The sequence below is a fragment of the Saimiri boliviensis genome, chromosome 13 (genome assembly GCF_048565385.1).
Source record: "Saimiri boliviensis isolate mSaiBol1 chromosome 13, mSaiBol1.pri, whole genome shotgun sequence".
NCBI lineage: Eukaryota > Metazoa > Chordata > Mammalia > Primates > Cebidae > Saimiri > Saimiri boliviensis.
In genome coordinates this window covers 104,407,496-104,542,106 of record NC_133461.1, presented here as the reverse complement: position 1 = coordinate 104,542,106, position 134,611 = coordinate 104,407,496, and the positions used below count along the sequence as shown (strand labels likewise).

Genomic DNA, 134,611 nt, shown 5'->3' with positions numbered 1-134,611 from the left:
GGGGAGGGACAGTGGGAGGTTGGGAGGTGGGGAGAGATGGCATGGGGAGAAATGCCAGATATAGGTGAAGGGGAGGAAGGCAGCAAATCACACTGCCATGTGTGTACCTATGCAACAATCTTGCATTTTATTCACATGTACCCCAAAACCTAAAATGCAATAAAAAAATGAAATAGAAAAAATAATGGCCACAAAACTTAACATAGAGTATGTGGATTTTTTTTTTTTTTTTTTTTGAGATGGAATCTCGCTTTGTTGCCCAGGCTGGAGTGCAGTGGTACGATCTCGGCTCACTGCAACCTCCACCTCCCAGGTTCAAACAATTCTCTTGCCTGAGCCTCCCAAGTAGCTGGTACTGCAGGCGCCTGCTGCCATGCCCAGCTAATTTTTTGTATTTTTTCAGTAGAGACGGGGTTTCACCATGTTTCCCAGGATGGTCGCAAACCCCTGAGCTCAGGCAATCCGCCCACCTCAGCCTCCCAAAGTGCTGGGATTACAGGCGTGAGCCACCGTGCCTGGCAGATTCTTAAAACACCATAGCAGTGGCATGGTGGATCAACTGGGTATGGAAAAATATGTAATTGAACCCTCATCTCACATACTATATTCAACATTCAGTTCCTGATGCTTTTATTTTTATTTTTTACTTTTTTTTGGAGACACAGCCTCACTCTGTCACCCAGGCTGGAGTGCAGTGGTGCAATCTTGGCTTACTGCAACCTCCACCCTCTTTTTTTTTTTTTTTTTTTTTTTTTTTGGTAAAGCATGAACATTTATATTTAATTTACATTTTGACAATTTGCACATAAATAACATTGTAAACCAGTATGTAAACATAAGATAGTTTGTTGTTCTAGCAAAGTAAAAAGCCAGTAACTTTGGTCAGTTTTAACTTTGAGCAGAGGAAAAACGAAACCACTGTTGATTGTGGGCTCAGCATTCACATGTAAGAGGCAGAAAAGAGAAGGATGGATGGTGAGAAAAGCAGGAAGTCTTTAGAAAAATTCTCACTACAGGAAAGCACAGAAGAACAACAAAGGAGTAGTTGGGTATAAAAAGTGGTCTAATGTGTGTGATGCTTTGGTTTAATCTTCAGTTAAGGACTGTGTTTATCAAACACTGATACATAAAAAGCTGTCAGTCTTGCTGGTTACAGAAGACCAGGAAGGCTCTTGGGTTTCCCTGGATTATTTGAAATTTGTTCTCCTCTGCAGGTGAACATGAGTTGATGTGAACAAAATGTCAAATATAATTAGAAAATAGATTGACTAGTGATGTATCAGTATTTAGTAAGAAAGGATAGAGAAAAGTTACAGTGGTAAAGTCAGTTTTGAATTTCTGTGACTTAGGTGTGACCCCATAATGATAATGTGGCAAAAAAAAATTAGAGCCATCTTAGATGGTCCTGAATACTAAAAAATGGGCTGGGCGTGATGGCTCACACCTGTAATCCCAGCACTTTGGGAGGCTGAGGCTGGTGGATCACAAGGTCAGTTCAAATGATTCTCCTGCCTCAGCCCTCCCAAGTAGCTGGAATTATAGCCACCTGCCATCACACATGGCTAATTTTTGTATTTTTAGTAGAGATAAGATTTCACCTTGTTGCCCAGGCTGGTCTCGGGTGTGGTGGAAGGCACCTGTAATCTTAGCTACTCTGGAGGCTGAGGTACAAAAATTGCTTGGACCCAGGAGGTGGAGGTTGCAATGAGCCAAGATCGCACCACTGCACTCCAGCCTGGGTGACAGGGCAAGACACTGTCCCAAAAAATAAATAACGGCTAGTAATAAATTATTTTTGTTTGTCTTATTTTTCTTTTTTAATGTTCTTAATTTCATTGGGTATTCTGGGAGGATGATTTTATGATCCAGTTTCACTTGGTCTTCTTTACCTAGACGTCTTCCATATGCCCAGTATTGACATTCTGATGCAGGTTGACACATCTCTAGAACCCGCTAAAACTGATTAGTGTTTGTAACCCAAAAAACTCTGTTATAGACAAATATAGTCACATTTCTCTATCACATATTGTCAGGTTGAGACCAAAACAGAATGAGTTGAGAAAAGAAACATATGCGTTTACTTAAGTCTATTCTTAACAACAATAAAGTGGGCTTCTGGAGCTGAAAAGCAGTAAAGGTTGCCTTTGGAACTCCCCTGAGAAGTCCACACCATCCACTTCATCATAGCTCTTAAGGATCATTACTTAAAGTCCTCTGTCGATCTGGCTCAGTCCTAAGTGTCCTTGTTTTATAAGCATCTGGAGTTAAGATATTTTGAATTTACCAATTAGTGTTCATTGAGCACCTACCGTGTGCCTAACTCTGTACCCAGTGCTACAGGAGAGGCTCTGGACTCAGTGCTGTGGGGGACTAACAAAAAGTATTTGACAGTCTCTGACCTTCCAGAATCTACCAATTGGAGAGATAAGATGTATTCGTCCAAAACAGTGTATAATAGTTCAAAACAGGAGATAAATGCTCCACGCCAGCTCAGACTCTGTCTAAAGGTTTGATTAGACTGATTAAATCCATTGGGAAGGCCCTGAGAGGTCACTTTGTCCAACTTCCTACACTGAAGCACTCATCATAAACGCCTATTTGTTGAACAGCCATTGCCCGTCATTAACTGATAACTGCAACTGACAGTTTAAAAATGGGAAATTATTGGGCTCTTTGCGTGTAAAAGGTTTCTGAACTACCTATTAAGCCAACCAGTTTTCCCTCAAAAGCATATAAAACTGTCATGTTGAGTCACACCGAGTCAGCCACAGGCTCATCAATTGCTACCCCGGTGCAGGGGGACAGAAATTAGCTTTTCTTGAGCAAGAGGTTGGATGTACCCAGCCCCACTACCCTTCTAGTTTCCCCGAAATGTGTCATGTACTTGTCTTCCGTGAATCAAAGTTGATATTTTTAAACACAAATTTCAGTGGATATGGCAATCCGGTGTATAAGAAAGTATGGGACCAGCCCTGGGTTCAGAATCCAGCTCTGCATTTTCCAGCTCTGTGACCTTGTCCCTGAGGCTTCTTATGTGCAAAATGGAGCTAAGAAGACCTGGAGGTTGTCCTGGGGATTCACTTAGTGTGTAGAGAGAGCACAAGGCACTGAGCAGTACTTGGTAACTATTAGTGCTCTTGCCTTTTTTTTTTTTTTGGTTTGTTTGTTTGTTTTTAAAGACAGGGTCTTGCTCTGTCTCCCAGTCTGAAGTGCAGTGGTACAACCATAATCATAACTCACTGCAGCCTTGAACCCCTGGGTTCAAGTGATCCTCCTGCCTCAGCCTCCTGAGCAGCTAGAACTATAGGCATGCACCACCACGCCCAGCTAATTCGTTGCTCCTGCTGGTCTTGAACGCCTGGATTCAAGCAATCCTCCCCACTCGGCTTTCCAAAGCACTGGAATTCCAGGCATGAGCCACTGCAGCCGGCTTCTTCCCTTCTTTATGTGAGAAATTTTCCACATCTATGGCCCTAAGGGGGCCCACACATTTTAGGATTCATTCATTTGGTATTCATTCTAGAATTTCATTCATTAAGTATTTCTAAAACCTTTGATGAATGCATGACATTGTAGCAATATAGAGGGGAAAGAGAGTGATGAGATTAATGAGGGCTTTATGAAGGATATAAAAAACCGGAGCTGAATCTTAACAAATATTCACTTTTTGGATAGGCTGCAAAGAAAGGAGAGAACAAGGTTGAGCTGGGGCCTCTGAGCAAAGTTGAGGAGTGGGAATGAATGTGCCATTCCCAAGTGTATTAGTCCGTTTTCATGCTGCTGATAAAGTCATACACAAGACTGAGTAATTTATAAAGAAAAAGAGGTTTAATGGACTCACAGTTCTACATGGCTGGGGAAGCCATCATGGTGGAAGGTGGAAAGCAAATCTTACATGGTGGCAGGCAAGAGAGAATGAAAGCCAAGTGAAAGGGAAAACCCCTTATGAAACCATCAGATCTTGTGAGACTTATTCAGTACCACGAGAACAATATGGGGGAAACCATCCCCATGACTCAGTCATCTCCCACTGGATCCTCCCCACAACATGTGGGAATTATGGGAGCTACAAATTCAAGATGAGATTTGGGTGGGGACACAGCCAAACCAGATCACGTGGTTCAAGGAGACAGACAACCTGACTCTAGCAAGAACGTGTGTGGCAGATGCACCTGACAGCAGTAACTGAGGCACACCCTGAGAATGACCCTGTGGTCCAAGAAGAGTGTATGTTCAGAGTCCCCACCTAAGGAATCTGGGAGTGGCCAACCTGGAGATTCACTATCTCTATGAAGGGCATCGGAACCCCCCCAGTCCATCCCTTCAGTCCATGCAGGGGATGGAGGCCTTTTTGTGTGTTGGGGGTGGGGAGTTAAATGGAGGTTGCTAGGTAAGGGGTGCTGAATGAAAATTGCTATATAAACTGTATGCTTTCTATAAGCAGTAGCAGTTCTCCTGTCCAGACTGCCACACTGAAGAGCCTCTGTGTAAGTCCTCAATAAATCTCATATCTCATGCTGGCTCCAGGTCTCATTTTTGGCCTCTTGGACATGATACCATCCCTACCAGAGTCAATAGGGATTGACAGAAGCAAGGCGAAGGAATAACCATTTTTGAGAATGTGCTATGTGCCAAGCACCTTTGTGGGCTCATTTAGGCAAATTATTGCACACAGTCCTCCTAACAAGTCTATGAAGTGGATGTAGGTATCCATTCCACAATTATTTGTTGAGTGGCTGTAACTTTATTTGCAAGAAGTTAGAAGAATAAACTCACTAGAGGCCATGCAGTCAACAAATGGTAGAACTAGAATCCACACCCAGAGCTGCCAGCACCAAGCTTATTGTTCTTCCAGCTACAAGTTGCCGACTCCATACAAGGAATAATTATAGATGATTAGAGTGTATATTAGGGTTCTCCAGAGAGATGGAATCAACAGAACCAAAGGAAATACATATATCTAAAGACAGAGAGAAGAAGAGATATTATAAGGTATTGGCTCACATGATTATAGAGGCCAAGAAGTTCCACGATCTGCCATCTGCAGGTGAAGACCCAGCAAAGTCAGTGGTGTAGTTTGAAGGCTTCCAGAGAGCCAAAGACCTAATGCTGTAGACTCCAGTCCAAGTCTGAAGGCCTGAGAACTCAGAACGCCAAAGGCAAGAAGAGATGAGTGTCCCAGCTCACGCAGCAAGACAGAGAATGAACTTAACCTTTCTCATCTTTTTTGTTCCAAGCCTTCAACAGACCAGATGATGTTCATGGACACTGGGGAGGGCCAATGGCTTTCCTCAGTCTACCAATATAAAGGCTTACCTGTTCAGAAACAGCCTCACAGACACACCCAGAAAGAATTTTAACCAGGATGTTGGGGCATCCCATGGCCCAGCAAAAGTGGCACAGAAAATTAACCATCACAGGGTATCTATTACAGGGGACTAGAAAGCCAGATAGATGAATCTATAATTTTTGCTGCAGACAGAAGTAATCGAATGTCCAGGTAAATAGTAGGTGATTATTCCAGTGCCCTCTTAATTGAATTATAAGTACACTAGCTAAACATGTACAGGTACCTCATGGATCGATTATTATAAAAATGGTAAGATATCGTTTCCATTCATCCAGATTAAAGGTGACATGGCAACTGAATGCCCAGTCCTATACTGCATCCTCTATTGGCAGAAAGAGAAACGTTTTGTGAAACACATTAATGGGTTGACTGACGAAAGTGGAATAGGATGGTAAATTCAATTAAAAATATTTTATCAATGTGAAATTTGCTGAACTTGATAACTATATTGTGGTAAAATAAGAGAACATCCCTATTCTTAGGAAATTAACTGAAATATTAATGGATAAGGGCTGAACTGAATGCTACTCATTCTCAAATTGTTCAGAAAAATTTTACGAATAAATGTATACATATATACAGAGGGAGAGAGAGTATTCCTAAACTTTCAACATCTCTACAAATTTTCAGTTATTTCCAAATAAAAAGTTTCATAAAGAATGATATGATATTTATGGCCACTTGTATTTTTAAGATTTGAGAATTAATGCATTGGTCAAATATTTAAAGTCTAAAGATAAATTACTTTTTGAAATAAAAATCTAGTATAATACTTTTTTCTTCTTTAAAAAAAAATGTGTCCAGGATGCAGGAAGAAAGAGGAATTTAAGGAGCACCTAGTGCGTTCTAGGCCCTTTACAAAATCTTCTCACTGAATCCTCAAAACAAGCCTTCAAAGTGGACTTAATCCCCATTTATGAAATCATGAAACTAGGTTCAAAGAACTCAAAGTTTCTAAGGTAAGTGGTGGAAACTGCATTTGAATCCAGGTTTATTTAACATTCATTATGTCAAACAGAATGCTTATCACTAAATATTTGTAAGGTATGAGAATCCCACAATCATCTGATTATTCATATGTAAAGTGAAAATGCATTTGTATAAAACAGGCGTCCCCAAACTACGGCCTGCGGGCCGCATGCGGCCCCCTGAGGCCATTTATCCGCCCCCGCCGCCGCACTTCAGGAAGGGGCACCTCTTTCATTGGTGGTCAGTGAGAGGAGCACCGTATGTGGTGGCCCTCCAACGGTCTGAGGGACAGTGAACTGGCCCCCTGTGTAAAAGTTTGGGGACGCCTGGTAAAACATATTACCTTTGATATTGAACAAACGCTGGACAATAGCCACCTTTTTCCTAGATTATTCTAAAGCCATAGTTAGGATTATTTGCCCTTGTCTTAACACATGTCCCTTCTGAAGCTTTGATGAATGAGGTGAATCACGAACTAAAGAAGCTGAATCACAAACCAAGGGAGTAGAAGCAGCAGCAGAAACTCCCAGCAGGAACCTCACCTGACCTCAATGGCTCCCCCCACCCATTAAATCCCAACCATCACCCTGCATCACACACACGTGCACGTGCACACATATGCACGTGCATGCATACACAACACCCTACATGTGTGGTGCACTTGGTCCCTTACTCCCTATATTAGTCAGGGATCTCCAGAGAAACAGAACCAATACAATATCTATAGATGTATAGAAAAATCTATTATGAGGGCTTGGCTCACACAATCACGGAAGCCAAAAATTCCCTAATTTGCCATCTGCAAGCTGGAGGCCTAAGAAAGCCAGTGGTGTCCTTCTAGTCCAAGCCCAAAGGCTGAGAACCAGGAAGCTGACAGTGTAAGTCCTAGTCTCAGTCTGAAAACCCCCAAACCAGGAGTGCTGGTGACTGGGGCAGGAGAAGATGGATGTCCCAGCTCTGGAAAGTGATTTCCTCGTTCCTCTGCGTTTTTGTTCTATTTCAGCCCACAATGGACTGGACGCTGCCTATCCATATTGATGAGGGTGGGTCTTCTTTACTCCATCTATCAATTAAAATGATAAAATGTCTTCCAGAAGCACCCTCAACAGACATGCCCAGAAACAACGTGTTACCAGCTGTCTGGGCAACCCTTGGCCCAGTCGACTTGATACATAGAAATCAACCATCACGCACCCTACCCACCCAAACCTATACACTCCCAACTGGAGACACTGTCCTTCCCACCCCATCGGCACCTGTTATAGAGGACCACGGAGCTCAGGCCACAGTGACTCAGGACCACCAACGTCCCATCTCCACTGGTAATTTCACCCGACAATGCACTTCATTGATTCAGTTTCCTTTGTCGCTGTCTCCACTGTGATTCCAAACAGACTTAAATCATGTTAAACCAGGCTAAGAGTGTGTTTGGAGGGAAGATAGAATAAAATGGAATGTAAGAAGTATCAATTATCACAGACTTGAGTTCATCCTTTCCCTGCCATGGTGGCATTTGAAATTTTTCTATTACTCATTTAGATTCCAGTCTCTGAGCTTCCCTCTTCTTTCTTCCAGCTTCTAAGTCAAAGAGATTTTTCTCAGCAAAATAGCCCTTCAGTTACAACCAGGGACAGACTGGTATGTGGGCTACAACAGATGTACAAGACAAGCTTTACAGGCATCTTAAAGGGTTCAGCATGAAGATGAAATTTATCTAATGCAGCATTTCCTCTCAAGTGCAATTTATTATCCCTTAGATGTTGAACCCCTTATAAATATTAGATTTCCTTTTTTCACAAACCCTGTGTGTTATTTTACCCTTGGTTCAGGTCGGGCTTTGAAATTAGATTGACTCGTTTCATTTCTGCCTGTCAATTCCCTTTCTTTACTTCCAATTCTAATTTTTTTCCCTTTGCCTTGAAATTCAATGTATCTTCTAACACTTTGAAAAACAATGTCAATTAGAATTTGGCACTTTTGTGGGAGCTGTTTGTTCCAAAGTGCCTTTCAGCCCATCCACATTCATGAAGTCCCTCCTGGTAAACCGGCATCCTAGGAAAACTGACGGTGACTGCAGAGTCACCCTGTGTGTGTGCCCTGCGTGCAACAGTACCTCTGATATCATGAGGCCTTCGCTGTGACTAAGTGGAGAGACCCAGTGGCTTCTAAAGTTATGAAGTCCCATGATCAGAGAATATTAGAGGCCAAAGCTGTCATCTGTGTCAGCTGAGTCTACAGAGGCAAGACCAAGGAAAGGAATCGTGATCACAGAAGAGGATGATGGGGTCTTGACCCACGGAGGATGCCAGGTCGTATCAGTAGCATGGCCAAACAGGTTGACACAGTCAGGGCCTCCTGTGGTAAGAATTAGAAACCCCAGCACCTTACCCACGGATGTCAGAGAGCAGGGGGAGATGCAGGAAGGCACCATGCGTGAGAAAAGCACACCAGACGGTAGATGAAGCAAATGCTGGAAATGTGCGCATGGCCTCCGCTGCTTCTGTTCTCTTTACGATGACTTGGAAGGCGCAGAATTCAGAGACCCTCAGCCTGATCCCGGTGCTGAACGAGGACCCCCCAACATGAAGTTCCTGGTGAGGCAGTCAGTGGCTTCCCCAACTGAAATTAATCACTGGCTCCCAATACTCTGGCAGCAGTTTGTTGCCTTATTTACAGCCCTTGAAATAATGGATGTGGAAGTGCTTTGTAAACTGAAAAGCACTGTACAAATGTCAGATGTTGGGAGTTTGGCAGGGGAGCAATAGATAATGCATCTCTTCCATTCCTGAGTCAGGGAGCGATTGAGAGCGAGGCACCAGAGCTAGCCAGACCCAGAGCGACAGTCAGGCTGATGACGGATAGCAGCCGACTCGGATCAAGGCCCTCTCAACTCCCCCACACTTTGCCCAGAATTCAACGGATCCATCCAGCCAAGGCCAATTGCATGCACACTGGAGACAGGCTGAGGAAGGAGCCCTAGCCCCTGGGGGTCCTGGCGGGGTGGGGTGTGTTTAGCAAAGCGAACCCAGAAAGACAAAGAGAGGGAAACAGGAAGGAGGAGCACAGAGAGCTTCCTGTGCTTCATGCTGTAAACAACGGTGGGCTTGAGCTGATGCTGAAGACATACAGATAAATTAGGCCTCAGGGAGCTTATCATCTAGTAGAAACCATTAACAGTCTAAATGGGATGCCCATAGAAGCATTAGGAAGGGTGAAATTGATCCCACCCTAGGTAAGCTGGGGAAGGTTTCACAGAGCGGCTGAGAATTGAATTGAGTTTTGGAGTATGTGTAAAAGCTCACCTGATGGGGAAGAGAAGGGAAAGGAAGCAGCAGGACAAACACGGGAAAGCTCACACCCTTGTTGGAATGAAATAGACACGAATAAATGAACACACAAAGGCATGTGAGAATGCAAAAATATATACCATCCAATCTGAGTTTTCTATACACCAAGATCGAAGGTTGAATTAAAATTAATATCCATGCTTTCAGGGCCTGGCATGGTGGCTCATGCCTGTAATTCTAGCACTTTGGGAGGCTGTGGCAAGAGGATTGCTTGAGGCCAGGAGTTGGAGGCTGTAGTGAGCTATGATCAAGCCACGACACTCCAACCTTTTTTGAGCAAGACTCTGTCTCAAAAAAAAGAAAAAGGCATGAGTTTTATCTTAAGAAAAAACAAATAGTTTTGTTTTCTAATCCTACTTAACCAGATTTCATGAGACTTTTGGAATATGCTTTACTGCACAACTCAATCGGCAATAGAAAATAAGAGGAGATACTGTTCCTACTTGTGTTTCTTGGAACATTAGACATTTGCATAATAAACAGTAACACTTATTAAAATCTCCTTTCATCTCCTTTCTGTCCTATTTACTTCCCTCACAGTCCAAATCTGATCAGAACCTCCCTCCTTAACAGCCCCCTCCAAAACAAATAAAACCTTCCTCAGGTATCGGAGGGTAATGCCTCCATTGTAATCACTGTGTCCTAACTTAGATATTCACAGCACAGCTGAGATATGTGATATAGATGAGCTATGCAGATGAGAATATGAATTCGCATTCGCTACGTAGAGAATTTATTGTTTATTCAAAAATAAAAACCGCATCCAAACATATTTCCCCCAGCTCTCGTACACTGAAAAGCAAAACGTCTGGGCTGCATTCCTCCAAGTTTAAGTTTTTAGAATCCTCTTACATGCATTTGTCAGAATTATATTTTTGAGCATCTTCCTTGGTCCTAGGGAATGGAATTGCATCCATCTGTTATCTGAACTTTTTCAAATAAGCTTTCCCAAAGTCTAAGGACAGTCCTTGCCTATAAACTCTAAGACGTCATTGTCTCTAACTGTTCCCATCACACCCACTTCACCAGCCACTTTCCCCAATTCTTGGGGAGCCCCAGGGCATGTGCCCTTCCCACCTGGCCTTGTTCAACCGTTCTTGGACTATCTGTTCAACCTCATGACTCAGCCCAGCTTCACACCAGCGCCCCCAGCAAACAAACGCCAATTGGAACTCTTGACCAGATATTTCTAAATGTCAGCTTGTCCTCACCCTCCACGCAGCTGTTGCTTCTGTTCCCAAGAGCCCATTATTCCACATGGTTATGACTCAGAACGCTGAATTGCTTAAGAAAAAGGAAGTATCTGTAACAAAATAACAAGGAATTGATATATCTAACAAAGTAAACGATAACACCAAAAGAAAATTTAGACCCTCCATTGATAAGTGGATAAACAATTTCCCCAAATTAACCAGAAATGATTAACAAACTCAGATGAAATGTTCACCCTTCCAAGTAATCAAAGCAATATAAATGGAAACAATGATAAAATTTGATAACAGAGATATTGGGAAGATAATAAACAGTGCTGTCAAGCCTTAGGAAGTCAGATATCATCACACACTTCTGGTAAAGTGGAATAATCTTTGATGAAAGTAATTTCAGTGTATGTGCTTTCAATTTTAAGATTCTATCATAAGGATAAAATAAAAATAAAAATATATGCACAAAGATACCCATTATTACTTGTATTAGCAAAAAAAAAAGTGATCGCCTTAACATCTATTTTTAGACAAATGGTTCAATAAATTCTTATTGATTATGCTAATAAAGATTTTAATGCATAAGAAAATATATATGTATGCATGTGTCCTAGAATTATGGAAATATAGTAGATAAGCAGAGAAAAAACGAAAGGGAATACACTAACATTAACAATGATTTGAGTTTAAATGATGAAACTATGGGTGATATTTTATCTTACCTTAAGTTTCTTATGTTATTCAAATTTTCTCTAATAGGAATGTGTTATGTCTATAGTAAGGTGGAGACATTTTTTAAAGGTATTTGAATTGGAAATCAAAAGTCCTGGTTTCTAGTTCAAGTTTTTTTTTTGTTGTTTTTTTTTTTTTTTTTTTTTTTGAGACGGAGTTTCGCTCTTGTTACCCAGGCTGGAGTGCAATGGCGCGATCTCGGCTCACCGCAACCTCCGCCTCCTGGGTTCAGACAATTCTCCTGCCTCAGCCTCCTGAGTAGCTGGGATTATAGGCACGCGCCACCATGCCCAGCTAATTTTTTGTATTTTTAGTAGAGACGGGGTTTCACCATGTTGACCAGGTTGGTCTCGATCTCTCGACCTTGTGATCCACCCGCCTCGGCCTCCCAAAGTGCTGGGATTACAGGCTTGAGCCACCGTGCCCGGCCTCTAGTTCAAGTTTTAAAAGAATTATAAAGCTTTGTATAATTCATGCCATGTCTCTGAGCCTAATTTTTCTATTCCAAAAATGTGGTGGCTTTGTAATGTGTCAATTTGACAAGAGGGAACTGGTTCCTAAAATTCCTTTCCTTCTAAATTCCCAGCTGGGACAGGTCTCGAAGATTGGAAGGGTGGAGGTAAAGCTGCAGCCATGTGGTTCTCATGCTCAGCGGGCAGGTGCAGGGGACTAAGCAGCTCCCACACATTATCACTCACCTGCTGGCTCAGTTGGATGCCATGAGACAGCAATCAGTCCTCATGCTGCTCCCTCTTCTCTCACATACCCATTCGGCTTCTACAGGTCCTGAACCAAGTGCATGTTTACCTCTGTGATCAACGGTGCCTGCTTCTCCCACAGGACACCCACACCATCAAGGCCAAGGGCAGCAAGAACCGACAGGCTCAATCCATCCTTGAGGACTCCAAGTCGTGCCTCTGATTCCATCTTATCTTGACTCTCCCCTGGTTTACATCTATCTTTCTTGTTCACCCTGCAGCATTCAAGCCCCAGGATCAAGCACTAAGAAAACAGCCATAGAGAGACTTTTCCAATCACCCCCACAACTGTGTAAGGTCAAATCTCTATAATCAATAATAAACAAGTGCATACCCAGTGGCCACGCTTCTCCGATTGAAGCACGGCTGATGTAAGAGAGACATGGGATTTATTTATTCAAGTCCACGTTTCCATCCAGCCCTGAATTAAGACATGGGGATTTATTTATTAAAGTGTCAGTTTTCTTTCAACCCTAAACTAGAGCATTTTAAAGTAAACTCGAAAGTCTCTCTACACCCATAATCAATAGAAAATCTAGACTCATTCCCTCTACACAAAATTAACAACTCTGCTAGTTGAACAATACAGGGGGAGGTACCAAGCACACCTGGGTATCACCCCTCCTCCAGAGATCCCATGAAAAAGACGGCAAGAGAATTTGAAAGGCACAAACCCACAAGAGCCAAGAGAATGGCAGGAGAGCTAACAGTAGGCAAAGAGTTTTAATGAACTGCTGGAAGACATAAAGCAGAGGGAAGAATGATGAAAAATAAAGGGAAAAGAAGGAAAGTCAGCCTGGAATATAAACAAAGGGGCTGCGGGACCTGCAGAAAACTCTAGACTCTGAGATAGCAGGCAACGCGGGGCACAGGTGTGAGAAGTGGTGCTGAGGAGTAATTGAAGACGCACAGGTGAAGCCTATAGACAGCCCGGCCCCAGCCACTCCCCACCACAGCGCCAGATCGGCCTAACCAGGAACGTCTCCCAGTCGAAAACTGAGGACAGTTGTTTTCTCTTTCACTTCTTTTTTATTGTGGTAAAATACACATAAGATAAAATTTATATTCTTAATTTTTTTTGTATTAAAATATTTTATGTTATTCATTCAAACTCCATTTTATACAATGAATGCATACACTGCTGGGGGAGCGTCTGACTGATGCGTGGAAGGGCGGGGAGGTCTGCAGCTATGAGCGGGGAGGCGGGGCGGCCGCCGGTGCTTCCTCTCCTCAGCTGACCACCCTGTGTTCATTTCCAGAGGAAGAGCTGGACGCAGCCAGCCCTGGATGGCACTGTAGAGAGAGGCACCTGCAGACGTGGTGGCCAAGGCCTCTGTAAGGGCTTCCCCAGGAGATGTGACCTTTCCGGGCCTTGCAGGCGAGTGTGCTCACCCTGAACGAGCCCCCGAGTCCTGGTCCTTGGGGGACGGTGGCTATGGCATGTGTGTGTGTATATGGACATCTGTGCTGCCCCCTCTCTGGAACCAGCCTGTGCCCTGTCCTGCCTGCGCACACCCACGCCTAGGTGGCGGGCATGTCAGCCTTGCTGGCCACAATGGCCAGTTCCAGGTCCTCCTACTGCTGCTGCAACTACGCCAGCCTTTCCTGATCTGCCTTCTCGCTCTCCCGCTTGGTTCATGCCAGCTGCTGCTCCTCATTGCCAAACTTCGAAGGTAAGGAAGGGTTTTTCGTGAATGGGTCTGGGGTAAATGGGTCATTCTTAGTTTGTTACTTGAAGAAGCCATTGGTGGCAGAGCCTCGGAATGGACTGCTTTCGTTGAAAAATGCTTCAAATGGATCTGTTGAAGCTGCTGCTGTTCTGCAAAGGGGTCATTGCAGAATGGGTCGCCTTTGGAGGGGTCAGCTCCTTTAAATGGGTCAGATTTGAAGGGGTCTTCTCTCTGGAAAGGATCTGGATGCAACTCTTGAGTGTCGTTGCTAAACAACAAGGCTTTATTTTCAAAAGGGTCATCCGTGGCTCCAAAACCACCCCCCTCTGCCAGGGGGACGCCTTCGCTCAGGTCAGCCAGGTCGGTTAGGCTGGCATCGTGGGCTCCGTCAAGCACTGGTCATACTGTTCTGGCACCAGTGGGCCTCCTGGCAGCTTTCGTGCAGTTGGGAAAGTTTGCTCCTTGCCTGATTGATTTCATCTTGCGTTGACTTCAGGGACTCGATGATGGTTTCCAGCTGGACTCGCTCAGCCTGCGTGCTCTGCTCCAGCTAGGTTTCCTCGTGCTGCAATCGGTTCAGCTCTGACTTGGCTAGGTTCAGATTGTCTTCCTGGGACTTTAAATCAGATTACTGAGGCTGGATTTGCGTTTTCAATGATGAGATCATCTGAGTCTCATCCTGGCTCTTCTGCCAGACATCGCTCAGCATGTCTCAGAGCTTGGCCTTCTGCTAGTCCATCTCGTCCAGGCAGTCTTGAGCGTCTTGTTTCTGAGCCTTGAGCTTTTGCAAACTGCTTGTTTCCAAGCCTAGGTCATTTTGTAATTCCTGTACCTCACTGGTTTTCTGTCTGATTGCCTCTTCCTTTTCTCTAATGTCTTGTTCCAGTGAATATTTCTCTCTTTGTAACTGGGTGATCTCTTGACTGATGTCATGAAGCTCCTTCATACCAGTAAACTCCACGGAGCCGAGAGAGCCTGAACTGTCTGGGCCGGGAGTGCCTCTCTCCGAGGGTGGGACCATGTCCAGCGAGAGGACTTGAGGGGGTTCGATACCTTTACTGACTTTCTGCTGAATGAAATGCATAGCTAAGCAATTTGGTCTTTGCTTAACTTCCTCATTTGCCTTGTATTGGCTAGGGCCCATATGTGTACCAGAAGCTTCTGTGTGAGGCCCGAGTGCATGAAGATCTCCTTCACCTCCTGGCCACTCACACAGCTGTCCAGATCCAGGTCGGTGGCGGGCATGTCAAATAAGGAATATCTTGTCAAATAGCATCTTGTCTGCCACCAGCACCACCCAGTTCACTGTTGGCTGTGTTTGCTTGAGGCTGTGTTTGGGGACAGGCTCCCTGTGCTGCTGAGGCTGTTGACGCCGCCATGGGATGGTGTGGAGTACAGGATGTCTTTTGGTGGGGGGCTGGCAGAGAGAACAGGGACGGCACCAGAGAACACAGTCTTGTTTCTCTTGGAGGGTGGGATGAGGGATGGGGGCAGGGCAGAGGGCACAGGCTTCTTCTCAAGGGCTTGGTACACCAAGCACATGACCACAGCAAACTCATCTCAGTCCAAGTGCCCACCCTGATCGATGTTACTGAGGTCCCAGACCCGGCCCAGGACATCAAGAGGCAGCTTTGAGTTCATGAGGACCAGCTTGATATTGCCTCCAAAGAGCCAACCATTGATAGGTAAGAGGCTTTCAAATATCCCATCAAATTTGGCCTTTTATTCCACCATCACAGCCCAGAGGGCCTCGGCAGAGGGTGGCACGACCATCAGAGAGCTGCTGGTGTCATGGAATTTAGGTAATGGCAGGCTCAAATTCAGATTGCTCAAGGTAACTCCATAGCCACTCTGCACAGGCTGCCAATCTCAGTGAAACCCTGTTTATCCCAGAACCCTTTACTTTCTGGGTTGGCCAAGTCCCATATCTTCCCAAGGATAATGTCCCAGAGGCCAGACTTCTTTAGAGAAAACGCAGCTTCCCTAACCTCCACCCTCCCTGTGTATGCCGGATCAACCTGCTTGTAATAAGATTCATACACCGAATTTCCAGTGGGGATCTGCCGGGAGAGGGGATGAGTGGTGCCGCCATATTCCTGCGGACTCGGGCCTCTTCACTATTTTTAGAGTTGTAGTTCTATAGTTGTACAGCTACTGTAACTGTTCAGTTGTATAGTTTGCTGTTTTGGGGTTTTCCATTGTTGTTTCGGAAATGGGGCCTTACTCTGTCTCCCAGTCCAGTGGCACAATCATAGCTCATTGTAGCCTCCACCTCCGAGCTAAACCAACCCTCCCACCTCAGCCTCCCAAGTAGCTGGGACTCCACGTGTATCACCACACCTAATTTTTTTTTTAAGAGATGGGATCTCTCTATGTTGCCCAAGCTGGTCTCAAACTCCTGGCCTCAGGCAATCTCCCCTCCTCAGCCTCCCAAAGTGCTGAGATTACAGGCATGAGTCACTGCGTCTGACCCCAGTTCAGTGTTTTTAGATATATTCATCGTGGTATTTTGCAGGGGGTTCTTTTTGTATGTTATTTATTTTTTATTATTTATATTTTTTAATTGCATGTTAGGTTTTGGGGTACATGTGAAGAACATGGAAGATCGTTGCATAGGTACACACATGGAAGTGTGGTTTGCTGCCTTCCTCCCCTTCACCTATATCTGGCATTTCTCCCCATGCGATCTCTCCCCAACTCCCCACCCCCCGCTGTCCCTCCCCTAGTTTCCCACCACAGACCAGAGTGTGTGATGCCCCCCCTCCCAGTGTCCATGTGTTCTCATTGTTCAACACCCACCTATGAGTGAGAACATGCGGTGTTTGATTTTCTGTTCTTGTGTCAGTTTACTGAGAATGATGGTTTCCAGGTTCAACCATGTCCCTTCAAAGGACACGAACTCATCGTTTTTGATGGCTGCATAATATTCCATGGTGTATATGTGCCACATTGTCCCTGTGCAGTCTATCATCAATGGGCATTTGGGTTGGTTCCAGGTCTTTGCTATTGTAAACAGTGCTGCAATGAACATTTGTGTGCATGTGTCCTTATAATAGAACAATTTATAATCCTTCGGATATATTTCCAGTAATGGGATTGCTGGATCAAATGAGATGGGGTCTCTCTGTCACCATGCCTGAAGTGCAGTGGCAGAATTATAGCTCACTGCAGCCTCAAACTCCTGGACTCAAGTGATCCTCCCATCTCAGCCTCCCAAGTACCTGGACTACAAATGCATGCCACCATATCCAGATAATACATTCATAATGTTGTTGCAACTGTCACCACCATCCATTTCCTTAACTCTTTTAGTCTTGTAAAACCAAAACTCCATATCCATTAAACAACAACTTCCTATTTCCCCCTTCTTCCAGCCTCTGGTATACTACTTTCTGCCTCTGTGATTCTGACATCTCTAAGTATCTCATCTCAGTGAAATCATACAGTATTTTTCTTTTTGTGACTGGCTCCTTTCACTGAGCATCATGTTCTTAAGGTTCATCCATGTTGTGGCCTATTACAGAAGTTTATTCCTTCGTAAGGCTGAATAATATTTTATTGTATGTAGAGATCACACTTTGCTTATTCATTCAGCCAGCGATGGGAAGTTGGGTTGCTTTGACATTTTAACTATTGTGAATAATGCCGTTATTAACATGGGTATCCAACCATCTCTTTAAGACCCTGCTTTCAATTATTTTGGGTATATACCCAGTGGTGGAATAGCATATGGATCATATGGTAATTCTATGTTTAACTTTTTGAGGAACCACCATGCTGGTTTTCATGGCAGCTGCACCATTTTATATTTCCACCAACAGTCCACAAGCATTCCAATTTCTCTATAACCTTGCGAACATTTATTTTTTTATAGTAACCATCATAATGGAGGGAGATGTTCTTAATTTTTTTTTAAAGACAGAAAGTGAAGAATTTTCAAAAAAAAAAAAAGTTATTCTCAACTTTAAAAGCCATCTGGGGAAAAGCAGAGGACCTAATAATGAGTATCACCAGAGTCAAGGCTCCCATCCAATTTCATGGAGCGGTGCCCCAGCGTAACAGCCTGTTCCCCACCTGTCCCATTAAAAAGCCTGACAGTCAACAATCCAGGTACTAGACACAGAGCTCTCAATTTAGCCTCTTTATTGCTTTGGTTTTAAGCATGAACAATGTACCTAATATTTGCAATGTAAAATTTAAACCCCTCCCTCCAAAAAAGAGCAAATACAATTCAGGCTACAGATTCCTGAAAACACAAGCAAAACAAAATCTGTAAAACCAAGAATTAGATTCCGTGAATAAATGAGCCACACGGGAATAAGAAAGAGCTCTTAGAATTCAAAAATATGGCTATATAATTCCAGAAATTTAAAGAATGCAATGGAAGGATTGAAAGATAAATTTGAAAGTATCTCTTAGTGTATTAAAAAAAGATTTAAAAAATATGAGGGAAATTTTAAGAGCAAGGGATCAATCCATGAAGTCCAACGTCAGATTAACAAGGATTTTGGAAAGAGATGCAAAGAGTAAGAAACTAGCAAGGAAATAATATAAGAGAATATACCAAAGTTGGAGAAGGACACAAGTTATTAGATTAAACAGAGATTCCTCTAAGTAAAGGCACAAAGGATGAAAAAACACTCCTACTTAGACATGGCATTATGAAATTTCAGAATACCAAGGATAAAGAGATAGTAAATGTATGCAGAAAAAAGGAAAGAAAAAAAAAAAAAGAAAAACAGGTTTCTTCCTAAAAGAGAACAGAAATGAGCTTGGCATCAGACTTACTGGCATCAGTGAAGCGGGGATGCAAGGGAGCAAGCTCTAAAGGAAAATGATTTCCAACTTAGAATCCTATATCCAGGATGAAGGTAAAATGGCAAGGAGTCCCAAGTTTACCTCTCATAATCCCTTTCTTAGGGAGCTACTTGAAGTTAGAGCTGTGATAAAATAAAAGTATAAAACAAATAAGTCATGGATTCAGGAGACCAAACAAATCCAACCCTGGAGAGCAGTGAGTAAAGATCTAGATTAGAACAGAAAGACAGAGGGTTCTGGGAATTAACAGCAACAAGAAAAGTATGATTTAAAGTGAGAAAATTTGAGGCTTTGATAAAGTCAAGTACTGGCATATTAAAAAATATATATTTGAACTAAATGTTAGGCACAATTTACATTGAAAGGCAAAGTAATGATCACATTAGAACCACAGAGAATAAACCCTAGTGTAGTAATGTGCACATCAGTAAACAACATTTACATGCTTATGGTAATATAAATAACACTTCTTTCTTTTTTTCTTTTTCTTTTTTTTTTTTTTTCGAGATGGAGTCACTCTGTCACCCAGGCTGGAGTGCAGTGGCAGAATGTTGGCTCACTGCAACCTCCATCTCCCAGGTTCAAGCAATTCTTAGCCTCCAGAGTAGCTGGGACTACAGGCACATGCCACCATGCCTAGCCAATATTGGTATTTTTAGTAGAGACAGGGTTTCACTGTATTGGTCAGGCTGGTCTCAAACTCCTGACTTCAGGTGATCCACCCGCCTTGGTCTCCCAAAGTGCTGGGATTACAGGTGTGAGCCACCGTGACTGGACTAATGCTTGCTTATCGCTTATAAAATCAACATATAGAGATCCCACGCAAATCTATGATGGTTACAGAATACAATAAAGCAGCTGCTAACCTTGAAGTGGCAGGAAGTGGGGTGAGGTGGAAGGAAGGATGTGAACATAAGTTTCCTTGTCTTTAGAGTGAAGTCAGGATACAGTGGACAATATAGGACATGAAGTGTAAGGATGCTGCACAAGTGTCCAAGGGAAGAAGAAACCAAGCACCGTGATAGAACTCTGTATGAATGATCCAATCTTCCTCCATCATGGAAAGAAACTGATACTGATCCATCAAGAAGCAGGGATAGAAGCTTGTTTATATTGTCATTTATTTTAGAGACTATAAAAGTGACTAACCAAAGGAACCAAAGTAGGGATGCTTGGCAAAAGCATTGTTATCTTTGGGGAGTGAGGTTGCTTTGATTGAAGAACTGCCCAAGAGCGAGGGTGACAGAGGAACCAGGATTAGGAGACTGAGAAAAGAGGACAATTCAGATCCAGCAATATTATTAGAGCTAGATATGGAAGTGAATTTTTCACTACGTAAGACAATAAAGTCTGCTTTTGAGTTCGGTTTCTAGAACTTGCCATTAAAAATGCCCGATACATGCCAACTACCCCTCCCCTTCTACCTCCCACCTCACCTCCAGTTAAGGTCTTTGCCTTTCCATCTTTATAAACTTGCATTGTCAGATGCCTTGTGTATATATTTACATAAGAAGTTCAAAGTTCCTAGCTATGTGAGTTCATAGTAGAATTATCATCTAATTGATAAGTCCAAGTTTATCTGGCAATTCTGTAAAGAAGTGCAGGTGCAGTGACTTGTGCTTGTAACCGCAATGCCTTGGGAGGCCAAGGTGGGAGGATTGCTTGAGCCCAGAAGTTTGAGAGCAGCCTGAGCAACATAGTGGGGACCCTGTCTTTAAAACAAATTTTCTTTATTAACTGGGCATGGTGGCATATCCCTGTAGTTCCAGCTACCCTGAAGGCTGAGACAGGAGGCTCACTTGAGGCCAGGAATTGGAGGCTGCAGTGAGCTATAATTTCACCACTGCATTCTAGCCTGGATGACAGAGCATGACCCTGTTTCTAAACAAGAATAAAAATCAAGAATAATTTTTTTTGAGACAGAATCTCTCTTTGCTGCACAGGCTGGATTGCAGTGGTGCAATCTCGGCTCACTGCAACCTCCACTTCCTGGGTTCAAGCAGTTCTCCTGCTTCAGCCTCCTGGGTAGTTGGGATTACAGGCACCCACCACTTCTGGCTCTGTGTGTATGTGTTTGTTTGTGTATGTGTGTTTAGTAGAGATGGGGTTTCACCATGTTGGCCAGGCTGGTCTCAAACTCTTGACATCAAGTGATCCACCCGCCTTGGCCTCCCAAAGTGCTGTGATTACAGGTGTAAAAAAACTTGTAAAGTAAGGAGGAGGCCAAGGTGGGAGGATGGCTTGAGCCCAGGAGTTTAAGACCAGCCTAAGCAACATGACAAAACCCTATTTCTACAAGAAACATAAAACTAGTCAGGCATGGTGGCACGTGCCTATAATCCCAGCTACTTGGAGATTGAGGTGAAAGAATCACCTGAGCCTAGGAGGTTGAGGCTGTAGTAGGCCATGATCAAGCCACTGTACTCCAGCTTTGGGCATTGGAGTGTGACCCTGTCTCAAAAAGAAAAAAAAAAAAAGGGAAAAAAGTAAGGAGACTGGTGATTTAAAAAGACCAGATTGTGTGCCTCAGTTGAGTTTCTGGGTTTGAGGCCTCTCTGGTGTTTGAGGCCTCACCTGGTGTAACACCCCCATTTTCACACATGAAAAATTGGGTCCCTGGGAACTTCTGTGGTTTGCTCAGAGGACACTCTGAGGGTGAGTGGCAGAGCCAAGACTGGAAGCTGAGTTTCTCCAGGCTCGCAGTCCCTGGCTCCTTGTGTTGAGACTTTGGGGAGGAGGAAGAAAGATGATAGCAAAATGCCAGGGTCAAAACTGCAGAGTCAAATGAGAGGCACAAACAGGGATACAAAGGTTTCTTGAATGACAGTGACTGACTCCTGGGTCTCCCCAGGGGGCCTCCCTGCCCAGGGCTTTCTCTGAGTGTGGCCAGTGCTCGGGAATTCTGAGGCCTTTCTGATGCTAAGACCCTGGATCTGGGAGACTAAGACATGCGGACTGGCAAATCCTTCCTGTGTCTTCTAGGTGTGCAGAGGTGTGTCAGGACACCTCCCAGCTGGCATCATAGAAGCTGGCAGCATCTTGACATGTGGGTCAGGGTTCTCTGGGTCATACTGTCATGCTTTGAACTCTTTTTTGTTGGAGAAACATTTTCTTATTCTTTCAAACCTAATCAATAGTATGGTATAGTCTTGTTTAAATGCTAGATGATCACATTGAAGAAACATCTAAAGGAGAAAAGAATTGCCCTTAGCCTCACAAACTTTACCCAATAACTGACTTCCTTTTTGCTTTTTCTTTTCTGGCCCTTGCCCATGTGCACACATAATTTTGCTTGGTTGTAATCAGAAGAAACAAACAATTTTGTATTAAAGCAATAAAGTTTTAATGATATATACGTATACAAAGCAAATGGCTAAAAAGCATTTGGCGTAAAACATAAAGCAAATGGCTATTTGATATATACATAAAACAAAGCAAATGGCTATTCTATATATACATATACAAAGCAAATGGCTAAAAAAATTTATGCAGGTTTATAGGGGAAAAATCCATTTTAAAGGGGAAAGTATGGACTAAATAGAACATCTTAGAGTAGTCCATTTGGGATGGTGCTTAGAAGGCTTTAATAACATTTCTTCTTTTTCTTTTTTATGTTGTTCCCTAACCAAGTCGTGGTGAAATAAATGTTGTATATGTTCAGCTTATATTTGTACCATTTGATTTTTAAAACAACCATGGTGCTTCATGAGAAAAAAAAAAATCACAGATCTTGGTGCTGGAAGGAATCTTAGAGACATTACTTCCACCCCAGTGAGAGGCCAATTGTCCATAGCATTTGGGATTACGTAAGCAAAGCCTAATTTTTGTATCCCTCTATCTTGCCATGCAAATTTAGTCAACTTCAATTAATATGTAAACAAATATGGATCTGTTATTTACTATGCATCTAATGCTGGGCATGACTGGGTTCACAACATGGTAGACCCTTTGCCCACAAGGTCCTTACAAACTCCTTGAAAAACGGAGGCAAAAGTACATTAAAAAGTATATTAAACTTTCAGTGAATTGAGCCTATGTATTATATATTTAATTGTCTGTTTTCTGTCTATAATCTCCTAATACTTTGACAAACATTTGCTTCTCCCAATTCTGGAGGCTGGGAAGTCCACGATCAAGGTGCCAGCAGATCCGGTGCCTGGTGAGGGTTTCTTCCTGGCTTGTAGACAGTCACCTTTTCTCTGTATCCTCACAGAGCAGAGGCAACAAGTGAGGTCTGGTTAGGTCATCTCTTTATAAGGACATCAGTCTCATTGTGGAGGTTCTACCTTAGGACCTCCTTCACACCCCATTACCTCCCAGAGGCCCCATCTTCAATCACCACAACATTGGAAATTAGGGCTTCAGCATGTGAATTTGAGAGGGAACATTCAGACCAAACCACCCTCCTGTATGCCTGCCCACTGTGGCTGACTGCCATTTTCTGTTGCAGTCATGCTGGGTCTGCATTCTAGCTGCTAGCTTTCTTGCTATCTCTCCAGTTCTAGACTTTAAGCAAACTGGCCTTTCTCATTGCTATACCTCCAATAGCATAAGGCAGATTATACTATGTGAGAAGAGGGGTGGTCTTTGTACCTCTTATAACTCTTCCACATGGACACACTAATGAGAAGGCTAATGGATACATGAATACTCTGGCTTCCTTAAAATGTAGGCACTGATGGCACCTGCCCCTATAATTGTGTATTCATCAGGATAATTTATAAAAAGCAATGTACTTTCCCTAGTTTTAACAGAAAGGGATTTACAATAAGGAATCAATCACGTGCATGGCTCATAGTATCAAAGACAGACTCTACAATGAGGGTACTAGTCTGTTCTCACACTGCTTATTAAAACATACCCGAGACTGGGTAATTTATAAAGGCAAGAGGTTTAATTGACTCACAGTTCGGCAGGGCTGGGAGGCCTCAAGAAACTTACAAACATGGTGGAAGGTGAAGGAAACACATCCTTCTTCACATGATGGCAGGAATGGGAAGCGCTAGTGAAGCTGGGGGGAAGCCCCTTATAAAACCATCAGATCTTGTGAGAACTTATTCTCATAAGAACAACATGCAGGTAACTGTCCCCATGATTAAATTACCTCCCCCCAGGTCCCTCCCATGACACGTGAGGATTATGGGAACTACAACTCAAGATGAAATTTGGGTGGGGACACAGCCGAACCGTATCACTAAGCTACCAGAAGCAACTTCCAAAGTCACAGCACAGAACTGTACCACCAAGTTTCCTGCCACAGTCAGGAAATTCCTGGTCAAATCAGGAAGCTACCACTGCAACCAGTGAAACCAAAGCCACACCACATTGCTGCAATTCAGTCCACTACCCTTCTCTGCTCCAAATTCAAGTCTCCCCCGAGTACAGCTGGTTGCTATTATCTCCATCACAGCCAGAGATGTAGCTGCAAGGGAGTTAGGGAGTGTCATTCGTAACTTCCCAGACTCTAGAATAACAGCACTCTAGAGGAACAGAGGTTGAAGTAAAGGCTAAGGGATCCCAGCCCCACTATCTTCCACATTGACAGAGAGGGAAATACGGTTTGGAAATTTCTCCCCTTCAAATCTCATGTCATGATTTGATTTCTACTGTTGGAGGTGGGGCCTCATGGGAGGTGTTTGGGTCATGGGGGCAGATGCTTCATGTACATCTTAGTGCCAGCCTCAGGGAATGAGTGAGTTCTCACTCTGTTAGATCACATGAGAGCCAGTTGTTCAACAGAGCATAACACGTCCCCCACCCCCCTCCTGCGCTCTCTCTCGCCATGTGACATGCTGGCTCCCTTTGCCTTCTGCCATGAGTAAAAGCTTCCCAAGGTCTTCACCAGAGGCCAAGCAGATGCCTGCAGCCTGCAGTACCATGATTCAAAAAAAACACCATTTTTCTTTATAAATCACCCAGCCTCTGGTATTCCTTTATAGTTGTGCAAAACAGACTAACACTGATGGAAATGCACCAGAATTAAGGAGTGGCCTTGTGTGCTCCCCGTCTATTCATTTTAGTTAGAGCAATTAATCATCTAGGTCAACAAACATTTATTGAACGTCTACTATCAGGAACTGTGCTGGGGGCTGAGAACATCAAGATGACTCCCACACTCGTGCTGCCTCTAAGGAGCTCACAGTTTAATGGGAAAAACAACTCGATGAACCAGTGGTTACAACACAGAGAAGGGTTTCTAGCAGAAATTTGCACAAAGCGCTCAGGGACCCCAGATGAAGCACACACTCTGGGTTCCTCTCCTCTGAGAGGATCAATCAAGTGTCTACTGCTTCTTTTGATGTCCCTGGTTTTCCCCAAGTGTTTTCTCTGAATGAACTCTGCTGTCAGAGTCAAGGCAATCAGAGTTATAGATCACTTGAAAGCTGGCTGAGCTGCCTCAGGTCTGTTTTGTTGTCATTGTTTTCACGAAGCACTGAAATGACTTTCCTCAAGCAAAACAGCTTTCATCACTGATTAATACAGTTTTTTTCATACATGCACTTACGTGTGTGTTTATTTAGTTCTGCTCACATCTGCGTGCAAGCATCACTTGCGTATATATCCAGACCATCCTTTGTGTACATCTGTCCCCATGAATGTTTGTGGGGTTACGTGTATTTGCGTGGGGCTGTCATTCCGCACGGGAGTGTCTGTGTGCATGATCTTTCAGCTAGCTCGTTGTTTGTAAAAAGGCGTGAATGTAGATGAAAGTTTGAAGAAGGCCAAATAAGAGTAAATAAATTCAAGGAGGCATCAACAAAGAGAGGAAAATATATGTGTGCAGGCACCATATGTAAGTGGTTCTCACAGTGAATGGTGAAGGTGGCCTTAAGAGCATCTTGTTTTCTTTCCAGAGCTATCTTAGAAGTTCCCTTCTATTATTTCCATGTAAAGGGACCCTTGAGTACAAGATTAGTCCCCAAACAGCACCCAACCCCCTGCTCATCTCCTCCCCTCTACACTGTGTGTTCCTGGCGAACAGAAATGGATCTTTTTCATCTCGGGAGCCACAGTGTACAATGTCCGCCACAAAAGTGGTGCTCAAGAAAGAAACCAGGAGGGAGACAGAGAGGGAGGGAGAAAACAAGGAAGCGGGGAGGGAGGCAGGGAGCGGGGGAGGGAAGGAGGGAGGGAGGGAGGGGTAGACAGAAGAGAGGAGGAAAGCAGCCCTATTCATCATGAGTAGACAATTAGCCCATGGTAATAGAACTAGGCTAACAAACTGCTGGACAAGATAGATGAGCAGTCACCCATGGGAGCAAAGGGTGACACCCCCTCCCCGACCCACCTCATATCTTGGTCCAAGTCAGTTGCTCCCCTGCCCATCTGTGGACTTCTGGCCCTCAAGGATGGAGGGAGGTCCTTGAGTTGACCTCCATGAAGTGCGTTTATGTACACAGATGCCCGGGCTGCAGTGGCATGGGTGAAGCTCAAGCTGTGGGCTGTGAGCCCAGGTCGCTTGTTGAGGTCCTGCTTCTCTGAATGACTTGGAGTAAATCACTTAAGCTCTCCGGGCCTCACCCGAAAGTGTCCTTATCCATTAAACAATATACTGCGTGAGCTCTAAGATTCCTTCTTGCCCCGGAATCCTGTGATACCCTGCAGTGCCGGCCAACTTCTGCCTCCCCTGCCATCCCGGGGCCTCTGGACTCTGTTTGTGACAAAGGCCTTGGGAATGCAACCCTTCCCCTCCAGCCACTGCCTCCTTCCTGGACAATTACCAGTTCTCGGTAGCCACACAGGCCTAATATTTGAGGAAAACAGCACTACCTTCTGACAAGCAGACAGGATCAAAACACAAGGGAACAGTCAAGTGCAGGGAAGCGCCAAATCTCAGGCCAGATGCAGAGGTCAGCATCAGAGGTTGCTCCAGCAAGACTTACACAATCTAATTAAATCCACCCAGTCCCAGGCCCAGTCCTTTCTCAGTCAGGCATGCTTGGGGCTGCACAGATGCCAGCAAATCCTCCCTCAGTTCCCTCGGCTACTCTGGAAGTCCTCTCCTCGACACCCCGTTTTCTCTTCTCTCTCCTACTTCTCCCAAAAAGTCCCCAGTTTCTCCACATCCTTTTTACTAAGAGAGCACGAGCATGAAGTCCTGTCTTCAGGGAGGCGAACAGACTTCTTGAATTTGTCCACTGCACGGACACATTAGCTGCCAGTGATTAAAGACAGCACAGAATCCACTCTCATCTTCAACTTTCCAGGGCACGGGAGAATAGAATAGAGGAGGCTGGCTGCTTCATCTGAGACTGGAAGGGAGAAGGTGGGTACAGACGAAGATATTTGCCCTGGGGAAGGGAGAGGGCAGGAAGTCAACTAATATTAATGTTCAAAGCACTTAGGAGGGTTCTGAGAAGGGTCCTGAGGATTAATGCAACCCATCCCTCTCCTAAAGGACTTTCCTGTCTAGTGAGGGAGCCTGGCACATGAGCTATAAATGGTAATTTGCATAAAGCATCCTGGAAAAAACTGCCTAATGCAGCATACTCAGGGAGTTCCAAGAACGGAATCATTGATTCTGTCTGGGGCAGAATTAAGATTGGCAGCCAGGAGGAAGTAGAGCTTGAAGACTTTTCGAGGTTTCTGTCTTACTGACTAGCAGTAATAATATCAGGCTACACCTTCGCTGCACCTTGCGGTTTACAAAGCGCCTTTGCGGCCTTCGTTCCATTTGATTCCATTTGTTTGCAGGTTTCCATGCACTTCCACAGCCATTGAGCCTGCTATGCGGCAGGGACGGCTACGGCTCCTAAGATCCAAAAGCATAGTCTTGACTCTCCAAGGTTTCAGATGGGAAGCAAACGAGCAATAACAACAAGGCAAAGTGTGAGTTCTGAAGGGAAGCATCAAGTTACTGTGGTGGCAAAAGGGAGCGTGGAGCCTAACCCAGGCTTGAGCGTGGAGAGAAAGGGACAGGGAGGAGGACGCCAGGAAGCCAGGCTGCAACGAGCCCTAGAAAGGCCTTATTTACAGAAGGCCTGCCTGTGGGATATAAAACACTCCCACATGTGATCGTTTGGGGGTCCTCAGTCAGCTTTCTAATCTCTGAATTCTTGGGCTTCTGCATTCTTAGGAAGTTTCTCAATGGTAAAGGTATCATTTAAAATTAAGTTGGGTCCCAATAAATAAGAGAGTGACCATCTAGTGACACTAGGGAGAGTAGAGAGAGGTTGAACTTGAGATTTTTATGAAAGAAGCAAAATTAGGAGGCTGTTGTCAATGATCAGAGGGTATATATTAGCCAAGGATACTTGTGATTACCAGAACATTCAACACGAACTGGCATGAGCAATAAAGGAAGCTGGTTTGCTCATGTAATGGGAAGAGTGCAGCAGTAAAGTGGGCTTCAGTCAGATGTGCTTCACGGAGATGGACCCTGGGCCCCCACTCTGTTTCTCTGTGATCCACTGGGTTCTGCCTCCCTCAGTGATGGTCTGTGTCCTCTTGCTGGGTTTCTTCATGGTAGTAAAAGGGACTGAGCTTGTCCCAACCTCATATGTGTGCACCACTTTCCTTTGAAACAAAGAAGAAATTTTCCATTCTCCAACCATCACACAAAAGTCATCCATTTACTGTTTGGACCAGTCAGAACCAATCTCAGGGCCACACAATGGATGATGTGGTCAACCTCTAAGCTAATTTATGGCAAGAGAGATAGAGCCATTTAAAGATGTGTTCAAGAGCCTTGGACTAATCAGGGTCCACCATGTGGGCTAGGGGTGCAGTGAATACCTGGGGATGCAGATGGGAAAGGAGTAATTCCACAAATTAAAATCTGGGTGCTGTGAGCAACAGGAGAGGGAAGGCATGGATAGTGGGGTAAGAAGCCAACCCTTTTCCATGCTAGAGGGTGAGGAAGGAGAAACTACGGACTCTGTGGCTCCAAGATTGTGGATGTTAAACAACCTTAACAAAGCCTGGAGATACAGACGAAGTAAGTTTGGTGGTAGGCAGAGAGGTGCAGGAGAAAAATTAATTTACTGTCGAATTTGAAGTGACTAAAAGACATGTAAGTAGAGATGTTTGATGATCAATTCTGGATCTTTCCAGGAACCCCACACCAGGGAAACCACCACTAAGTGATCCCACTGTTTATCCCAACACTGTGCTGAGTCTCTTTAGAGTTTTGCAAAACTCCACAGTTATTGATTAGCCATTAGTGATTCCCTCCGTCCCTGCATAAGTATTTCCTCTTCTTCAGTGCAACAGCCTCCAAATAACTGGAAATGGGGCTGAGCAGGTGCAGCTCAGAAGAAAAACATTCCTCTTAATGTGAAAAATTAATTTGTGGCTCTAATTGCTTCAAACTCCAAAGGAAAAAGGGAAAATCTCCATTCTCCCAGCATTCAAAATAGAACACAGGCTTTATCTGAATAAAGAAAATAATCTGTCAAGGGAAAAATAAGAACTTATGCTGCTTGAATGTCAATCTTACAACATTGTAAGGGAAAAGCAGGTTTAATTACAGTCAAATCTACATAGAATCATTGTTGAATGGTGTGCACAGGAGCCTAAAGGTCTAAGATTTCAGACTTGACAAGACACTTCAACAAAGGCTGGTAGAAACAGCCAAGTGTCACAGGGTGGGGTGCGGGGAGACTTGACTCTGGACTGGAGTTCTGTCGTATGGAATAGAGAAGACCAAAGCCAAAATGTTCTCAAGTTGCCTTTTGAATCTATAAAATCATCACAGAAAATTAAGGAGAGACTTTCCTTCCTGAAATAACTATTTTATTTTCTAGAACACAGCCTTAATGGTTGTCCTTTATCCCCGTGAGGAACACACAAAAGAAATGGCCTGGAATTTTCCAATTTACCCATGTCAAAAGGGAGGCAAAGAGAAAGGGCCCATCCGAAGTGATCCAGAAAACCAGTGGTGACTCTGAACTTGAGGAACTAGAGCAATATTGTGTTCCAGAAGCCAGGCCCCAGAGCCATAAACTAAAAATAAAAGGCAGTTGGTGCTCACTCCACAGAACGTAAGCCTATCCGTACCCATCTTTCCTATGCCCTCCCCTCCTGTTCCCCACAGAAGAGAATTTGCGGAGAAAAGTAACCCATGTCCCCTTATCAAAGCAATTCCTCTGCACCAGGGTCTGTAAACATTGGAGGGAGGATCTGGACAACTCGAAAGAATATATTTTTTACTAAGTTTGAAGGGAAGTAGTTCACGGGGCACCCGCAGGCCCACAGACAGATGCGAGTGCCCTCTGGTCCTGCACCCAGGCCACTCTGCCCGGGCAGTGCAAATGGCCTCTCCCCAGGTCCCATCACTAGCCTAATCATGACTAGCCAAACAGCCAGCCTGGAGAGCAGTGGCGTAATCTCGGCTCACTGCAACCTCCACCTCCCAGTTTCAAGCAATTCTCCTGCCTCAGCCTCCTGAGTAGCTGGGATTACAGGCACCCGTCATCACGCCCAGCTAATATTTTTATTTTTAGTAGAGACAGGGTTTCACCATCTTGGCCAGGCTGATCTTGAACTCCTGACCTCCTGATCCATCCACCTCGGCCTCCCAAAGTACTGGAACTACAAGTGTGAGTAATTTTTTGGCAGTGGCACCCTGCCGAAAAAACATGTTTCTATGCCTTCTCTCTTGTTTTCTTGTCCTTCTTCTATTCAGAGAAAATCCACTGGAGGAACTCAGTTCTTGGTACCATTTATGTCTCCCTACTCCTGTGTTAAATCTCCTGAGATCTTTAGGAGCATTGAGAAAGCACTGGAAAGACCAAAAAGAATAAGAGAACCTAGAAACATATCAAGGCAGTAAACTGCAGTGATTATCAACTCCGAAACAACAGCTGAGTCACATGTAGCGCATGCAGACAGGAGGACTCCATGCTAGGAATGTCTTCCCTTAGGATAATGTTCAGGGGCCAGAATGGTGGCTGCAGGAGTCAGAAGCTTCCAGCTGCTTCACAGATCAGTCTTTGGGAACCCCTAGAGAGGCTCCCTAACTCAAGCCAATATGAAGATAACAGAAACATTGGTCGCCAATCAATAACTGTGCGCCATAGAATGACAACTACACATGTTCATTATGCAGTTAATGTGGACATAATCCTACAAACAATAAGAAGTATGCATAGGCTTCTGATATTAACTTCCACTCTCCCGGCATTAAGGAGCTGGGGAAGCCCCTTAGGGGTCAGATGTGACGAGGAGTTGCCTTCGTCTCCTCCCGTAGGGACTCATTTTCTTCCCACGTTATCCAGCCTCTGCGATCTCTGTGTCCCAGGCTGTTCTTGTTCCATGCCAGTCTGTGCCAGAATGGTTACTTCCTGATATGTGTCATTATTATAAATTGCAGAAAATACCTGCCTCTTGGCCCTGGATTTTAGAAAGTGGCTGCGTCTGCTGTGGTTATAGAAGAGTGCCTACTTTCCTTCCAGTGCTCTCCGCCGAATGCCCCGTTGTCAATAATTCACCATTTCAGGGCTGGCTTTTTCTTCTACATGATGACTGTGGCTTTCTGTCTCTCTTGGAGTACCTCTGCCTGCAAGCTCTGTGTTCCCCAAAATTCCTAAAAGAAGATTGGGAACATATCAGCTTTCTTCTTTGGACAGGAATAGCAATTTGCAAACCCAAATGAAAATTGTTTCTCTTCCCCAACACAGCGAAAACATTGGTGGCTCGCCGCCTCTGACACATCTTGCCTGTCTGCAGCCCTAGGCTTGATTTTCTGACCCTTTTGCACCCTCTGTTGTGTTAGAACGCACTTGGCAAATATGCCCTGATCACAGTTCTTCTTGTGTCATGCCTGACTCTGGCATAACAGTGTAATTATATCGAAGACTCAATTGAAACCATGTAAGTTTCAAGGATACAAGATCCTAGGTAATCAATCATATTTTTGCTGTAACATACCTCTTACTTTCTAGAAGTTGGCAGAGGGTTGGTTACTGTAGGCAGAATCTATAATTAGCGATCAAATATATTTAGATGACAGAATCTATCCCAGTAGAATATTTTACCCCAGCTTCCTTGAGATCTAGATACAATATCTAGATATGAGGAACCTGACTACAATCCTATATGGAGTGTTTGGATCTTGGAGCTATGAAACGGCTTTGCTATCAAACTATATGTGATGGTCCTACATGCAAACTTGCAACAGTTGTCTCCATGAATCAGTAATTAGTATTTGTTCTCAGCTAAAACATTTTGAAATTTATTTCCAGGTAGAAACAACCAGTGTTCATTTCATTAGACAATTTTTGGATGAACAGATAAACAGAATGTGGTAGACACATACCGTGAAACATTATTCAACCTTAAAAAGGAAGGAAATTCTCAGCCATGCTATAACATGGAGGAACCTTAAGGACATGAAGTGAAATAAGCCAGTCACGGAAGGACAAATACTGTGTGATTCTACCTACATGAGATACTTAGAGTAGTCTAAGTATCTAAATGTATACATAGAGAAAGTAGGCCAGGCATAGTGGCTCAACATCTGTAATCCTAGCACTTTGGGAGGCTGAGGTGGGCAGATCGCTTGAGTTCAGGAGTTCAAGACCAGCCTGGGCAACATAGTAAAACCCCATCTCTACAAAAACACAAAAAAAAATTATCCAGGCATGGTGACACGTCCCTGTGGTCCCAGATACTGAGGCTGAGGTAGGAAGATTGCTTGAGCTTGGGAGGCAGAGGTTGCAATGAGCGGATATCCTGCCACTGCATTCCAGCCTGGGGGCCAGAGCAAGACCCCATCTCAAAACAAATTTTTTTTTTAAAGAAAGAAAGTAGAATGGTGGTTGCCAAGGGCTGGGCACAGTGGCTCACACCTGTAAATTCCAGCACTTTGGGAGGCCAAGACAGGTGGATCACATGAGGTCAGGAGTTCTAGACCAGCCTGGCCAACATGATGAAACCCCATCTCTACTAAAACATTTTAGAAATTAGCCAGGTGTGGTGGTGAATGCCTGTAATCCCAGCTACTCAGGAGGCTGAGGCAGGAGAATATCTTGAGTCTGGGAGGCAGAGATTGCAGTGAACCAAAATCATGCCACTAAACTCCAGCCTGGGTGACAGAACGAGACTCCATCTCAAAAAAAAAAAAGAATGGTGGGTTGTGGGGAAGGACGGAAAATGAGTTATTGTTAGAAAAGTTCTGGAGACGATGGGGTGATGGTCACACAACCACATGAATGTACTTGGTGCCACTGAACTGTATGCTTAGAAATGGTTAAAATGGTGGATTTTAAGTTATATTTTAAGTTATATTTAAGTATTTACCACGATTTTTTAAACATATGAAGAATTCATTTCCAAGTGAGGATTTTTAATATGTCCTACAATACCTGACTCTGTGATTGAAATGGTTTCCAAATGGCACAAATTAGTTCTCCTGTGATCTTAACAATATATACAGAATACCTAGAATCTCACACACATGAGAATATGGTGGCATCCAACTGCAGAGATTTCAAAGTCCAGAGCAACAAATCACTCAGGCCTTTTTCTTGGTTTTCTGGACAACCCGCCTAAAAGGCTGTTCTGTTCTTCAAAATCCAAAAAGGCATGTCTTGTAGTTCAAATGCTGTTCATACATAATTTCTAATCCTGGCCAGTTCAAGATTAGCCTGGCCAAAATGGTGAAACCCTGTCTCTACTAAAAGTACAAAAATTAGCTGGGTGTGGTGGTGGGCAACCGTAATCCCAGTTACTCGGAGGGCTGAGGCAGAAGAATCACTCAATCCCAGGAGGCGGAGGTTGCAGTGAGCCGAGGTCACACCATTGCACTCCAGCCTAGGCAACAGTGCAAGACTGCTTCTCAAAAAAAAAAAAAATAGAAAGAAAAAAAAGAAAGCAAAGAGTCTCTGAAACAATGCTTCTCATCTTAGCTACTCACCTGACTGGGTAATACCATCACATTGCCACTATAAAATGAAAATAGGTCATAAATGAAATCCTAATGAAAATAAGTCCTTCTACTCACAGGGGAAGTAGATAGGCTAAAAAGGCAAATGCATGGCAAATCATTCTCCACGACAAATCACAATGAACACTCTGCTTTGCATTGTTGCTGCAGCTAATGACCCCAGAAATGGTGGTGTTCACCACTGCACCTCCCCGGCCTCCTCCACCTGGGGCCCCCTCACCCTGTCTGCAGCTATCCTGCCTGGACATGCCCTGCCCACTGAACTAAACTGAAGGAAGGAAATGTGTATCATCAGGAACCCATTACTCGAAGATACAAAATATATATATACATATATTTCCATTTTTTTAACTTTTAAATTCAGGGGTACATGTGCAGGTTTGTTACACAGGTAAACTTGTGTTACGGGGGTTCACTGTACAGATGATTTTGCCACCCAGGCATTAAGCCCGGTACTCATTAGTTGTTTTTCCTGATCCTCTCCCTCCTCCCTCCTTCCTCCCTCCTCCCTTCCTCCTCCCTCCTCCCTTCCTCCTCCCTCCCCCCTTCCTCCTCCCTCCTCCCTCCTTCCTCCCTCCTCCCTCCTCCCTCCTTCCTCCCTCCCTCCTCCCTCTTCCCTCCTCCCCCCTCCTCCCTCCTTCCTTCCTCCCTCCCCTCCCTCCTCCCTCCTTCCTCCCTCCTATAGGCCCCGGTGTGTGTTGTTTCTATTTTCGCTTTCAAAGAGAGATTCAAAAGGCCTCACATTACCTGTTCTATGATAACTGTTGACAATGTCAGCTTCAAATAAGGTAAATATTCCTCACCACATAGAAGCTGAAATGAAAATAAGTCATAAATGAAATCCTAATGAAAATAAGTTCTTTTCTTTCTTCAGGAACTTTGCAGATGACTCTGCATTTGATTCCTTTTCTCATGTCTGACTCTGTTTGTGGGAGTGTTATGTGGCACAAAAAAAAAAAAAGTAAAAAAAAAAAAAAAAAACAAGGGAAGATGGGCTTTAAAGCCAGAGAGAGAGATCCCATTCCTGGCCCTCTCGTGTGCCAACCACTCAGCTCTGTCTCTCTGGAGGCTCCCAGCTATCTATCTGGAGATGATAACACAGGCATCCATGCTGCAAGATTGTAGCAAGGATTAGAAATTATGTATGAACAGCATTTGAAGCAGTGTGCAATAAATTACGCCAGTGATCATGATGTCTGCATCACAAACACATGTCGGCATATGTCACACACCAATCAGTACATTCACACTGCTCAGTGCAACCACACCTCCCCCACCATTCCCCAGGTAAAGGTGTTCTGCTCAGAGTTCTGGGAAATAGCACACCCAAGGTGGCCCAGACTCTTTCTCCTTAAACTATTGCCTATTTTATCAGTGTGGAAAAGTGGGCAAATAGCACAGTCACAGTAAGAGTCTCCTCATCATAAATGTTGCATCAGGCCAGGCAAGGTGGCTCAAACCTGTAATCCCAGCACTTTGGGAGACGAGACAAGTGAATCGCTTGAGCTCAGAAGTTCAAGACCAGCCTGGGCAACGTGGTAAAACCCCGCCTCTACTAAAAATACAAAAAATTAGCTGGGTGTGGTGGTGCGTGCATGTAGCCCCTGCTATTCAGGAGGCTGGGGTGGGAGAATAGCTGGATGGGAGGCTGAGATTGCAGCGAACTGAGATTACACCAGTGTGCTCCAGTCTGTGCAACAGAGACCCTGTCTCAAAACATAAAAAAATAAAGTAAATGGATGCTGCATCAGGCCTCAATGCTCAAGACCTAAATCTGACTTATATCTGTTTTGGCCAAATTCCATGCTGACCCTCTAGAGACGGCGCCCAAGCCACAGGACTGCTTGGTATTTTCTCCTCACAGCCATGGTTCCTTGCTAATGTGGTTCTCTTTCTTTTCCCCATCTCCCACTATTGTTCTCTTTCCTTTCATATAGACTATATTACCAGAAATATGAACATTAAAGATTAAGTACAGAGTTCAGCCTGTAATCTCAGCACTTTGGAGGCCAAGGCGGGTGGATCACTTGAGGTCAGGAGTTTTAGATGAGCCTGGCCAACATGGAAAAACCCCATCTCTACTAGAAATACAAAAGTTAGCCGGACATGGTGGTGCATGCCTTCGGTCCCAGCTACTCGGGAGGCTGAGGCATGAGAATTGCTTAAACCCAGGAGGCAGAGGTTGCAGTGAGCGAGATTATTCCCTTGCACTCCAGCCTGGGTGACAGAGTGAGACTCCACTAAAAAAAAAAAAAAAAAAAAAAAAAAGTCATTCTTTATCATAGGAAATTACTATATATATTCAGAGAATAACAAATACAGCATGTCGTACCTTCCAGAACTTGGTATCCCCATCCTTTAGCATTGGTGCTACCACCAAGGGACGTGAATGCATGCTGAGCACAGACACTTAAGTCAACTCATCTTTCTGCCTCACCTTGCCCTGTCTCAGGGAGCCTTCTCTCAGAGTCCTTGCTGAGGACAAGTGACCTCATCCCTTCAACCACAACTGGTTGGATCAAGGATGACTACCTGATACAAGCTGGGCCAATCAGATTCTCTCTTCTAAGAAGTGATCTTTGAAATACAGGAGTTCTAGCTAGCTTCCTGAGAATACTTAAGCTGGAAACTGATCGAGATTGGGAAGACTACATCAGGTCCACATGGAAGTAGAACTGAGAAATGGAGTCTGTAGAAAGGAAAAATAAATCAGATACCCAGAGAGAAACAGATGAGAATATGCATAGGTCGGGGGAGCGGGGACGGAGGGAGGGGAAAGAAAGCCTTCCTGTCTGAAGGCTTTCTAATTGCTGGTTCCAGCCATTCCTAAGACCCAGGAATGTATTTTTTCCTTGAGTTCTTTGAGAGACACTTGTATCCTTCTGATGGCTTTCTCTTTTTTTTTTTTTTTTCTTTTTCTTTTTTTTTTTTTTTTGAGCAGGAGTCATACCCTGTCACCCAAGCTGGAGTGCAGTGGCACAATCTCAACTCACCGCAACCTCCACCTACTGTCTCAGCCTCCCCAGTAGCTGGGTTTACAGGCACCTGACACCACGCCCAGCTAATTTTTGTATTTTTAGTAGAGATGGGGTTTCACCATGTTGGCCAGGTTGATCTCAAACTCCTGACTTCAGGCAATCCATCCACCCTGTCCTCCCAAAGTGCTAGGATTACAGGCGTGAGCCACCATGCCCGGCCTTCTCTTTTCACGGAGACTAACTTGAATGGATTTTGTTCCTTGAAAGCAAAAAGTCTCTGAAACAATGCTTCTCGTCTTAGCTGCTCACCCAATTGGGTGATACCATCACCACTGCCATCAGCAATCACAGCGGAACCCATTTCCCTTGAACGCAGGTAGTTAGGAGCCAGCACCCCTTGGACAGCAGAGCCAAATGCCGAAAGCACATCATACTAGCTTGTAGTAGCGTTTGCTAGCGAAATGACGTGCTGGCAAATGTCTAACAACCAGCTCACCTGGAGAAAAAACTCTCAGTTTGAAACATTTGCCAATTTCCATGGTGTAACTAGCCCCACCGTTGCCACTCCTGATGTTCTATTGCTGAACAACAGACTTTGGAAAAGATACTCACAATGGACTCTTAGAAGTCAGGACAAGCCTACATTTTCTGATTTATAAATACTTCCTGGCTCCCTTTTATGACTTAGCTCTTGTCATCTCACTCTTGGGTTAATGGTTTAGAGTATTATTAGCTCTATGTCTTTTATTCTGAACCAGTTTAAATCTGTTTTGGAGAAGGCATAGTAAAATCATTTTTAAAATACAGCCTCATTCTTCTCTGAGAACCATAGTTTTATGCCCTCTCAAACACTAAGAAAATAATAATAACAATACTGAACACTCATATAGCAATTCACAGTGTCTAAATTAACTCCATGGCATGCTATGGTGGCAAGAACATACGCTTTGCCGTCACACTGACCTGCTTTGAATCCCTGCGTAAAGGATGCAGTTAGATTTCCTTTCACATGTAATGGCTCATTTGTTCCAAGTTTTCACCCAGCCTCAGTGTTGGTCTTGAGCATGACAGCCAAAATCAGAAAACACTCCCAAACAAAGGCCGCAACTTTCTCAAGAGATCAGTTGCTCCTTTTGGAAAGGCAGAGCTGACTCTTTAGCTGAGGCTGGAGGCAGAGCATACCTGGGTCCAGCTTTGAGAAACCTTGCACGCTCCATTTCAGAGACCAGAAAGAAAGCTGGACCCAAAATGCTGCACTCCTTATGTTCTCTTTGAGCTGAGATTTTGTCCTCTGGTTCTGCTTGTAAGACACAAATGAGACAAGAATTCCCTGGGAATCATCTCCCTCTGTAGACTGCCAAAGGTACCCAACACCCTACCAACTGCAGAGGAAGAAATGCCCTTTGCTGGTGTGCCATGTGGGTGTCTTGATGGTTCTGTTAGATTTCAGTTTCAGCTCAAACCATTTCCAGTTTTACCTTTCCAGTGATTTGATAACAAACCCTGGAGCATGAAGCAACTTAACCAATCATCCCTTTGAGTCTCCTCACTCTTGACTATCCCCTACCCCTGGTTTGTAAGAAACCCAAATGTCCCAGACCCCATTCGTCTTTGAGTCTTTGAGAACCAAGGAGGTAACTTTCCCATGAGTAAATGGCTCCCCAAACCCTGCCTGGAGAGCTTTCAAGTCAAGACAAAGACTTTATCTCAGACCTCCTTCAGTAGGGTCTTGTGTTTTGGACAACAGTTTTCAAAATCCTTAGCAACACATTTCTTATGTGGAATCTCACATCAAAGTCCTGAAAGAGATTTTTTAAAAGTAGAGCTGTTCCTTTATGGCCTTTTAAGTCTTTTTATTTTTCAGATCTCATTAAATTAGAAATTGGAACTGGTTGAATTGCAGCGAGGGCCCCAAAAGACTCCTGCAGACCTGAGCCCTGGTCCCTGGCTTATTGAAAAGGACTTGACACATGGCGGGGAAACCCTAGGGCTCCTCGGGCTCAGTTTGAAAACCACTGCACTAGGAAGTTCTTTCTCTGCCTGTGTGTAGAATTAGGAGCATCCAAAGTGGGTTGACAGCTGGAGGCACGGAAACCACTTAGGAAATCAACTACAGTTGATCCAGTGAATGCTAAAAAGACTCAAACTACCTACAGGTCTTTTTAGGGGGAGACATTTCAGAGACAGAGTAACTAGGACTGGGCACTGATTTGGACGTGAGAGCCGTAAGAGATGACAAAGATGCCTCTGATTTTTCAAGCTTGTGTGACTGCGAAAATTATGGTAGCAACTCAGGAGAAATGGCACTCAGAAAGAGAAGGAAATAATCCATTTGGTTTGGGGCATGCCATATGTTTTGTCTGGACTGGTTTAGCTTCTCTTTTTTAAACATCCTGGGAGCCCTTCTATCCTAGATTAAGAAGGTGACCTGTCCACAAGGTCCCACAGGAAACCAGGAGGGGACCCATCATGCTTCCTGGGCAGACACGCATAAGACACAAAGTACAAAAATATATGCCAGTTGCAAGGGAATAGGACTCCAGGCTATGAGTCTATTTACCCCAAAGGCATGGCCAAATGGTCAAGATCAAACTTCTAAATAAAAATGTGTTCTCTCTCCAGGCTCAGCCCTTCTGAGGACATGGGCTGGCAGCGTTGCTCTCAGCCGGAATGCTGTCAGATCAGATAGTTGACGAATGTTTGCTCAGGGCCTGCTGTGTTGGGGTTAGCCTAGAGAGGTGAGATTACTGGCTGTCCTCAGGATTCAACCAGCCTAAGCACACAGATGGGGTCGCCCAGACCACTGCTTATTCTCCGGAGTGAGTTCGTTCATTTATCTCAGAGTGATCCACAAATAGTGACTTCATGCAGTTATGATCAGGGACTCTCTGTGCTCTGTGACCCAGGCTGGATGCACTTGGCTGTCACAGTTAGAAAGCTGTCACAGAAAGATCTTCCAGTGCCAATCTCCTTTCTCCCTCTGCCACTGGATCACCAGAGAAGGCAGATGGTGCCCTGCAAACACATCCAGAAACAAGGCAAATGTGACTCATGTTGATAATGGAAATCCAGCACTGGGCACACTGTCGCATGAGACTAACCGTTGCAATGAGATCCCTCAGGGAGGAGGGAGAGGCAGACTTCAGGTCAACTTAAGGAAGATCATCCTTGATGGTTAAGAGCACAGTGTGCAGAGTCAATCTGCCTGAATTTGAGTTCTTCCTTTCTCCACCAGTTACCAGCTGTGAACCCTCTCTGTGCCTTAGTTTCTATGTCTTTTAAAAGGGAATAATGATTAATACCTCCTAAGCTGGATGTAAGCATAAAGAGAGATAAGCCACGTAGAGATTTCGGCACAGTGGTGGCCACATACCCAATACGTGGTGATCATTCTTAAGTTCCATTCCGCATAGGAGTGGGTTGCACCAGGTGTAGGAGGTGCCCTATCATGTGGTTTTTCCACTCTGCATTTGGACACCTTTGTCAATAAATGATGCAGAGAGATTTCAGCGTGGGTGGGGAGCTGACTCTCTTTTGCTTACTCTGAAGTCACTTTCACAGCTGAGACTGAAATATGGAGTCCAGATACATCCTTTCTTCGTGGGCGCCTGCATCACCCTATGTTCACGCTGCCAGCATTCACAGGACACCTACTCTGCCCAAAGCATTGTGCACTGTGTCAACAGTAGGGGAATTTTAACCCCAAAGACCAAGCAAGCTTGTATACAGCCAGCCACTGTGGCCATGGCTCTAAAGACCCCAGGAGAAGGACACAGACCAGGCTACGTGCAGTGGTCAAACTAGGACTTGTTTTCTATTTCTGTCTTTGGGATTATCTAAGGGATTGGCAGGTCTGTAAATCGCTCCAAGCTGCTTGACCACGCAGACATCAGACCTGCCACCAAAAACACCCTGCCACCAAAAACATCCTGCCAAGCATGAGGCTGTTTATCAAAACAAGGTCTTCAAAAATCTTTTCTCTCAATTTGCACTCTATTTCCTAATCAAGAAATAGACAATCCCAGGAGGAAATCAGCTTGCATTTCTCTTCTTCTCTCTGTCTCTCAGCCTCTGTCTCACTCTGCCTCCTTCTCTCCCTCCTTTCTTTCCCTCTCTCCCCGCCCCCTCTTGCTTTTATCATTTTAAGCTGTATGCATGCCATTCTTCAGGGGATTAAAGTCAAATTTAGTCTTCTGCAATAGTTATTACCTAACCCTTGGCTTATGAGATGCATTTGCCTGCATTTGTAATGCATCAATAACTTCCACTCTCCTCCACTTGTAAACAATGCATTATATTAAATAGCCTGTGTCCAGCCTTGTATTGAAACAGACAATAAATTAGGACTTCCAGTTCTTGGTTTTTACTGATTCCTAAACCTGCCAGTTACATGCCTGTCTGCCCCACTGAACATTCTCTCTAAAGCTGAGAATGCACAAAGCCCTTGTTCACCGTTCCTCCTGTCTCCATCACTGCTGCCGGCTGTCAGTTTCACACCACCAAGCAGATTGTAATTGGCAGGATGAGGTGCAGAAATAGGGAATGGTTTGAATACGTGGTTCTCACTATACACACATGCACACACACACACAAAATCCAAAATTTCTCCTCTCTCTCTCTCTCTCTCTCTCTCTCTCACACACACACACACACACACACACACACACACACACACACTCTTACTTTTCTGGCTTACAACGTTCTGCAAATTTAGGGACTTGATTTGTGAAGCTTCTAATCAGAATCCACAAGGGCTGCCCTCATTTTCTAGCCCATGGATTGGAAGCAAGCAGAGAAAGGAAACACAATGCAATCAACACCCAGTCCCGATCTAATGCAGCCAGGCCTTCCCGGTCCTGGATGGATGTTGTTTTGAAAATGTGCCCTGCTGGGAGCCAGCCCTTATGTTTTGTCAGGAGGCTTCCCTGGGATCTAAAATCCGCAAGCTTCTCAAGAAACATAATCTCCTGTCCAGCCTTGAGTGAGGTCCTGGGGCAAAGAGCAAAAAATCTGGAAAGAGGAATCTAGCTCAAAGAATCTTGCATCTTTTATATAGATCTTTACCTTCAGAGCAATAAGAGCTTGTCATCAATCTTTCCATAAGGTGTATCCCAACATCTACCAATCTTCTGCAAACTCAAACCTAGATGAATTGAATCATTTAAACCAGGGTTTCTCATTCTGGGCATTAGTGGTGTTTTAAACCAGATAATTTAATTCTTTGTCACAGGGGGCTGTCCTGTGCATGGTGGGATGTTTAGCAGCATCCCTGGCCTCTATTTACTTAGATACCAGTAGTACCACCCCCAGGGAGTGTGACGATCAAAAATATCTCCAGATATTGCCAACTGGTCCCTGCGGTGCAGAATCGCCCTGGTTGAGAACCGCAGTAACCATTATATTTAGTCTTGATGTCTGCCCATCACAACAGGATTTCAGACCTAATAAGGCCCAGAGGGTTCCTCTAGTCCTGTGGTTCTCAGAATGTAGTCCCTGGACCAGCAGCATCAGCGTCACCTAGGAACTTATTGGAAATGCATCGAGCCCCACCCTAGACACACAGAGTAAGAAATTCCAGAGAGGGAGCCCAACAGTCGGTGTTTTAATGAGCATCCTAGGTAATTCCCATGCAAGCTAAAGTTCAAGAACTGCTTCACTCCTCATTATTACAAATAGAAAAATCAAGATCCGGAGAGGTAAAGAGACGTCCCCAAAGTCACAGAGCTGCCTTTTTTTCTTTTTTAAATGCTGAGTCCTGCTCTGTTACCCAGTGACATGATCTCAGCTCACTGCAATCTCGGCCTCCTCAGTAACTGGGATTTCAGGCACATGCCACCACGCCCAGCTAATTTATTTATATATATATATATATATATATATATTTTTAGTAGAGACAAGGTTTCACCGTATTGGTCGGGCTGCTCTTGAACTCCTGACCTCAAGCGAACACCCGTCTCAGCCTCCCAAAGGGCTGGGCTTACAGATGTGAACCACCATGCTCAGCCTCCCAAAGGCACAGAGCTACTTTGAGAGGCAGCCCATCTACCACCTGAACCAAAGCACTCACCACTAAATCACTCTCCTGTGCACCAGCCTGGGCCATTTCCCTGTCTCAGGCTTCAGCCCTTTTGCCACGTTTCTGAATTACACCATTGTTGATGCTTGTTTCCTGATCTTTTACCCTTTGTGAGATACTGCCCACTAACAAGGCTGAGACTGAGTTTACAATCACTGTTTATATTTTCTTCCTGCTAGCAGCGGAGCGAGTGCCCGGCAGTGCGTATGGCAGTGAACACAGGTGTGCGTGGCTGTTTTGTGGGTGATATCTGTTCGTGTCTCTATGTGTGTGCCTCTGCCGCTGGGGCTACATGCATGCATCTAAGCATGTGCGTGCATGTATTAGTTTTCTTGGGCTGCCATAACGACGTGCCACAGACTTGGTGGCTTAAACAACAGAAATGTATTGTCTCACAGTTCTGGAGGCTGGAGGTCTGAAGGTAAAGGATTGCGAAGCTTGGTTTCTTCCGAAGCCCTCTTGTTGATGCCCCTGGCATCTCTTCCTCTTCCCATAAGGTCACAGTCACATTGGAAGGGTCCACCCCAATGGTCTCATTTTAACTTAATCACCTCTTTAAAGCCCTTATCACCAAATACAGTCACAGTCCTGGGTGCTGGGAATTCAACATACAAATTCTAGGAGGACACAGTTGATCCCATAGCAGTGCACAGAAAGGGGACATGAAAGGCAGAGGCCACTGTCACTGAGCGGCCAAGCTCCCCTCTCTGGCCCACATCCCCAAATGCAGGATTAGTAACCTGTGACCACTGCTGGCAGCCTGTCCCTTAATTTGAGAGCCAGTGGCAGGCATGAATCTTGTAAGGCAGATTTCAGGCAGGCAGAAACTGACATGTTCCTTCTTTCAGATCAAATGACTATAAAAGACATCTCTTGGGGCTCCCTGGCAAACATACATGTTAATCCAGGGTCAGCAGATGGACTATTTTTGACTAACATTCAAGCAGACTTTGTGATTTTTTTTTTTTTTTACCTCCTACAGTTGTCAGAATTAAAAATAGTAATTTTCACATCAGGTGGGCAGAGCCTCTGACCCCTAGTCTTGTTTGAATATTACTAGTTTAAAAACGCACAGTAAAATAAATAGAATTTCTAATTCAGAAGCAGCTCTGAACTACCGGCTGATTTCTGTCCTGATTTGAGTCCAATGTGGATGCATTTGGGTCACCACAGAAATTGTGTATTTAGAAGGCATAATGACCCAGGCTGCAAATGTACAATGGAGCTTGGGTAAGAACCCTGGAGTCCTGACTTCAACCCACAGGGTTATGTTCAGCCAGGTTTTATCTATTTGAAATGGCACAACAGGATCTTCCTTGACAGATGCCTTGGGGTCAGGGCAGACCACTCCTCAGCCTCAGGTTCTGGGAGCAACTTTGAAAGCTAGGACACAGGCAGTAGGAGATCACCAGGCCATCCTTCCTCACCCAGCACTTGAGGTTTCTGTGAACTCCTAGAAATGGGAGGACTTCAGTACCCGATAAGGATTAGTCCACAGATATGTGGGGAGAGGGGAATATACAGCCCCAGGTCAAACAGGTCAGACCAGGAAAACTAAATAGCAGATTGGAACACATGAAATTGCCTTTTTAAAAGTCAAGATGGCCGGGTGCAGTGGTTCACGCCTGTAATCTCAGCACTTTGGCAGGCCGAGGCGGGAGGATTATCTGAGGAGAGGAGTTCGAGACCAGCCTGACCAACATGGTAAGACCCCATCTCTACTAAAAATACAAAAATTAGATGTGGTGACATGTGCCTCTAATCTCAGCTACTTGGGAGGCTGAGGCAGGAGAATTGCTTGAACCCAGGAGGTAGAGGTTGCAGTGAGCCAAGATCATGCCATTGCACTCCAGCCTGAGCAACACAATGAGTCTCCGTCTCAAATAATAATAATAATAAATAAAATAATAAAGTCAAAATGAGTAGAATGTTGGCAAGTTCATGTGGTCCAACTCATAACATACATGGGTCTCCCTACAGCTGTCTTAGGAGCCCTCCAATGCCCCCTATACTTAGAGGACTCAAGGCATTGCTAGAGAGCGGAGAGGACGTAGGAGACAGCTTCAAAGAACCTGCAAGCTAATTCAAGACTCAGAAAATCAGACCAGGCACTGTGGCGCACACCTGTAATCGCAACATTTTAGGAGGCCAACGCAAGAGGATCACTTGAAGCCAGGAGTTTGAGACCAGCCTAGGCAAAATACTAAGACCCTGTCTCTATAACAAATAAAAAAAATCTCCAGGCGTGGTGGCGCACACCTGTAGTGCCAGCTAGCTGGGAGGCTGAGGCAGGAGGAACACTTGGAGGAGTTCGAGGCTGCAGTGAACTATAATCGCACCACCACACTCCAGTCTGGGTGACAGAGTAAGACCCTGTCTCTTAAAAAGAAAAAAAAAAAAAAGATTCAGAAAATTAGAAGTTTGTTCTTGTGTTATTCTTCTGTCAGAAAAATCAGAACTTAGATATACAGTTCTCCAGTCTTTACACAGAAGGTTCCTTAACACCAGAAATAAGTGTATCTGTGAGCTGGTGGATGTCCACAAGCTGTTTGCTACCAGTTCGTGACAAGTATAGAAATTGAAAATAATCATTGAAAAACACAACAATTTGACATCATAATTTTATTTCTGTTGACTCTAACAGTAAAAAAAAATAGAGTTTGAGTTCTGTATATCTGGGTTATTTCACTTTTCTTCTTCTTTTTTTTTTTTTTTTTTAAGATGGATTCTTCACTCTTGTCACCCAGGCTGGAGTGCAGTGGCGCCATCTTGGCTCACTGCAACCTCTGCCTCCCGGGTTTAAGCAATTTTCGTGATTTAGCCTCCCGGGTAGTTGGGATTACAGGCATACGCCACGATGACCAACTAATTTTTTGTATTTTTAGTAGAGACAGGATTTCACCATGTTGGCCAGGCAGGTCTCGAACTTCCGACTGACCTTAAGTATCACCTTGGCCTCCCAAAGTGCTGGGATTATAGTCATAAGCAACCCTGCCCTATACCTATTTCACTTTCTAATTATTCAATGTTACCGTATTTTAAAAATTATCAGTCCACAGAGGATTGGAAATATTTTTAAAGACCTTTCACCATAGATATTTGAGAAGTACTAATCTGCAGGAAGGTAGATATCAGCTTAATATAAATAACAAGAAACTATTGTCATGATGTTTATTACGTACATGTCCCATTATAAAGTCTTGCAACATACACTCATTGACTTCACACAGCAACCTTCAAGTAAGAACTATTATTACTCCAATTTCACAGATGAGGAAACTGAGTCACAGAGAGGAGAAATTACTTTCCCAGTATTGCATGACCAATCAGGCATAGGGCTGTGATGGGAATTCAAGCAGTTTGGCTCTTGAGTCCATGATGGTAACCTCTGCGGTTAAATACATGATAACTTAATTCATATGTAAGTGGCAAAATATAAAGGAAATCAAGGAATGATTAACACCAGAACTTGGGAAGGGAGTTTGGTGGGAGGAAGGAAGGCAGGTGTGCGTGCCAGCAGTCAAAGGTCTGCTTACATCCTGTGCCCTAACCTGGTGAGGAATATATACAGGTGTTCATTCTATAATACTATCATCCTCCAATGGTACACATGCATTTTACTCACTCTTTGATGTGTATGATACATCTCACAGTTGTAAAATGTTTTTGGAGTTACTGGAGCTGTTAATGGCAGCCATGGTCTCTGGAGAGGATGAGCGCCCCCTCATGGAGAGGACAAAAACATCCATTCTCCTCCATCAGGCACAGGGTAGGTGGGAAGCAGAAGGACCTCAAAGTTTACTTCTTTTTTTTTTTTTTTTCTTTTTGAGACAGAGTCTTGCTCTGTCACCAGGTTGGAGTGCAGTGATGCAGTCTCAGCTCACTGCAACCTCCACCTCCCAGGTTCAAGCCATTCTCCTGCCTCAGCTTCCCAAGTAGCTGAGACTACAGGCGCACACCACCATGCCCAGCTAATTTTTGTATTTTTAGTAGAGACGGGGTTTCACCATGTTGGGCAGGATGGTCTCGATCTCTTGAGCTTGCGATCCACCCACCTTGGCCTCCTAAAGTGCTGGGATTACAGCCACTGCTCCCGGTCAGCATTTACTTCTATTCAGACTCTAAGCTTCTTCCTAAAGTCACATTCCAGCATTCACAGGAAGGAAGAAGCCCACATTACCTGAGACTTTGTGGCCACACCTTTATAAAGTGATGCAGAATTAACATTTAAGGTTGACGGAAGTCAACCCCACTTGAGAAAATATACAAGAGCACAGGTTACAGTGACAGAGGGTACTGAGGGAGTCCTTGGTGTATTTTGAGAGCTTTCACTGTATGTGATTGGGACATTAATACTGATGCAGATAAAATGGGGACCACTCCAGGAAACAGGTGATGCTGCTTGCCTCGGAGGAGACTGCAGTGAAGTGCATATTTGTGCTACACAAGAACTCTCCTCCTCCTCCTGCTCCTCCTCCTCCTCCTTCTTCTTCTTTCTTCATCTATCTCCTTCTTCTCCTCCTTCTCCTTCTCCTTCTCCTTCTCCTTCTCCTTTCTTTCCTTTTTGAAACTTGGTCTTGCTCTGTCACCCAGGCTGGAGTGCAGTAGTGCAATCACAGCCCACTGCAGCTTCAACCTCCCTGGTTTATGCAATCCTCTCACCTCAGCCTTCCAAGTAGCTGGAACCACAGGCCACCCCCAGGCTAATTTTTTAATTTTTTTGTAGAGACATAGTCTCACTATGTTGCCCAGGCTGGTCTCGAACTTGGCTGAAGCAATCCTCCTGACTCAGCCTCCCAAAGTACTGGAATTATAGGCATGAGCCACCATGACTAGTCTAAGAACTCCTCTTGCTGTGTAGACAGCTGGTGTTGCCAAGGAAATTCTGAGTGTGAAAGGTTCAAATCATTTTGGGGTATGTTGACAACAGCCATGTGACATGAAGACCTAGACCCCTAATCACCACAGAAGCCAGGATGATATGCAAGACAGTTCAACAAGCGTGTTCCTGAGAGGCCACAGATCCTGGGGTCCCACACCAAACCAGTTGAATCAGAATCTCTTGAGAGTCAAGCCTAGAAATCTGCATTTCTACAAATCACATCCCCTACTCTGTGCTTCTGATTGAGGCATTCTGGCACCATGGTAAGACAACAGGGTAAACTAAGAACAAAGATTTGTAATCCCACAAACCTGGATCGAATCTTGTTTCTGCGCTGACTGGTTGCATGGTCTTGAACAAGTGATTTGACTTCACTGATCCCTAGTTGTCCCATTTGTAAAACTGGGTGAAGATATTACTTACCTCTCAGAGTTACTGGGAAGATTTAATTAGAGATTGTATATAAAGTACAAGTACTTAGCTACAATAAGCACTCAAAATCTTTCATGAGACTTATTTACTGTCATTTATGACAGTCCACAATATTCAAGGCAATGTGGGGAAGAGGCAGAGGGAAGAATACCAAAAAGGACAAACAGCCTCCTGCCTTCAAGGAAATGCTCTCTAGTGGGGCTGCTTTTAAAGATTTCCTAGGCCAGTCATGGTGGCTCACACCTATAATCCCAAACTTTTGGGAGACAAGGTGGGAGGATCACTTGAGCCTAGGTATTCAAAATCAGCCTGGGCAACATAGCAAGACCCAATCTCTCCAAAAAATAAAAAATGAACTGAGCATGGTGGTGCGCACCTGCAGTGTACCAGCTGCTCAAAAATTTGAGGTGGGAGGATTGCTTGAACCCAGGCGTTCGAGGCTGTGGTGAGCTACACTTGTGCCACTGCAGCCTGGGTGAGAGAGCAAGATCTCGTGTAAAAAACTAATCATAATAATAACAATAATAAAACTTTCTTATAAAGCTACCAGGAAAATAAATTCTCAACCTTTTTCTAGGGTTATCAAGGCATTACCAGCCTGAGTTAAAGCCACTTTAAACCCTTGATCTTATTTGGGAGATGACTTTATTAAAGGTTGTAGGTGGGTGGGAAATCTGAGACTGTGGATAAGCCAAAAAAAAAAAAAAAAAAAAAAAAAACACCTTCTTTAAGCCAGACTGGGGACCATGAGAGACACTAAACTATCAATTGACCAGAAGTTTACCAGCCTATGCCCTCTTTATCCTACTGAGCCCTTTGTGCCAATGGATTTAATGCTAGAAAGCAAGACAGCCTTAGGGAATGTGCAACAGTGCTATTGGCCTCTGTTTATCAAACTCCCCTTTATCGGACAGTGGCTCCCAGGACCGTGTTCCCATTTATCTGCCCAGTAAGAAGGGAGCAGGGAAATCACATCAGTCTCCTCTGATGCACTCGGACCACGCTCTTGCAAAGCCCAACCCCTCTAAAGGGAAAATGAGCTCCCAGTGAAAGCACATCTGATTTTTCAAGGCTCTGTGAGCTAAGCCTTTGTAAGTACTACTGCTAATTCTCTGTGCCAGTGAAGGAATATCAGTAGCAGCTTTATTCCAAAATGATCATTAATTCAGAAATTGCTATCTGGGGGCTCTAAGACTGCACAATTCTTCAAAGAAATTACTCTATTCAAACTGACCCAATGAAAGCTAAAAAGTTGGACACCGGCCCTAATCCGAACTCTTCCCACAGCTGGGTCCATTCTAGAACTAAGCAGCAATCCTGGGACTGATGGAAAGCCATCCAAAGCTGATTCTCCGTCGCTCTGATTTGAACCTGGTTGGGGTGATACACAGGGTTTTAATTCAAAAGATCACTTGGTAAAATTTAAGACTGCATAGAAGCCTAACTGTACATGAGAGTTAGTGTATACGTTGAAGTAAGAACTTTATCACCTTTGCTAATTATGTCTAGAACAAATTTAAATCAAGATTTTTTACGGAAGAACAATAGTTGGATAATCCATCATCAGATAAGTGGCAACTGATTGCTAGGAAAGAGTTATGATTGCTAGTTGTGATGCTTACCTTGGCAAAATGGATCTCAATGGATCCTCTAGATCAGGTGTCCCCAAACTATGGCCCCCTGAGGCCATTTTTCTGGGCGCCTGCTGCACTTCAGGAAGGGGCACCTCTTTCACTGGTGGTCAGTGAGAGGAGCACAGTATGTGGCGGCCCTCCAACGGTCTGAGGGACAGTGAACTGGCCCCCTGTGTAAAAAGTTTGGGGACGCCTGCTCTAGGTAGATCTTTAAAATATTGATGCCAGATCCTACCCCTAGACCAATTACATCAGAATTCCTGGAAATAGGACCCAAACGTCAGTATTTTTTTAAAAAAATTCCCAAGTGGTTCTAATGGGCAGCTTGGTCTGAGAATGTAGCCTTAGTTAGTAGAGTTTACTTACCTGAAGCAGTAAATGCTGCTTTTAAAGCAGTTTGACTTTTTCCCTTGAGCACCAGGAGAATCATGTTGATTAATTAACATTTTCCAAACAATGGCAATGAATTAACTGCTGCTAATGTTCAGGCCACGGAATTAGACACGACTCCAGTACATCAGACTTATCTCCCCAGATAGAAGCTTGAACAGGGGTTTCTGAGAACAAGGGCTTAGCAAACAACAATCAGAGATAGACTGACCCTAGCTGAGCAAGCACCATGTAGGGAGCAAAAAGACAAAATTACGAGCTCATTTCCACATTCCCTCAAATATTTATCAAGTGTGCCAGGAACAGGGCTAGGAGCTGGAGGTTCTGAGGCCATGCGAATATGACCAAGGCAGGAACTGAAGGTCTAATGGGGAGAAGGAAATGTAGACAAAACTTTCCAGCCATGCAATATATGACCAAGCTACACGGTAAATACTTTCTTCCAAGTGGGAAGCACAGTGGCCTCTAGGTGACAGGGGAGGCTTCCTGGAGGAGGAGATGTGTGAGTCGATTCTAGCAGGGTGAGTGGAAATCTGCCAGATCGATGGGGACTAATGCACAGGCAAAGGGAGAGAAGAGCTTGAGCAGTTCTGGAAACAGCATGCGTAATGGATGGCATTGGAAAGGCAGGCAGGAGACTGATTGTAAATTATAATTATAATTATATTGATTATTATGTCAGCATAAGATTTTTACCTTAACCTTAAAGGCAGATCAGTTGAATCCTGGAGTTCCAGACCAGCCTGGGCAACAAGGTGAAACCTCATCTCTACAAAAAATACAACATGTTAGCCGGGTATGGTGGTACACACCTATAGTCATAGCTACTCAGGAGGCTGGGGTGGGAGGATCACCAAGCCCAGGAGGTTGAGGCTGCAGTGAGCCATGATTGTGTCACTGCATACCAGCCTGGGTGATAGAGTGAGACCCTGTCTCAAAAAATAGAAATAAAGCAGGGAAGTGATATGATCAGATTCACATTTGGAATAACCACTGTGGTAGTTTAGAGAGCCTTGCTACTCAGGGTATGGTGCTTAGACCAACATCATCAGTATTGCCCAGGAGCTTGTTGGAAATTCTAAAAACCTCAAGCCCTATTTCAAACGTACTAAATCAGAATCTATTTTTTAACAAGCTCCCCAGATGATTCATGTTCACATTAAAGTTTGAGGCACACAGTTAAGAAAGGATAAATTTTCATGAGAAAGAGGTGAAACTTTAGGAAGACCATGAAGGAGACCATGGCAATAATTTGTTAAAGCATTTCTTTAAACACTTCTTTAGCAATTACATATGGATGAGGACTCCATGCCCTCCAAAGTATCCCACTGACAAGTGAAACATTCAAGCAATAATTTTACAGATAAGCTGAATTTTCTTCTTAAATTACCTCCATTTCCACCAGATTAGCAAGAATCCCATAGACATAGCCATAGCAGGAAAACCACTTGTCATGTGTACTGAACTATGCAATATCTATTGCAGAATTTCAGATTGAGATTCAACAGAAGGAAGGGGAGGTCTCTTTGTCTCGTTTTAATGATGGGTACAGGCAATGAGGCCATAGCCTTTCCTTCTGTTATCCCAAAGCCCATGAGTGGTGTGGGCACTGCCTTGATAATAGGGACCCAAAGACTGATACTAAAGTCAAGTGCGAACTTTACAATTGCTGATTGTTCTCAGAAACAGAGAAGGACGCAGAGAACTGAAAAGAGACTTGGAAGAGGCTGCATGTCATGGGTTAGTCTTTAGTGAAGAAAGTCCCCTCTCTCTAATCATGGGCAATAGTAATGATGGGACCGAGCTGATTCTCTTTTTCATTAGAAAATAGCCTTCTCCAAGAATTGAATCTTGAAGAATTTGAAAGAGGGAGTGTGGTCTACTAGGTAAGAAGTAGGGGGGTTTAAAAGGACAAACAAGCAATTAGTCTATAAATAAGCACACACACACCTCATCCCTAACAATCAGCATGCTATTGAACAGGGTGTACAAATTAGACTTGTGTTAAATTAAATCTATTTTAAGCTCATTCTGGGACTTCGCTATTTAAAGGAATCCTTTGTAAAGTGGATAATCACTCACTAACGATGGTTTTGTTAAATCTGGAGTTCTACAAAGCTGAAGTTCCCAAACTGACTGTGCTGGGAAGATCACCCCACAGATACATGGCAGAGTACAACTTGTCTGTATGCCAGAGAACCAATCTCTCTTAGGGAACCCAACCTCAATGAGAAATAGAGTCCTGTTACAGAAAATGCATAGGTGACAAAGAAAAGAACACATAACCTGGTGACTAGAAAAAATCTGGGACCGAAGGGTGAAGTGGAGCAGTGGGGGCTGGTAGGCAGACAGCAGATGAGTTTGTGGGCAGCAAATGGGACATAGACAGCAGAGAGAGTGAATGACCACAGAGGATAGGGAGATTGTACTTGAATTATTACTAAAATCTTCTCTTGTTTTCTTGTGACAGCATCTCTTACCAATACTAAATCCTTCTTGACCGTAACCTCAGGATCTCTAATGCTGATACCCAGAATGTTTCAAAATATTGTAAATCCAGTTACCTTTGTGGCATCTGTGAGTTCTTAACTAACTAGAGAGACATTTTGGTTGGGTGCAGTGTAATATACAAATAATTTAGTGTTAATTGAGTGATCTTGCATATCTTGACTCTAAGCGCCAAAAGGGGACAGCCTTCTTGCTGGCCTCCTTAGATTGCTAAGGTCAGTCTGTCTCTGCTTGTTGTTTGCTAAGCCCTCATTCTCAGAAACTCACCTTCAAGCTTCTATCTGGGGAGATGAGACAGAAAAGAGAGAGTTTAAATAGAAAACTGAAAAATGGGGAAAGTTTGGTTAATTGGGAAAGGGAGGTAGGAAATGGCAGTTAAAGCCAGAGGCACAGCCACATAAGACCCTCTTTTTAAATTAGCAAGCACAAGTCATGAGCTCTCCAATAAAAAGACCAATCTAGCCATAAGCCTGGCATGAGACTCTAAGAAAGGACCCAGGGTGAGGAGTTGAGGACCAAGCATCTCCACTTCCCAATAGTGATCTAGGATCACCACATCCTCCTTAGCCACTCACACTGTCCATAACACAGGACTGCCTCTTCCTATATCCCAAGACTGAATGGGAAGGAAACTCTTCATTCATTCAATAAATATGTATTGAGTCCCAAATAATATTGGGGCAGGAGGTTTGAGAATTACTCCTTTGCCTTCATAAAAAGTTTGCATGGAATGGGAAGATTAGGAGAAAGGCTAAGAAATAGTTCCTCAGGTCAAAGAAAAGCAGGTCTCAAGTAAGTTGGATGTTAGAAGATAATTTATTTGGGCTGGGCTCAGCGGCTCATGCCTGTAATCCCAGCACTTTAAGAGGCTGAGGCAGGTGGATCACTTGAGGTCAGAAGTTCAAGACCAGCCTGGCCAACATGGTAAAACCCTGTCTCTACTAAAATTACAAAAATTGGCTCGGTGTGATGGCACATGCCTGTAATCCCAGCCACTCAGGAGGCTGAGGCAGGAGAACTGCTTGAACCCGGGAGGCGGAGGTTGCAGTGAGCCAAGATCATGCCACTGCACTCCAGCCTGGGCAATGGAGTGAGACTCGGTCTCAAAAAAAAAAAGCAAAAAAAAAATATTTAATCCCAGAGCTATTAAACATTGCAATGGGCTCCTTCTAAGGTCATAGAGATAGAGGCATTTCCAAAGAAGCTTTCCTGAGTGATGTGTGATTTGGAGGACAGGATAAACACCTGGCAGCTTCCTCACAGGTGGAGGTGAACCACACTAGAGCCCTTTTTTCTGAGACTGTCATATGCACACCCTCCTGCTGCATCTGCCTCTCTTCCCCTCTATCAGGTCCTGTGGAAGACAGAGGCTGGGACGTCTCAGAAAGGTGGGAGATACAGAAGCACTGGCCCAGAAAATCAAAAGAGAAATCAAGGGATGAAAAACTCCAATAGACAGACCAGTGAAAGGGTCAGAAAGGGGTTAAGTAGAGTCAAAAGAAACTCCATTTAGATTTCAACCAAGATCAGTCCCAGCTATTTCTCAAAGGCTTTTAAGACAGCACGTAACTTAGCAACTGACCTATGTTTGTTTTCTGTTTCTGTTTTTACCCATGTCAGTTTCTCAGCAGTTACTATCAGCAACAACAACAAAAAATACTTAGAATTGTGCATTTACTGAGAGATGGGAAGCAAGAAATAAAAATTATGGGCTAGGCTATTTGGCAAGGTTGTGTCAAGACAGGACAGCAAAAAAGATAAGCCTTGGGATTCTCAGAAGAAAAACTAACACGTAAGAGCCCATAAATGCTCTTAGGAGAGTACGTCCCAGAAGAAGGCCCTGGTGGGACATTTCCTTGATATGCTTCAGGAAAGAAGCACTTGCAGGTTTTACTTTTCACTTATCTAAAGATAAGCACCAAACTAGGCAACTTGTCTACACAGACCTGTTGGTTGTATTCCACATCTCCCAGCAAGCCCTTACTCCAGACCAAAGAGACTAGGAGAGAATTCAGGCTCTTTTACAGCTGACTTGAACCCCAGTCCTCCATCCTCACCAGACTCAGCTCTCCCCTTAGTGAAGAATGTTTTGAAAGGCCATAGCCTATGAGCTCTCCCACTTGTCAGGGATGACTTTTCACTGAAATGGTAGAAATAGCCACACTACCTGAAAATCACACACATGCACATATGCATGCACACGTGTGCACACACACACGTACACACACGCACGCGCGTGCACATACCCCTTGACCTCTCTTTGCTGTGCCGCAGAGTCAGGCAGAAAGCAGTTCGCTGTGGCTGTTGCAGGGACAGCTCCCCTGTCTCCTTAATAGCTAGGTGGCATTAATCTGCATATCAGCACCACCCTGGCGGACAGCTCTCAGCAGACCCATCCTTGGCGCTTTTCCCAGAAATTTGCTCAAAACTCTCAGTCGCTCATGGGAGGGAAGCAAACTTCCTAGTTGTCCCCTCAGCCACTCCTTTCACTACGCCTTGGGACAGACCAAAGACATTCTGTGACTCTTATCTTAAGGAGGGCTCTCACGCTTCCCGGAGGACAGCCACATATCTTTCAGGCGCTTCGAGGCAGGCGGTTATTTGCACTGGTTTAGACCTCAGTGATGCCATGAGGAATTCCAGGTATTTCTATCTTTCCACTGTGATATCATTTGCTAATTGATTTTTGTCATCTAAGTCTCAGGATAGCTGACTTTGCTCCAGATGCCACATCCATACTCAGGAAAGACAGACAGATGGGAGAAGGGAAGTCATTCTAGTAACATCTGTCCATTTCTTAGTCCTTGAAATGCCCAGAGAGTTCCAAGAGGGTCTCAGTGATCAGTACCATCTGATGACCACTTCTAGCCACAGAGGAGGCTGGGTGAGGGAATATTTAGGTTTCCAACTTTTGTAGATAAAAGAGAGAGAAGGGGTTCATGTAATCACCTAATGCATCTACCACAAACAAAAACATCACTGCTGTGAGGCTACTTTCTTATCTGTAAAATGCAGTCATTCTAGCATTTATTTTGTAGGGATGATGTGAAGCTACACAGCATGGTTCTCATAGATGCAGGACACACAGGTACAGAGATCACAGGACAAGCACTGAGAAGTCCATAGGCACCAGAGGAGAATAGCAAACAAAACTCTGGGTTACAATGTGGTGCTAACATCTATAAAGAGCCTTTCAGGCTACAGCAAGGCACATCAGTATAAATATCATAGGAAGTGTGAGTCCTTTCTATGGGCAGGAGGGAAGGAAGCAAGCAGGAAGCAGATCTGGGAAGGGCACCTTAGTGAAAAGGAGTCAGGATCTTGCTTACCCACCAGGTGTTATGAAGCCTCCAAGTGAAATCCAGGGCCAATATTTTGGAGGGCAGACCATTAGAGGAGGATGTTGGTGGGGGTAGCTGCAATGCAGGGGGCAGTGATCAACCCTCACTGAGAAATCCAGGCATGGCCCATCCACCTGCATTTCACAGCAAGATAAAATGGCAGTCTTCTTTGTAGACATCCAGCCCCACTGCCCTTCCACGTGGTGACGTGCATAGCCACAGTGCCCTTTCCTGGGCAAAAAGTACTCTTTGTTGAGAACCATTTCTGAACAGCCTCTTTGTAGGTATACCCAACAAAATGAAGCTTCTTTATTCAATTGACAGATTGGATTCACATCAGCTTTCTGCCAGGCACTGTGTGAGACACAGAGAAACCTGGAAGAACAGATACTGAGAGAAGAGAGAACTTTTGTGAAGTACCAACTTCCCATCAAGCCCGGTGCCAGGAGCTTTGGGTCCACCACCCCATTTGAATTTCAGAGATTACTATCACAAAGTGGAAAGCAATCAATTGCCCTGGGAGATGCAGATGATAATGAGGATAGTAATGATCACAACAGCTAACAGATCCTGAGTGTTCACTGTGCACCAGCTACTGTCCTAAGCATTTGGCATGTATCACCTCCTGGAGCTAATGTACTACAGAAAGGTCCCTTAACGTTTCCCCCCTCCCTTTCTCAGCTTCCCCCAATCATCCCAGCCTCCTCTCCCTAAGTTTCCCTCCAGGACCTCTGAGCCTGTCTTTGTTCTCAGTCCTTAAAGTGATTCTGGGAAAGAGAAGAGGTTAGTAGAACTCCCCATAAGCAGAGAGCCCCCCAGGATGGTGTGGGTTTGTGCCTTGGCCCAAACGGAATTGTCCAAGGAGAAGAGCTGGGAAGAGCAGTTCCCCCAGAGAATGGAGAACGGATGCATTAAGGAAGAGGCAACCTCAGGAAGTGATCCATCACCCGTGACATCTAAAATGGAGGTGGGAAGAATCAGAGGACAGCAACAGACAGAAAACATCCCCCTGATGAAGGCCCAGAAAAGTGAAACTGGATGAGCTCTTTTGAGTCTTCACCCACAGACACAGAGCCCCTCCCAGGAGCTGGATGGTGAGCTCAGCCTGGCTCAGCACGAGGACTCCAAGTTTTAAGCCCAATTAGACTCTCTATTTGCTATTTGACCCTTGCTCTCTTAAGTAGTGTCTCTACAACCCCAAATCATCTTATCAGTCAAATCTAAAAATTCAGCCAGTCATTTACCTATAGAAGTCTGGGCTCCAAATATTTGGACCAGTTTGAAAGGATGCGTTTATTGGATTGATTAAATTGACCAGATGGTTTTTTCCTTCATTTTGGCATGGCCTCAGGTCCATATCTGGTTACAGCATTTGAGCCTGAGGGTAGGGATGAATGAAGAGTGAATATGCATCTTTTAAACACAGGGTTCTGCTTATTGCACTTTGATTTAATAAATTAAAGTAAGCCCGCTAGGTTGCTGTGAACCACATCTATGGAAAGAGACTCCTCCCTGTTGATGAGCCTTCTTTAGTAACAACTACAATTTTTTTTTTTTTTTTTTTTTGAGACAGAATCTCGCTGTGTCACCAAGGCTGGAGTATGACGGTGCGATCTCAGCTCACTGCAACCTCCACCTCCCGGGTTCAAGCAATTCTCCTGCCTCAGCCTCTTGAGTAGCTGGGATTACAAGCATGCACCACCACCATACCTGGCCACGTTGGCCAGACTGGTCCCAAACTCAGGTGATCCACCTGCCTTAGCTTCCCAAAGTGCTGGGATTATAGGCATGAGCCACCACACCCGGCCAATAACAACTACAATTTATAAGTACTTTACAGTTTATAAGGCCCTTCCACTTATCTGTTCTGCTAAATATGCAAGAAGATTGTGGGACAAAACAGGGGATTTTCCCAAGACTAGTCAGGGACTGTTGGTGTAGGTTACAACTGGAACAATATGCCGACTGTAGCCCGCAACCTCTAATACAGCCCCCAAATGTCCCCACCTCCTGGTATTCACACCCTTGTGTACTTCTCTCCCCTTGAGTGTGGACTAGGTTTATTGACTCACTTCTAGAGAACAGAATATGGCACAAGTGATGGTGTGTCACTTCCAAGAGTTAGTTATAAAAAGACCACAGCTGGGTAGAGTGGTTCATGCTTATAATCCCAATATTTTGGGAGGCTGAGGTGGGAGGATCGCTTGAGGCCAGGGGTTCACGACCAGGCCAGGGCAATATAATGAGAACCCAATCTCTGCAAAAAAAAAATAATAATTAAAAATTAGCTGGGCACAGTGGTATGAGCCTGTACTACCAGCTACTTGGGAAGCTAGGGCAGGAAGAACCCTAGAGCCCAGGAAACTGAGGCTGCAGTGAGCTGTGATCACACAACTGTACTTCAGCCTGGCTGACAGAATGCAATCCTGTCTCTAAAAATAAGTTATTTTAAAATTTAAGAATTAAAAAAAGGACTATTGTCTGGGCAGTGGTTTGCACCTATAATTTCAGCAGGGAGGCTGAAATGGGAGGACTGTTTGAAGCCAGGAATTTGAGACCAGCCTGGTAACATAGCAAGACCCTGGCTCCAAAAAAAAGAACAATTGTTTCCTTCTGGGGGTCATTCCTGCTCTCCCTAGAGCAAGGCAGCCACCACGTCGTGAGGCAGCCCTGTGGAGAGGCTCATGTGGCAACAGCATGAGTCTTGCCGACAGGCAGGACAGTGAGCAGAAAAGCAGACCCACCCGCTTTGGGCCATGAGCCCCTTGCCAACACTGTGACCCCCTAACCGCAGCCTCATGAGGGACCTTGAACCATACTCACCAACTAAGCGACCCCCGGCTACCTGACCCACTTATAAACTGTGAGATGATAAATGTTAGTTGTTTTCAGCTGCTGTATTCTGGGTAATTTGTGATGCACCAATAGATATCTAATATCCTAATTTTCACATGTATCAACCCCCCGGCTATGGTCAACTATTAGATCTTTCCCACATTTGCTTAGATGTTAGCACACATATTCGTTCAGTTCAGCAGACACACACACATAGGCATTTCATATACATTAAGATGCTAAACATAGCACTCAAACGTAAAATGTTATTTAAATGTACACAAAGGCTCTAAAATGGCATCTTACCCCAGGCTTCTGAGAAAGCGGAGCTTGAAGCAAACCTTTTTTTGTAGAGACGGAGTTGCACTATGTTGCCCAGGCTGGTCTTGAACTCTTGGCTCCAAGCTATCCTCCCTCCTCAGCCTCCCAAAGCCCTGGGTTACAGGCACAAGCCACCACGCCTGGACTGAAGCAAATCTTGTCCCAGCTCATTGCTATGATTCATCCCCAGAACCACAGGAGTGAGGTGGGGGAAGGCAAGTGAGACAGGGAAGGACAGAAATAAATACAAAGTTGTGTGTTACCGAGGAGGCTACAGGGTCACAGAAAAACACAGCCAGTTGCTTTGTCACACTAGAAGTCTCAGAAAGACCATACTATGGTCTAAATGCTTGTTTCCACCCAAATATGTATGTGTTGACATCTTAAGCCCCAAGGTGATGGTGCGGAGAGGCCTTCTGGGAGATGATGAGGTCATTAGGGAGGGGCCCTGAAAATGGGACTTGTGTCCTTATGAGATACCCCAGAAAGCTCATTGGCCCCTTCTGCCGTGTGAGAACACAGTGACAGGACAACCATCTGTGAACCAGGAAGCAGGCTGTCACAGATGCTGGATCTGCCAGAGCCTCAATCCTGGATTCTGGCCTCAGAACTAAGAAATACATTTCCATTGTTTATGAGCCACCCAGACTATGGCATTTTGTTACAGCAGCCAAACCAACTGAGACAGTCCACATGCGGCCTCGGCACCCTGCACAGCCCAGGAGGGCCAGACAAAGTGAGTCATGTATTTCCTGGCTCTTTGCTATCTCCTGTCCCTTCTTGGTCAAAGTTCACCCAACGGGATGTTAAAATTCCCTACACTTCCTGGTGGCATTTCCCGCCTCCTCCAGGCAGCCACTGGAGAAACCAAGTCTTGTTCCCCATGGCATGGGGTCAGGTCATCCAGCTCAGAGCTGTCGTGGCTACCATCACAGCAGATGTCACAGAGGTCTCGCCAAGGTCTGGTCCTCGCTGGGGAGGCTGAGACAGATGGCAGTGCTAGGAGGCGAGGTGACAGAGAAAGCAGCTGGGGTTCTCTGCTGATCAGACAGCCAAGAACCAGAGGGAGGGTGAGGCTGAGCAGATCGGGGCAGAACAGAAACTGGATCTGGGGCAGATGTACACACAGACAAACCCCTATTCACTGGGATGCATGGTTATATTTGAATTGTGCATGGGTATATGTATGTATATACTTTCAGTGTGACACGCATTGGCTCAGGCTTTCTTATTTGTCTCTGAGCACAGGGCTGAGCCCCACTGCACAGACGCTTAGGAGAGGGGTTCTATAGCTCTCAGCAGCCTCATCTCGTGGAACCTCCCTCCTCCCTCCGGAGAGTTCTACCTTCCTGGAAACTTAATATTACTAATTCCATTGTCTGATTTCATATAATGATGTCACCAAGAAAACAGGAAGATGGGAGCTGACTCAGGATGCAGATACAACCTAGACCTGAGCCATGCCTCCTGGGGTCTGGCACTGGGACTGCCCTCAGAGTTCCCCAGATGGAGGCAAGGGGCCAGGCCTCTGTATTCCTCTATCAGCCGGTTACTGTCAAGCCACCCCCTGAGAGGGATATAAGGGCTCAGCCTTGGAGAAAGCAGTTCCCGATTGCTAAGAGCAAATCCCAGCTCTGAGCCACTCACAGCCAATATTCCCAGGAGCCCAGGGTTGTGTGTGTCAGGCCCACAAAGGGAATCTGATGGAATGCTACCGTACCCACCGCAGCTGGCCACCATCTTGGCTAAACTTCCTATGCTAAGAATGACAACTTCAGGCCAGGCGTGGTGGCTCACGCCTGTAACCGCAGCACCTTGGGAGGCTGAGGCAGGCAGATCACGAGGTCAGGAGTTCAAGACCAACCTGGCCAACATAATGAAATCCCTTCTCTACTAAAAATACAAAAAAAGTAACTGGGTGTGCGGGCAAGCACCTGTAATCCCAACTACTTGGGAGGCTGAGGCAGGAGAATCACTTGAACCTGGGAGGCAGAGGTTGCAGTGAGCTGAGATCACGCCAGTATACTTCAGCTGGGGTGACAGAGCAAGACTCTGTCTTAAGGGGAAAAAAAAGAATGACAGCTTCATCTAACTATGGTTTACCTCTAAAGCTGAACACACTGATTCAGCCTAGACTTTTCCCCAGGGTCAAAGTCTTCCAATCGGGCATCACAGAAGATTCCCAAGAAGTGCTTGGAATGAGCACATGAGGATTCCCTCTGAACTCAGTTGACTTCCTGATTCACTAGAGCTACAGAAACAGGAGCACAGATAACCCCAAGTTCCAAAAACATTTTTCTTTACAAAGAAACTGAAATATAGGTTGGATTTCCATAGCCACTATTCCTAGATTTGCTTGTACCTCCCAGAGCAAAGGGACAAACCCAGTGATTTGCCCCGGGCCAGGAACACGCCCTCCTCTTCTTTCCCTAAATCTGAGGACACTAGTAAAATAAAACAGAATAATCTTACTCCTGGGTCAGAAAATCTCACAAAATCGCTCAAATGTGCCCAATCTCCTCTCGTCACTCTCCTTCACCTACGTTTTTGTTTTTGTTTTTTGGTTTTTTTAGTAGGCAGGTCTCACTTTGTTGCCCAGGCTGGAGTGCAGTGGCACAATCACAGCTCAACCTACTGAGCTCAAGTGATCCTCCCACCTCAGCCTCCAGAGTAGCTGGAACTACAGGCATGTACCATTGCACACTGCTAATTTTTTAATTTTTTGTAGAGACAGAGTCATACTATATTGCCTAGACTGGTCTCAAATTCCTGCCCTTAAGTTATTCTCCTGCCTCTGCCTCTCAAAGCACTGGGATTACGGAAGTGAGCCACCACGCCAGGCCCCCTCACCTACCCTTTATCCTTACTCCTGCAGTCCGTGCTGGAACAAAGGCTCATGAAACCACAAACCTGCATGCTCACCAGGCCTCCAGGAGTCTCCTGTTCCCCTAAACCAGAACTTCTCCAACTGCAATCCGAGGGCTTTAGGGTCTGACATGGGAGAAAATAGATTCCCTATCCTGGATTTTGGCAGAGCAGCTGTTTGGGATTTTGTCTTGCTTTTGTTGTTAATTTGTTTCATATACTGGTCTGTACCTAAAATGTTTACCAAAGAAAGGTCAAGAAAATACATTTGAGAGCTGTTCTTCTTGTTCACTATTCAAGTGATCAGCATCCACATCGCATTGACCTCTGCTTCAGTAACTGAGCTTCCTTTCTCTGAGCACAAGCTCATCTCTCTGATACTTGCTAATCACCCATTTTAACCCATTTAGACAGTGCATAGCCTCGGCAGTGTCTAGCTGCATAGCATGATTTTTTTTTTCCATTGCATTCCTTTTACAGTTGCTTTCTAGCATGGCAAGCAGTATTTGCTCACCATCGACATTTATGCCATAGTCTTCATTTCAAATAAATACATTTCAGATCGTCAAGTGAAGGAATTTAAAGAAAACTATTAAGTAAATAATAGAGCAGGCTCATGCAGTTACAGCAAAAACCATGCAGGTGGTACAGAGATGAATGCCATCCTCGGTGGAGCAGTTACCTCCTGCTGGGCGTTCCATCTGTGGTCCATCATCCAAGGACGAACTGTGACAGTTCTCCACCTTGTCATGCATAAGAACCAGAGACTCTAGTTCAACATGTTGGAGGCGGGGACCAGGAATCTACATTCTTAACAGGTGCCTCTGGTTATTCTGATACCTGATTATCCCCTTCCCAGAATATCAACTCTCCAAGTCCACCAGACCAAGAGCTGCTTAAATGCAAAGATCATAGCTTCCTCATACTTAGCTGTAGACTTTACACCTGGCAGCTGTATTAGTCTGCTTTCATGCTGCTGATAAAGACCTACCTGAGACTGGGTAATTTATAAAGAAAAAGAGGTTTAATGGACTCACAGTTCTAGGGGCTGGGGAGGCCTTGCAATCATGGCAGAAGATAAAAGGCACATCTTACATGGCAGCAGGCAAAAGAGAATGAGAACCAAGCAAAAGGGGTTTCCCCTTATAAAACCATCAGATCTTGTGAGATTTATTCACTACCATGAGAACGATATAGGGGAAACTGCCCCCATGATTCAGTTACCACCCACCAGGTCCCTCCTACAACACATGGGAATTATGGGAGCTACAATTCATGATGAGATTTGGGCAGGGACACAGCCAAACCATATCAGCACCCCTCAAATAAATATTTGTGAAATACAGTCAGGCAGGTAAGACAGAAATTACAGGAATTGCAGCTGTCAAGCTGGGAAAGGTCTTTACAGTTTACAAACAGAAAGTGAAACTCAAGAGATTAAATTGCCTGGATATGGCTCTTGCCTGGCAACGTGCAGAGCTGGAACTGAGGCTAAATATCTGACCTCCAGGCCAGCATTCTTCCCATTAGGGTCCTAGACCACTGCCTCTTGAGTCAGTGATCCTCCCAGGCTGGTGATGGAGTTGACAGGGCCTTAGAAGATCATGGGCGCATATTCAGGTAGCTTGGTTTGCTCTATTCCATGGAATAATTTGAACCCTAAATTTTGCATAAGTATAAGGGAGATAAAGTGAGGCTGCCTAGAGAGGTCTGCATAGCTGAAGGAAAAAGAACAAGCAACTCTACCCTAATGGGTCAGTAGCAAATTCAAAAAAGCATGCACCAGGCACTGAACACACCCTGGAATTAAATGAATGCAATGCCTTAGTAACGTAAAGGAGCTGCATCCCTCCCCAACTTAGAGAATGTGAGGACCTGTATAGCCATCTTTATCCCCACCAATGTCCTGAGTGTTACTGCTGTAACTGCAGGACCTCATTAAACACATCCCCAGAAACAGCATAGTGTAGTAGTGAACATGCAGGCTCTAGAGCCAGATGCCTGGTTTCAAATCCTGGCCCTGCTTCTCACTTTCTCAATAATCTTAGTCAATTTTTTTGAGACAGGGTCATGCCCTGTCACCCAGGCTGAAGAGCAATGGTGCAATCTCAGCTCACTGCAACCTATGCCTCCCAGGTTCAAGCGATTCTTATGCCTCAACCTCCTAAGTAGTTGGGATTACAGGCATGCACCACCACATCCAGCTAATGTTTGTATGTTTAGTAGAGATGGGGTTTCGTTATGTTGGCCAGGTTGGTCTCGAACTCCTGACCTCAGGTGATGCACCTGCCTTGACCTTGCAAAGGTTGAGATAACAGGAGTGAGCCACCATACCAAGCCAATCTTAGTCAGTTTACTTGGCATTCTTTCTACCTCCATCCTCTCAAGTGTAAAAGTGGGTAAATAGGAGTTCCTACTCCATAAAGTTGTCCCTACATCAAGGGTCAGAATAGTGCCACCTGACACATAGTTGGCATCTGGTCAGTGTTAGCAACTATAATCACCAATCAATCAATAATCATCAATCAAGCACCTATGTTAGGGACCGTGAGAGACACAGAGCTGCCCTAAAGGTACATGCAGTCTGAAAAAGATTACTCTAATACAGAGGAGACAGTAAGCATCCTAGGGTTGTGCACATAAACAGTTACCATGTAGGCGCACCTAGTCTAATCATTCCCATTTGACAAGCAATAGAGCTAAGGCGTAGAGGGGTTGCTATACTTGTCCATAATCACACAGATAGTGAGTAGCACAGCCAGGCTTTGAAGACAGACTTCTCTTACTGCAAAGCCTGTACTCTTAACCATAATACAGGATACACATTGCCTGATAACATGCTATATGGTAGGCACAGCTGTGACACGTTCTAAATAAACTCCATCAATAGACCATCACTATTCAGTGTTGACCGCACCAAATCCAATAAATCTCCACTGTATGTGCAAAACAGTTACTAATTCAATTAATTACTTAATTAGCTAGCAGATATACTAATGCATTAAGAAGTTCATAATACCTAATTATACCTATTAATACCAGCCTAATATTAATACCATTAGGCTGAGATTGGCACAATGCATTCCCTGGTACCTAGAATAATGCCTGGTACATAGTATAGTATGCATTCAATAAATATCTGTTGACTGCATAAACTTACTCCTGGTTTATGCTCATTTTTATGTTCAAATGTCTTTAACATTTTATTATTAGAGTTAGTATTTTGTGTGTAATTAGACGCCAGACCTGATAAGGACTACAAACTTCCTAATATTAAAATAACATCTGCCCTTTCCTAATTCCTTCATCAATTGATGAAAAACCAAGAATCACAAAAAAAAGTTTATCTCTTGTGCAACTCTACCAGGAGCCTAAGAAAACACCTAGCTTAGGCAAGGAATGAAGCAGAGACCCCTGGATGGGGAGGGGCAGGGCCAGAGAGAAGACTGATGGACTCTGAAAAGAACAAAACTTCCACAGCAAAGAACATTTCAGCAGCCTAATTAAGAAAAGTGGATGGGGAATTAGAGATGGAGCCATCTGCCAAAAGATAAATTAGAACAGGTATGAAACCACTGACCCACTTTTCATATGCTACGATCTTTAGTAAACACAGCCACAGTGCAACTTATGTTCCTATCAGCTTGTACGGCTGGAGAAGAAACCATAATAACAAACCGTGCTCTAAAATACATTCTGGTCTTTTCTACCTTGCAAGGAAGTATCTAGTCCCTGCACAACATAAACAATCAGAGTCCTGGCAGGAAATGGATGGCAGTGCAAGCCATCTCAAAGAGGGAGTTAGCAAAAGACTATTAACAGAGGCGAGAGCAAGACTAGAAGAAACTAGCAAGTCATGGTGTAGTGCCCCAGGGCTAGCAACATGGAGGACGCATTACCACCCCAGGTTCCAAAGGCACAAGAGATGGTCTTGGTGTCCAGAACCTGGAGAGAGTAGCTGTATGGGGAGGGCCTCCTAATAGGAGCTGTAACCTTTGGTTCTTTGGCATGGAGTGCAGCAAAACAGCAAGGATAAGCCAGAGGAATAAACACCCTGCCGAGCCTCCTGGTGGTGCCTCCTGTGGGCTAGATCTAACCAGAAGCCAGAGGGCCAGGGTGACCCAGCACAAAGCGGGGTGAAAGCTGGAGCATGGTTTAGGGTTAGGGCAGGTGTAGATGTGACAGGGGTCTTGGCGTTCACACACCTCCCAGGTGTATTCTCACCTTCTCCATTCTACTTTCTCCTTGTAGGAACCACATCAAGTAGGGACCCCATGATCTCTGTCTTCTAGTTAGGTTTAGCCAATGGCAAAGATGAGAATGTGATCGAAGTGTTGATTTTTCTGTTGTCTCCAGCTGCCAGTGCCCCTCTGTGGAGGGAGGCTGACTATATAACTCTCTATTCAAGTCTCAGGAAGCTCTCTCTCCCCTAGTCCCTTCCAAGTATCACAGAATGTCTTTTATAAGTTGTTTTAGTCCATTTCACACTGCTTTAAAGAACTTCCCTGAGTGATATAGTTTGGCTGGGTCCCCACCCAAATCTCATCTTGAATTCCCATGTGTTGTGGGAGGGACCTAGTAGAAGGTAATTGAATCACATGGGGTGGGTCTTTCTTGTACTATTCTCGTGATAGTGAATAAGTTTCATGAGCTGATGGTTTTATAAACAGTAGTTCCCCTGCACAAGCTCTCTCTCCCTTTGCCTGCCACCATCCACATAAGATATGATTTGCTCCTCCTTGCCTGCTACCTGAATTGTGAGGCCTCCTCAGTCATGTGGAACTGTCAGTTTATTAAACCTCTTTCTTTTGTAAACTGCCCAGTCTTGGGTATGTCTTTATCAGCAGTGTGAAAATGGACTCATACACGGACACTGGATACTTCATAAACAAGAGAGGTTAAATTGACTCAGTTCCACATGGCTGAGGAGGCCTCAGGAAACTTACAATCTTAATGGAAGGGGAAGCAGGCACCTTCTTCACAAAGCAGCAGGAGGAGAGAGCAAGCAGAGGAAACTACCCCTTATAAAACCATCAGATATCAGCCAGGTATGGTGGCTCATGCCTGTAATCCCAATATTTTGGGAGGCTGAGGTGGGCAGATAATGAGGTCAAGAGATCAAGACCAACCTGGTCAACATAGTGAAACCCCATCTCTACCAAAGATATAAAAATTAGCTGGGTGTGGTGGCATGTGCCTGTAGTCCCAGCTACTTGGGAGGCTGAGGCAAGAGAATCGCTTGAACCCAGGAGGCGGAGGTTGCAGTGAACCAAAATCACACCACTGCACTCCAACTTGGAGACAGAATGAGACTTCGTTTAAAAAAAAAAAAATCAGATCTTGTGAGAACCCACTCACTATCATGAGAAGAGCATGGGAGAAACTGCCCCCAAGATCCAATCACCTCCCACCAGGTTCCCCCCACAATATGTGGGGATTGCAATTTGGATTACAATTCAACATGAGATTTGGATGGGGACACAGCCAAACCCTATCAAAGGGTGATATTTTTCTGCAATAGTACATTCCAATTTTCATACATCTTTCATTTTCGATGGAAGTTAGTGAGAAGCTAGAATTTATTGACCATAATTCCATTTTTACATTTTACAAACCCTGCTGGAATACATACTTTCCAGTATCTAAATGACACCTGGGAAGGAGGACAGTCCACAGTAATACATGTTCATGATATTATACACGTGGGGAAAGACATGAGCCAGATAGGAGGTTCCTTTCCCCAAAAAAGGAACTCTGCCATGGGCTGGCCCCTCACTTAAAGAATAAATAAATATTACCCAATACAAACGGTAAAGGCAAACTGGTCATCTAGCTTAACTCTTCAGTAAATACAGATGGAGGGAATGTTCATCTGAACAGGGTTGAAATCTTATTGTTCTTTCCCACCTTACAAAAGAAAATTTCCATGGCTCCCAACTGCACATTGAATGAAACAAAGTCTTAAGCATAAACTCCAAAGTCCTTTGAGATCTGACTCCAACCTGCTCTTTCTTCTTGTCTTGCTCTCCAAATGAAAATCCCAAATCCCAGCTACCTGGACCACTACAACACTGTTCCCCGTCAGTATCCTGGGCTTTACCTCTCTGTGGTCATGTAGTCTCCCTATCTTAAATTATGCTTTTGTCTTTAGCTGTCAATTTCCTACTTGACATCGAAAGACTTGTACAAAAAATTTTTACAGCAGCTCAATGTTTAATAGTCACAAGCTGGAAACAACCCCAATGTTTATCAGTAGATGAATGGATAAATCATGGTATACCCATACAATGGAATTCTGCTCAGCAACAAAAACACACTTTTGATACATGCAATAACATGAATGAAATCCAAAATCATGATGAGTGAAAGAAGTCAGACAAAAAAGAGTATAGACTGTATAATTCTTTTTTTATAAGTTCTGGGGTACATGTGCAGAACGTACAGGTTTGTCACATAGTTATACACGTGCCATGGTGGTTTGCTGCACCCATCACCCCATCATCTATATTAGGTATTTCTCCTAATCCTGCCCCCTCCCCAGCCCCCAACTACCCAACAGGCCCTGGTGTGTGATGTTCCCCTTCTGGTGTCCATGTGTTCTCATTGTTCAGCTCCCACTTATGAATGAGAACATGCAGTGTTTGGTTTTCTGTTCTTGTGTAGATTGTATAATTCTGTGTACCTACAACTCTAAAAAACGTCAGTTAATTTTTGGTGGCAGAAAGGATCTCACTTGTTGCTAGAGATATCAGTAGAGAAAAGGACAGACTTCCAAGGGGCTCAAAGACTGTTTTGGGGGGAGATGAAAATATATGTTATTCTGGTTGTGATATTTCAGTGGTGTACATGTATTCCAAAATTCACAAAATCAAATACTTTAAATATGTGTCATTTATTGTTCACCAATTATACCCCAATTATACCCCAACAAAGTTACAAAAAAAAATCATAAAGTTAAACCACAATCCGTAAAAACCACTATAGTAAGCCAATAAAGAGGTATTATCTACAAGGTAATGAGGGCCCTAACAAATCAACTAAAAATACAAGGGAAGCAATGGAAAATGGGCACAGAGCACATGCTCAAATAAAATTGTTCTGCCTCAACAAAATGTAAAAATTCACCTTATTCACAGAGGGCTTTGAAGGAAAAACAACATCTATGAGGATCGCCAGTGAGAATGTGGTCCTTCAGGCCGGAAGAGCATTCCTCACAGAGCATCCTAACTGCACTTCCATCATCCTAACCAGACCCTCAGCATCCTAATCGCACCCCCAGCATCCTAATCACACCTCCATCATTCTAATCACACACCCAGCATCCTAACCATACCCCCAGCATCCTGATCACACTCCCAGGATCCTGATCACACCCTCAGCATCCTAACTACACCCTCAACATCCTGATCACATTCCCAGGATCCTGATCACACACCCAGTATCCTAACTACACCCCCAGCATCCTGATCACACCCTCAGCATCCAGACCACACCCTCATCATCCCAATCACATCCTCAGCATCCTAATCACACCATCAGCATCCTGATCACACCCAGCTTTCTAATCTCACCCCCAGCATCCTAACCACACTCCCAGCATCCTGGCCACATCCCCAGCCTTTCTAACTCATCCCTCCAGGCTCAGCATCCTAGGAGCTACCTGGCTGTCAGATCCCCAAATTCCATAGGTGAAACACAAGCCCCACCCCAAATGTACATATGTCCTTGAACTGTATTTTGTCGGTCCAATCATTTACAAACTTTACATTTTGTTTGTTTGGATTTGTTTTGTTTTTTGTTTTGTTTTGTTTTGTTTTTGAGACAAGGTCTTGCTCTGTCACCCAGGCTGGAGTGCAGTGGTGCAATCATGGCTCACTGCAGCTTCCAACTCCTGGGTTCAAGTGATCCTCTGGCCTCAGCCTCCCAAGTAGCTGGAAATGCAGGAGTGCACATCAGGCCTGGCAAATTTTTAAATTTTTTGTAGAGGCAAAGTCTTGCTCTATTGCCCAGCCTCATCTGGAACTCCTAGGCTCAAGCAATCCACCTGCCTCAGCATCCCAAAGTGCTGGGATTACAGGCATGAGCCACTGCACCCAGCCTCATTTACAGTTACATTACTCAAACCCAGTGCAGAGAGGGGATTCTTACAATCCTCAGGCCAGGATAGAGCTCCAGGGAGGTTTGGACCACAGGCTGCATTGTTATGGTGAAGGCATACCTATCTCCTCCCTGTGGAAACACAGACTCCTTGAGGCCACAGGAGCATCTGTTCCTGCCTAGCCCCTCAGAACAGAGCACATGACTTCCTGCCCTGCATCCAGAATCATATCTTGAGTTTTATTATTATTATTTGTTTTTACTTTGTTGTTGTTGTTTTCTTTTCTTTCTGAGACAGGGTCTCCCTCTGTCACCCAGGCTGGAGTGCAGTGGTGCAATCACAGCTCACTGCAGCCTAGAAGTCCTGGGCTCAAGCGATCCTCCTGCCTCAGCCTCCCAAGTAGCTGGAACCGGGAACTCCTGGCCTCAAGTGATCCTCCCACCTCCACCTTCCAAAGTACTGGTATTACAGGTCTGACCAACCCCTCTGGCTCAAACATTTTTCTTATTCAAGTTTCACAAGAACCCTCATCTGGTATCATGGTTAATATTATTATTATTACCCTTATTTCTAATTTGACGACTGCAAAGGCTTGCAGCTGAGTCACTGTGCCGGTGGTTGTCTGGTTCATCGGGAGGGGAACCTGAGCCTCCCGCCTCCTGCCTCCATGTGCAGCATTTTTTCTCGGAGCCCCAACCACTTTTGGAAACCAGAGCTGCAGACAAGTGCCGCTTTGTGGAGGGAGCTGAGGCGAGGCCGGCAGGGGTGGGCGCGGCCGGATGGAGAACTACAGGGTTCCTTCTCCCTCTCCCGTCCCCCTCCGCCGGGCAGGGCTGTTCCACTCGGCCTGCCCGCAGCGGACTGAAACTGACAGGATCCCAGGAGAACCAGAGCAGAGCAGAGAGGGGGCAGGGACAGGAGGCAGAGCCTGCCTGGAAAATCCCAGGTGGCTGTGGAAAGAATAAGGGGAGAAACAGGAACATCTATAGGAAAAGGGACATTTTGTCCACATTTTGTGTCTCCTAGGCTTTCCAGCTTTTCTCCCATTAAGACTTTATTAAGGGGAAAAAAATAAACAGATAAATAGTTCATTTATTAATTATTAACAAGTGGCACTAATGAATAGCATCATTAAAGGGCATTTTGTGAATATTAATGTGTAGTTATATTCTGAGTAAGGTCTCCATTCTCCCCTTGGCCAGCAAAGGTCTTTCCCATCGTTGTTCAAAAGTCACCTACCTTAATTGCACCCCCCGACTACCACCAATTAAAACTCCCGAAGTCACAACCCCGATCCGGTATTTCCTGGAGTCCTTATCACATAGGACGCTATTAACACATGATTTTGACGTTTATTTTTATTGTCTGTCTCTGTGAACCACAGTACACGCTTTATAAAGGAATTCTTGTGTTTTGTACACTGATATGAACAGGTGTCTGATAATCCCATAATGGGGGCAATAAATATTTGTGGAAAAAAATAAAATAGGCCGTGCCCGGTGGCTCACACCTGTAATCCCAGAACTTTAGGAGGCTGAGGCAGGTGGATCATTTGAGGTCAGAAGTTCAAGACCACCCTGGACAACATGGTGATACCCTGTCTCTATTAAAAATACAAAAAATTAGCCAAGTATGGTGGCATGCACCTGTAATCCCAGCTACTTGGGAAGCTGAGGCAGAGGAATTGCTTGAACCTGAGAGGTGGAGATTGCAGTGAGCCAAGATCACGCCACTGCATTCCAGCCTGGGAGACACAGTGACACTCTTTCTCAAAAAAAAAAAAAAGAAAGAAAGAAAGAAAAGAAAAGAAAAGAAAAAAGAAAAAAAATAATACTACAAGTGAGAATAAGAGGGGTTCCTGCCATATGCCACCACCCACTATCGGTACGATTCCTCCTATCTGTCATCAAGGGCTTGTGAGAGAGGTGAAGGAAAGCTCGCCTCAGTCATGAGCTCTGTCCTTCCCTCTGAGCAGGCTCTGGAAGTCTCTACCGCAGAGCTCCTGGCTGCTACCCCCTGGCACTCCAACGCCTTGGGCAGCATCGTCCCAGGCAGGCGCAGTCAGTTTCAGAGTGCAAACAGCCCAGTGCTCTTGTTTTTACAGGACCCCAGGAGATGGAGTGGACTTCCCAAGGGTACACAATGAGTCCCTGGGTCCCTCTCTCCCTCTCTATACTTTGTCAGTTGGTGGCCAATGGCCTGGCCCTTGGCAAATGCTGGAAGGTGGAAGCTGTATTGAGGCCTGGCAGCCTCTACTGTCTGTGTTCTCTTCTCCTCTCACCCCAGTGCTGGTCTTTCCTCTTTCAGCCTTCCCAGAGCCATGATGTCCTCAGTGATTCATCAGTGACTGCATTTGTCCAAGCAGACAAAACCCCTATCTGACTGCAGGCTGCAGGGGAGGAGGTGCTGGCATAGAATTTCAGTCCTTAGGGAGCTAAGTAGAAAGATATTTCGCAGAGGAGGATCATCTTGTCCAAACTGTAATATGTGCTTTTTCTAAGGAGCTTTCAACTTTTTAAACCCACAGGACAGAGCAGAGTCCAAAGCCAGCAAGAGGAAAGGACTGGCCCAGGATCTCTCTGCGAGTCACGGCTGGAGGAATCCAGGTTTTCCAATTCCCAGCTCTCCATCTTCATATTTTCTCTTCCCTCGGTTTTCAACGTATCTCGAGCAGGGAAGAGCTGCATAAATGACATTTTCCGCAGATTTTCCTTGACTCTTCCCAGCTCAAAGTAAGCCTGACATATGGATGGCTTATTCTCACTCCTACCTCGAACCTCATCCTCAGAGGCTGCCAGGGTGAACTTGGAGCAAGAGATAAAAAACCTAGTGCTTAAAACAGGCCAGATCCTTCTGTGGTTCATAAGCATGATGACTGAGTTTCAGGCTCTTGTGTGAGATGTGCCTCGCTCAAACATTGTTATGACATCTGCACATTACCCATCTGATGGGAAGGAAAAGAAAAAAGGTCAGGCACAGCAGTTCATGCCTGCAATCCCAGCATTTTTAGAGGGCACGGCAGGAGGATCACTTGAGCCCAGGAGTTTGAGACCACCTGGGCAATATAGCAAGACCCCATCCCTACAAAAAAAAAAATTAATCAGCTGTGGTACATACACCTGTAGGTGGGAGGATCACTTGAGCCCAGGAGGTTGAAGGTACAGTGGGTTATGTTTGTGCTACTGACCTGCAGCCTGGCAACAAAGCTAGATACTGTCTCAAAAAAAAAAAAAACAGGCCATAGTGATTTCTAATTTTTGAGCATTTAATATGTGCCAAGCACTTCCAAGTATCCATCCTCTGGCATAATCTCCACAACAATCCTGCAACATCGGCTCAGAGAAGTTAAGTAGCTTACCAGCTACCACAAAGCCAGAAAGGATCAAAGCTGGCATTTACACTGAGCATAGCATGACACCAGAGCCCATGCTTTTGTTCCTTAACATCTTAGCTGCAATGGGCAATGTCAAAATGGAGAAAAAGACCTTCAGGGAGATGACCCTGTTGTCTCTCAAGGCTGCCAACTCCAAAGGAGCCTCTTCCATCCCGCATTTCCAGACTAGGTTTTATACAGCTCTCATTGCCATGGCATTAGGGGCTCTTACTACCATTTGAAAACCCAGAAGAGGAAAATAAGAGGGTTCAGCTCTTTGATTCAAGAGCTGACCAGTTCAGGGGCCAAGCATGGTGGCTCACACCTGTAATCCCAGCACTTTGGGAGGTCAAGGTGGGTGGATCACCTGAGGTCAGGAGTTCAAGACCAGCCTGTCCAACACGATGAAACCTTGTTTCTACTAAAAACACAAAAGTTGGCTGGGCACAGTGGCTCATGCCTGTCATTCTAGCACTTTGGAGGCCAAGGCGGGTGGATCATGAGGTAGGAGATCAAGACCATCGTGGCTAACACGGTGAAATCCCGTCTCTACTAGAAACACAAAAAGTTAGCCGGGCGTGGTGGCACCTGCTTTGGTCAACTACTTGGGAGGCTAAGGCAGGAGAATCATTTGAACCCTGGAGGCAGAGTTTGTAGCGAGCCGAGATTGTGCCACTGCACTCCAGACTGGGCGACAGAGCAAGACTCTGTCCCAAAAAAAAAAAAAAAATTAGCCAGGCATAGTGGCTGGCACCTGGCTATTCAGGAGGCTGAGGCAGGAGAATCAGCTATTCAGGAGGCTAAGGCAGGAGAATCACTTGAACCCAGAAGGCAGAGGTTGCAGTGAGCCAAGATCATGCCACTGAACTCCATCCTGGGTAACAGAGGGAAACTCTGTCCAAAAAAAAAAAAAAAAAAAAAGAGCTGACCAGTTCTTTTAATCTTTTAAAAGATCAATTCAGGCCGGGCACGGTGGCTCAAGCCTGTAATCCCAGCACTTTGGGAGGCCGAGGCGGGTGGATCATGAGGTCAAGAGATCGAGACCATCCCGGTCAACATGGTGAAACCCCGTCTCTACTAAAAATACAAAAAATTAGCTGGGTATGGTGGCGCGTGCCTGTAATCCCAGCTACTCAGGAGGCTGAGGCAGGAGAATTGCCTGAACCCAGGAGGCGGAGGTTGCGGTGAGCCGAGATCGTGCCATTGCACTCCAGCCTGGGTAACAAGAACGAGACTCCGTCTCAAAAAAAAAAAAAAAAAAAAAAAAAAAAAAAAAAAAAAAGATCAATTCAATCTGGTCCTTGAATTGAGATTAGAAATTAGAGACAGATGATGGCGCTTGCAGGCCTTGGAGTTACTCAGCTTCTTTCTCTAAGAGGTTCCGTTCACTTTTCAGACATGATCTCATTCTTCTTTCCAGGATCATAGTGGGAGAGCAGGGAGGGATAGGGACTGTTCTCTGCAGGGTCCAACGAGGAGTGAGGCTCACGTCCCCACCTCTGTGGCAGAACCTGCTCCCTCTTCTCTCTCCTCCTGCCTGCCATGAAAGCTAAGGCTATCACACCAGTGGCACTGTTACAGGTAAGCTGGAATTTACATGAGGGCCATGGTTTGTCCCATCAAGTTTAAAAGATCAAGAAACAGGGCCAGGTGTGATAGCTCATGCCTGTAATCCCAGCCCTTTGGGAGGCCGAGGAGGGTAGATCACTTGAAGTCAGGAGTTTGAGACTAGCCTGGCCAACATGATGAAACCTAATCTCTACTATTAGTAAAGTACAAAAATTAGCCGAGTGTAGTGGTGGGCACCTGTAGTCCCAGCTACTTGGGAGAATGAGGTGGGAGAATTGCTTGAACCTAGGAGGCACAGGTTGCAGTGAACTGGAATTGTTTCACTGCCCTCAAGCCTGGGTGACAGAGTAGGACCTTGTCTTTAAAAAAAAAAAAATCAAGAAATAAATAAGCTCCTATGTCTGTAGACTGTTAGAGCTGAGAAGGACGTCCCTGTTCCAAGCTTATCCTCCCAGCACCCACCTGGCATCTTCCAGAGGAACAAACAGGAACCCAGAGAGATGAAGCAAATGGAAGGGAAGGAGTTCCTGTTCAAAACAGCCTCTAGGCATCACAGCCACCTTTCCTGCTCCAGTGAGGAGCATTTTCCACGGCCACTAGAATATGGTCAGCATGTGTTTTGTTCACCGTTCTCTTGTTTGATTGGCTACATGCTATGATCTGTGTCCCTCCAAAACTCCTGTTGAAATCATAACCCCCAAGGTGATGATATTAGTAGGTAAAGTCTTTGGGAGGTGATTAGGTCATGAGGGTGCAGTCGTCAGTGTGAGATTAGTGTCCTTACAAAGGAAACCGCAGAGAGCTCATTCACCCCTTTTACCATGTAAGGATACAGCATAAAGGTACCATCCATGAGCCAGAAAATGAGCCCTCACCAGACACCAAATCTGTCTTGAGCTTGGACTCCACAGCATCCAGAACTGTGAGAAATAAATTTCTGCTGTTTATCAGCCACCCTGCTTATAGTCTGTTCCTCAGTTTCCCCATCTGCTACATCCCTATTTGTTACAGCAGCCCAAATGGACTAAGACACTCTATGACCCTACTTGCCCTTAGTGCAATGGCACAGTGAAAAGAAAACGCCCTTTGGAATCAGACAGACTTGGGTTTAAAGCTCAGTTCTCCTTGCAATGAATAGCTGGGTGATTTTAGCAAGTGACTTAATATTTCCTCAAACTCAAGGCTGAGAACAATCTGGACAGGCCCATTTTAAATCTAACACTCTCTGGTTCTCTGTCCTAGATTACTTAAAATAAGGTACTGAAGGACTCCAACTCATGGCTTTATGTGTTGATATTCTAGTACTTGTGTTTCAAATGTTTTTAACATTCAGCATTGAATTCCATATCTCAAATTTACCACATTTTTATACTTAGAAACTATGGTTTATATCACGTTGACCAGTTCTCAGTACAGAGGGATCTGCTGGGAGTTCTGAAACAGAGACACATACAAATTTCCAATTTGGCCAGACAACTCAAAGATGAAAGGAGAAGAGACAGGGCTCTTGCTTTTGGAGCACGCTCTTTAGTAACCAGCTTCCTATTTTGTAGGTGAAGCCGAAGATGTCAACCACTGTTTGTTTAGGCATCTGTGAATCAGTGCTCCCAGCTCTTAGCCCAAACTTCAGAGGAAAATTCACTTGAAATTTCCAATAGTCCCAGCCTTCGGCAGCATATAAATAAAAAAGAAAGAAATGGCCGGGAGTACGATTCTAGAACATCCTAGCACAATCAGTACACTCAAAAATTGAGCACATTAGACACTACTAATTTATTTATTTTTATTTATTTAGTTAGCCTCTGTTTGTTTGAGACAGAGTCTTGCTCTCTCGCCGAGGCTGGAGTGCAGTGGCACGATCTGGGCTCACTGCAACCTCCACCTCCTGGGTTCAAGCGATTCTCCTGCCTGAGCCTCCTGTGTAGCTGAGATTACAGGCATGTGCCACCACACTCAGCTAATTTTTATATTTTTAGTAGAGACAGGGTTTCACCATGTTGGCCAGGCTGGTTTCAAATGCCTGACCTCAGGTGATCCGCCCACCTTGGCCTCCCAAAATTCTGGGATTATAGGCATGAGCCACCACACCCAGCCTAGACTCTATTTAATAAGAATTCATCCAGTACTTTATTCATGTATTTAGACTAAACTCTCTACTTACCTGTCTTGTCAGAGTCACTCTGAAACTCATAGGGTTTGGAGAGCTAAGTAACATTCTAAGAATTCAGGAGCTGTAAGTTTTCACACTTAAATCCTTCAGTACTCAACAGGCCTAAGTTTAAATCCCTGAGCAGGCCGGGAGTGGTGGCTCATGCCTGTAATCCCAGCCCTTTGGGAGGCCAAGGCAGGCGGGTCACCTTAGTTCAGGAGTTCGCAACCAGCCTGGCCAACATGGTGAAACCCTATCTCTACCAAAAAAAAAAAAAAAAGTACAAAAATTAACCAGGCTTGGTAGTGCATGCCTGTAATCCCAGCCACTTGGGAGGCTGAGGCAAGATAATTGTTTGAACCCAGGAGGGAGAGGTTGCAGTGAGCCAAGATCGCACCACTACGCTCCAGCCTAACAGAGCAAGACTCCATCTCAAAAAAGTTTTTTTCAAAAGATAAAATCCTTAAGCAAAGGTTGTAGAGATCTGGGGAGAATCGGGACTAATGGATTTGGGGTTTGGGGATGGGGTAGGTGAAAATGATTGTTGTGATAGTCGTACAAATTGGTGAATATACTAAAAATGATTGAAGTGTATACTTTCGACGGGTGAATCGTATGAAATGTAAATTCTATCTCACTAAAGCTATTAGAAGGCTGAGCAAGTGTAGCAAAGTACCTGGTGCTGACTTACTGTAGATGCTCAATTAATGGAATCTGTTATTGTCAGAGTAACAGTGGTAATAATAACGTTGACCATAATGGCAGTGAAATTATTCCCATATCCTCCATAAAGTTTCTTAATCCGGCATACCCTCAAATCTCCTTTCTTCTCTAGATTATTATCTAGACAAGATATGTAAATAATTTCATATGGTTATCTATTATTTCATTTGAAATTTTGAAAGATGAATGACCTCTCTCTTTTTGTGATTGCTCTTCTGTCGTTATCCAGAACATTAAGTTCACATCTTCTATTCAACTAGTTTCATCGTTTAAAGTAACTTTGTCTTTGTTTATATCATCGTTCAAATAGACTGTGGACTCCCCCGACCCTCAAGGACAGGGACAGTATCTCTCCCACAAAAACTTGCACTTGGAAGTGCTCCATATTATTTCTGTGCTGTATTTTATTATTAGATCTGTTGGAAATATAAAATTAATCTCCTTATAGCCTCTTTTGTTCCTCAGTTTCCCCACCTGTCCTTTTTTTCTGGTTTCTAGTTGTGTATCAGTCATCTTTCTAACAGATGTGAAGAATCAAGCAGTCTCTAAACATGGCTTCCTCCATTGTCTGTTACCCCTTTGAAGCAGGCAATACCCCAAAGTCAAGAGGAGAAAATTATTGTTCCAGCTGAGAGGTTATCGGTTAGAGAGCCGTGCATAGGAGGGCAAACATGATATCCTCTCAAAATGTTCCTTGCAGGAAGACTAATACATGTGATCCCAAGGAACCTTTTCTACACAGGATCTTGGGCTCCAAAACTGGTTTCCAAGGAGTTTTGAGTCCTTCTATTAGGTTGGTACAAAAAATAATTGCTATTAATGGCAAAGAACACAATTACTTTTTGCACCAATCTAATACTTGCCAAAGATCTTCCCTTGTAGGACCTTTGTTCAATGTAACTACAGGGCATCCCTCCTACCAAAACAAAGAAAACAAGACAGTCAAGCAGTTAAGTTATAAAATGAGGCTTGGTACCTACAGGAAACGGAACAATGATTAAGAAGGAATCTGAACACGTAATAAGATAGAACCCATAAACTGGCAGACTATGTCCTCAACCTACTGCCACCAAATGTCATCTGACACATGTGACTAAGAATGGCAGGAGTGAGCTTCCAAAGTGCTATTGGTTGAAGAAGCTCCACACATTACTTTGGGGTACTACTTGTGGGGTTCAATAGCAGGTCAGTTTGCTTTGTATCTCTAATAAATGACCAGACCCGTCTCCTGACCAGTAACTGAGTGTATCAGAATGCTTTTAGCTGCAAGTAACAGAAACCCCAGTTCAATCAATAAAGAGCTTTATTATCTCACATAACAGGAAGGCCAGTAGAAATGCAGATTTCAGAACGGATTGATTTTGGTGGCTTGGCAGTGTCACCAAGGACTCAGGTTATTTTCATCTCTCTTTCCTGTCATCCTCAGAGTTGGCTTTAATAATACACTGGCAGGAGTAATACTTAACGTCTCATCCAGACCCTTTGTCATCTTCTAGGAGCAAGAAAGCCTTTCCCTGAGACCTTTCCCTAGTCAAAACCACTCTGGGGTTGAGGGTGAGGTCAGCTCTCCACAGGCACATGGTTACATGGGGAATGGAGGATACATGAACAAGATTGTGGTTCTGTTAAAAAAAAAAAAGTTGGAGGGAATAGAGTGATCATTGCAGAAATCATGCTAGGATACATGGAATAACTATTGAGGGGTTAAATGCCTGTAGGAACATGTAGGCAGGAATTGCATTGTCCTCAGATTGAGTAATGATACAGCTTACCCTCCCTTCAAGACAACCCAAAGCAGTCTGTCTTAAGCACGCTAAAGGAAAGTCATTTCATCCCAAAGCTGTGGCAGCAAAGAGTGGAAGCGACATGAAGAGAGCTGGGGGATGGGTGGAATCACATGACAATTACTCATACCGACCCACAAGCTTCTGCAAGGTCCTGAGCTGTCTCCCTGCCCATGGGGAATGGCGAGGAAGGGATGTGTCACTGGCTGTTTCCAGCAACACTGTGACTGCTTGATAAACCAAGTATGAGTGTCCCTGGCTTATTAAGTTAATGGAAGATGTAAAGTTTTTTTCTAGACGCAGAATGGACCCAAGCCGAGTTCACAGGCAGTAGCCAACTCAAAGCAGGATGACAAGTTTCCCTTGGAAGTGGCCTGACATCACTATCTGCATACTCTGTGATGGGCATGATTTGACACTTTTCTAGCCCACAGTGATTAAAAGACAGAAATGCCTATTCCTTCCCATCAAAGACTTTGCAGGAACTATTATTATTCATTATAATGGCTTACCTAACAGTTAAGAAAACAACTTCCCATAAGTGATCCCATTCATATTCATATTCATATCCATATAACTTAGGTATTTGTTGATATCCATCCCTTTATAGTTGAGGAAACTAACACTCAAGGAAGTTAAATAACCCACTCAAGATTTCACAGTTGCTGAATAACTCGAACTATACCCAGGATGGCCTTTCATAGAGACAGAACATCAACTTGTCTTTATTGCACAATATGTGGCATCCCTGAGGCTCTAAAGAGCTGTAGAGGCTATCTTCTACCTTGATCTGAAATTGGGCTTGACATACTGACTAGCAAGAATATCCTATTGAGCTAAGGCACCACGTCTCCAAATGAGTCCTATCCAGAGGTCCATGTACTGCCTGGAAAATGGAAAAGAAACTGGAATTCTATTCTCTGCCAATTGTGCTTCAGTCCCTCCATGCTTTCCCTTCAATCCAAGGCTATACAGCCAGCTCTCACATGGAAATCAGAAGGCCAGGGGTCCATGGAAAGAAAGTTACTTAGATCTAAGGGAATGAGATCAGTTATGAGAAGGAAAAGATGTGACAGGATTGTATCCTCTTTCTTATGGGAGTGCCTTGGGCTGCTGGAAAAAGAAAAGGGAGCCTTAAAACCCAAAGGACAGACAAAAGGGAATTGACTTCGAGCCTGGAGGAAAACCCAAAGGAATCTGAGTTACACCCCTGGGTGCTAAGCCTTTCTTAAGACCCTAAATTTCAATCATCAGCACAGCCTGCCGAAGACATTGAATCAAACATTCAGAACTTCCCAGTCGAAACAGCGGCAGGCAGAGGTCCCAGCTCCATCTCCAGGGGGACCCTCTGGGCGCTGTCTTCGGTGCTGAAGTGGCATAGCCTGATGCCTGGAACACACTGAGACAGCAAGGACCTTTCCAGGATGCTCCATGCTCTGCCTCTGAGTTAGCTTCAAGGTCAAAGCAATCCCAAACCCTGGAATTCAGCTGCTTAAGAGGCAGAATTGGGACAAAGCATCTAAATCTCCACCTCTAGTTTTACTCCCACCTCTGACATAAGCTTCTTGAAGGAGGAGAAAAATTATTTTTGAAGCTTCAAGAATTGTACCAGCCAAACTACCAGGTGAGATACTTTGCCAATAACATTCCAAAAATCTACTTATCTACTCTCATTTTCCCTCTCCTTGGATCTTCCTTTCCCTGTCTCAAATGCTGATCTCTTTTACTGGGCCTCATCCACAACCCACTTCCAACATCCTCTTGGAAGAGGATCTGGGAGACATCTTTTATAAACCAGGAGTGAATTTAAATCAATGTGGGCCTCCATTTAAAACCTTATATTCAGCCTGGTGCAATGGCTCATGCCTGTAATTCCAGCATTTTGGGAGATCGAAGTGGGAGGATCACTTGAACTCAGGAGTTCAAGACCAGCCCGGACAACATGGCAAAAGCCCATCTCTAAAAAAAAAAAAAAAAAATTGCCAGGTGTGGTGGTACACACTTGTGGTCCTAGCTACTCAGGAGGATGAGACGGAGAATCGCTTGAGCCCTGGAGTTTGAGGCTGCAGGGAACTATGATTTTGCCACACCACTCTAGCCTGGGTGACAGAGCAAGACGCTGTCTCTAGAAAATATAAAGGAAAAAAATGAAAACGCTTATATACCATGGAATGAAATATTACTGTCACTTAGGAAATGTATTTTGAAGGCAATCAAGAGGGATGTTTCTCAAGGCTTATAACGCCATACCCATGGGCAGCTTCCTATTGTCCTTACATATAACCAGTCCTCATTACTATCATCATTGCACAATGAAAAATGTTTTGGTATTATAGGGGTAAGAACACATTTGATTTATTGTCAACCAAGAATATTTAGTTATTCAAGTGAAACACAAGATTGACCAAGACACAAGCTCTGTTCTTAAGGCATTCCCAACTTAGTTGGGAGAATGAGTGGTGGATTGCAAACTGATAACTTACATACCAAGATATAAGCCAAGATTCCTAGGAGTCCAGTGACTTGCCTAGAGAACATAGATCTTGAGAAGAAATTTGTTAGATTAGCAAAAGGGGAAACAAAAAAAGTACAAGTTTTAAGATGCGAAGACCTAGGTTTTAATCCAAACTCTGCCAACTAGAATGTGATCTTAGGGCAGTCATTTTTGACTTCTTTTTCTTTATTTGTAAAATGAGAAGAATAATTCCAGAGTTACCAAGTTGCCATAGAGATGAACTGAGGTAATTAAAAAAATACTTTATAAACTGCAAAACACCATTTTTTTAAAAAGTTAACCATTTCTAATTGTTCAAGTGACAATGCCCAAGCTTGTATGTAAGTGCAGTGAAGGCAGGGCCAGTTCCTCATAACTAGTTATAGTACCTGGGATAGCATCATGTTCCCAAAGACATGTATCAAGAGCCTTTTGATTGCAAAAGAGCTCTGACTTGGGGAAGAAAAAGTACAATGTGTGTCCTCAGTGGCCAGTTCTGCCCAAGCCATCCCTAGGGTGTGGGGCGGAGAGGTACAATGGAAAAAAGGCAGCTTTCACAGGAGGAGTTGGCCTACAATGTTAGCTCCAGATGGAATTTCAGCTGGAAGCATACAGAAGCAGCTGAGCTCAAAGAAACAACTGAGGTTTTCTGGACCTCCTCTCTGGCTGGTGGATGAGATGCATCAGAGGGAAACAGAGGACAGGTGGTGCAGGCAGAAGGTAAGGAGAAGGGATGAGTAGAAACAAAAGAGAGGTCACGATGGAGGGTCACATTCCAAATCTTTTGCTTGGGTGGAAATTTTTAAGGAATACAGCTGTCAGTGTGTATCTCTCCATCCTCATGAAGAGATACTTTTTAGAAAGAAGATAAACCACAGATTATTAAAGTTGGATGAGATCTTTAAAATGATCTAATCCAACATCTTCCTTTCTCAAATAAGATTAGGGCCAAGAGAGGTGAAGTTCAAAGTAAAAAAAAAAAAAAGAGTTCCTTATGAAATAGAATAAGGAGTCAAATCTTCTGATCCACAGGTCAGTTTGTTTCTCACTACTCAATAATTGAAAGAAGGCAAAGTTTGAGGTGCTGTAACAAATAAACACAACACTGTAGAGACTAATAAATAAATAAGGGTTTTTCCCCTATGTTAATGTAACAGTCACAATATGAGTGGCATATCGGTTTGAATTCTCCAGGAAATAGACTAATTAGAAGACTTGCATGCTAGAGCTTTACTGGGGAGTCCTCCCGGGAGCAACATCTGGGCAGAGAGATTGTTGCAGTTGCACCAGAAGCTTCAGCCAATGCCACATGGGGCTCTGATGTCCCTTTAGAGTTGTCCAAAACTGAGGCATGGAGGCCAGGACCTTTAACGTAGCACTGTCCAATCATTGGATGTGGGATGCTTCTTGGGGAGGGGTTGGAACTTCTGGTGAGGCAGCTTTCTTTGGCCAAGAACAATTCCTAAAGAAGAATTCAAATGCAACCCACCAGCACCTAATGCTCCCAGAAGCTGGGAGAATGAGTGCTTCAAGACTAAAGGGGAAGACCTGGGAAGCCCTACCACAGTATCCACTACAGTAGTCCAGGTTTTCAGTGGGAAGTAGGATGGCAGCTTTGCTCCACATGGCAATTCAGGGATCTAATCACCTTTCAACCATCCTTTAAGAATCATCATTATCTATATGTCTAAAGCTGGTCATCATCATGTCTAGGTTTATACGATGGGAAAGAGAAATAGCATGATCGAAACACACTACTCTCTTAATAAACAGACCTGAAAGTGGTTCAGATTCAATTGACAAGAACTCGGTCACATGACCAAACTTAATAGCAAGGTAAGCTGGGAACTGTAGTCTTGCTAGACAGCATCCCCAGCAATGATTCTGCTATTATCAGAGAAGATATTAAGAAAGAATGCCCTAAAGTGCCATTTATTTTTCACTGAATATATGCTTAAAATGATCTCTTGGTGTTTTAATCCCTCTTTTTGGAGGTGGGTAACACATGCTCCTTGAGCTTCTTCTACCCTATTATTCCTCCTGAAGCCACATTTGCTCCAGAGGTAATCACTACCTCCAGTGGTCAAGCCAGACTGTTCTCTGGAAAGCGGTCTTTCTCAACTGGCCTTGGAGTGACCCAGAAAACTATCAAAGAGCCCTTTAGGGACTATCACTCTATTCTAGAAAAAGCCTGATTCTAGATTTCTCCAGGAAAATCTGCAGGGTGCAATGACTTTAAGTCTGTATCCCTCCTTCTGTGAATGTCATCCCAGGGTGAGCTACAGACACTGGCCTAGGATGCCTTGCCTAAGTCATAATTTATAAATATTCTGTATGTCTCTCTTCCAAATCTGTCTGATCATAAGCAGTATCTCCCTCAATACCCAATATGACCTGATCCCACTTATTTTATATCAGAACCCTGTAACCTAAGTGCTGTTGAAGAAAGAATAGACATTTTCAAGATCCAGGGAGGGACTTCTGAGTCTTTTGCCTAAAATCCTAGAACTGTTTTGATAGTTCTGGTTCTCTGCAACTCAACAAAACCCTCTGAGATTACAATGAGGAAGCATTTTACATTCTTTCTGTTTATAATCCTATGGTCATACTAAACCCCAGAAGGCATCCGTCTCCTGGGTCTCCAATCTGGAGAATGAGGAATGAGGACCTGCATTCGAGATGTTTCTAGCAGTCATGAAGGGGACACCACTGGAGTCAGAAATGTCTATCTGTGACCATGTGACCAGCCTACCCTGCCCAGGACTCTAATCACAAACTAGGAATAATTGGGCCAATTCTTTTTTTCTTTTTTGAGTTGGAGTTTTGCTCTTTTTGCCCAGGCTGGAGTACAGTGGCACAGTCTTGGCTTACTGCAACCTCTGCCTCCTGGGTTCAAGTGATTCTCCTGCCTCAGCCTCCTGAGTAGCTGGGATTACAGGTGTGTGCCACCACCCCAGTTAATTTTTTATTTTTAGTAGAGATAGGGTTTCCCCATGTTGGCCAGGCTGGTCTCGAACTCCTGACCTCAGGTAATCTGCTAGCCTCAGCCTCCCAAAGGGCTGGGATTACAGGCATGAGCCACCATACCTGGCCTATTGGTCCTTAGGATTGAATGAGATCAATCCCTTCTGAAAGGGTCCTTAGAGCTTTAAGTGAGTACAGCTCTACACATGAAGAAATTCTTACTAGATATCAGCATCCTCACTTTGGTTGAGTCCATTTTGGCAACTTACAAAGCATGTTTACATCCATTAACTCAGTGGTTTCAAAAAAAAAAAAAAAAAAAACAAGATGCAGGCAGCTACCCCAGGGGATATGCAGAAAACCATCCAGGGAAGTGCAGGGAAAAAAATATCAGAGCCTCCTTATAATCTAAAATATTGTAAAGTTAGCTTTATTCATATTCAATATGTGGATTGACATTATCGAATATTCCCAAAAAAGTCATTGTCGATCACATTGAGGAGGTTTTTGTCTGTGTGTCACTTCCAGAAAATACATTATCCCGAGGGAAGAGCGAGGTTTCCACAACATGAGGGGTAAATGGAGTTGCAGATTATACAAATGAGTTTTAATTAAACTCACCCCCCACAAAGTGGATCCTTAGCTTAGAAAGATTCCTGCAAAGAAATCCCTAATGAAAGTGAATAGCAGTAACACAAGCAGCCGGAGCAGGTGTAGCTGACAGGTCTACCCCTGGTTAGAGCTCTTGGCAACCACACGGCAAGATTACAGTGATGACTTACTCAGATCCAATATGAAGTTGGCCAAACATTTTTTAAATTATCACCATAGTTAAAAATGTGATTTAACATCTACTGTTATTAATAATGGACCTTAACCTAAGTGTATATTAAGACTTGAGATATTTGGCTAATGGATAAGTGCATTATAAAATTTACAAGTACATAAATATACATACACTGGGGGTGCACGGTAAGATTTTTACTAATGGGGATCATTAAAAGATTTAGAAAGCATTGTCATAAGTCATCTAAGCAATTCTTTTTCTAATTTTTATTTTTAGTTATGGAGTACAGGTGCAGGATGTACAGGTTATAATCACACCGTGAGTCATGTTGTTTTGCAGATGAGAAAACTGAAACTCAGGGTGGCAAAAATGCCCAGAGTCCATCAGCTATAGGATTTATGTGGAAGCAAAGACTAGCCAATGGAACTGGTACCCCAAAAGCTGAGTGAGCAATTCAGGGAGACATCTGTGAAAATTAAAACGGAAACTCCTCCCCCAAAGCTAATGAGTCCTAGGCTCTCTCCTGTTCTGTTCCAAACAGATTACGCCAGGAAAGACAACACCACAAAGAATAGCTCAACCCATCATCCCTGAATGATGTCGCTTTGAACCCTAGAAGCCTGTAGAAATGTCACCCTTTAAAAGAAAAGCAGGCATTTGCCCTAGGATGCTTTAAAGACCCTGTCATCATCACCATCAACAAACACTTACAAATGTCGCCTTACTATGTAGGTCTGGAGCAGGAAGAGAGATCACAATCCCGGGAGATTCCATCTGACTGCAAAAAAAGGGCTCTGATCTGGGTAAAAGCCAAGGTTTCTCACATCCATCCCTTTGGGGCTCACAATGTTTAAAAGTAAATTTCCCCCCACCACTAATACCCACTGGGTGGAACTAGTCATGGGAAGAATGGAAACCCATTTACCTCTGCAGCAATCCGCTCTGCCTCCCAAAGCTCAGAAATGTGCTGTGCTCAGCATTTCTGTGCTGATGCAGCATCCATGGTAGAAAAGGCAGGGGCGGCCGCAGCGCTGCGGCAGCAGTTGCTCTAGGGGGTGGAAATCAGATTGCACCATTCGCACCTCATTTGGCAGCAGAAGCACCAAGTCACAAGGAGGATGAGGTTCTAGCCCAGAAGCAGCTGGGCTATGTCATTCTAAAGGTGGTGAGTAAACTGGCTATTCACTGGGGCATCAGGTTTTCGTGCTGTTTCCCTGAGTGAAGAATCTGGGTCTAGAAGGGTGTGTGTGTATGTGTATGTGTGTGTCTGTGTGTGTGTGTGTGTGTGTGTGTGTGAGATGGTACACATGTGTGGCACTTTACTGAGCAGCAATACTGGCAAAGCTGTGAGAATAAGAACTAAATAGATCATAGTGTTTTCAAGCTGGAAGGGGTCAGAAATCAGGTATGCAAGCCCCTTGTTTCACAGAAGAGGATTCTGAGGTTCAGAGAGGTAAAGCTGTGAGATTACCAAGCTTGTAAGTGGCCAGCTCTAGAACCCAGTGCTCTGATTCCCCGTACAGGATTCTTCCTACTGCTTTACATAGGTAAGCAGTGACTGCCTCTGTGCCAAGTGACCTGTATCCCACGGCATGAGACTGAAACCTGCAGTTGCAGCATGAATGTCACTGAGACATGTCCCAATGTTTCCAGTAAACATGGGAAGCCATTTCTAAGTAACGGCAACCTGGGGTGCCACAGCAAAACAGCAGCACGTGTTTGCTATAAATTGCTCCAGTCCTAATGGCTGCCTCCTCCCCGGAGGTTATTCTGTGGGTCACGTTGCAAATACAGTGTATATGGCACCAGCAAGTCTTCCCAGCAGAGTCAAGTGGGCTGTTGATAGGGCTGGAGAGTGTTTCATCAATGATATCCTCCTCTTCTTGCAACAAATATATTTGCTGAACGCCATCCATATGTCAGGCTGTGTGCAAACCACTGTCATGTTCATTATGTTATTTAACGCTCGCCACGGCTTTGCAAGATATTACTATGCATACCTGGCCAGAAAGCAGACTGAACCTAGGTAAGGTGAAATAGTGAAGCTATTTGACCTTAATTTAATTAAACTCACCCCTCTTAAAAATTCCTAGTTTCCCTAGGAATTCTGGTTTTAAAAGAGTTATTTTCCCTGATCTTCCCTACTAGAATCACCATTGCTCCTAAACGGGAAGGGGATGTTCTTTCCTTAACAAAAAGCAATTATCTGCAACACTTTGGATCGAATGTACAGAAAGAGAAGGGAAAATGACAGTGAACATTCGAGACTTCGACTCTCAATTAGCAACTGCATGAACTTTTGAGGTTTTCTCGGGTTTTTCTCCCATTTCTCTGTTTTAAGTTAAGATTGCACAATGTGTTCAGGAATCTTGGCTTCTTAAACGGCTCTACACCTAATTGTGTAATCTTGAATAAGTCACTACTTATTTGGATCTCAGTCTTCTCATTGATAAACTGATGGCTAAGAGAAGATGATACCCATCCTCCCTTGAAGCACTGAAGTGTGTCTGTAGACATTCACTCATTCACTCACTCAAGCATTATCTTGAGTTTCTGTGACATGCTAGATGTGGCTCTCGTGGTAGAAGGAATTTTAGAAATAAACTCCTCCAGCCCCACACCTTTCAGCCTTGCAGAGGTCATTTGACAACAGTGATAGTTCCAGTCAAGCCTGATCAAAATGCCCAGATGCGTTCCAGGAACTCATCATTAGTTCAAATTATTCAGAGTTGGGAGAAAATGGACTATGTCCCTCTGCTGGCTTCAAATGATTCGAATTCTCTTTCTGCTTGCTACTTCTTATATTAACATTTATTCAGTGTGTTGTCAGTAAAACACAGTGCCAGGCACTACGTTTAGCAGTTTTCCTGCATTACGTCATTTAATCCTGACAAGGATCCTATTTGGTACATAATACGATTAGCCCCGGTTTACAGATGAAGGAACTGGAAACTTGACCAAAGTTGCACAGTCGGGAAAAAAAAAAAAAAAAAGCAGTGGGGATAGAGTTTCTGTTTGGGACTATAAAAATGTTCTGGAAATGGGTCTTGGTGGTGGTTGCATCACATGTGAGTATATTTAAGGCCGCTGAATTATACAACTTAAAAAGGTTAGGATGGCAAGTGTTATGTATATTTTACCACACCAAAAAGATGTAGTGGGGAACTTCAGCCCGGATTAGCACCCAACTCCAAAATCACGTACCCTGCCCCTAACCACTCCTCAGCCAGTGCTACCAGGCAGGACTCAGAACTCAGAAATAGAGTAGGTGCCTCTACAAAACCACCAGCTGAAGGAATGTGTTCCCTCTCCAGAGAAGGGCCTAGGAAATTTTTCCTTTGTCCATTCTTTTTGTTTTCTTTAGTTTCTTAGCCACAAAATCATGGCCCACACCTCAGGAAAGCCCCCCTTGCCCTGAAGGTAGCTTCTTCTGAATGATCACTAGATTCCCGAGTCTGGAAGAGTCCGAACTCACTTCCGTCTTTCTTCCTGCATGCCTATAAGCCCAAGCTTGGTCTACAAACTCAATGCCACTTCAAACATATCTAGATGCCAGGTAGCTATTTTGCACAAGGTTCTGGCTTATATGTTGTGGGGGAGCAGAGATGAGAAAGATATTGTTTCTACCTCAAAGACTTTACAATCTAGTCTAAAGGGCAAAATACACAAATAACTGCAGAAGGAGAAAAGTCATTCAATGGAATTGCAGAGCACCTAGGCTGGAAGCGAGAGGAAGGCTGCAGAGAGGAAGAAAACACCTGGCTAGCCCCCTGCAAAGAGAACACAGAGGCAATGAGAAGGGTCCTCAGAGGAGACAGGACAATCAGCTGAGAGGGGAAGATACTTCCCATGGAGGATGTTTCTCCTCATCAGTAAACCAGCTATGGCCTTTTTAAGGTGGTATTAGGATCAGAATCTCACCACCCTTTCCCCTTTTTTCTTCCTGTCTTTCCACTTTTCCTTCTTCTTTTTTTTTTAGGCTTATCCTGTTTGTCTTTTTCAACTTCTTTTGTTGAACACTTAAATCTTCAAGCTTTGGTCTTTCTTCTTTACTAATATAAGTATTTTAAGATTGCCAGTTCTCCTCTGAGTATTACTGTAACTCCATGACACAAAGTTTTAAAATGTAGTAATTAATTAATCAAGAATTTACAATGTGATTTGTTTTTGGATTAATGAGTTATTTAGAAATGCCTTTCCCTCCACCCAGATTTATGGGGAGAAGCATGTGATTTGGAGGGTTTAATTATCTCTAACTAAATTATATTGTAGTCAAATAACACAGGTTGTACGATACCACATCATAGCATTTGTTGAGATGTCTTTTGTGGGTTAGAACATAATCAAGTTTTATAAATGTCCCATATATGCTCAAAAAATGTGATTTTTCTAATTATTGAGAAGAAAATTTCCAGATGTATCTGTTAGAGTAAGTTTGAGAGTTGTATTGTTCCAATATTTTATATCTCTTCCAACTTTTTAAATCAATTACCAAGAAAGGTGCATTAAAAGCTCTTACTATATTTCTAATTTGACATTTTCTCTCCAAAGTTGCTTCATGTTTTTTTCTTTTTGCTTTTCTATTTTGGAGCTATGTTTCTAGGGGCATACAAGTTTAGAGTCATTCTCCTAAGTAGTTGTTCGTTTTCCGTTGTTTATTATATACAGCCTATCTTTGTCACCAGTAATGTTTATTGTCTTCCAATCTATTTTATCTAATATTAGCAAAATATATCAGCTTTCTTTTGATTAGTGTTTACTTACTTTTCCATGATTTTTGTTTCATGTTTTTGATGCATCTCTTGTAAACAGCATGTAGCTAGATTTTCTTTCTGAGCCAGCTATATTTATTTCCTCTAAGCTCTACTAGGCAATTAAAAGGATACTCTAATATCTTGTCTAAAATTTCTAGGAGGCTTTCAGGGTTCTTACTGCCAGAAATGAAGGGTTTTGGACCCTATTTTTCCAAAGTTTTATAAGGATATTTTTCCACATTCTCTCCTTTAAGATATTAAAAACTGGACCTTTCTCTCATTCAGTCTGTATTGTTCCATCACATCAAACAAGTTCTTAATTTCATCTAGTCTCCCCTAGGCATCTCCAAAGAATTTCATATCCATTTCTAAATTCTTCTCCTTTTCTTCTTGTAATGATTCATGCTAATACATTGTACCAGCAATGGAATGACGATCAAGTAGGTACTGTAGGGTGTACTACCTTGAAAACAGATATTAACTTTAAGGATCAGGTCCCCTAAAAGAAATAGAGATTCTTAGACTTTTGGAAAACATGATGATAATCAGCCTTTTCTGCTAAACTATCACTCAGAAAACATTTGGGAACTTCTCTGGCTTTTATCAAGAGTGGAGCCAATTATACTAAAAGCCTTTCTTTGCCAGTGGCTGCCTTTTTCTTTTCCTTCTTTCTTTATTTTTTTATGCAAAAAATTTCTTCAGATAATATTTGTTGAACACGTACTATGTCATGGTACTGTGTTAGCTATTTTTTATGCACAGTGTCAATATATCCTGACAATGACTCTATCATAGGTATAACTATGATCTCTCTACAAGGGGAGCTCCAAACATCTGGGTTTCTAGCAGGTCAGGGCTAAAGCTCAGTGAAAAAGCAAAGCAACACACTCTTCAAGTTCCCTCAGCATAAAACTCTGCCTCTTCTCATCCTTGCCTTCCTTTGGCTCCCAGTGAGGTTGTGCAGTGCTTTTGTCTTTGATTTCTAGCTACCTAATCAATAACTCTGTGGTCTCGGGCTAGGAAGATACTTCACTTGTCTGGGCCTCAGTTTCCCCATCTGCCAGCTCTACGATTCTCTCTGGTCTTGGACCACTCCATACACAATGGAGTCAAGACCACCAATCAGCTGGAAGAGGCAATGTACCCAACTTCTGTTCAAGCTCCATTTCTGTTGGAGTTTCTGAAACTCTGCCTCTCGATTTTAAATTTTCCTCCTGGAATTCCGGAGGAAGCGGTAGCAATGCCTCCCATTTCCTTGGGCGCTGTTGTGACAATGATTGTTCAGTCACATAGTGGGTCAGCAACGGGATCAATATAAAGTCATCTTTCCCTGGGTTTCCCTTCGGCTCAGGTTAGGGCCAGCCACGGACAACACAGGCTGGCATGGGGCATGGCAGTTCACTGCTGGCCCCTGCCCTCTCTTCTGGGGTTGGGAACCAGTGACAGGAGCTGCAGTCCTCAGGGCTCACCTCAGTCCATCTTTTTATTTTTATTTATTTATTTATTTATTTTGGAATCAGAGCCTGGCTCTGTAGCCCAGGTTGGAGTGCAGTGGCGCCATCTTGGCTCACTGCAACCACTGCCTCCTGTATTTAAGCACTTCTCCCTGCCTCAGCCTCTCAAGTAGCTCACCTTGTTGGTCCACGTTTTAGAGAAGAGGCAGAAAAGTGGAGACGCACAAAATTGGCATCCACTGGGTGTTCTCTCAGTAAAAAACAGCCCTATGGTGTCGGCACTATCATTGTCCCCATACTGCACATGGAAAACTGGCCCAAAGTCGCCAAGGAAGTAGGGTCTGGAGCTGGGATGTGGACTGCCATCTCTCTTGGCTATGAGGCCCATTCTTGGTTCTCTCACAGGGTGTCCCCTCTATAGCAGAAGGGGCCAAGAAGCCATGCAGAACCAGTACCATTTCAGCAGTGCCCAGAAGGCGTCCTCTGTCCCCCACAAACATCCATGGCTCACCTGCTTAGGGGTTCTCAAAGTGTTAATTGATGGTCCGGCCTTTTTCAGAATAAACACAGTGAGGGGCCAGTTGCTGAGTCGAGATCTTGCCCTACAAGCACATTGGCTGAGGAGTCCGGAGGAAGCCTCATGAAGCGGAGCAGAAAACAAAACAAAGAGGAAGGTGGAGCACGGGTTGGGCAGAAAGAGCCCCCCCATCCTCCATGTACCCAGGAGAGAAGAATTTAGCCTCAAAGGGGAAGAGCGACCTGCTTAGGCTTACTGCCTGTGGCAAACCTAGAACTAGAATCGAGGCCTCCTGCCTCCTAGGCTGACAGCCCCACACCGCAGAGCATTTTGCCAGCACGCTGGTTCCTTTATTGGACGGGGAACTCTCTTGCTAACCTGGTAGTTGTAGACAAATGACTAGTAAGGAATTTGCAACGAGCACCATCTTCTTGTGCCCTCCCGCAGCTCCATCATTTCCAACAAATATTAAACAGAGAAGCAAATCCTGTAAAAAGGAAATTCCCATCATTTAAAGAAATTTCTTCCTGCCTTTTCTATCTCTTGTTTTATGTTGTTTACTGTCAGCTCAGGGTATCTGCCCAGGCCCCAAAACCCAGGGAACATCTTTGCCAAGCAGGGGGTCTTGCCTTAGCAGCCCAGCTTTAGGGGAGACTGTAAATGGGATCATCCAGAAATACACTCACCCTGATTTACAGCCTGCCACCCCGTGAATTTCCCGGGGCACTCTGCCCCAAAATGGGCTGCTAAGTCCTCAATTTCCCAACCTCCCTCCTCCAGCCCACCCCAGGTGGCCAAACGCTGTGACTGTTAGGATGCTGTTTAAATGCAGAATGCTATTATCACTATATATCATTCCGATCGGCTTTCTAGGTCGTACCGAGGATGTCAGAATGATGCAAGCCAACATTTGTATTATTTAGGATACAGTATACTAAGTTTATGTTGATTACTCTGAGTATCATCTTTGAAAGATAACTAGCATTAAAGTGTTGATAATGTTCCACTTTTGCAATCATATTTGCATAGTGTACAACAGAGTTTAGCAGGAAAAAAAAATGATCTTAAGTGGTGTTTTTCATCTGCTCTGTCAGCCTGCTTGTTTCAACTTGGTACATGAGGCAGGACAAACGCTTAGCATTTTTTATATCAGCTTTACATTACATAATGTTATTCTTGCTCCTTCTGGGAAGCCTGCAGCATGCAGTTGTAATGGAAAAAGGAGAGTCTTTGGGGCCACTTATATCTGGATTCCGATGCCAGCTTCTGCACTTGAGACAGTCACCTCTTTGTAACATGGGGTTAGCGTGGCCGTGAGATTATAGATACATAAGAAAAATATCTAACTAGTACTGTGGCTGGCATGGAGCTGCCATACAGTGGCCCTTTGTCTTACGTACAGTGTTTTCAAATGCCTAGTTACTGCATTTTGAAATTAAAGATTGAAAGTAAGCCAACGTTCCCCACACTGTACTTCCAGCTGACGACACACTCGCCTCCCAGCAGAGTTATATATGCAGATAATCTGTTTGATGCTGCTGAACACAGGAGGGACAGTGATTTTATTTTATGAACAATAGTTAAATGTCTCCTGAGTGTCGGCTACTGGGAAATAAATATTCTAGATTTCATCTATTCATTCATTCATTACAAACAAGCTATCCTCCAAACGACCCCCCCGTTCTTCCTTTTTCCTTCTCCATTTTTTTTTGTTACAATCCCCCAGCCCTACCACAGTCTTTTTGCCCAATTAGATGCTATTTTTCATTTTCATCTTGTCACCACCTAATGTCCAAATTTATTTAAATCATCCTCAGACACAAACCTACAAGATCTGAATCACATTTGAGGGTTTTTCCCCCCTTCTAACTTGTCAGCTGCCTCATTTGTGATTGACAAGATTTCCATTTCAGTCATTGCTACTAATTCTGCTTCAAATCTGTATATTTAATGAACACACCAATCGGCTCTTCATTATTAGTCAAGGCCATTTTGCCAAGTGTGAGGCACTGATTTTATAATGTATAGTACATGGTAGCTGCCCCTACATGAAATTCAAAGAAAGCCTTGTCCAGTTTGCATTAAAACAATATCTGGCATCCGAATACGAGCACTCCATCCTCTCCATGGTCTCATGCGTTATGCATATGAACGTTGTTTTCATGCTCCCATCAGACTCAAACACAAGCAAGGCTTTTCTCCTTGTAAAGGTTTGTTGAATTGTCTATCTCTGCACAAAGACGAAAAGAAAAACAGATAGTTTGCCTGCACCAAAACACAGTCCAAGTTCTCTAACACAAACACAATCTGACACATGCTAAAAATTGCCTGAAGCACTGGTGAGTTATAGTTCATCTCCCTGGGGCAGATAATTCATTAGGAAATAGCCTCATGCCCTATGTAGCAATTGGACAAAAATATTTACTTGTGGTAATATCAGATGATAAGGGTAACAGAGTTCCGAAAGGAAGGGAAAGGGAACCCCTGCAGTAGATGCCCATCATAAGCTTGCAAATGAATCATTAGCCTTCATCTCTGCAATCTAGGTCAGGATGGGCGCTAAAGGGGAGGGCTTTTAAATCCACTACAGGACTCAGGTTGAATCTGCTTAGCTGAAAACCCAGAAAGCATTCAGTTATACTGTGCTGTATGCTGAGGGAAATAGAAAAATGCTTTCACCTGATAGAAAGACCTTTTCCTGACCCAGAGGGTAATCAAAAATAAAGGTGGCTATACTTTCAGATGAATACCACTTAAATGTATACACACACACACACACACACACACACACACACACGCAACTTTTTTCTAAGGTTTCCACGTTCAACTTTTCAGGCCCTGAACACAGTGTCTGCCAGATAGATTTTAAAAGGGAGATAATACCTTCCTGACTCAGAAACATGTGGATTCTGTTGAAAAACAGTAGAATCATACACTGTTCATGTTGAAAGGGACTTTAGAAATCATCGATTCATGTTGAAGAAGAGGATAGAAAACAGGGAAAGTGATTCACTTGCTCAAGGTCATACACATGTGCGACCCCACAGCTTATTTTTCTTTTGAGTTTTTAAAAAAGATTTCTTTTTTGTGCAATGCGAATAATTTATTAAATAATGCAGAAACAAAACAAGTTGGCGCGGTGACTGCGACCTGATAGACTGAATTTGTGTCACAGACTCTTGTCACAGACTCAGACAGGGAAAGAACACTGTTTCCCATAGTTCTATTTTGCGCTGGGGGAGTCCTTCCTCAAAACCCCCATCCTAGTTTTAACGTGATTATTTTCTAGATGCATTGTGGCACTTAATTCACTGGGCCAAAGGCTCTGACACTTTTGTGTGGCCCTTGCCCTGTGCCTCCAGGACCACAAGAGGTTGGCTGGATGTGTTTTCCTAAATACCTCCTGAAATACTGCTAACACTAGAGACATATAAATAGAAAAAACTCAAATTTCAAAATTCAACCCAAGCTAAATACTAAAGGAACTCACTAGGGTTTGCTATTTCTTTTATTTGCCAAAATCTTTAGGAAGCTTTTCATGTTCAAATACATGAGGAAGAAATATATACAGGTAAAAAATGAAGAGACCCAGGTTTTGTTCTTAACTTCACCCCTGAATTTGCTGCAAACCACCCACATGGTCTCTAGAAGCTCTTTTCCATCTCTCTGGGCCCTGCTTTACTCTTTTATACAAAGTAAGGGGGACACCAAATGATCTCCAGGGTTCCATCATTAGTTATGCCTTGCAAATAATACCTCTAGAATTGTTTTTTTAAAGGCACAGTAACTTCAGAGCTCTCTGTAGCTATTTCCAAAGATGTGAACTGACATTCAAAGAACACAGAAACACTTTGGTACCCGCTAACTCTATATAAAGCTTTCAAATGAGGGAGGTTCACTATTGAAACAATATTCCAAAACAATGTTGACTGACTTTGTACTAAAAGCTTATGTATCTAACCATCTAACCACTGTTTTCCCCTCATTTCACTTTCCAGACTGATTTGTGAGGGTTTTTTTTTTTTCTCTTTCCCTCTTTCCCTTATTTTTAAAACATTTGTTTAGGCCTGAAGAGACTGCAAGGTGGTATGCACAAACATAAGTAAGAATAAGCCCATTTCTTATCTAGACTGAGCATTTCACTAGGAACAGAGTTTTGTATTCCGTTTCTCCAGCCACCACCACTGAAAGGTTATAGAATATTCTATTTCAGGACACCTTTAAAGACGAGAAGCACATTTAAAAGTACTGCAGAATGTTATTTTGATTTCTGCCACAGAATGAATCACTCCTCCTGAATGCAAACACCAGCAAAGAATGCGTTAGAGGATCCGCCATCATATTAAAAATTAAATCCGGCTGCATTTCATAATGGGCTTTCCTTTTTAAAGCACGGTTTCATCTTCTCACCATGGAAATTGCACTCTGATGGCTGTTCTTTATGGTTAACGCAGGCATCGGCTGAGGTCAGAACCCTGCTTCTCTGAACAGGGAAACACAAATGTCACTGACACATGGTACGCTTGGCAAATAATATATTTCTTTCCTGTGTCTTCAGTTGGTCTAACGTCATGCTTGTGGTAAGCTAAAGAGAGTTTATTTCTCGGGTCTTCCTTCCTTCCTTTGGTGGGATCAGCAGGAGGCATGCAATATACAATGAATTCAAAAGTGCATCTCTTTTGATTTTTGTTGTTGTCTTTATTTTAACCTCCAAGAAGTGAGAGATTTAACTCAGTCTTCACCTCAGGCTAAGCTAATACTTAGGTCATGTCTGAGCTCTCTGGGGAACCCTCGCTTTATACCATCGGAGGGGCAATGGTGTCTTTTCACGTGGAGCAGCACAGCTGTCTGGCCATATGGGCCCCAAACAGCCCAGTCAATTGGATTTGGGGAGGTTTTACAATATAATTTCTTAACATGTTAGTATTTGGGGTGAATTTGATCAGGAAAATAGACAACTCTTAAGCCCAAGGGTTTAGGTTTTAAGGAGCCATCACAAATGTCTCAGCATCCGATCAGACTGGTTAAAAACAGATATGAAATCCGGGACTAGGGAAGGGGAAAGGACTCCTGACCCCCTGGTTGGAGCAAGCCCCAGGGGTATGCTCTAACTATTAATTCAGCATCAGCTGCTTTCTTCTTCTCCTTCTCCTTCTCCTTCTCCTTCTTCCTCTTCCTCTTCCTCTTCCTCTTCCTCCTCCTCCTCCTCCTTCTTCTTTTTCCTTTTCTTTTCTTTTTTAACCCGGGGATCATCATTTAAGGCGTTCCCACTCAGGCCTGCAGAGCCTGTTACAAAACCATCTCTCTCCTCCCCTCCCCCCATGCCGCAAGATGAGCGGCAAGTACCCTGCATTGCAGCAACCGCGAGGAGCGACTGCCAGAAAGAAACTGTCCTCAATCTAAACAAAACCAGGCCTTTAAGAAAAACTACGGAAAAGGGAGCAGCGGCGTGTCCTACTGCCCTTCAGCCCAGGCCAACTCGGGTCACAGACCCATCCCTCCATATACAAGGGGTTCCGAAACTATCTGCGAAAGGAATTCTTAATGAATAGGAAACAAATCGTGCTGAAGCTAAAAACCCTTATCAAAATGGTGGGAGTCTTGAACCAAGCCACTGCCAGTGTAGTTTTTCCCCCAGAAAAGTATTTTAGTTTGAGGGGAACGTTATCAGAATGGTAAGTTTTCCCGGAAAGACAGCCCCAGTGATGGTTTTTTCCAATCAGGTATGGTCTTCAGAAATTAAACAACAATTTCAGGCAATGGTTTGTTTCTTCTTTTTCTTCTTTTTCCTTCTCCTCCTCCTCCTCCCGTTTCTCCTCCTCTTCCTCTTTTTTCCTTCTCTCTGTCTGTTTAAACCAAAGCTTTCCGCTTCTTGAAATTTACAAAACTGCTCCTGTTCTAAGCTTCTTGTGGTGCATTGTTGGAAGCAAAAGGCCAGTGCTGAAAGGGTTTGAGATCGCCATTCTACTTCCATTGGGACAAACACCCAATAATTGACAAGAGCCGAAATGGCCTCAAAGTAAGAAGGGCCGTGCCTGGGTCACCCTTCGTGCTGCCACTCCCGCTGGGTGGGCGCCTCTGCCGCGACCCTCGCGGGTTGTGCGGCTTCAGGAGGGCAGCTTTTAGCTGGTAGGGCTTGTTCTCCCCATCTCTTGTTGCCCTGAATCCAGCAGTGCCCAAGAAACACTTAGATCGATCTCTCTCTCTCTCTCTCTCTCTCTCTCTCTCTCTCTCTCTCTCGTCATCAAAGAAGTAAGTAGGGGAAGCAGATGGGTCCTGCGTGTGCGTGAACCGCGCGGGTCAGGGCTGCCTCTCACGGCTGCGGCGCTGAGCCCTTGGAAAGTCCAAAGGTTTCTCATTGAAGGCGCTGGGTTACGGTTGGGGGGCTGGGGCGGGAGGTCCTCTTTGGTTTGGCTCTTGTGGGAGGATTCATTCTAGTCCTTCCTCAAGGCCAAGCTCACCCTGTGCTCCCGGAAAAACACAAATACCGCCACTGCCACCACAACAAAAGGCGCCTCCCCGAAGTGGGTTTGATGTCCGCGGGACGGGTGGGCCCGACGTGGAGCGCACTTCTGTGCCTCTAATCTCGGGCGTCCATCTGGCCCCGGCGCGCGGAAGGGCTTCGGAAGGGGCGGGGCGCGCGCGCATCCCAGCCGCGGGCACGCGCGCCCGCTCTCCTTCACATTCACCTTGACTGCGGGGGGGCGGGGGATGGAATGATCGCCCCACTCCCCCCCAACTCCTCCCCCACCCCCAGCCGCTGTCCTGCCCAGACGCCCGCCGGGGCGGGGTGGGGGAGGCGGCCCCGGCGCCCGGGTAGCCGCAGCGGCCCGGCAGCCGCAAGCTCTCCGCAGTGATGTCAACCGCATCCGCTGCAGACCCCGGCAGCCCTCACCCGCGCCGCGGCCCGCGGAAACCCCAGCCCGGAGCCTCCCGCCAGGGCCGAGAAGCGGAGGGCGCGCGGGTCCCCGGAGACCCCCCAATCCGTCTGCCCAAGCGGGAGAGACCGGGAATGGACGCCCGGCGATGCCGGGACCCCCGGGGCGGAGTAAGGGGAAGAGGAGTTGGAAGTGGGCGGTGGAGTCAGGTGTGGATTTGGCGCCAGCGGCCGCGGAGGGGACACTGCCCCGGACTGGTGCTGCCCAGGGGGCGTTCAGGGAGCGTGGGGCGCCGACCACTGCAGATGCGGCGGCGCGCGTGGGCTCGGGCAGGCGCCCCCCTTCTCCCGGGATAGAAACTGATAAACGGAAGCGCGTGTGAGTGTGGGGGTGCGAATCGCCACCTCCGGCCTTGGCTTTCCCGCTCTTCCAGAGCGCTCCCACTTCTCACTTTCCCCAAATCCGCATTTTCCTTGGCACAGCTCTCCTGGAGCACGAAGGAGAGGGAGGTACCCGGGGGCAGTGAGAATGACGTGTGCTGGTGCAGAGGGGGTGGGGGGCTGCGGGCCTGGCTCTGTGGACAGGCTCCTAATCCTCTTGTTTTCGGAACCGTCAGCAGATGTGGCTTCCTTTACCTGAATAATCCGTTAGGAATAATAATTTTTAAAACAGAGTCGATCTCACCCAAAGAGGACGGCGCACAAGATTAGGGCTTGGTAAGGCTAAATTAAAAGGCTCCCAATTCTCTATGTCCCTCTCTGCCTTCCCCTCTACCCCTCCCCCTCCCTCCTCCACCCTCCCCTCCCCTCCCCCTTCTTCCTCATCCCCTGCAATCCGCGCTCGACGCGAGTTCACGCGAAGGGCTGGATTTCCAGGCGGCTCCGCAACTCGCGCGGCACGGTGTTATTATTCATCCGAGGGTGCTGCCTCCGCAACCTTTGCCTCCTGCGCCGCTCTCCTTCCCCCGGCCGCCGCCGCCAGCAGTGCAGTCCCTCTGGCACGCATGCTCTGGTTCACCAAGGGGAGACTGAATTTTTTTTTATCATGCTCATCATCATCATCATCATCATCACGTTCCTTATCATGGTTATCATTTCCTCCTGCCAGGTGGAACGACCACCAGCGCCGGCTCCCCGCCTGCGCCTTCCCCAGCGAAGGCAGCAAGCAGTTTGGGCTCGGCCCGGCGGCCACCCCCAGAATGCTTCCACCACCTTCAGCATCCCCACTCAATCATCTGCTTGTATATTATCTCGATCCCTTTCATTTCTGTAGATCCACTGCCTTTGGTTGGGCTGGCTGAATCGCTGGGGATTGCGGCCAGTCTCGTAAAAAGGAGAACAAAAAGCTGAAGACCTTGCGTGGCTGCCGGGACAAAGCACCTTGGTGGGCTCAGCGAGAAGGGACACGCAGGAGCCCTGGCCCCGGAACACGCGTGGCCGCTGCGGAAGGGCGTCCGCCCAGGCGTGCGGACCGCTGAGGGTATTCGGATTGAATTGTATTTGTCCTTGTGTCTTGCTTTCACAGTGTCGACGTAGATGAGGGGTCGGGGTTTTGGATTCTCTTTTTTTTCTTGGGAGGGGTAGCTGAATTGTGGGAGACCCAAGAGGACTTGACTTGGCTTTCCTGCTACCCTGCCTCGCCTTCCCAAGACGAGGGGGTTGGGAAGGGGACAGGGGACTCTAGGCTTAGAAAAGGGAAGGAGTCCCCTGCTGCCTCGAGGGCTAAAGGAGTAGACGGTCGAGGTGGAGATGAGTGGGGATGGGCCAGTCCGAGGATCACTGCGGAGGAGAAGGGGTCTCCCCCACCCTCGGGTCCACAGGATGAGTTTTACTGGGAATGAGAATGTGGGTGTCTGTTGATAGGAGCGCTGAGAAATTGATGAGAAATTGACATGTCCGTGCACATGCATGAGGCGGCGACAGGATTTGTGTGTAAACAGAGTGGAGAGGTGGAGGAGGGCATGGAGGGGGAGGCTTAAAATAATGTCTTATTGTCCCTTTGGCTTTAGGAACTCTTCCTCTGTCTCACCCCCCCCCCACCTTTTTTTTTTTTTTTTTTTTTTTTGACCCGGGGATCCAGCCGCATTATACACGGTGACCTTTTAGATCTACGTCCACCCTTTACCTGGTAAAGCCCGTTGACAGCTGGGGGTGGGGTGGGGAGAGTGTAGGGGTGCTCTCTCCCTCTCTCCCTCCCTCCGCCTCTCCTCCCTCGCTCCCCCCTGCACTCCTCTCGCTTCCTCCCTCCTACCTCCCTCGCTCCCGCCCTCCCTGCTGCATTTTGCATGAGCTATCTAGGTCATTAGCATTTTAGCGTATGCAAGACTTGACAAAGCTGATGAGGGGCCAGATGGGCCTCGCTCTTATGGGTTTTTTTTTTTTCTTTCTCTCTCTCTCTCTCTCTCTCTCTCTCTCTCTCTCTCTCTCTCTGTCTCTCTCTCTCTCTTTCCCTTTTTCCCCTTCACCACTTTGGACCTGAACTAGAGGACTGCAGCGGGCGAGTTACGGAAGGCTAAATCCTCAGGTCCCGGCCCCGGACCGCGGCAGCTGGCGCCTGCGGCACGCCCGGCCCGGCTTCGCCTGCACTCCGCGATCGAGGTAAAGGCGGCGGCCGCGCGCCCTGCCCTGGCTGCCGCTGCCGAGCCCCCGCTGCCTTCCTCGTCCCTGGCCCTCTTCTTCCTTCTCCTAGCCCCCTTCAGTTTCCTGGGCAAAGCGGAGGGCAACATGGGTGGGTGGGTTTACTGCGCTGGGGCGAGGTGGGGTCGGTGTTGTTTTTTCATTGTCTGGAGCTGCAGGGGAGGCGAGGCGCGGGGAGAGGGGCGAAGGGAGCCGGGGTAATTAACACGGGGGAGGCACCCCTCCGTCTCCCACTTCCACCCACACCCCCATCCCTCCACCCCCTCCGCTTTGCAGGAAAAAGCCTGGATGCGAAAGGATGGGGGAGAACAAAGAGCCTTTGGAAGACGTCGCTGTTATCTCATTGTCTGTGTGATTGGGGGAGCTGCGGCGGGGAGGATGCTGTGGTCCCTTCCTCCGGCGCTCCCCCACCCCCATCCCTCTCCTCGCTGTCAGTGCGCACGTACACGCGCCGCTTTTTATTTCTTTTTCCTGGTTTTCTTATTCCATCTTCTACCCACCCCCGCTTCCTTTCTTTCACCTTTCCTTCCTTCCTTCGTCCTTTCCTTCCTCAGGAGAAAGGCCTCTCTCTCCGTGTTCACAGCGGACCTTGATTTAAATGTCCATACAATTAAGGCACGCGGTGAATGCCAAGAATGGGGCTGGCTGAGCACCTTGGGTCCGCGAGGGCCCGCCAAGGAAGGAGCCACCGACCGAGCCGGGCGCCCTCCGCAGACCTCCGCGCAGCGGCTGCGGGCGTGAGGGGAGGGGTCTCGAGCGCTCTCCGGCTGCGGGTCCCGAGCCCGTAGAGTAGGGAGGTGTGCAGCCTGTGACAGACAGGGGCTTAAAGATGCAAACAGATTCAGGGAGAGAAACAGAAGCTGATTCTGTGACAGAAGCAGATGTGTGCAGCACAAATGCGGTGTGCTTGGGGTGGGGGTCGCCTGGGAGCGCATTGCGGAGTGCTTGTGTGTGCAGATTTTTCTCTGGGCTCAGGACTCATTGTATGTGGGTCGACACCTTTCTCCGTGGCTGTGTTTTTGTTCTGAGCTTAGTTTTTTGGTTTGCCCTTAAAAAATAATAATAATTTGGCATCCAGAGACTGGCAGAGTGCCCCAGGGCCTGGACTGCGGGTATATTGTGTTCTGCTTGAGGTTTGGAGAGGAGGGCAGGCGGTTGGAAGGGAGAGGGGAAGCTGTTTGTCACCCTTTGCTGTAGAGCTGAGAGCACCTGACAAGCTTAAGGAAGTCGTCGGGCTAGGTGGACAAGAAGGAGCCAGCTCCCGGCAGGTTCACAAGCTCCATCTGAGCTGAAAGCCTGGCCATAGCTCTAAGGAGCACCTCACGCCTTCCCTGTAGCTGTTACTGCAGTTTCAGGCAGAGATCCAGGAGCTGCAGAGGAAGGGAGAGGCACAATAACCTACACAGACCCCAGGGAAGCATGTGTTCCTTTAAAAATGTGAACAGAAGGAAACACAGAATGTGTGCAAGTGGGGGTCTGAGGAAAGACTGTTTTGAAAGAGGCTGTCAGGGAATGGAAAGGGTTAAGCCTCGCTCATCCTGAAGAACCTGCTTCCCAAATCAGGCGTTCCTCCCATCACTAGACCCTGAGCAGCAGCTGGTCCTAGAGACCCCCCTCGTACTGCGCTGCCACAATCTCATCCCATTTCCAGCTCTGTATTAACCACCAAGCTGTAGCGGATGGGGCAAGACCTAAGCTCATTAATTTCCAGGTGGAGGAAATGGAGGAGGGGCAGGTCCCTGCAGCAGAGGGAGGAGCAGAGAAAAGAGGCCAAGAGCTGGATCCTTCTGCCCAGGAAGCCTGCTGCATCCCTTCCCCCGAGCATGGCAGAGGCCTGGCTTTGCAAGGCCAAGGCCATAAGGGATGCTTAGGAGATTAATTTGATTCCTGACACAGCAATCAAGGCCTAAGAGTCTCCACTGAAGCTTACTAAGGACTTCTTTCCTCTCCAAAGCCTCAGTCTAGCCGCTTAAATAAATTAGCATTCAGTGATGCCTTGAACCAAGGCCCCTCCCTAGCCTCAGTGCCCCCAAATATTTATTGAGTAGCTACTATGTGCAATCCTTGTGTAATCATTATCTCTTAGGCTCTTCATCTGGCCTCCTAAGGGAGTGTTTAGAATCAGGCAGAGGCTGAGTGTGTTGCACCCCACCTAGATACTTCCAGAACCTTCTCTGGGTCTGCAGAATGTGCCACAACCTGCTTGCTCCTGCAGAGAGAAAGCTGCAGTGCACATCCTGCAGACTGCAGGTGCTGGGCTACCTCTGGAGTCCCAGAAGGCAAGCTTGGCTGCAGGACAGAAAGGGGAAACAGCTACTCACCCCTGCGCCTTACAAGCCTTGTCTAGTCACCACTGCCCTTAAAATATATCTCCCTTGAAACTAGTAGCTTCCTAAGTCCTGGAGTTCCTGCCGCCCTTTCTGGACAGGTTCAGGAAGAAGAAAGCAGTCAATATTGGGCCTCCTTGGGGTGTAAAGCCCCTTGCTCTGCCCTCTCTGCTCACTGTGAAGGCTGCTGGATGCTTCTTTTGAGCATGGTTTAAGCCTCTGATTACTAAACCCTTTGCCCCACAAATGTCCACATTGGAGAGCCTCTTTTCAGTAATTGCTTCTCCGTAATACCTTCAGAGGTTGCTGTACCCTTCACTGATGTGCCCTCTGGTCAAATCTCCAAATGCCTCCCCACGTAATGCCCCTTTCAGATGCTTTAAGCTAAGAGCTTAAACCAAAGGTACCGTGGCCACCGCCTGCCAGGTTTCTGCTTTGGATAATCTATGATGGGAGGGGCATATTTTTTACTTCATTACTTATATAAACTCTTGCTCTAGAAAGCGTTCACGTGTGTGGGCATGTTCTGGGTCTGCTAGGTCTGTGTGCATGGGTGTGGGTATTTGCCTGTGTCCGCCGGGTGGGTCTCATTACAAAATGTATGTCTATGTAGGGCTTTAATGGCCGAAAACGGCAAAGAGATGAATGGACAACTTGACCCCATGTGTCATTGCGAGGCCCCTTCTGTGCTCAAACAAGGTGTCCCTGTGCAGGTCAGCCCTTCCCTTCTGTGTTTGGGGCCTATTTATGCCACCACTCATTTTACAAGAAACCTGAAAATGTCTCCCCTTTGAGGGCATTTCACTCTTTAGCATCTTCTTCTCTTCCCTACTTGAACCCCTCTAACTACAGTCTATGGCTTACATGACAGGGGAATTATATGGTTAGGAAAAAGTAGGACAGAATAGACAGTTTGCTGACTGAATGCGCAAAGAAGGCCCTGATAGGTTTATATGCACCACTGCCATAACAGTCCTGCGAGCTAATATATTCTTGTGGTAACTGTACCAGACACTTTCAGATTTAGAAATGTATCAGAGGAAAAATTGGCAATACTCTTCTTTCCCCGCCAGTGACAGCCCAGATCTCCGCTTAAGCAGAAAAGAGATTGACCTAACAGAGGCAAAGGTAAACTCCTGTAAGTTACTTCTGTTACCAAAGGGGGGGGGTGGCTTTTGTGAATGTATGAGGAGCTTCTGCCAGAGAAATTTTCGGGGGAGGGGTGTGCCCATGTGCACACATACGTACATACATTTCCCCACATAACCATATCCAGTGCTAGCATTTAGAGGAAGGCATGTAGCCACCAAAAGTCCATCCACCTATGCTGCTTCCACAGGGAAATCATTTTCTCTTTCCTCCTCTTGAACTTACATAATACCCCATTCCAACCTGAGAAGAGCCTTTTGGGGGCAGCTGCAAAGCGTTCTCCCTGGGACAGATGGAGCCGCCCTTTCCCCATCTACTCTGTGGGTGGTTTCAGGGCCCATGAGTCAACACGAGGCGTTGTGCTGGGGGTATGTGTGTTGGAGGCTGGGCTGGCTGATTCACAGTGACAAGGATGTCAATAGTAACAAGAATGAGAATGATGGTACCTAATAAAGAATTTTTTCCTCTATGTCCCATCTACAATTCTTTCACTGGGTGTTTTGCCAAGTCTTTCTCAGTCTCATTTCAGCTTTTCTAAAGAAAATGTATTTAATACTCAATTGTATCACAAATGTAGACATAGAAGAAAAAACGACTTCAAACGGAATTTATGCGAGGCACTGTGTGCTGGTGTTTGCCTTATAGAGCTGCTCGGAAGGCCTGGGGATCTGGTGTTTGCCTTATAGAGCTGCTCGGAAGGCCTGGAATGATCCCCAGCACCAAATTTAGATGGCCTCAAAAAAATAAAATAAAATAAAATCAGGCCTTATTGAGGGCAAGGACTGTTCCAGGTCAGAAATAAAAGTGTCAGCAACTCTCAGTAGGTTCATCTTTTCATTTCTTATCCTTCTCCCTTTTGTCTTAAAATAGAAACGCTACCCAGACCTGGGGGCTTGGGTCAGGGGCTCCGGGGCCCAAAAAACAAACTTCCAGAATCACTAAGGGCTCTCTCTCTCAGAATTACCGTGGGAAGTTTCCTTTGAAATTCAAATCCAACCTATTTGTTGCTTAAGCAAACGCAAAATACTGAGGCCTGGGGTTCAGAAGGCGATAGTTCGGCTGCAAGTGTGTGTTGCAACTTCGTGTGAGGTTCTCAGGGCGGCTCTGCGGCGACTTGCGGCCCCGCGAAGGTGGGTGAGGGCTGCATTTCGGCCCCCGCCGGCCCGGACCGCGCCCAGGGCCTCCCAGTGACTGGCTTCCCAGCACGCACGAGGCATTCTCGTCTCTTTCTTTCCGAATGCACCCGAGACCTCTCCATGGAGCAAGGCGAAGATGAGCAGGCGCTGATTCTCCATTTCTTTTTCGCTCCCATTTTCCAGTCTTGATACATATTTTTTACTTTCTCTCCCGAATCTTGCAGACCTGGAACTCCTGAGATTCGGGTCCTCCTGCAGTTCCCAAAGCTTTGGGCCCCAGTGAGGTGTGGGTAGATGCAGGTCAGTCTCAGGTTCATTCTAGAATGCGCTACAATCCCAAGTTCTAAGGCAATGGGGAGGTGAAGAGGTCAGGGCGCCCCCAGCTCTGGGCGACAAACGCCAGGGACTGTCCCCGGAGACGTCACATTTTTCCCTTTCCACGCACATCAATTTCACTCGAGCGCCAGATGGACCCTCGACGGTCAACGTTAGAGATTATTACGGAGTCGGGGGCTGGAACTGGGGCGAATCAAGACGAGGGTACCTCTTGAGCTTCCAAAGGTGGCCGAGCCACACCGAAGGGCTGGGCGGGAGGTCGCGCCCTCCCCTGGCCACCAGCAGCACTCCGGAGCCGGAGGCCTGGGCCTAAAGCCCGCGCCCTCCCCGCGGCGCAGCCGGCCCGACTGTGCGCCTGGCGCCCGCAGCCCCTCTCCCCTTGTCCTCCTCCCGGCCTCTCTCCGATCCGCTTCAGGACCAGCGGGCTCGAGGACCCCATCCAGCATCCCGGAAAGCCTCAGAACTTGCAAGAAAGAGGGGCTGGAAGGTGCAGCCTGGGAAGGGGCACGGAGAAGGGGAAGGTGGGGAGAGGATCTCACCGCGAAATCGCTTGGGGGATGGGTTTTATTTGTTGGAGCGAGGGGTCCGTCCCAGTGCATCCTCCCGGACTTCCCATTAGGACGCCCCTCCCAAACCCCCAGCCTCCTCTCCCGGATACCCCCAGTGACCCGGCCTGGGATCGGGCATCTTCCCCCAGGTCCCAGCGACGTGTCCTCCGCATCCCCAAATACCCTCCTTCCCCACTCCCGCAACCTTCTCCACAGAAGCCAAAACCACAATAAAAATCTTCAACCCACAAAGAAAAAGACACATTCCTCCTTCGGCCTTAGTCAGCGTTAGTTCCAGATCCGACGCCGGAGGGGACAGGGGCCGCTGGAAGTCAGTTGGAAGGAAGGCGCAGAAGGCTCTTTCTGTCTTCAAGAATCTCCTTGCAAATGCAATCGCTGCTGCCATTAGGACCCGGTCTCCGTTTTCAAAAGAACTCAACGCCTTCCGTTTCCTCATCTGTTGGGCCCATTAGCGTACAGTGAGTGTTGCAAGGTTTCTTTGGGTCAACAAGCCTTTCCCTGAAATAACCTTCAGAGCCCTGGCCTCAAGGTCACGGGCCGGGTGGCCTCTACAGGCCACACAGGTCAGGACCAGGATGTGCCTGACTGAGGCTGTGCCACCAAGACCTTCGGACATGCAGAACCTGCCCTGAGCTGCACGAGGGGCTTCCATCAGCCCCCTCCCACTCCACACAGATTGATGTGGCAATATTTATTCCCATTTAATTGAGACACTGGTTTAATTTCAGATTGCTTCGGCTTAAGGCCCAATGGGGTTTTCTGCAGCTCTTTTCCCCAGTGCCTCTACAGAAATTAATTGCTGTTAATATCCAATTTTGGCTTTATTATTCGTTAGCCAATTATGTATCCCATAGCCCAGGCCCCTTGCTGCTCTCAGCCTCTGCTGGAATCAGCTCACACTATGCCCGGCTTCTGCTTCTCTGCCTTCCCCTCGATTCAGACTCTCTCCTTCCGGGATGATTTACCCGCCCGGCAGGCATTTTGCTTGTGTCTCGGCACTAGCTGAGCTGGGGGAGGTGTCTTTAAGACGTTTTCCCCCTTTGGAGGGAAATGTCTTCTTTGCAGTGGAAATAAATAATTTCCATTTAAAAAAGAATCTAAGCTTCTCCATTCCCTCTTTCCTATCCTCAGGCTTGCTCTCTCTGGAGCCATTTTTGGAGAGCAGTTTTCCATCAAAAGCAAGCAAGGTGCCTCGGCCTCAGGACCCTCCTCCCCACCTCCCTAGGAGCCCCTCCCAGACTGCCTTAAAGCCACCATGTGTATCTAACACCATAGACTCAAACAGGGTGCTTCGAGGGTGTCATTTCACTTTTCAAGGAGGGAAACTTGATAAAGCAACTCGGGGAAAGCGCCGTTTTCAGAGCTGAGGAGGGCAGCTCTCCGATTCTCCCTGGCCGAGGCCCGGGAAAGCATTCCAGCCTTGCGCTGTCCGGCCCTGCTGGATGGAGCTGATGCAACTGGGGGCAAGAGCCTTTTTAAAAGTGTTCTTTTGCATCAGGTTTTGTGCCTTGAGTTCACTAATAGAAGCAAACACTTCCCATCACTGGTGCTCTGGAAACATTTAAGTGAGAATCCTAACGACAGCGGAAGGCCCTTCTTTGTCTGCTTCCTCTCCTTCCCCCATTGGGAAATAATGTCTCCCATGCCATAATATGCCCTCACACTTATCTCTGGCAGTTCTGTAACAACCTGCGCAATGTCAGCCTCAGAACTGAATGGAGAGAAAACAAGATGTCAGAGCCGCTGGCTTGAGCTGCGGCCCCTTCAGATGAAGCCCGAGGTGGTGGGGGGCAGGAGCGGGGGTGGTTCCTCTCCGCCTAGAAATCCTGTGGTCAGATTTGTAGTAGGTGAGAGGTGGGTGGTGACTGTTGTGGAAGCTGGGACATTAAGAAGGTGCCTTACACAGAAGGCTCAATAAATACCACCCAGATTGGATGTAATTAAATTAGCAGCAGCTGTCCTGCTTTTCCTGTCAAAAGCTACAATTAGGCATGGAGGTCTCTTGGGCAAAGGCTGGCTAGAGTGGCATCCTAGGAAAGGAGGGAGCTTAACAATGTTTCTGGTTCATCTTCTATCCTCACCCCTGCCTAGCTTGTCCAGATACATGGAGTTTTCTTTTCTTTTTATCTTTTTTTTTTTTTTTTTTTTTTTTTTTTTTGAGATGAAATCTGGCTGTGTCGTCCAGGCTGGAATGCAGTGGCGTGATCTCAGCTCACTGCAAACTCCATCTCCCAGGTTCAAGAGATTCTTCTGACTCAGCCTTCAGAAGAGCTGGGATTACAGGCACGCACCACCACGCCTGGCCAATTTTTTGTATTATTAGTAGAGACGGGGTTTCACCATGTTGGCCAGGCTGGTCTCGAACTCCTGACCTCAGGTGATCCACCCGCATTGGCCTCCCACAGTGCTGGAATTACAGGCATGAGACACCACACCCAGCCAACTTTTATTTTCAAAACAGTTCAAGCATAGTAATAGCCCACATACCATGCTCAGTCCCAGACAGAATTTCTGGGAAAACAAGAGGAAAAGCTCTATTTTAGAACCCTTCCATCATCGTTTGAGAGCACTTTAACTTTCAAAGATTCTCATATTCAAATGTCTCTTGTCACCACTCCAGTGCACATCTTAACCAAGGCCTTTCCCACTGGGGTATGCCCTCTAAACAAAACTAATAACAACAACAACGACTATAATCAACTTCCGTTTCCTTCTGCTCTCCTTCCCTCAGCCCCTTGAAAATACCTGTATTCTCAATGCTCAAGAGGTGTTAAGAGAAAGACAGAGAAGTTAAACCATTTCATACTAACACATGAGTCACTTGAACAAGACTCTTAACTTCCCCAGAGGTATTTTACATTTTAGAAGAGATGTTGGCTGGGTACGGTGGCTCATGACTGTAATCCTAGCATTTCAGGAGGCCGAGAAGGAAGGATCACTTGAGCCCAGGAGTTTGAGGACAGCCTGGGCAACATGGCAAGACTCTATCTCTACAAAAATGTCAAAAAATTAGCCAGGTATGATGGGGCATACCTGTATCCTCAGCTGCTTGGGAGGCTGAGTGTGGGAGGATCACTGGAGCCCCAGAGACTGAGGCTGCAGTAAGCTGTGCTCATGCCACTGCACGCCAGCCTGGGAGACAGAGTGAGACTCTGTCTCAAAAAAAAAAAAAAAAAAAAAAAGAAAGAAAGAAAGAAAAGAAAAGAGAAAGAAAGAAAGAAAGAAAAGAGGCACTTGCCTACCAAGTCTAATTGTATAAGTTTCTCGTAAAGGTACCCAAAAGCGTAAGGCAGAATCACCTCAGCGCCACCACCTTCTGCTTGACGATACCATCATCATTCCTTCGTTCCAGACACACCAGTGTTCAGCCTTCCAAACATAACATAACAGGAAGACACACATAAAGAACCCTAATGAATCCCCACGGCTTGCTCTGCCCTCTGCCCCCTCTGTTAGACCAACCGATAGGAGCAGTCCAAGCTTTTGGCAGGGACACCTGTGATGTTGGCAGGACAGGTAGATATCGGTCTAGCTCCAGGCTACCATATCTTTGCAAATTTGAAACCAGCCCTTTGCATAATTGTGAGTTCTGATTTTGCTATTTCCATGAATTTATTTATTTATTTATTTATTTATTTATTTATTTATTTATTTTGAGACAGAGTCTAGCTGTCACCCAGGCTGGAATGCAGTGGCGCCATCTCAGCTCACTGCAAACTCCGCCTCCCAGGTTCAAGCAATTCTCCTGCCTCAGCCTCCAGAGTAGTTGGGATTACAGGTGCACATCACCATGCCCAACTAAGTAGAGATGGGGTTTTGCCATGTTGGCCAGGCTGATTTCAAACTCCTGATCTCAAGTGATCCACCTGCGTCAGCCTCCGAGAGTGCTGGGATTACAGGCATAAGCCACCATGCCTAGCCTCCATGAATTACATTTAACTAATTATTTGATTAAATACCAGACTATGTGACATAGTAAGCCCACTTCACCCTGCTAACCCAAGGTATTCTCAAAGTGGCTCCGTGCAAAGCTGGAACTTGGGACCAGACACTTCTCTGGGTTGGTCTTGGTCACTCTCCCATCCTCATCCAGCTCCTTTCCTGGCTTACCCGGAGCTCATCTCCTGGCAGCCCCGACTCTCCAAGCACCCCGTCCCATGTCCCATTCTCACTGCGTGTAAGCCTCCTGCACTGGCAAAGCCCGCACCTGGGTGCAAGTTCTCTCAGGGCAGGAAGTGGTCTGTTAGGACTTTCAGGGAGAAGGGGAGAGTGAGGGCTTTCCCAGCCTCCTCCCAGCCTCTTAGAAAACTTTGCCTTTGAAAATGTCAAGTGTTGCTCCCTTCTTTCCAGCATTTCACTCCTACCTCAGCATCTTGCCGCCTTCATGTGGACAGTCGATCAACAGCAACAGCATAGTATGAGGGTTGCTGCCAGTCCAGACGGCACGACTGCTTTTTTTTTTTTTTTTTTTTTTTTTTTTTTTGAGATGGAGTCTTGCTCTGTCACCCAGGCTAGACTGTAGTGGCATGATCTTGACTCACTGCAACCTCTGCCTCCCAGGTTCAAGCGATTCTCCTGCCTCAACCTCCTGAGTAGCTGGGATTACAGGTGTGCGCCACCACACATGGCTAATTTTTGTATTTTTAGTAGAGATGGGGTTTCACCATGTTGGCCAGGCTGGTCTCAAACCCCTGACCTCAGGTGATCTACCCCACCTCAGCCTCCCAAAGTGCTGGCATTATAGGTGTGAGCCACCACACCCAGCCCGGACTGCATTTCTATTGTACTAAACCTTTCCTATCCATTCACGAATCCCTCATCACTCATCACACTACTGACCAAAACCTAGTCAAGACAGTATGTGGGGGCAGCTAGGGAAATTATTTAATGTGATCTCAGGGCCTCTTAGAAGCCTAGAAAAACTTCGTGCCTTCTGTTTGTTCTTTTTGAGGCTTCCAGTACATTAAGAAATGCTAAACCAGAGTTATCAAAATGGCTGTATGAATAGCGCTTTCCAAAAGTATTACGAAAAGTACTGCCAGTGAGAGCCTTTGTGACTCTAACAAAGACCCTGTATGTTAAGGCCTCAGCCACCGGAGAGAGCGAAGCCTGCTATGACCACAGCTTTAGTGTCACATTAACTCTGCTTGGTCCGCAGCGCTACCACTAGGCTGTGTAACTGTGCATAGGTTACTAAACCTCTCTGAGCATCCTCTGTAAAAAGGTGATATTATGGTGGTATCTACTTCAAAGGGTTATTGTTGGGAAGAAATGAGACTACGCATGTTAAAATATTCAGCACATCACGTAGAGATGTTCACTAGAAATACAATGCAAGCCATTGTGGCATCTAAAATTTTCACGTTTAAAAGTAAAAAAGAAACATGTGACATTAATTTTAATCATGTATTTTATGTAACCCAATACGTTTAACCAAAAATGGCATGGTGGGGTACACCTGTGGTCCCAGCCACTCAGGAGGCTGAAGTGGAAGCATCACTTGAGCCCAGGAGTTTGAGGAGGCAGTGAGCTGTGATCACACCACAGCCCTCCAGCCTAGGTGACAGAGCCAGACCCTGGCTTAAAACATATATGCATATTAATGAAAAGTTTAACATTCTTCTATTCATGCTAAATCTTCAAAATCTGATGTGTATTTTGTACTTCCAATGCATCTCAATTCAGATGCTAAATTTTCATCAGAAATACTTGCTTCTCATTTACATTTCATAAGATTTATACAATAGTTTAAAAACTACATTCACATACCCATTGAGTTTCAGACTTTCTTAAATATTTTCTAATAACTGAGTAGAGTATCTGTTTTTAAATTTAAATTAAAAATTCAGCTCTTCAGTTCACTGAACATATTTCTTTCTTTTTTCTTTTTCTTTTCTTTTCTTTTTTTTTTTTTTTGAGATGGAGTCTCACTCTGTCACCCAGGCTGGAGTGCAGTGGCATGGTCTCGGCTCACTGCAACCTCCGTCTCCTGGGTTCAAGTGATTCTCATGCCTCAGCCTCCCAAGTAGCTGGAATTACAGGCGTGCACCACCATGTCCGGCTAATTTTTGTATTTTTAGTAGAGATGGGGTTTCGCCATGTTGGCCAGGCTGGGCTCAAACTCCTGACCTCCAGTGATCCGCCCACTTTGACCTCCCACAGTGCTGGGATTACAGGCATGAGCCACCATGCCTGGGCCTGAGCATATTTCAAGTAATCAATAGCCACAAGGTTAATATCTGCCACAAAGTGCAGGTGGAGCATGCAATCTGGCACATAGTAAGTGCTCAGCAAATGCTCACTGCCATTACCTTGAGCGCCCCATCCCTCCTAGGCACAAGGAGCAACCCCTTCTCTTTCTTCAGACCCCAAATCTGAGGCCAGGCCTGTCATTCATTCTGTGCATGGCCTGTGAAATCATGAGTCCAGGCTCAACATGTCCAGGCCCTCTTTGGAATATGTCTTAGTCCATTCTGGGTACTATAGCAAAAGACCACAAACTGGGGGGCTTATCAACAACAGAGTGCTGGCCTCATACTTGTAATCTCAGGACTTTGGGAAGCTGATGTAGGAGGTTCACTTGAACCCAGGAGTTTGAGACCAGCCTGGGCAACATGGAGAGATCCCATCACTACCAAAAAAAAAAAAAAAATTTTTAAATTAGCCAGGCGTGGTGATGCATGCCAGTGATCCCAGTTACTCGGGAGGCTGAGGTGGGAGGATTGCTTAACCCCAGGAGGTCGAGGCTGCAGTGAGCCGTGATTATGCCACTGCCCTTTAGCCTGGGCCACAGAGTGAAACCCCTGTCTCAGAAATAAAATAAAATAACAGAAATAAATTTCTCATAATTCTGGAAGCTGGGAAGTCCAAGATCAAAGCAGATTTGGTGTCTGATAGGGCCCACTCCCTTCTTCATAGATGGTGCCTTCCCACTGTCCTCACATGGTAGAAGGGGCAAGAGAGCTCTCTGGGCCTTTTTTTTTTTTTTTTTTTTTTTTTTTTTCTGGAGAAAGGAGTCTCTCTCTGTTGCCCAGGCTGGAGTGCAGTGGCAGGATCTTGGCTCACTGCAGCCTTCTGGGTTCAAGTGATTTTCCTGCCTCAGCCTCCTGAGTAGCTGAGACTACAGGCACGTGCCACCACACCTGGCTAATTTTTTGTATTTTTAGTAGAGACGGTGTTTCACCATGTTAGCTAGGATGGTCTCTATCTCCTGACCTCATAATCCACCCACCTCGGCCTCCCAAAGTGCTAGGATTACAGGCACGAGCCACTGCATCTGGGGCCTATTTTATTAACGCACTAGTCCTATTCGTGAGGGCTCCATCTTCAGGACTTCATCACCCCTCAAAAGCTCCCCCTCCTAACACCATTGCCTCAAGGAGTTAGGATTTCAACATATGAATGGTGGGGGACACAAACATTCAGACCATAGCAAGGCACAATTTTATTTACTTTTTGAGACAGGGTCTCACTCTGTTGCTCAGGCTGGCATATAGTGGCACAGTCACAGCTCATTGCAACCTTGTACTCCTCGGCTCACAGAATCCTCCTTCCTCAGCCTCCTAAGTAGCTGGGGCTGCAGGTGTCCACCATCACCCCTGGCCAATTTTTTGTAGAGAGGGGATATTATTATCTTGCCCAGGCTGGTCTCAACTCTCTGGGCTCATCTGATCCTCCTCCCTTAGCCCCCCAAAGTGCTGGGATTACAGGCATGAGCCACCACACCCATCCAGGGTAAAATTTCAGTCACTAAAGGGACCATTTTCCAGAAACATCTTCCTGACCTTCCCCTCTGGGATTCTGGGAAGTCTTTCAGGGTCTCCAGGATTGTCTTGCCATTCATGTGTGTGTAAGGAAAAGGGATAACAAGGTTTCGTGGAGGGTTATTCTTCAAAACACTAACCAAGAACATCTGTGCAGAAGAAATAATAAGACAAGCATGGTCACATGAGTGACTGAGAGCTGTTCCTATTCACAAGCCAAATGGGGAGAAAATAGACATGGGTGTGGTACATGTTCCTAAATTTAATTCTGTGCTAATTTCTCATTCCATTAATAACCAGTCTTCTCATCCTCCCCTATATTCATGTTTTTCAACCACTCTTTATTGAAATTGTGCTGCCTCTCAATCACCAGTGTCAGCTAGGAGGAATTTATGGATAAATAAGACAAGCCCTTCCTGCCCTCAGCAATCACACAGTCCAGTAGAGAAGACAGATGCATTAGCAATTAGGACAAAGCAAATATGAGCAGTTTTATAATCAAATTGTCGGGAGAGTTCAAATGAAAGAGACGTGTTTTCCAATAGGCTGGGGAATCTTCAAGAGGCAGGTAGGGTCTGGGGTGAAGGCAGCACCCTACGTGGTAAAATTACCATCCACTCAGTCCCAGATATGAAGAAGGTTTGCAGAATTAGGCATAGGTGCAATGACAATACAGCAGAAGGAAAGTTTGGGGCTAGATTGCAGGTGGAATTGCTGGATCATATGGTGATTCTTTTTTTTTTTTTTTTTTTTTTTTGAGATGGAGTTTCACTTTGTCACCCAGGCAGGAGTGCAGCGGCGCAATCACAACTCACTGCATCCTCTGCCTCCCGAGTTCAAGCAATTCTCCTGCCTTAGCCTCCTGAGTGGGCGAGATGACAGGAGCCCACTACAATGCCCAGTTAGTTTTTGTATTTTTAATAGAGATGGGGTTTCCCCATGTCAGCCAGGCTGGTCTCAAACACCTGACCTCAAGTGATCCACTAGCCTCAGCCTCCCAAAGTGCTGGGATTGCAGGTGTGAGCCACCATGCCCTGTAATTCTATTTCTAATTTTTTGAAGACCGACCATATTGTTTTCCACAGTAGCTACACCATTCCATATTCCCAACAAGAGTGTACAAGTGTTCCAGTTTCTCCATATCCTTGCCAAGCCTTGTTATTGTGTATGTGTGTGTGTGTGTGTGTGTGTGTGTGTGTGTGTAGTAGCCATCCTTAAAGGGTGTAGGTGGTATCTTATTGTGGTTTGACTTTCATTTCCCTAGTGATTAGTGATACTGAGCATCTTTTCATGTGCTTTTTGGCCATTTGTGTATCTTCTCTGAAACAATGTCCGAGTCCTTTGCCCAGGTTTTAACTGGGTTGTTTGCTTGTTTTGTTGTTGTTGCTGCTGCTGCTGCTGCTGCTGCTATTGTCATGGCAATCATTACTTTGGCAAATTCCAAGGCAGTTTTTGTGTATGCTTTTTTAGAGACAAGGTCTCTCTCTGTCACCCAGGCTGGAGTGCATTGGCACAATCATGGTCTACTGCAGCCTCAACCTCCTGGGCTCAAGTGATCCTCCCACCTCAGCCTCTGTAGTAGCTGGGACTACAGGGGCACGCCACCATGCCTGACTAATTTTGTTTTATTTTTTATGTTTAGTAGAGACAGGGTCTTGCTATGTTCCCCAGGCTGGTCTGAAACCCCTGGATTCAAGCAATCCTCCTGCCTTGGCCTCCCAAAGTCCTGGGATTGTAGGTAAGAGCCACCACACCCAGGCTCCAGTAGAGTTTTGAGAAATGGGGTAGAGTCAGCAGCCCATTACCCACTGAACAGAGTCTTGCTCTCCTAAGTCCTGCACTGAGTGGTGCCCTGGTCACGGTGCCCTGGTCACCTGCATGCCCAGTGATTGTCATGTGCCTACCCACCACCTGGTTTATTTGCTTAAATCCTCAAACCTCTCTCCTTGGTTGGGTTGCTGAAACTCTTCCTACATCTTGCCTGCCTCCAATTCCTGAGAGCTACATTTAACCTCCAGGAGGCTCCCATTCCAAATCTGATGACACACTGAAAACAAAGTACTGCACATCCCTGACCCTGAGCTGTAGCATATCATTCAGAACTCTTATGGTTTCAAGTGACAGAAACCCAATCTGAATCAGCTGAAATACTCAGGGGTATTTAGTATCTCATGGAACTCAGTGCCCCACTGATTGTGGATGTAATTCTCCACTGGATCCAGGTTCACTAATTCTGGATCTAAAATTCACCCCTGTGGGCCAGGCGTTGAATTACTGGCACCCACCCCGCCACCCTACTTTGTGTTTTTTATGATCTTGTCTCATCTAATAAAGGTTCCAGGTATGAAAGTCTCTGAGACAAGAACCTTAATCCAATTAAACCCTGCCAAAGCAACCAAACTTGGGAAAGACAACGAGGTGAAGAGGTTAACAGCAGACAAAACCTCCACTGACAAGCTAAATTAGCCTTGCCCACCTCGGGAGAAGGTGAAAGGTGGATGGTGGAGACTGCTGCTAGTGATTAACATTTGCTCAAAATTCTAAGGAGCTGATTATTTTTTCCAAGTTAAATGTTAACCCGTGAAAAGAGGAACAGTAACTATGGGAAAAGGAACATGAAGAAGAAAATAGAAAGACCAGCCTGCTGGGTGGATGTCTTCTTCCCAAAGGAGTTGAGACCAGGGATGCTGAGGCATAATTCTCCATTCATCCTTCAACATCTCCATTCAACAGGGCCGCTGAGCTCCAGATGAGCATGGAAAGATGGAGGAGCTGCCAAACCTGACCTTGGAGGCCCAGGTCAGGAGCTCAATGGAGGTCTTCCAGTTTTACACACTTTGTGAATTTGTCTGTGAGGTGGGTTTGTTCTGATGTCATGAGTAGCTTACACTAAAAAAGGCACCGTCTTCACCCAACATTTTAGGTATGTTGGTGCATTGGGAGGACATTCTTGGTGCAAAAAATCATCTGAACTTTTCTTGCTGTCCTTTGGTAGAGGCTGTATTAACCACAATGAAGAGTAGAAAGATTATGATATGAATGTGTTTTGGGGGGTGTGTGACTATTAGTGAATACTGTTAGTAGGATGTCAGTGTGGAGAGAAATTCAGTCCCCCCACAAGTGGTGAGCCCCAACATCAAGGGGCAGGACATCAGCGGGCACCACATTAAGGCACTAATCTTGACATCTGGGAAGAAGCAAAGAAAAATGTGACATGCCTCTTACCTTTTAGGGACTTATAATAGAGGAAAGAGAAGACTTGTGTAAATGGCTAAAAATATACTGAGGAGTATAACTAATAACTGATGCAGAGCGTGCTGGTAAAAGGTTGTGTGGGTTCAGGAATGTCAAAAGTTGCAGCTGCTGTGAAAGTCAAGATGGTGGCTCCTTGGAAAATTAAACATAGAATTACCGTATGACTCAGCAACTCCACTTCTAGGTATATACTTAAAACAACTGAAAGCAGAGACTCAGACAGAGAATTGCACACCCATGTTTATAGCAGCATTATTCACAATCACCAAAAGGTTGAACCAACCCAAGTGTCCATTGGCCGATGAATGAATGAGCAAAATGTGCTATGTATCAACAATGGAATATTATTCAACCTTAAAGGGAAATCAGTTCTGGTCAGTGTTACAACATGGATGAACCTTGAGTAGAAGAAGAAAACAGAAAGACCAGCCCGCCGGATGGGTGTCTTCTTCCCAAAGTAGTTGGGACCAGGAACACCAAGAAACAATTCCCCATTCATCCTTCAACATCTCCATTCAACAGGGCCACTGAGCTCCAGATGAGTGTGGAAGGATGTTGGAGCCACACCACCTGACCTTGGGGACCCAGGTCAGGAGTCTTCTGGAGACCTTCCAGTTTTATGCCCTTTGTGCATTTGTCTGTGGGGTAAACTATATGAAGTCGACTAAGCCAATCACACACACAAAATTAATACTGTATGATTCTACTTATATGAGGCACCTAGTCAAATTCAGAGAAAGAAAAATGGGGGTTGTCAGGGGTGGGGAGGACAGAAGAGTGGGGAGTTACTGTCAGTAGGAACAGAGTTTCAGTTTTACAGAAGAGTTCTAGGAATAAATGGGGTAATGACCGCACAACACTGTGAATGTACTTATGCCCCTGAAACATATACTTTAAAAATAATTAAGATGGTAAATTTCATGTGTGTTTTACCACAATTTTTTTTTCAAAGTCACGTAGTTTCAGACGAGACTTTATAGAAAAGATGGCATTGAGCTGCCTGAAAGAATAGATGAATTTCAGTGTATAAAGAAGAGGAAGGAGGACATTAGAGACCAGGGGAAGGACATGAAAGGATCAAAGGCATTGAAGTATCCATGGGTACGCACAGTGAGTGGTTTAAGTTTCCTGGAACAAAGGGTTCGAGAAGGAAAACAAGGTCAGACAGCCATTGAAACCCAGACAATGCAAAGCCTTGAAGGCTAGGCTAAGGAGTTTGGATTTTATTCTCTAAGTCAGCACATCCACTGTTTCCATAGTGTTCCACAGGACACTAGGTCTATCAGATGCTCTCAAAAAAGGTGGGGAAGGAGCCGTCGACGAACAGGTTTGAGGAAAGCTGCACAGCCCTATGGCCAATTTACCGTGCACATTAGCTCACATTGGTTAAGTCCTGACATAAGGAAACCTGCCTCATTTTGCTTAAGTTAGTGGTGCCTAACCTTGTTGGATTATGCTGCCCTGGGATTCTCAAGACACCTGTTAACATCCTCCAAAAGCATTCCACATGTTTAGAGAAACGTCTCCCTAGGAAAGGGGGCTCTTCAAGCTTTTTAGCAGAGGCATTTACATGGTCAGAATGCTGCTTTAGGAAGGCTAATCAGATGGCAGATTGATGCATGGATTGAACAGGATAGAGACAAGTGACTAGAACTGTGGATATGTCATTAAGGATGGAGGCATGTCAGATTTCTAGTGTCTGAAATGCCAAAGAGACATTTCAAGCACTGAGAAGACACCCTCTTACTGAGATCAAAGGCTGGCAATCAGCAGAACCCTCTGCCTTACCCAGATTTTGATTCACCCTACCCTGAAGCACATAGGATCCTCCATGGGTTCACCCCGCTCCATGTCTCTCAGCCCCCAGAGGCACATGAAGGGGTGCTGGAGTGACTGGTACCAGTTCATAGGAACTACTTGGGAGTTTTGCAAGAACCGTTAGTAGAAGTCTGCCATGGCAGGGCCACCTATACCATGGAAATCAGCCAATGCTACAAATGAGAGCTTTTGTTTTGTGGGGAGTCCCTTTACCAGCACACCACTGAGCAGGGGCCAAGTTGTGATTAAATGTGCAAGGACTGTATTAGGGAAAGCACTTGTGTGAGGAAAAAATGGGAAGGGAGGTAAGATAGGCTGGAATGGCATGTCAGAAAGCAAACCAGGGAAGGGAAGAGAGAAGGAGAGCGGGAAAGGAGTTGGAGTGATGTGTCCCAGGCTGCATGTCCTCCAAGGAAGGGTCAGCGAGTCCTCCAGCCAAAGTCAGCCACCTGTGGATGTCTTCCAGGAACTGGCCTTAGATCCCGGCAGCGCTCAGCCGCTCACAGGGAGCTGCGTGCAGGAAGTGCAGCCCAGGGCACACACAGCAATGGATTTGTGTGCGCAGCAGCCTGGGCGCTTGGTTTGTTTACGCTTCCCAGTGATGGTGGCCCGTGAGGTGCATGCTCATTACAACACCACGGCCCACCCCCTGTCCCACACAGATCTATTTCTCCACCCAGGAAAGTTCAGAAAGCAGCTCCTCCAAGGTTCCCAGGGGCCTTTCTTCCTGAGCAGATAAACCACAGCCCTTGCAATGGCCGAGGATCTTGAAACATCCTAGCCACTCCTCCGCCCTGCATTGAGATTCCCCTCACCCTCAGCTATCAGGTCAGCAGGTGTCCGTAGCTCACCTGATGGGATGACCCTCATTCCTGAAGGATTTACCTCAGAATCATACCCTGCTCAGTCTGGAGTGGCTACACCTGTGTTCACACTTACAGGGGGAGGGGTGAGGGAGTAGCAGGAGACACCTGAGCCCAGCCCCTGGGTGGTTCTGCCCATGTCCCTCCCCACCTCCACTAGGAAAAAGCACGCCTGCCTCCTGCTGCTGATTAGGTCAATAACGCCTGCCAATACGATGATTTCTCTTTTAACCTGCTGATCCTTGTGAATGAGGTATCCTGGCAGCAGCTGCAGCTTACAGTTCAACAGGACCCATACTGGTGTCTCCTGGCCACAGCGTGTCCTCTTTTGGGATCGGGACCTCCAACCCTGCATAGCCCAGAGTCGCCGAGCAGGAAGCCCCAGATCCCCCAGTGGGTCTTAGAGAGTGGTGGTGAGTGAAGTCACTTCTGCTTCTACCCCTTGGTTTCTAGACTCGTGGGTCTTTCCTTTTGGGGACACAATGCCATATACAAGTGTTTGCACACTGAAGGATGGCACCCCATCCTTGCGGGGGTTTCCTCTGAGCTGTTACTTCAGTCGCTCCTTGAAAAGGCCACGCTAGCATTCTATTCGGCCAGCTGCCCCAGGGGGGTGCCGTGTGTGGGGCAGTGAGTGAACCCCAGGGTCGTGGGCTATGAGGTGTGTCTCTTAGTCAGCTTTTGTACTGTATGGGACTCACACCTATGGGTCAGGCATTCTTTAAGCCCCCAGATGGTAGTGCTGGTTGAGATGCTGTGGGCAGGAAATGCAGAGCCATTCTCAAAGTATCGACACCTGTAAAGACAAACCATTGGCCCTTTCAGGCCGGTGTCCTTGGGGAACAGTGCTGTAGCAGGAGCAGCTCTGCTACTGATCTTCAGAGGCACAGTGGCTAGATGGTAAGCCAGAGCCACGCTGTTGGCCTCATACGTAGCCTCCATCTCCACACCTCAGCCGTCTGTTCATGTTCCTGTCATGCCAGTGCTGGGTAGACACTGACAGCCAGCATCACTGGCCAAGTCATCTTGTCTAATTGATTGTCCAGAGACTCTGCCATGATGGATGTGTCCTGGTGGACATGAGAATGTGAAACAGAATTCTTCATACTGTGTGCCCACTCTCAAGTGCACATTCGCACACCTCAACCCCAGACCTCCTTCGTCACTATCCAGGTTTTGCACAAATTCTGATCTTGGGCCACTTTCCGCCACCTGCCCTGCCCCCCCCCACCCGCCGCGCAAAGCATTGATGACCACGTGCACTGTTCATAGCCCTGTCTGTGGGAAGAGCTTCTCTATCCACTGAGTTTCAGGGCCACCCCGAATGTGACTGTCATCTGTTTTTAGTCTGCTCTCCATATCCAGCCAACCCATTTGCAAAGCAAGCTTGGGGTTTTCCTCCACTTTCAGCTGGTCGTACAGGATCTCACATACAGTCAGAGATGATGTGACGAGTGGCAAGAGAATCTGCACTACTCGCTCTTGTAGCTTACTCATACCCTCTGGGCCAGCTGCGCCCCAACCGAGGTATGATGGATTGCAGCTGTCAGACTTACGGTTTTGCAGCAGGACCTAGCCTACCATGGGCAGTACCACATGCATGATCACTAAGTAACCCATAGGCAACCCAGTAATATGCTGAAAGCTGATTCTCAAAGCTTGTATCAATCTCAGAGGATGATGGCATGGCCTCAATCCAAAGTCCCGGGGCCTCCATTGCAATTATCCCAATGTACCTGCCGTAAGCTTTGTATTATGCCTTTTCTCACTACTGACACCTCCACCACCATAGGATCTGCCAGAATTCATGGCCCAAGCAGCAGGGCACTTGCACCTCGATCTGGACTTGCTGAAACACCCTTTTCTACTCAGAGCCCCCACTCAAAGCTGGTCGCCTTCAGTGTCCCTAGGTGCAGAATGCAGGCTTCCTTCAGTGGGGTAGAAGATGCAAGATACACAATGTTTTGTTTGTCTGTTTGTTTTACTTTGGAGGTCCCTAACTGCTGGGACTCCTAAAAACTTCACTGAAGGTGCAGTGGCTCATGCCTGTAATCCCAGCACTTTGGGAGGCTGAGGCTGGTGGATCACAAGGTCAGGAGATGGAGACCATCCTGGCCAACATGGTGAACTCCTGTCTCTACTAAAATACAAAAAAATCAGCCAGGCGTGATGGCATGCACCTGTACTCCTAGATACTTGGGAGGCTGAGGCAGGGGAATTGCTTCAAACCAGGAAGCTGAGGTTTCAGTGAGCCAAGATCATGTCACTGGTCTCCAGCCTGGTGACACACGGAGACTGGCTAAAAAAAACACCTCACTGAAGTGGCCAATCCCTGATTCTTCACAGGGCTTACCCCCAACTGGAGTGGGGGGCATGCATCTGTCTCAAGCCTCCAGCATACAAGCCACCTCTTCCTCATTCTGACCCATCAGCAGGTTGGCACCCATGTAATGATATAATCTAGATTGCTTCAGATTTTATGATGACCAAGAGCAGAAGAGTTCATGTAGACCTAAGACAAAACTGTGAATGAATATTATTGCCCATCTCAGAATACAAACTGTTTCTGATCCTCTTTTCTAATTAGAATGGAAAAGAATGCATTCACCAAACCAATGACCTCCTAAGAAGCTTTGCTAATCCATCCTAACAATGATGCCACATTCAATACAGTCATTGAAATCATGGCTACTACTTGGCAAAAGTCCACAGTAGTCTATGGTCATTCTGCAACATCCAACCAGCTTCTGCAAAGACCAGACTGCAAAAGAACCTGGGCCACCACCGTTATATCCTTAGTTTTTTTTTGTTTTGTTTTGTTTTTTGGTTTTTGGTTTTTTTTTTTTTGAGACAGAGTTTCACTCTTGTTACCCAGGCTGGAGTGCAATGGCGCGATCTCGGCTCACCGCAACCTCCACCTCCTGGGTTCAGGCGATTCTCCTGCCTCAGCCTCCTGAGTAGCTGGGATTACAGGCACGCGCCACCATGCCCAGCTAATTTTTTTCTTTTGTATTTTTAGTAGAGACGGGGTTTCACCATGTTGACCAGGATGGTCTCGATCTCTCGACCTCGTGATCCACCCGCCTCAGCCTCCCAAAGTGCTGGGATTACAGGCTTGAGCCACCACGCCGGGCTATCCTTAGGTTTTTAATGATGATATTAATATTCTCCTCCCCAACCCCTGCCAAAATATGCAATTGTTTTTTATTACATCCTTTGCCTGAGTGTGGTGTGTGAGGTCAGTTCAGAGATTCCATTCGGCCTTCCCATCTATGGTACCTTCGCACTGCACTGATCAGGGCCTGACGCGGAGGTTACTCCAGCTGCCAGGTACTCCCATTTCAGTTGCGCACTTCAGGCCTGGGGAAATGAGCACTGGCAGACCTGCAGACCCAGTAGGTCCATGTGAGCTGGACCTTACTGGAACTCCATTCAGCACCTGGCCCTCATAGACTTCCACTCTTACAAGAGGATCTCTGGCTATCAATGTCATTGTAAATCCTGGGTCCAATGGTCCTCAAAATATCTGGTTATTCTATTTCTCCCAGTGTACAATCTCATCCAAGTACATTAGGTCCCTTTGGGGAAGGATTTGAGGGAATCATCACAAATGCATACGTCCTAGTATTCTAGATGCCTTCCTTTTAGGGACTGTCTCTTCGGTCTGTGGGTTTCTGATCTTAAAATTGGCTCAGGCTTAGGAATTGAACAAGGGATCTTGAATTTTTATTTAAGCCTACTGGACCTCCATTCTTGCCTTGTTTGTCTGTTCTTTGCATGTGCGCTCGCTCGCTCTCGCTCTCTCTCTCTCTCTCTTTCTTCCTTCCTTCCTTTCTTCTTTTTTTTTTTTTTTTTTCTTTCTTTTTAAGAGACAGAGTCTTGCTTGGTTGCCCAGGCTGGAGTGCTGTGGCAGAATCATAGCTCGCTGAAGCCTTGTGATTATCTGTGCTCAGGAGATCCTCCCATCTTAGACCAGTAGCTAGAATTACAGGCAGTTGCCTTATTTTTCGTTAAAGATGTTATGCAGCACGCTTTCTGGCTGCATGTCCACTAGAGATGCCATGTTCCACAAACCACTTCCATAACTCTCTGAGGGTCAAGCCCTGTGACTGTCTCTCCAGCTTGGCCAGGTTTTACGGTTACTATGGCCTCGTGGCTTTGGGGGCTTGTATGCTGCCATGGCCTCTGTTCCTCAAGGCCCCTTCACCCCCAGAGAGGTTAGTGAGGTCCTCTCCGTGAACACTTCTCCTTCGGTCACCTCTGGCCTGATGAGCCACTGCTGAACGTCGTTCATTCCTGGTACCCTTGGTGACGTGTCCTCTGGGCCCTCCATGGAATGTTCTCCTCCGATGGGTCTCCTCCTAACACGGTGTTACTTCTCCACCCCAGCACACGGGCTCCCTCAGCCTCGCACGCCTCCTGCCGCCGCCTTCCAGAGCAGCTCAGGCATTGCCCACTCTGCTCTGTGTTGGCCGTTGCTTTTCTCCAGGCATCTAAGAGCCACCCCAGCCCAGCCACTGAGTTTTTTCCGTCCCTCAGAGTCCTCAGTTGGGTGTTACATCTCATGTTCTAAGAAAGAGTCTCCAAGTTCATCCATTGTTGTTTATCCAGCCTCTCACTCCAACCCGCCGTATCGAACACCCTAAAATCCAATCCGAGAAGCCCTCCTCTGGCTCTGGCTGGCTGTTTCCTGCAATTCCTTAGATGTGGATTCTCTTTTCTCCCTCATCTGGCCCAGTTCATCTCCAGCCGGGGTGTGCTAGAACTTAACCCAGTTATCAGCCTGGCAGCCAGGAGCAGAGGTGAGGGCGTTCCTTAGGGGAACACCTGGTGCCTCGACAGAGGGGAGTGTTGACGGCACCTTCCAGGCACAACAGAAGAGCTGGCAGGGCAGAGGACCTCTGGGAGGCCAGAGGGTCCACCAGCATCTGTGCAATCAACGTCCTCCACATCTATCTCAACGCTCCTGTCCATGCTTCAGGGTCACAGGCTGTCTTAGTCTACTCCGGCTACTGTGACAAAATACCACAGAGGGGGGCTTAAACAGTAGACATTTATTTTCTCACAGTTCTGGAGGCTGCAAAGTCTAAGATCCAGATGCCAGCCAGTTCCGTTTCTGGTGAGGGCCCTTGTCCTGGCTTGCAGATGGCTACCTTCTCACCATGTCCTCACATGGCAGAGAGAGAGAGAAAGACAGTCCCTTGAGGCCACTCACTCTGCAGTGCTTCCAATCTTCTCTGACTCCAGTTGATCAGAGAGATAAAGACATGACATTCAACAAGAACTATACTATAACATTTTTAAATCCTTGGGTATTGATCTAAATATCCACTTCTACCAATAAATGGCAGAGATCAAATTCCTTATTCCTGCAGTTCCTACCCTACTGGTAGGTATTCATTATTCACTGCTACAGATTAAAGAAGATAGAACTACCTGCATGCCAGGCACCATGGCTCACACCTGTAATTCCAGCACTCTGGGAGGCCAAATAGGGGGTGGATCACTTGAAGCCAGGAGTTCAAGACCAGCCTGGCCATCATAGTGAAACTCTATCTCTGTGAAAGCTACACAAATTAGCCAGGCATGGTGGCGGGTGCCTGTAATTCCAGCTACTCAGGAGGGTGAGGCAGGAGAATCACTTGAACCTGGGAGGCAGAGACTTCAGTGAGCCAAGATCATGCCACTGCACTCCAGCCTGGGTGACAGAGTGACACTCCATCTCAAAAAAACAAAAACAAAAAACTGCCATTGGTGGCAGGAAATGAGGCTGAGTATGCTAAATGCTGTCTTCAACATTTCGTACCACGTCTCTCCCATAATTTTCTTCTGGGAAGCTCACCACCAAGAAGCAGTTGTAGTGATTGGCCGCTATCATTTTTATAACGTTCATGATGCTAAATGCATCTCTGTGAACATTAAATGGCCAATAAAGGTGCATCCCCACACTACTTCTGAAAGGGAAGGGGTGAGTGGGTGAGATCTCATTCCTTTACTCAGGGGAGAAGCTCAAGTCCACAGGTGCAGAGCAGCCACTGTCCAGGAATGAGCTACTGCAGGGCCAGAGAGCCCCTCATCGCCGGAGGTGTTCCCACGGACAGTACAAGTTAGTCCTGTGCCAGCAGATTTTTACATCTGTCCTCTGCTTTTTCTCTTTTATTTCATATCCTATCCCAGTACTTCCTCACCCTGGTCAAAATCAGTTTCCAGTTATCAGTGGCAGAGTCCCGGAAGCTCCTTCTGGCCTAAACTTACGTAAAATAAGAATTAAAAGATCCTGATTGTCAAGTCAGCATTTATTTATTGAGCTCCTGCTGCATACCAACCACGCGCTGTTAAGTCCTGGGCCTTGGAGATAATAAGATGCCAGCCCCACTTTCCCAAAACTCCCGATCAGCTTGTTCACAGTCCTCACGCTCTCGCTGCCTTCGGAGCACCAGCGTCTAAATTATTCACAGAGGATAACATAGTCTATTTTGGGGTAATTCCTATCACACTTCGTGGTGACTGCTTCCATTTTTAAAATAGCCTCAAGTATGACTATTAATCAGGATATCATTAAAAATAATATGTCAGGGTGACATTCATTTCCATTCCACAAATAATGTCACCAGCATTAAATTCCTGAACAATGGGACATTTACCAGGAGAGACAGGGCTGTGTCTTTCATGTTTCCTTCCTTTCTTCCATTCTTTCTTTCTTTCTTTCTTCTTTCTCTCTCTCTCTCTCTCTCTCTCTCTCTCCCCGCCACCCCGCTCTTTCTTTCTTTCTTTCTCTCCTTCCTTCCTTCCTTTCTTTCTTGAGACAGGGTCTCATTCTGTCACCCAGGCTGGAGTGTAGTGGTATCATCATAGGTCACTGCAGCCTGGAACTCCTGGGTTCAAGCAATGCTCCCACCTTGGCCTCTTGAGCAGCTGGAACCAAAGGCATATACCACCACAGCTGGCTAATTGTTTGATTTCTTTGTAGAAATAGGCTCTCACCAGGAGTTGCTCTTGAACTCCTGGGCTCAAGCGATCCTCCAGCCTTGGCCTCCCAAAGTGCTGGGATTACAGGCATAAGCCACCCTGCCCAGCCTGCTTTTCTAACACTGAGTGACCAGGATGTGTCTGACAGTTCCTAGGAGCTCAGCAAACATTTACTAAGTTCATTTTAAATTTATCTGGGACCTGGTTGTAGATGCATGAGGCTTTTATTTGTGATGTCAACTCCAAGGTCAGAAATGCTCCCAAACTTCTTCATGTGTCTTAGCAACCCAATATATATGTAGGCCACACTGGGTTTCTAAGACACATGAAGAAGTTTTGGGAGTATATATATATATATATATATATATATATATATATATATGTAAACAAACATATACACATATATAAATAAACATATATAAACAAACATATATATACATATATATATGTATGTATGTATATCTATCTGGGCCAGGCACTGTGGCTCAACATCCTATAATCCCAACACTTTGGGAGACCAAAGCAGGAGAATCACTTGAGCCCAGCAGTTCGAGGCTTCAGTGTACTATGATTGTACCACTGCACTCCAGCACTCCAGCCTAGGTGACAGAGCTGAGACGCTGTCTCTAATATATATGTGGTATGTGTGTGTGTGTGTGTGTGTGTGTGTGTGTGTGTGTGTGTGTGTATACACATCTATCAGTTTTACCATATTAAAAAGTCCAAATGTATATGTATCTACACACACACACATATGTACACACATATGTACACACACACACACACACACAAAAGATTATATAAATCTTTATCGTCTCATTTGTTAGGCTTATACACTTCATAAGTTCATTATTCAATGTGTGAAAAGGTGCCTAGTTTTCATTTGTTTAAAATCTGCCTCTATTAAGGGTCAAGAGCTACCTCCTTTTGAGTCAGGTGAAAGTCAATGTGATCCATTTCCACTTTTCTCTAGCACTAACAGTCTAGGCTTATTTGATTTCTTAATTTAGATTTTTGAGATAATTGCAGATCTCAAATCTGTCCCACGTGCCCTTTGCCCAGTCTCTCACTAATGGTAGCATTTTGCATAACTGTAGTACCCAATGTCACAACTGGGAAATAGACGTTGATGCAATCTACTGACCTTTTTCATATTTCACTAGTTTTACATCAGATTTCCACTTGTTTTTTGTGTATGTGTTTAGTTCTACGTAGTTGTATTGCACAGGTGGGTAACACTACAGCCACAGTCAAGCTAGGCAAGTTTCCTGACCACCAGGGTCCCTGGTGCTTCACTTTCACAGTCAGAGCCCTCTCCCTTCCTCACCACCTCCCTAAACCTGGCAACCACTAGTCTGTCATATTCTCCATCTCTGTAATTTGGGTGTTTTGTTTTGTCTGGAGACAAGATCTTTTCTCTGTCACCCAGGCTCGGGAATGCAGTGGCACAATCACGCTCGCTGCAGCCTCAACCTCAAGTGAGGTTGCAAGTGATCCTCTCACTCAGCCTCCCAAGTAGCTAGGACTTCAAGTGTGCACGACCATGCCCAACTAATTTTCCTATGTTTTTGTAGATACAAGGTTTCTTTTTACTTCCTTTTTTTTTTTTTCTTGAGTCAGAGTCTCGCTCTTTCGCCCAGGCTGGAGTGCAATGGCATGATCTCACCTCACTGCAACCTCCACCTCCTGGGTTCAAGCAATTCTCGTGTCTCAGCCTCCTGAGCAGCTGGGATTACAGGCATGCACCACCATGCCCAGCTAATTTTTGTATTTTTCATAGACATGGGGTTTTACCACATTGGCCAGGCTAGTCTTGAACTCCTGACCTTAGGTAATTCACCCATCTAAGCCTCCCAAAATGTTGGGATTACAGGCGTGAGCTACCGCATCCACCCTAGAGATGAGGTTTCACCATGTTGGCTAGGCTGGTCTCAAACTTCTGGATTCAAGAAATCCGCATGACTTGACCTCCCAAAGTGCTGAAATTACAGACATGAGCCACTGTACCTGGCACTTTTGTTTACAGAATGTTACATAAGTGGAATCACACAGCATGTAAGCTTTTGAAATTTGCTTTTTTCACCCCACATAATTCCCTTGAGATCATCCCCAGTGCCTGCATTCATCTATAGCCATTTGTTTTTCTGGCTGAATAGTACCCCATAACATGGCTGTAGCATGGTTTGTGTAAACATTCACCTGCTGAAGGGCATTTTGGTTGCTTCCAGTCTAGGGGTAGGTCTATTTTATTTTATTTTATTTTGAGATGGAGTCCTGCTCTGTCACACTGGCTGGAGTGCAATGGCGGAATCTCAGCTCACAGCAACCTCTGCCTCCCAGTTTCAAGCAGTTCTCCTGCCTCAGCCTCCCAAGTAGCTGGGATTACAGGTGCCCGCCACCATGTATGGTTAATTGTTTTGTGTTTTGGGTAAAAATGGGGTTTTACCATGCTGGCCAGTCTGGTTTTGACTCCTGACCTCAAGTGATCTGCCCGCCTTGGCCTCCCAAAGTGCTGGGATTACAGGCATGAGCCACTGCGTCCGGCAAGGTCTATTTAATTTTCTAAAATAAAATCATTAGGCATATCATCCATCAGTTTTACCATATTTAAAAGTCCATATGCTTTCAGTTTCCTTCCAAACCCCCATTCTTGCCTTTTCCTTTCACTTTTAAAGTGCCTGCTCAAGTCCTAAGCCTGTTTTTCTGAGGTTTATTGACCAAAATTCCATAAAACTCAGACTCAAAAATACAATACTTTTGCCAAATGTAGTGGCTCACATCTGTAATCCCAGCTATAATTCCAGCCCTTTGGGAGGCTGAGGCAGGAGGATAGGAGTTCAAGACCAAACTGGGCAACATAGCAAGAACCTGTCTCTACAAAACATTTAAAACTTAGCCAGACATGGTGGCATGCACCGGTAGTCTTAGTTACTTAGGAGGCTGAAGTGGGAGGATTGCTTGAGCCAGCGAGGATGAGGCTGCAGTGAGCTATGATCAGACCACTGCACTCCAGCCTGGGTGACAGAACAAGACCCTGTTTCTTTCTTAAAAAGCAATATTTATTTATTTATTTATTTATTTTTGAGATGGAGTTTAATTCTTGTTGCCCAGGCTGTAATGCAATGGTATGATCTCGGCTCACCGCAACCTCCACTTCCCAGGTTCAAGCGATTCTCCTGCCTCAGTCTCCCAAGTAGCTGGGATTACAGGCACCCACCACCACGCTCAGCTGATTTTTGTATTTTTAGTAGAGATGGGGGTTTCTTCAGGCTAGTCTTGAACTCTTGACCTCAGGTCATCCTCCCGCCTCGGCCTCCCAAAGTGCTGGGATTACAGGCTTGAGCCACTGCACCCGGCCAAAATGCAACACTTTTTTATGATAGTATAATAATGTTTTCTCTTGTGTTTCTAGTACTTATCTTGATTGGTCCCATCATACAGTCAACTTTTTTTGGCTACCTGAAGTTGATGAGCTCAGAAAACAGTCTAATATTCCACATAGACATATGTGTAGCCCTAGGAGCTGTGAGTATAGTCTGGACTATTTTTGTCAACATCCAATCTTGGCCAGGCACCTATACTTCCTACTCACGGGGCTGAGGCAGGAGGACCACTTGAGCCCAAGAGTTCATTTAAGGCTGCAGTAAGCTATGATCACGTCACTGCACTCCAGCCTGGGTGACACAGTGAGGCCCTGTCTCTAAAAAAGTTAAAATTCCATCTTTCATTTACCTGGACTGAAAGCCACATACCACTTCTCTGTATCTCAGAGAGTCTGGCAAGAGCTTCATGTATCTTATGACTTTGTTGTATCTTATGACCTCCACCACCTGTCAAGTCCTTTGCTATCTGCAAACGCAGGGACTCCCCCATACAATCTCCTTCCCTACTCTCACATGAAGGACCAGGGCTTCAGGCCAGCTTTTCTCAATTTCTTGGTCCTGTGTCCATTGCAAATGAGAGTTTTATCTATGACAGCTCTCGGTTCATCAGAAAGAAGGAATTCATTTGACTTTCCAAAACCCTGAACCAGCTCTCTAAGTGCTAGGACACCAGGACTGTTCCCACCATAGACTGAGGAGGAAAGAGATCAGTGAGCCATGCTGGTGGTTCCCACGCCTGCCAGCACCTCATACCTGAGCACATTAGAGCTGAGGAAGCCCCAGGACATGAGTATCTTTAGAAAAACCCAGGGACTCAAATAAATGCTGGTAAACATGGATACTGGAATACTAGACAATCATCAGAAAGACTGGGGCAGCTGTTTATGCACTGAAAGGAAAAAAGTCTCAAGATCCAATGTGATATGAATGAAGCTGATATAAATCAGTATGCTTCCATTTGTAGAGGGGGAAATAATACACATTTCTTTTTGCTTATAGATGCACAAAAGCCCCGGAATGAGGGTCTTGTCAATTATTCCAGAGATTTTATGCCACTGAAAGAGTTCTAGGAGGCTGGGAGACAGGGGTCAGAGAGCAACTTTTTCTACTTACCTTTTTTAATTTGTTGAGTGTTAAACCAGGTAAATGGATTCCCTGTGTCAAAAATCCGATTAGGTCCTTTTGTAGTTCATGAGCGCGATGATTGGGTTGTTGTGCTCAAGTGTGAGATGTGCTTCCCTCAAACCTTGTTACAACATTGGCATGGTACGCGTCTGACGTGAAAAAAAGGGGGAGGGAGCCGGGCATGGTGGTTCTCAGCTGTAATCTCAGGTCTTTGGGAGGCCAAGGTCGGTAGATCACCTGAGGTTGGGAATTTGAGACCAACCTGGCCAACATGATGCAACCCTGTCTCTACTAAAAATACAAAAATTAGCCAAGTCTGGTGATGTGGGCTTGTAACTCCAGCTACTTGGGAGGCTGAGGAAGGAGAATCACTTGTACCTGGGAGGCAGAGGTTGCAGTGAGCTGAGATTGCACCACTGCACACCAGCCTGGGTGACACAGTGAGACCCTGACTCAAAAAATACTGATACTAACCCCGCTTCAGAGGTAAACACTCTCTTGTCTTCTCTGGCCTTTTCTTAGACTTCATGTAAACAGAATGCAGTGTGTGCCCTTTCGTGTCTGGCTCCTCCTGCGCCTGAGAGAGTGATTCATGCTGCTGCATTCGGCAGTGGTTCTTGCTGTTTTTGCTGAGTAGTCTTCCGTTGTATGAAATCCACATTTATTTATTCATTCTTCTGTTGATGGGCATTTGCGTTATTTGCCATTTGGGGCTATTATGCATGGAGCTATATGAACATTCTTATAGCTGCCTTTCAGACATAGGCACTCATTTCTCTCGGGTACTCTTGCGTCTTCTTAATGGCGTTCTTCAGTTGTGCAATTAACTCCTCCATGTTTATCTTCCCTGAGGGATTACAAGCTCCATGATGGTAGGGCAGGATCTGCCCCTGATCACTGGAGCATCCCCTAAATAAAAAGGCAGATTCTCCATTGCCCTTCACCTTTATCCTGTATTCTAGCGGGGGAGGAGAGGCTGGTGCCTGCAAAAATGGCAGCCGTCTTCTGAGAACAAGAGCAAAGGCAAAAGAAAGGCAGAGCAGGAAGCTGTGAGGACTCTAGGTCTTTGATGATGTCCTAGAGTCATGGACAACAGCCCTGGACAGCCTACCTTCAGATTGGTCTGCAGGAAAAGAGAGAAAAAAATAGAAATAGATGCACAGAGAGAGCAGAGAGGAAGGATGGAGAAGGTCCTGATGGGTACGGGTCTGAGTCCCAGTTCCTTCCTGAGACCTGGCTGCACCCTGTTCCTTCTCTCATTATTAAGCATTACGTGATTTCCACCACTTCACCTTAGGATCTAAGTCAGTCCCTCAGCCCTGCATTATCACTGATATTCATAATTTTGTCAATAATTCATCAAGAAAAGGTTTAAAATATGCTTAATCGCCTCTAACTTGTAAGAAATAAGTAAGGCATCATAGTGCGGTGACAATCCCCTGGGCTGCCGGGTCGGACAAAATTGGATTCAAATCCCCACTCAGGCGGTCGCTCACCCAGTACACACTGGGTGTAATTTTGGCCAAGTTACGTAAGTTCTCTAGGCTTTCATTTTTCTCACTGACTAAATGGTGAGAATAATACCGGCTTTTCACGGTTCTTAAGGGCTAAATGCAATAAGGTATGTAAAAGGCTGGCAGATCATTAGTCTTCAGTAATGATAGGAATTATTTTAAAAGGCGAAATATATATATATGAAAGATTTACCTGGAAAGTGATTTTCTATTTAATGGGATTATCTTT

At 45.4% G+C, this 134,611-nt stretch overlaps 1 protein-coding gene, 1 long non-coding RNA gene, 2 other non-coding genes and 1 pseudogene across 6 annotated transcripts; 3 read left to right on the top strand and 2 right to left on the bottom strand.

The window, feature by feature from the left end:
• Positions 1–13,959: 13,959 nt before the first annotated feature.
• Positions 13,960–15,801, bottom strand: LOC101050271 (epidermal growth factor receptor substrate 15-like 1 pseudogene; annotated as a pseudogene).
• A 6,440-nt stretch (positions 15,802–22,241) lies between these two features.
• Positions 22,242–87,136, bottom strand: LOC141580877 (uncharacterized). Of its 3 annotated transcripts, none has more exons than XR_012513310.1 (4): positions 86,862–87,136; positions 50,822–50,894; positions 34,481–34,546; positions 22,242–31,372 (listed from the first exon to the last, which is right to left on the bottom strand). It is a non-coding gene; the product is annotated as an uncharacterized LOC141580877 (long non-coding RNA). The 3 variants fall into 3 exon arrangements; XR_012513311.1 differs by lacking the exon at positions 86,862–87,136 and adding an exon at positions 59,116–59,530; XR_012513312.1 differs by lacking the exon at positions 86,862–87,136 and adding an exon at positions 55,963–56,136.
• Positions 72,941–73,043, top strand: LOC120360661 (small nucleolar RNA U13). Its single transcript, XR_005577107.1, has one exon. It is a non-coding gene; the product is annotated as a small nucleolar RNA U13 (small nucleolar RNA).
• Positions 87,137–100,872: 13,736 nt separating the features above from the next.
• On the top strand, positions 100,873–106,120 carry LOC104652796 (uncharacterized). Its single transcript, XM_010347799.3, has 3 exons — positions 100,873–101,018; positions 102,023–102,136; positions 102,452–106,120. Exon 3 carries the CDS (start codon positions 102,464–102,466, stop codon positions 102,914–102,916), a length of 453 nt encoding a protein of 150 aa, XP_010346101.1. The 5' UTR covers positions 100,873–101,018; positions 102,023–102,136; positions 102,452–102,463; the 3' UTR covers positions 102,917–106,120.
• A 26,799-nt stretch (positions 106,121–132,919) lies between these two features.
• On the top strand, positions 132,920–133,023 carry LOC120360662 (small nucleolar RNA U13). The gene has a single exon (XR_005577108.1). It is a non-coding gene; the product is annotated as a small nucleolar RNA U13 (small nucleolar RNA).
• The last annotated feature ends 1,588 nt before the right edge of the window (positions 133,024–134,611 follow it).

What these genes read in the sequence shown, in the direction of transcription:
- LOC104652796 (XM_010347799.3), top strand. Translation starts at nt 102,464, where the DNA reads ATGCGAAAGGATGGGGGAGAACAAAGAGCCTTTGGAAGACGTCGCTGT.